The sequence below is a fragment of the Polypterus senegalus genome, chromosome 3 (assembly GCF_016835505.1).
Source record: "Polypterus senegalus isolate Bchr_013 chromosome 3, ASM1683550v1, whole genome shotgun sequence".
Lineage (NCBI taxonomy): Eukaryota > Metazoa > Chordata > Cladistia > Polypteriformes > Polypteridae > Polypterus > Polypterus senegalus.
Genome location: NC_053156.1, coordinates 255,927,844 through 256,072,022, shown reverse-complemented (window position 1 = coordinate 256,072,022; position 144,179 = coordinate 255,927,844). Strand labels below are relative to the sequence as shown.

The 144,179-nt window shown below is 37.3% G+C and overlaps 1 protein-coding gene across 1 annotated transcript; it reads left to right on the top strand.

Annotated features, from left to right (window-relative positions):
* The first annotated feature begins 39,102 nt into the window (after positions 1-39,102).
* On the top strand, positions 39,103-78,838 carry fam49a (family with sequence similarity 49 member A). The gene is made up of 10 exons (XM_039748934.1): positions 39,103-39,187; positions 59,449-59,570; positions 61,256-61,361; positions 66,617-66,753; positions 67,263-67,340; positions 67,446-67,562; positions 74,412-74,491; positions 76,866-76,992; positions 77,360-77,430; positions 78,243-78,838. Exons 1-10 carry the CDS (start codon positions 39,118-39,120, stop codon positions 78,304-78,306), a joined length of 972 nt encoding a protein of 323 aa, XP_039604868.1. The 5' UTR covers positions 39,103-39,117; the 3' UTR covers positions 78,307-78,838.
* The last annotated feature ends 65,341 nt before the right edge of the window (positions 78,839-144,179 follow it).

Genomic DNA, 144,179 nt, shown 5'->3' with positions numbered 1-144,179 from the left:
AGTGACATATTAATAAGTTAATCAGTTTATCAGTTCACTTAATCCATATGTGAATACAAAAGTGGATCAAGCTTACTTTTATTATTTTTTTAAGTTTCTTTTTATGCAATCTAAACCTTAAAATTGAATTCATACAGGAAATAATCACTTTCAAAAGTATCACATGATCCTTCAAGAATGCAAGAGAGGAAATAGCGCTTGGTTTATGTTATCCTGTTTTCCTCTCTTGAATTTTTTTCAAATTTGTCCTCTTGTTATTTGCACATGTCACTACTTATGGATATTTTCCTGGATAAACACTAAATACTTAGTAATCACTGTGCAAAGGCAATCATCTTGATAATCTGTATTAAAAAAGCAATTTTAGGAGAGTTTTTAATTTAATAATTTATACAAAGAAAAATGAAAAAATATTTTTCAAGTGTAATAGAAATTCAGTACTAGGAAATGCAAATATTACTTAATAATCCAAATGTTGTAACTTATACAATGAGTAGAATAATAAAATTATTATGTTAGTGACAGAAATAATGTAAAAATGTTATGGGAAAAATGCCTTATAGTTTTCACAAATTAACATTTTTAATAGCAACCAGTTTTTTATTCACTGCCTTTTGGGATTATGTAAATATATTTTATGGCTGTCAGCTGTTTGTTTCTGTCTTTTGAAAGCATGTTTCATTCAAGAGAGTTTATATAATGGAGCACTGTTAACCAAAATACAAATGCCAGAAAATGTTACTTTGTGCTCAGCAACACATTCAAATTCAAGTTATTTACTTGTCACATGCAAGTTATACATAGTATAATTTGTAGTGAAATGCTTAGTTTCTAAACTTTAAGGACAGACTGATTTATTTGCATAATGTACTAGACTAATGTACTAAATTGTACTAAAATGAATTTGTGCCTTTTTAACTAGTCACTGGGAGGTATAAAAAGGACATGGATATCAGTTGGTATAGAAATACAGAATGAAGATTAAATTCCATTTAACTGTACACAGAATTATTACATTCTTACATTAGAGGGTATATTATTGAGAACAGTTGGTACTGCAGCTTTATGTTTGCCAAAAGTCTAAAATGCTATTTCATATGTTACATGAAAATTCTCTAAATAACTGGATTTCAATAGGTATCATAGTTTAGCCCACATCCAGACTTTGCAAAGTATGGATTAATTTCAATCATTACTGTAACCAATTAGGCCATTGTCTCCAGTGAAGTCTGTATGGAAAGAAGACAGAGATATCTACATAAAACCACATTTGGCCCTTTTAAACTTGGTATGATTATTAATTAATTTTTTTTTTTTATCATTGTCCTTTTTTTCATTACCTTTCACATTCTTTCAATACCACTTTTTATAGATAAACTGCACCTATATGCAGTGAGTATCAGATTGGTATGAGTAATTTAGTTATAATAGATCCAATATATGAAAACTAAATAGCAAAAATGATTATAGTGGTAGATGAATCACTCTGGATGCACCAAATCTTAAATTCATATTTTTACTAAAGTAATATTATGAATTAATCTGTGCTAGTTTGCTACTCTATAAAGCTAGAGTAAAGCTAATCCATGCTCTGTTGTACATATTGTGAGGTTTGTGAAATCTTTTAGGAAAGGGACGACACGCCAAAGCACGAATGTCATGCCTGAGGAGGACTCCTTGTCCGTCGCCCAGGCAACTACAGGTTCGCAGCACAGCAGCATAGCACCGTGGAAACAAATGCAAGCCCATCAAGTCGCCCTTTAAGTACCTGGGCTCAGTATAACTTGGGCACTGACCTGGCTCTGACTGTATCCAGTTGCTGTGCTTTTGTATAGGAGAGTGGTAGTTCCTGCTACAATAAATAACACTACTGTTCCAGTTTCAAGCTGAGTACTGAGACTCAGCCTCGTGTTTTGGGGTGCAAGACAGTGACTCATATGTCACAATATATTCACCTATTATTACATTTATGCAGAATAAGTTATTACTTATTGTTATTACCTTTTGATTAACTTAATATTGTAACAGAAATAATCATAGAATAGCCATAGTGAATTGATCTGGAATTATTTAATGGATGCCTACGGTGTCTTTTATCTCCATGGTATATCATACATGTTAGAAAGCCTTTATTGTGCCAGTCCTGTTGATTTCAGGTGACATCATTCTTTGTTTACTTTCTGTGCCCTATAGTAATTTGTTTTGTTAGTTTACTAACTGTAATATCTGCTTCAATTTAGGAATATTATTTAAATAATATTTAAAATATTAGTTCATGGCATCTTTACACTGCAAGATGTTTCTGATTCTTTACATTCCTTTTGCTCCCACACTACCCATGCTATTTGCATTGTTGTTACGATTCTACTGTCAAGCCTTTTGGTAACTTTTTTAGACTTTATCCTCCTCTGTTTAATTCTGTAACTGTTTTTATATTGATATACTTTCTTATCATTTGCATTTTAAGATTTTTAATGAATTATCATTTGTTGATGTAGTGTTTAGTACTTCAGAGTTATTGCTTCAGTTGCTAAGTACATTTTAGTTATGTGCTTCTGTCTGCATAAAATTGTATTCTTTTTCAGGGTGCTCCCATTAATGGCTGAATATTTGACAAGCTAATGACTGAATGAGTCTTTGTTCATGATCAAACCTTTGTATTCTGGTCCTCTTAATTCATTTTCTTCACTTTTTGAGTATTTTCTGCATATTTGTAATTGAAAATTAAGCATTAACTGTTGTGATATTGCATTAGTTTTTACAAAAAAATCATGGAGAACTTTTTATTTAAGGGACTTATTATAACTTGCCCAGATTCTTCCCCTTCCATCATCCAAATCACTGTGTACTTTTTTGAATGAAAGAGTTCAAACTTTATATTATGCCAAAAAAGCAGTAAGTTCAAAAGCTAATGATTGCAAAATTAATATAAATATAAAATATGTCTTCTTATCAGGGATGTTTATCAAAAACCGGTATTAAATTGGCACCAGTTTCTGATTGTCAATACCAAAACATCAATAAGTTTCTGGAAAAATGGTGCTGCTATCGATAATTTTACAACATTCTAACATTGGCTGCCTTTTTTTATATACCTAACCTTACCTTAATGATTACTGCTCTGCTATCACATTTTAATCACATTGCTCCATATGTAGTAAAATGTAATCTGTATTTTGTAATTTATTTTTTAGTTTTAGTTATAAACTTCCTCCAGATCAATTGTTCTTGTGTCTAGTTAGTAGCATACCATTGTAGTTTAATGATCCGGCCAGAGATACAGAAGGCCACGTGGCTGGACAGCTATTGATAACTATGCTTTCAGAAGGTGCAGGGCAATATGCACATGAAACACCTCAGCGGTAGAAGGAGGTCCCAGGAAAAAGAGTGGAAAAGGGTGGAAGTAGCAGCAGGAACTGGATGAAGGGTGGAAGGTACTGGAATGGATGTGTGCTGGCTTGGCATGTGTGGAGACAAGAAGGAATAGCTCAGAGTGAATGAGTAAGTAAAGGGAACATGAGCAAAAGAGATGCAGGTGAGCAGCATAAAGGAATTAATCTGATTGCGATTAGAATGTTGAAGCGTCTAGGTATAGTTTCAGGTTTCAGTGGCATGAAATAATATTACCACTGAAACTAACCCTTCTCAGATGAAAAATTATCACTGGTATACAGAAGTATATCTTGGCTAGACTGCTAGGTTTTGAAGAGGTTTTCTAATTAAAGAAGAAGATTTTATCACTATCTGTAGTATAAGCATGCAGGTTGTTAGATCATTCAGTTATAATGAGCTCCCTTTGTAGGTTCTGGATGCTACCATTTTTGAAGAAACTCCCTAGTGTCTTTTTCATTTTTAGACACTTCTGAATTTGCAAGTTATTGTTGAACTTAATGGGGTCTGGGTCTAGAAAATATTTTTTTCTGACTGGGAACTGCCTTGATTATCTAATGGTGACTTTATTTCTAAGGTAGTTTGGGATTTCACCTCTTTAATCTTGTTGTCATGAGTATAAGCTATTTTGAATCTTGGGTCAACTAGGTAAGGTATGTCCAATTACCTGTCTTTTATCCGAAAGACAGTAGATGTCATTAAAGTAGTTCAGAAAGAAGGTTTGATCAACTTTTTGAGATCATTACTGTCCCTTTGCAATGAGTGGAAGTTGGTGTTGACTTGAGGTTTGATATGGGAAACTGCTATATAATCCTCGCCTGAAATTGCATCAGTAAATTCCCAGTGTGGAATTTTGTGAATTTCTTGAAGCACCTCAGTGTCACACCAGGTAGAAATAAAGTGTCTTGTTTTGTCTTCTTATCAGAAGCCAGGGATTTGATGATGGCTTGCTCGTGCTTAACCCTACTATTATCCTAGCATTTCCACCCATCTGTTATCTTGGGCGGGTCGGTGCCGACCCGTGTCCTAAATCAGCCTCCCTCAACCCTCAAACATTTTTTTATCATCCAGTTTGTTTCCTTACCTCTTGGTTACCTTGTTAGGCTTCCTTATCCATGAAAAGATTTTAAAATTTGGTTTTAAAATTTTTGGTGTGGCCCTCTGAAGATGAGATGTATGATGTCAATAAAACAGCCCAGTCCAAAAAAATTGGTAAAATAAACCTCAGGAGAATTATACAAATAAATCAAAGGTTTATATGTTACCTGACTATTACTGAGGGGTATTAGAACACAACTGTAAAAAAAAAAAAAATTACAATTTTTTATTTTAATAATATTACTATCAATATTATTAATATTAGTAACATCTGTGGTGTTAGGGTCGGTTTTGACCCATATATATTTACTTCAAGAAGAAGGCAAAAAAAGTATTTTTTTTCCAAAAGTTGAACTTTAATTCAATTACAAAGACAAAGCCAAACAAGTAAGACAAAATAAAATACAAAATAAATTACAAAATGTAGATCAAACAAACAATCAAACCAATAGAATTAGTAGTACGGTGGTAGGGTGGTAGCTGTCCAGGAGCAGGATTGCTACTGTATGTTTACACTATGTGCAAGTAGGACAGTAAGTGACATTTTTAGTGTGCTCTTTGCAAATATATTTCTTGCATTTGGCACACATGGAATTGGTTTTTCTGTCCTTGCTGCTTGGGCAGACCTGACAGCGCTTTCTTTTGGAATCCGGCAGCCTCTCTGGGTCTGGGTCTGTGGCTGTGGCAGGGCTGGCTAAAGGGAAGGATGCTGGTGCTGAAGCTCTTCGTCTTCCTGCTGACCACTCCTGGATTGAACATCAAAGGCAGGCGCTGCACCCATCTCTCCCAGACATCCCTTATGGGAGCAAGCTTGTCACGCCTTGCTCTCATGTCTCGTTGTCAAACCTGAGGACTCGAGATCATGTGGAAGCTCTTCAGTGACATCGTGGCCCGAAAAATATTTCTGCCTGTTGCTGTGTCCCAGAGACTGGCTGTGGCCTCATTGCTGGATCGGTATACTCCAGCAAGAAGAAGAATTCCAATATAAGCATCCAGGAATTCTTCATCAAAGTCAATCCATGTGTCTCCGTAGACTTTTGTCCTTCTAGGTTTGTCATGTCAAGTATTATTTTTTCAGCGATGATGGCATGAACTGTTCAAAACTTGTTTTGATGTCACTTATCCTTGTTATGGCAAACCTTGTGACCCCAGGAGTCATTCTGATGATATTTTCAGCAGCTGCCCTGCCAGTTGTCCTGCGAGTCTCGTCAGGTGGTACTAACCTCCAGGAGATGCTGCCATTCTTGGACTGTAGTACTTCAGCTGGTGGGGAAACTGCTTCAGAGGTGATCTCCTCCTCAGACTCTGTGTCTGTGTCTTCTGACTGACACTCCACAATGTCATCCTCCTCTGAGTCCACCTCATCAGTGTCGCTGTGCCACTCTGTAACTTGTCCTTCAGCTAGGATATGATCCAGAGCTTGGAGTGCTGTGAATCTGGCCATTTTTACCTCTGCAAATTAGATGCTTTCTCTCCAGTCACAATCACCAAACTGAACTGGTCTGGGTCTGTTTTGTCTGGGCTGTCTCTGTTTTTTTACTCGGGGGAGGGGTGAAGTGATAAGCCCCTGACTACAGCCCGGGGGATGGGAGAGGCCTGCTACCTGACAGAGTTGTGTGGGGGTGTGGGGGCAGAGTGAGCTGAGAGTGTGTTTATACTGTAACTTAAGTTTGGCCAGTATTTATTGTTTTATGATCTCTTATTGAACCCTGGGTCGTGGCCGACCCGGTAAGACCACAGGCAGTGAATTTCTGATTAGAGAAATAATTTACCTTTTTTTTTTTTTTTTTTTGTTTAAATGGAAGTTTCAGAAAAATAGAAAAAGCCTTGATGCAGTAAACAAAATGTATGTGGTACTTTTATGCATTTAAAACTTGAAAACGGGTCGATACCGACCCTAGGGTAATAGTAGGGTTAAGTACTATGCTAAAAATTTCTTCCCGGGATTCCTACCTCACAGGTGACTCCATGATTAGCTGACTAAGTAAATTAAGCCCTTTCTGAGCTATGGCAAGTTCTTCCATCCATCCATTCATTATCCAACCCGCTATATCCTAACTAAGGGGTCGCGGGGGTCTGCTGGAGCCAATCCCAGCCAACACAGAGCTCACGGCAGGAAACAAACCCTGGGCAGGGCGCCAGCCCACCACAGAAGGCAAGTTCTTTCTCTTTCAAATTTTTTGCCAACAAGTGTGCTAAATATATAGGTGTCTTTCAAAGCACTGTCTCATTGAAAATACAAATTGTAAAGAAGGAAAAAATATTAGGTGATAAAGTGAACTATAAATTAATACATTTACATTCACTTTACAAATTATTGAGAACACTATAATAATACTGGATAGGGTCTCCTCAATTCTTCATGGCATAGGTTTCACAAGATGTTGCAAACATTCCTTTGAGATTCTGGTCCATGTTGACATGATTGCATCAGACAGTTTCGGAAGATCTGGCAGATGCACATATATGCTTTAAATCTCCTATTCCACTCCATCCCAAAGGTATTCTATTGGATTCAGATCCAGTGACTGGGAAGGACACTGAAGAGTACTGAACTCATTGTCAAGTTGATGAAACTATTTAGAGATGAGTTTTGCGTTGTGACATGATGTACTATCATTCTGGAAGTAGCCATTTGAAGATCATGAAGAGATGCACATGGTCAGCAACAATATTCAAATAGGTCATGGCATTTAAGTGGTGAATGATGGGTATTAATTGGCCAAAAGTGTGCCATGAAAATATTCTACCACCACTGCTAGTTTAGATTCTTAACACAAAGCAGGTTGGATACATTGATTCTTGCTGTAAGCACCAAATTCTGACACTACCATCTGTGTGCCTCAGTAGAAATCGAGATTAATCCAGCCAAGCTATGTTTTCTAGTCTTCATCTGTTTATGCTTTCAAAGTCAACACCCCAGCTGATACTGTCATTCCTCCCAACACCAATTACATGGGAAATTTCATCAAGCTGAGTGCCCTTAACACTAGAATTACCAGAGCCAACAAAAAAAGTCGTAGATCCGGCCCAGCTTATATCCCTTCGCACCTCTCCGCCAGCGTCTTTTGTCTTCTAAATGTGTGGATAAGCCCAAACAGCAAGCAGCCTGCTATACCATCCCCCCACCGCCTCAGAATGGGCAAGAAGTTCTCCCAGTTCCCTTCCTTGATTGATTATATGGGAGTGAGCTACCCAGAATTGTAAGGGTAAATAATTTGATGTGCGTTTTGTGTCTGCAACAGTCTATGTAAACACATTGTTAAAACAGAAAAGTTTTTCATGTTTTTGTAATAAATGACAAAATGTAGACATCAACTGTATAATGTGTGAAGGCTGATGGACAGTGACGCTTACAGAGAGGTGTGAAGGGATTTAAGGTGGGCCGGATTTACTAGTTTTTTCATTGGCTGTGGTAATTCCAGTGTTAACAACTGTGTCACTGAAATCTGTTATGTGAGCTCTTCCAGATTCACATTTAAAATTATTATCACATGCGCAATGTACAGTATACAATGAAATTCTTAACTTGTATGCCTCACCAACAAGTAACATGCTACTAACATAATCCACGGCTAGGACTGTGAAGCATTTTTAAGCTTTGCATTAAGCATGACAGGATGCTAAGTCATTGAATATTTCAATGACAACATCTATGAAGCCTGCTTCATTCACTCATTTGTTTCATTTATTTTATCGGTCACCTGTATCTGAAAAACATTACCTTAATGTTATCTAAATTTTTACCTTTATCCATAGCACTTATTACTGGAGAGTTCTTTAGTTATTTTTGACTCCTGAACTAACTGAAGTGTATTTGTTAACCTTATTACTTTATCTTTTAATTGTTATGTCAGTGACACAGCTTTATATCCCTGTATCCTTATGATAACTATTGTGTTAACATTTAAAGAGTTATGTTTCATATATCTGTTTGTGTTGTGCAAATAGGATTCTCACATTCAGTTTTGAAGCACTTCTTATGTGCCCCAAGGAAGTTAGAGATAAGATTGGAAGTTATTTTTAGGTTTTTAGAAAGCTGTTTGTGGATAAGCTGTATGGTATATTGTCTGGAGACACATTTCTGTTAATTCCCATAGCTAAATTTAGTGACAGAGAAGAGTGTTTAGGCATGCAAGTTATGACAGTACTTATTCCAGCAAGCACATTGCTGTTTCATTTCTTATATCTGTAAATGTCATTTTAAAACTTATTTGATGCAATTCTTTTGTTTTAGGGACAGCATGGTGGCATATTATTAAGTGCTGCTGCCAAATATCAATCATACTAGCTTTGAATCTTAACCTTGGTTACTTCTGTGCCTGTGTCTTTCCCTGTGTTTACATTAGCTTTCCTTCGGGTACTCTGATTTTCCCAAAGATGTACTATTTGAGTTAACTGGTGACAATGAAGTGATCCATTGTGGTTGCAGGTTTTATTCTATTTATTAGGGTCATGTTATGGATTGGAACCCTGAGATGTTGATCACAAAACCCTAAATTAATTCTAATACTTGAGTCTTAGCAATGAATGTCCTTGTTTTTACTTGATTTAATTTAGATTATGTTTTAAACTATTTTGTCAAAATTTGAGGTACACTGTTTTTATATTGTCAGTGTTTTTATTTCTCTATAATACTGTTATTTTTGAATGTCCTTAATATGCACCTTTTACTGTATCTCATGTACAAAAGATTTTGTAAAAATTGAGTTATTAGTACTAGGAAATACTGCGTCACGGTGGCGCAGTAGTAGCGCTTCTCACGTCCTCCCTGCATGGAGTTTGCATGTTCACCCCGTGTCTGCGTGGGTTTCCTCCGGGTGCTCCGGTTTCCTCCCACAGTACAAAGACATGCAGGTTAGGTGCATTGGCGATCCTAAATTTTCCCCTAGTGTGTGCACCCTGCGGTGGGCTGGCGCTCTGCCCGGGATTTGTTCCTGCCTTGCGCCCTGTGCTGGCTGGGATTGGCTCCAGCAAACCCGTGACCCTGTGTTGGGATATAGTGGGTTGGACACTGCCTGACTGACTGGAAATACTGAAGTGGAAAATATGGAATATACAAAAGTGTTCTTTTCTGAATATACAAAAAATTCAAAATATTATAAGCAACAATTGCAATGATTGAAAAGAAGTTTACTTCAGCTAAACTTACTGCTTAAACATACAGACTCCTTATGTGTTATATCTTAATATTCATTTATGGTTTTTGTTGCTTAAAAATAAAGCAATGATTACTTTGTGCTATCTGCAGACATTTTTAGTCATTTTTAGACATGACTTTATCTATAGACTACTTATTTCTCATGTGAAAAACATATTTCACACATTCGTGATTTAAAATGTAATATTACACATCACAATTTTAAGACATATGCAAACATCTAAACCTGTATTATATACATAATTCAAAATGCAAGTATTTATAGTGCATTTGGAAAGTTTTCACAGTGCATCATTTTTTCCACATTTTGTTATGTTACAGCCTTATTCCAAAATGGATTAAATTCATTTTTTTCCTCAGAATTCTACATACAACACCCCATAATGACAACGTGAAAAAAGTTTACTTGAGGTTTTTGCAAATTTATTAAAAATAAAAAAACTGAGAAATCACATGTACATAAGTATTCACAGCCTTTGCTCCATACTTTGTCGATGCACCTTTGGCAGCAATTACAGCCTCAGGTCTTTTTGAATATGATGCCACAAGCTTGGCACACCTATCCTTGGCCAGCACCTCTCAAGCTTGATCAGGTTGGATGGATAGCGTTGGTGCACAGCCATTTTAAGATCTCTCCAGAGATGTTCAATCGGATTCAAGTCTAGGCTCTGGTTGGACCACTCAAGGACATTCACAGAGTTGTCCTGAACCCACTCCTTTGATATCTTGGCTGTGTGCTTAGGGTCATTGTCCTGCTGAAAGATGAACCGTCACCCCAGTCTGAGGTCAAGAGCGCTCTGGAGCAGGTTTTCATCCAGAATGTCTCTGTACATTGCTGCAGTCATCTTTCCCTTTATCCTGACTAGTCTCCCAGTTCCTGTCGCTGAAAAACATCCCCACAACATGATGCTGCCACCACCATGCTTCACTGTAGGGATGGTATTGGCCTGGTGGTGAGCGGTGCCTGGTTTCCTCCAAACGTGACACGTGGCATTCACACCAAAGAGTTCAATCTTTGTCTCATCAGACCAGAGAATTTTGTTTCTCATGGTCTGAGAGTCCTTCAGGTGCCTTTTGGCAAACTCCAGGCGGGCTGCCATGTGCCTTTTACTAAGAAGTGGCTTCCGTCTGGCCACTACCATACAAGCCTGATTGGTGGATTGCTGCAGAGATGGTTGTCCTACTTGCAGGTTCTCCTCTCTCCACAGAGTGACCATCAGGTTCTTGGTCACCTCCCTGACTAAGGCCCTTCTCCCCCGATCGCTCAGTTTAGATGGCCGGCCAGCTCTAGGAAGAGTTATGGTGGTTTCAAACTTTTTCCACTGACGGATGATGGAGGCCACTGTGCTCATTGAGACCTTCAAAGCAGCAGAAATTTTTCTGTAACCTTCCCCAGATTTGTGCCCTGAGATAATCCTGTCTCAGAGGTCTACAGACAGTTCCTTTGAATTCATGCTTGGTTTGTGCTCTGACATGAACTGTCAACTGTGGGACCTTATATAGACAGGTGTGTGCCTTTCCAAATCATTTCCAATCAACTGAATTTACCACAGGTGGACTCCAATTAAGCTGCAGAAACATCTCAAGGATTATCAGGGGAAACAGGATGCACCTGAGCTCAATTTTGAGCTTCATTGCAAAGGCTGTGAATACTTATGTACATGTGCTTTCTCAATTTTTTTTATTTTTAAATAAATTTGTAAATACCTCAAGTAAACTTTTTTCATGTTGTCATTATGGGGTGTTGTGTGTAGAATTCTGAGGAAAAAAAATGAATTTAATCCATTTTGGAATAAGGCTGTAACATAACCAAATGTGGAAAAAGTGATGCACTGGGAATACTTTCCGGATGCACTGTATATATAAGATTTAAGGGTAGTATAACAATATCAGGGTTTTACAAGAGTTTGTGTTAAATGCATATCAGCAAGTAAGAAATTTTGCATATTTTCAGAAGCAGATTTGTTTCAATTCTTAATATGTTATTTCATGTGTCTGGTAAAGATGATGGTGAGGAAGCACCATTAAACTGTTTAATATTGCACATTTTTAGTTTGTGCTTTATTGCATCATGCTTTATATAGGCTATCTGGTGTCCTTGTCCTACGTGTCCTTTCAGTGCCTTTCCTCTGTATTCCTTTGTCGGAATCTGTCTTCACTGAACTGTTTCTCGAAAATGTTCTCAGAAAGCTTGCTTCTCACACTGTAATTATTTTTGTGGTGCCTTCCTCACTTCCAGTTTGGTTTTTCACTTTACGTTTTTGAAGGTAACTCTCTTAGCGTGTGCCTTAACTTCTCCTAGTGCATCTCGCACTTCCTCTTTTGTTGCATCACCAAAGTCAAACTGACCAGGTTGCTCTAATCAACCGGACATGTAGCCCATAGTGTTCTGTTTTATGTAGCAAATTTAATCAGATCAGATGTACATCTCTTTGCCATCATATGTGTATATTTATTATAATGGACAGCTGGGACTCTTACCTAGTTGGGATGCCTCCTTAAGAGAAGGACCAGTGGAAAGAGCTTGCGCACGGTAATACCTCCCCCAGGATTACAGGGGGCAACCCCTCTTTGCTTGCTATGGTGCCATGGTTTGGAAGCATGGAAGCTCAACTCTGTCCACTGCCAGGAGGCGCAAAGAGAACGGCTGAGACTTCCTCTGCAGGACTGCTGCCACACCTGGAAGTATGCTCAGAAAGAGATCATGGGACACATGGGGCACTTCCGGGTGCTCTATAGAAGGAGCCGCCTCACTCTATTCAGGGAGCTGGGTCAGGAGGGAGAGGGCAAACCTTGAGGGAGAAGTGGAGGTGGAAAAGAGAGGAAGTAACAGAGAAATGCTGTGTGCTTATTTGACTGTGCTTATTACTGTGCTGTACTGTGCATTGGTGGTGGGAACAGGTGAAGAGCATTTCCCATTTGGAAATAAATATATGTGTGTTGCCCAGTGTCTGTTGTGCCAGGTGTTTGGGGAACTGTGCTGTGTGTGTATGTGTATATATATATATATAGATATATATATATATAGATATATATATATATATATATATATATATAGATAGATATAGATATAGATATATAATATGCACACACACACACAGAATGTTTCCTCCATTCACTACATAGTGCTTATCAAGTATGCTAAATAAGTGAAACATTACAATGTTTATCCTGTCACATGCTATTTTGTGACACTTTCCTCTTATTTCATCCTGCAGTGGTTGTAATAATGCATCAGTTGTGTGCTGCTGCTAAAGAAGATTTCCATCAGGATATGTGCTGTTACTTGGCTGCTCTTGCTGTGTTTTAACCTTTTCATCCTGTTTTCAGCTTGTGTTCTCTGAGACATAACAAGAGTGTTTCTCAAATTGTCCAATAAAATTTACTTTGTGTCAGTAGTTCCCTTTGAAGTATAACTTGAAGTCGAACTAATAGAATGAAGCATATTCACCAAAGAAGAATACGCTATTATTTAAAGTATAAGAGAATCCGGCAGCTCATTAATTTTTTTTAGAATCCTAGTGAGGTCAGAGCAGCCAGCATGCTTTTGTTTTGGGTTTCAGATATGCAAAAAGCATGAAGTGTACAGAACTGCTGCATTTATAAGCAATTATTTAGCAAAACAACAATAAGATTTCATTTTAGAGTATTTTATTTAGTATGTTTTTTATTTTTTTGGTAGTATTTTTTATTTTGTAACATACTGCTTGAATATTAAAATAAACTTTGTTAAAATGGCCATTAAGATTTTTATAGCAAATTTTTTTAATTAAGTGTACCTTTTAAATAAATATGAATTTAGTTCAGAAATGTCTTGTACAGCCAGTTCTTTTAACTTTTTGGGGCATTCTTATTGATCAGGAAAGATGACTCACAAGCGTGTTCCTATAAAAATTACTTGCTGCTATTAAAGCTAAAAGATTGATTTATGTGATTAGACAATAGGCTCTTGATTCAAGTGAAAACACTCACACATGGAGTTGTTTGCAGTGATTTTGTAAAACTGCTTGGAACCATCCAGTAAACTTTGGGGAATGGGTTCTGGAGCAATTGCTGGACATTTTGAACTATTGGAAGACCCACATACTTATTGCCTATTAAGTACAAGGAGCACTTAATATCATCTTTGCTTTTTCTTTTTGAAAATTAGAGCATGATAAATTGAACATAATTGTTTGGAATATTTGAGAAAGAAAATTTCAATTTATTTCTTTAAGTTTAAAAAAAATATCTTTTAAAACCAGAGAGAGCCTTTCAAATATGCACATTTTCAAATATAAAACTAATTTCAAAACATGAGACTAAATAGTTTTTACACAAACTGTGGTAGTTCAGTTTCAAATTCCAGATTACAGTAATATGTACACTGTGTAGTGAAATTGTTAGCATGCAACACCTCACAATTCTTCTGTGCCATGATCTGCAGGTAATTGTAGTTTATCATTAAACCTATCCTGATTAATCTCTCAGTTGATTTCACATATTGATCATATTTATATTTCTGTCTTAAAGGATAAGAAGTGTTTCAACTGAGTAAACAATATGTGCCAAATGTGTCAATACACTGTATGTCATGTCAGTACACTGTGGAGCATTGGCTATGGCAAGGTGGGGACAAAAACTATAATTTTCTTTTATTAATTCTAGTTTTAAGGTTTTTCCCATTTTTAGGCTGGTATTAAGCTCAGGCAGAAAATTAATGTACTGTAAACATTCATTTATATGTCCATTCTTTTTTTTACCTATTTATTAGATCAGATTTGCAGAGAGCTGTATTTATGCCAGCAGCGTTAAATACTGCATAGAAACAGTTGTTTACAGTTAGATGATACCGGTGCAGTCTGATGTTCAAAGAACATAATAAAAAAGTCACAATATTCTTAAAATTATGTGCTAAAAATATGTAATATGTTAAAAAAATAAGTGAGATAAATGTTTCTGCCAGTAGTACAGGACAAGTTACGAAAAAGCCTGTGCTACCTTTTATTTTAAATTATTGTTGAAAATCAGTGCACTGCAGATTCCCATGTTTCCAAATTAGGCTTACCATTATTGTCAAAAGATGATGGTTTTGTCCTTTCAGACCCCAGTCTCCACAGAAGAGCATCTTCAAGTATATGCATCTATCAACAATGATAAAGCTCTTGGTGATGAAAGGATCCCACCCAAATTGCTGGCAGCATTCTGTGATCAACTGGCTGACCTACTGCTACAGTTCCGTGTTATAATATTCATGCTGTATCTCAGCATCAGCATGGCTGTAATTAGATTATAGCTGAAAAACACTTAAGACTCTACTGAGCCAAATTACAAATCCACCTCACCAAAGAATAAGGACTTTAAAATACTGGCTAAAACTTTAGCTCACAGATTGCATAATGTGATTAGTAAAACAATCTCCCCTGACCAGACAGGATTTATATTTTATGTCTGGTTTGCACAGATTAGTTAACATTATTGACACAGCTTCACATTCCATCTCCATACTGCACTTCTAATTCTTGATAATTAGAAAGATTTTGACAATATAAATTAGCCTTTTTTCTTTTCAGTCTGTGGGCTTTGGTGTAGAACATTATATTCTGCAACCAAAAATATGTCACAATACCAGAATTTTTGTATTCCACACTAATACCAGTGAAATTTCATTATACTTGATACTTATTTGATACCATTGGAACAGTAGAAATTCTTTTCAACCGCTTTTTAAATAAAAAGTGTCTCAGTTATTCAAGTTAACAATATTGTGCCTTTTTCTGTAGCAGAATTTAAAATATATAAACACTAACAGTAACAGCAGCTTTAAAATAATGGTATATCTATCAAGTAGCTACCCAACTATCATTAAAGTAAATGCTAGTACAGTAATCCCTCCTCGATCGCGGGGGTTGCGTTCCAGAACCCCCCGCGATAGACGAAAATCCGCGAAGTAGAAACCATATGTTTGTGTAGTTATTTTTATATATTTTAAGCCCTTATAAACTCTCCCACACTGTTAACATTATTAGAGCCCTCTAGACATGAAATAACACCCTTTAGTCAAAAGTTTAAACTGTCCTCCATGACAAGACAGAGATGACAGTTCTTTCTCACAATTAAAAGAATGCAAATAGATCTTCTTCTCTTCAGGAGCAGAGAATTTCAGAGGGAGAGAGAGAGAGAGCTCAGAAGAAAAGCAAACAATCAAAAAATCAATACTTGTGCTTTTAAGTTTGCCGCGGCATTTTTTAGAGGAGCGTTAGTATCTTCTAAGCAAACAGCCTCTGTGCAAACAGCCCCTCTGCTCACATCTCCTCCGTCAGGCACAGAGAACGTAAGAGAGAGAGAGCGAGATTAAAGCAACAATCAAAAATCAATACGTGTGCTTTTGTGCTTTTAAATATGCCGAGCACCGCAATAAAGCAGCATTTTTTTAGAGGAGCGTCAGTATCTTTTAAGCAAACAGCCTCTGTGCAAACAGCCCCTCCATCAGGCGCAGAGAATGTCAGAGAGGGTGAGAGAGAGGCAGAGACAAGCAAACAATCAAGCTGCGCGCGGGATGCATATCTTATAGCATTGAGGAGTTTTAGTTAATATGTAATACATGCTCTGATTGGGTAGCTTCTAAGCCATCCGCCAATAGCGTCCCTTGTATGAAATCAACAGGGCAAACAAACTGAGGAAGCGTGTAGCATAAATTAAAAGACCCAATGTCTGCAGAAATCCGCGAACCAGCGAAAAATCTGTGATATATATTTAGATGTGCTTACATTTAAAATCCGCGATAGAGTGAAACCGCGAAAGTCGAAGCGTGATATAGCGAGGGATTACTGTATTTTCATTTATAAATATTAATGTAGGACTTCAGTTGTAATGTGTTTTAGACATGTTGATTCCCCCGTGTAACAAAATGGGAGTATAATCTGGGGATTTCAGCATATGTTTTATTTTGGATGATATCTTGGACTACCTGATTTATCTTAACGTGTACACATTCCAAATTTATTCTGTGACATTTTCTCACCAGAAACTCAAATACACTGCTTTAAATCAATACTACAATATTGCAATATCTGTGCAGTTAAAATTAGTGGATTCCAAGATCATTCGGAATTTTTAACTTAAACAAACTCTGTTTGAGTTTTACTGTGATAGAAAAGAGCATCTTAGGAAAGGTATTAAAGAACTGTTGTAAAATGTTGAATCCTGTATATAGTGAATATTTTCTTTTATGAAAATTCTTATACATTCTCATCCTGAAAAAAAGTGATGCACAGTCAGGCTTCTACCATTTCTTTTGCACTAGGGAAATGTATAACTCATTATAGGTTATTTGTGTTATAGCAGACTTAATGAAAAGTGGAGAAACCACTTTGCACACAAAAAATTAAAAAGTAATGTGCCATATCTATCCATTTACTTAACCACTTCATTTACATTTAGAGATGAAGGAAAATTGAGTCAAAAGGTAAATAAATACCAATCCTGCAGATGAAGTCCATTCATTACAGAACATACTCACACTTATTCACACTGGGCCACTTTTGAGTTGCCCCGTTAAACTAAAATGTAAAGTACATTAATGGAACATTGGGACAAAAACTGTAGTGCCCAGAAAAAATCTCACACAGATAGAGACTGCACAACTGTCTTTTGGAACTAAGATCCTGGATGGCTAATAATTTTCTTGATCTAAATCAAAATAAAACAGAGGTGCTTATAGTGGGTCTATCAGCTAAAGCCCAAATTGGTCTTGGACTTCTCTGTGCTTTCTCTGTCTTTAGCGAACCTCAAGTCCGCAATCTTGGTGTTATTTTTGACAGTAACCTCTCTTTTGAGAAACAGATTAATTCTGTAATTAAGAGTGGCTTTTTCCAGCTTCGTCTTTTAGGTAAGATCAAGCCTTTTATATCTTCTAGGGATCTTGAGAAGGTTACTCATGCTATTATCTTTTCTCGCCTTGATTACTGCTGATCCCTGATATGCAAGTTACAGTTGGTCCAGAATGCTGCCACTTGCTTTCTGGTTGGGGCAAGAAAGTCTGATTCTGTTTCTCCAATATTAGCTTCTTTACACTGGCTGCCTGTCAGTTTTCGAATTGATTTTAATATCTTATTGCTAGTTTTTAAATCTTTACATGGGCTTGCTCCTGCCTATTTATCTGAATTGTGTGCTTTACACCAGCCATCTAGAGTGCTTAGGTCTTCTGGTCAGTTGTCTCTTGTTGTCCCTCGTACCAAGTATAAAACTAAGGGGAACAAGGCTTTTGCAGCTGCTGCTCCTCGCCTGTGAACTCTTTACCTCATTACAAAAAGGAGTCGTCATACAATTGAACTGTTCAAAACAAGATTAAAGACTCATTTCTATTCACTTGCTTTCCATGACCTTCAGTAATACTGATCGTTTCCTCATTGTGATTATGTAATCTTCTATTTATTATTTACAGTATTTTATTTATGTTCTTTTATTTTATTTCTATTTGTTTTTTATGGTAATTCTTTGTTTTTCTTCTTTTATTATAAAGCACTTTGGCCACAATATTCCTATTGTTTTAAATGTGCTATATAAATAAATTGAGATTGACATTGCTCTTAATTCGTCCCTTATTCATGGTGCATCCAGGAAAGGCTCAAGGTTCCCAAAGCTTTTAAATTTTACTAAGCACATATTGTAAGTGAATCTTTCAATAGAATAAATAAATAAAAACTGTAATGAGCTGTAAGGACAACAATTAATCATATATGCTGTAAAGTACAGTATATTTGGCAATGTACAGTATGTTTGCTATTGTGGTCTTTATTTTTATGTTACAGTGTTGGTGTATAGTAGCTATAATGTTACAGTGTTCCATGCTTATATGAATAAATACAGTTTTTTTCTGTTTTCACTTCAAGTTTTATAATTGCTTTAAGTTAACTTTAAAGTGGGCCCTGAAGTATTTGGTGTACTTTTGTGCAGAGTAATACTGCCCTCTAGTGGACACATCCTTTATAACATGTGCTATTGTGCTGTCTTTAATGTAGGTTTCATTGTTTTGATTTGCAGAAACATGTTTCATATTTAAAATGTATCATAAATTATATTATTTACAATTTAAATGTAAAGAAAATGTAGTAAATATGTTATGTGTGTGTGTGTGTGTGTGATATATATATTTACCTTTACTTATTTTAACTGACATCTTCACTTACAACATTTGAGGTGAAATTGGTTATGTTTGTTTTGTTTTTCCAATATGGTGCACAAACAGGTGAAGTGTATGTATGTATGTATGTGTACATGTGTATATATATATATATATATTTTTTTTTCTTTGAGAATATGTTGCCATGATGCAGAAGTAAAAGTACAGAGCTACTTTAAAATTTATAGAATTGGCCGGTATTTGCTTAGTTATGGTCACTCCAGTAACATTTTCATATAACACAACACCTGCAGCCCCATGCAATAAAAACCTTATAGTAAAGCCAATTAAGATTGTAGGCAGACTATAGTGTAGAAAAAAAATGTAGTTGGATTCTGCAAGAATTAAACTTGCAGGGCACTGAGGCTGTGAACTGTAGGAAGTCTATATAAATCTTCCTGTCATTCATTCATTTTCCTGTTGTGTTCAGATTATTGCATCCTGTTTATTTGTGCAGTTCTTGCTCAACTTTCGTTATACCAACCTGTATCATTTAGATGTGTAAAAAATGAAGTTTTACTCTTTAATTTTTTAGTGTTTTAAAATTTATGATTTCCACACATTGCTCATGAATCAAAATCAAGTTACCTTTTTCTTAATTTGTTACATGATAGACTTCATGTCCTTAATTGTGTTCGTAAATCTAGAAAATGCAGTCATATATATTTAAAACAAACATTATGGCATAATACTATTTTGATTTCAGTGCTGGGTCTTTATTTATTTTAAGTTATTTTTTAAAGTTATTGAATACTTTCAGTTGACAAATTAGTGATGATAGGGTCACTTAAACTCTTAAGTAAAACGTTAAAAAGCAAAGGTGTCTTTTTAACATTACTGCTCAGCCAAATAAAGTTTTTCACAACTCTCATTTTTCCTTGACAACTGTATGATTTATACTCTCTTCTAAACAGTCCAAAAGTAAAGGCTCCCTCCATTACACACAAAGTTTATTATTTTTAATTCTTTTTATTTTTGGTAACCGGATGTTACATTATAGTTCAAGAAAACTTGCCTTTATTGTCCTCAAAAAATTTAACTGTTAGTCTAATTCATTTGAAGCCTTCAGTACTGTGATAATCTCCTCAGTAAAAATTGATGAAAATGTGAAGTTGTGAAAAACTTAGCTACACCAGGTCAGGTAGTACTAATTTATTAAAATTGATTGGGCTGATGTTGAGTCCATTTGTGATGTTTGTGATGAAAACCAATTAAACTGTTAGTGCAAATGACAGAAAGAGTGCTTATGCACAGTAAATTAAATAGAATTGCTTTTTATGGAGGATATGTGACAGGTAAGTGAAGTGACAAAAAATACATGTTGATGAAGGTTTCTCATTTTTAATTAATCAGCAAGTGAACCGCATGAGAAAAAATCTTTGTAGTAACATTTAATTTTTTGGTAATACTCCCAATTGTTGCAATGGTGAGACGTAATGTTCTGTTCCAGTCACCTAGCAATCACACCCCTCTAATGATCTGGATAAGCTTATGTTAGGGTGTTGAAAGGGTGACTCCATCCAGTAGTTGTCCAGCTGTTTTCCTTGATGTGTCATGGAAGTTAGCCAAACTTTTTAACACCTTTTTATGGACTTCAAAATGGCTTTTGATTGTGTATCCAGTGGTATCTTGCAAGGTGTGACCAGGCAATGCAGTTCTAAGAGCTGATGCTACATGGAATGTTTTCACTGTTTATACAGGATAAGATTTGTGCTTTCATACTTAGCATTTAATTGAGTATTTTTAATATGGACATGAGATTAAATCAGCTGTGTTTCTTCTCCCCCTCCTGTGACTTTCATGGACAGGTTATCAAGGTACAAGCATTTTTTTTTTAAATAAACTAGTTTGTGAATCTAGAGGTTGCATCTCTGTTTTTTTGCAAATAAAATAGTCCTGTTGGTATTACCAGACTGTGGTGTATGACACATGCTGAAATAATGTACTGCTGAGTATGATATGGTCGGGTTAAGAATTAGCACTTTCAAATCTCATAGTCCACTAAAAGTGTGGTTTGCTTTCTCCTGTTTAGGTGAGCAGCTGCCACCATATGGATGATTATATGTCCGTCCATTTCACGTTCATGAGGGTAGAGGTCATCTCAAGATTGACTGACAGATCAGTGGAAAAGCAGGATTGCAGATGTTATACTGGAATGTGGTGGGAAAGCTATAGCTGAGTCCTTAGCTAATCCTTGATTTCCTGGCAGGTCTACATTTCCACCTTTTACCAGTTGTTCTGAGGTCTGAGTAGTAATAGTAAGAACGAAGCCTAGAATATATGCAAATAGAAATGTGGATCATTTACAGGGCTTTTAGAAAGTGTGAAAGGCTCAGCAATACAGAAGGACATTAGAGTAAAAGCACTGCAGCTCTTGATTGAGCCAATTGATGTGGTTAAAGCATGTGGTGAGAATGTCCCGAAAAGTTTATCCCTATAAGAAAACAACGGAATAGTGATGAAAAATAATATAAAAAAAATACAAAAAAGCAACAACTTTGCAAGCATGCATTTGAACAAGTTTAATTAAGAGTTTTTGGGAATGAGACCTGCCTTATTGAGTCAGTAGCCTTATAACTTGAATAAAAATGATCAAATGACCAGCTAGAATGAATAGAATCAAACTCAACAAACTCACTGACTTCAACTGTTCAAAGATACTGATACTGTAAGCAGAGCTATTTTTCTTATGAAATCACCAATTTAGTTAAGGTGTGCTGTGTTTATTATTTTATCTATGAGGCAGTCATTTTAATAAATTTAGGACTTCCTTTCTTCAGGAGCCATGTGGTGTCACTGTTTCCGCTACGTTAACTGTTTATACACAACTTTAACTTTGGCTTGACAAATTAAAGGGCAGACTTAATAAGTGAATCAAATGAGTGATTCGTTAAAGTGTTTCTTTCGGTACAGTGGTAAAATTGATTCAAAAAGTGCAGAAAATATCTGAGCAACTGGAACTGATGAAATCTGATTGAGGTTTCATTTTTTAGTTAAATTCTAGGAAATAAAAGGTACATTTTTGCTGCCCTTTGTTCACTGCAAGGAACAAAATTTAATATTGTAAAATCTAATATTCTTCTTTTTGAAAATTTACAACCATTGGCAATCGTACAAAATAGAACATAGGACCCATATCAGGTATACTTCATTTGTAAAATTTAATACGGTTTACACTAAAGTTTTAAATTCTCTTCTGAAACCCATGGAAATCATACTCTACATGCCTACTTTAATGCCTACAGTACATACATTTTTACATTCATAAACTGTATAAAATATATATTACTCAGATATCCTGTATAATGTTTTACCTTAAGCATTTGCTTTTTCTTGCCTTAATAAACTAAATTTAGTGAAATGCTTCTTTATTACTTTTTGCCTTAATAACTTTAAAAGTGTTTTGAATAGTACAGTAAAGTTTAGTTTAATATTAGTGACCAAAATATTATTTTTTTTGACTTTTCCAATGAGTGTTACATGACCAAAGATAATTAAGATGAGTTTATGTTTGCTGTAATTTTATTTACTGTATATTTTTATTATCTTCATGTGCAAAATGTAGATAGCGTCTCTTGTTTTAGGGGAACCCCACAAGGATGTTTGTTGGAACCCAAGAAAGAAAGAGGAAAAACAGTAAGGAGGGTTAAGTAGTGGAAATAGTTCCCTCACAGATGACTCAAATCAAATAATCCCAAAAGAGAGACTACACTGTGTAGTTGTGTATCATATCTAATGTCAGAAAAGGGAGATCCTCAGTGTCTGATATGATTAGGTGTCCAACACTGACAGTCTTCCAATTTGTACTGTAGAAACAAAACCCTTGTGGCTTGGCCATCCACATCTCTTATGTAGTAGACATGTGGCATCAGGGTTTCTCAAATTAAACTTGAAGATTACAAGATATAAATTCAATGTTAATCTGAAACTGAGTTATGTGTTTTTAATGGTATTTTATACAAAAAGTAGTCTGTTTTATTATAGGGGAAAGGAAATGACATACAGTAACTGTATAATACTTTACAAACAATCTTTTTTCATTTATCTGAAACTCTATCGTACTGAAGCATTTTTTGTTATGAATATGTTCATTATGTCCCTTTGTATTTCACCTCCTACAGAGGAAACTGCCAGAGGCTTATACTCTTTATAAGATCAAAATACTTGCATAACCTTTCTTTTATCAAATGTTTTAACTGTTTTTTATGTTATTACAGTTTAGTGGAATACAAAAATTGATTTTTAATCTTAAGGTAGCAAGTTATAATAGTATGCCTGGCCATACCATTTGAAAGGCGAGAAGTCACTTGTAAGCATGTGTTAATTATATTAAACAGTTAATTGAAGTAGTTTTAGATCAAGATTTTCAAGCTTAGGGCTAGTATAGCACTTTATGTTCTGTTGAGGTGCCATTGAAGCATCAGAAATATTAAATTAAATCCCTATTTTCATTCTTTGCATCTTTTGTCTTGCCAGTTCCACAGACAAAGCACTGTTTAGTGAGCTTACTGGTCTTGCTTTAAAGAAGCCAAGTACAACTGTCTTAATTCTCAATAAGGGAGTGTTACCAAAACATAATTTTCCCCTGCACGTCTTTGAATTTACACTTTAGCTAAATAGCCCTAAGTCTGTAAGTTTTTGCAGGTCATTTGAGATGCTGCCTGAAAAATTATATAATGTATTTTGAAGTCAAAAGACTCAATGAACCTGAAAGACTATATCACCAACATCCCACATACATAATATACATAATATTATTAAACCCAGTTAATCTAATTTAGGGCCCTGGGGAGCAATAGCCTATCCCGGAAGCATTAGACACAAGGAAAGAAACAGTTCAGTCCATCACAGCACCAATTTGTGCACACACCCGCATCCACCCTCACACCAACATGGGGCCAATTTGTTATTGCCAGATTACCTCACCTATACCTCTTTGTGATATGGGAAGAAAGCCAAAGTACCTGGAGGAAATGCATCTTCAGTGAATAGCTTTCCTGTTGTGCTAATCATCTCATCACCATTGAATTTTCCACACTGCTGATTGTCTTTCTTAAAAGTTTGTACGGATATTGATCCATTCATAATCTATTTCTCAGCTGCAGTGTTTGTCTTTAACTTTCATTTCCATGGTTTGCAATTTTGAAGAAGTAATGCAGTTTTGGGAACATTAATTTTTTGCATTAATGAAACAAATGGCTTTACTCTTTAATTATTTTTTTTAAGTTAGCATAAGGCATGCAAAATTAGAAATAAGTGTTCCTGAAAGAATAATTTTCTGACAGTAAATTGGGGCACCTGGGTATGTTAGAGAGTTATTATTTGAATCAATTTCAAACAAAGGCTTTTCTTAATGCTCCATCAGTTTTGAAACACAGACTAGCCCAAGGAGTGCATGCAATCTGGACATTTATAATGACTCAAACCCATTCTGTTTGAGCTGTGAAACAGCAACATCAACAACTGTATCATCACACTGCCTAGAAATTAACTCAAATTTCAAAATATACAATAGGCAGTAGTCAAATAAAAAAGTACCTGTCTTCTCCTGTCCATATTTCCATTTGACGGTCAGAAAATATATTGCTCCCTTTAAGGTGTGTAATGACATGTTTGAATTATTTCTTCAAAGTTAAAGCCATAAAGTCTGATTTTTTTTTTTTAATCCCTAATACTAAACAATGTTTCCCACAGGGTAAACCATATTCAGGGTGACAGAGTCACACAGATGACAGTGTAGTTCAGAAAGGCTGAATATGACATTGAACCTGGAGTTAGCAGGGTCAGAGAGGTCAAAGGGAATTGGAATAGTGGTTGTTGTTGTGCTACCCTGACAAGCCAATCAATAGTCATAAAGTAAAAAAGCAAGTAATAAGTTTATTCTAGAACACACCCATCTGTTTATTCTAATTCATTGTGACAAAGGCTTGGTGTCTACTGCCAGTGTCTTGCAGGACTTGTCGTCTAATGTGTTTTATAAGTATTTGGGGTGTGGGAAAAAAATTAGTGCAACAGAGATAAAGTAAATGGAAGGCATGCTTACAGCTCACAAACAGTGGATGTATAAATGTTTACAACACAATTAGTCATCTTATCACTATAGTAGATTATGTATTTAGTATATGAGTCGGCTCTAATGTACCATAAGGAAACTAAATGTTCCTTCTTAAAACAGTGATGAAAGAAGTTTCTATACATAGCCTTTTAAAAGCATTTTTGTTATATGCTTTATTAAAAGGATAGACTAATATATTATCCATGTATTAGCAATTTATGGTATATCCTGTTCCAAAAATTCTATTTTCATAAGTTCACCTTCCAGCAGACTCATTTGGTTGGTGATGGCCTTGGTCCAATAACTCTTATGTACTTTCCATCAGCTTCCAGTGGAGAAAAAAGTGCAAGTATAGAGGGTATCTCCTTGAATTCAGCTTTTTTCTCCTGAATAGTACTGACGTTAATTTAACTGATTTAAATTTACTACATGATTTAGGATGGCCAGTGATATATTGTTGCACACATTAATGTGTAAACCCATTTCAGCTGACTATTATTATTATTATTATGATTGGCTCCAGCAGACCCCCGTGACCCTATTCGGATTCAGCGGGTTAGAAAATGGATGGATGGATGGATTATTATTATTATTATTATTATTATTACTGTGTTAATCCCCAAGGTGAAACTGATTTTTCCCTTGTGCCTAAATGTGCCTCTGTATTTTATGTAGTACCTTTTATACTGTAGGTACAGACGCTAAGTAATAAAATGCTGCACAGTTAAAATCTGAGAGAGACTATACCGTACACAAAGCAGAAACACTACCTGAGCAAGAAGCCAGTTCAGTACACTCTTGAAAGCATAGTTCAGTACACTCTTGAAAGCATCCATTTTTTCTGGATGATATTGAACTAGTGCAGTTTTTCCAGTTAACCTAACATAGACATGTTTGGGAGGTGGGAAGAAACAGGGGTATCAGAAGAAAACCCATATGAGCTTGAAGAAAGCGTGCGCTCTTGCTCAGTCAGTGACTACGATCAGCCAGCTCAGACTGCTGCAACATCGTTGTACCCTTTATTGATTCATTCATTCTTATACAGTAATCCCTTGCTATATCGCGCTTTGACTTTCGCGGTTTCACTCTTATCGCGGATTTTATATGAAAGCATAACTAAATATATAACGCGGATTTTTCGCTGCTTCGCGGGTTCTGCGGACAATGTGTCTTTTTACTTCCTGTACATGCTTCCTCAGTTGGTTTGCCCAGTTGATTTCATACAAGGGACGCTATTGGCGGATGACTGAGAAGCTAACCAATCAGAGCACGCAGTTAAGTTCTCCTGACTGAGAAGCTAACCAATTGGAGCACGCAGTTAAGTTCCTGCGTGCTGAATTCAGTGTTAACAAGGAAGTCTCGTCTCGCTCATTCAGCATCAACGTGTTTAGCTGTGTAAAGAGTTGTGCTCTTTTGTGTTTATATTTGTGCATAGTCAAGCCCTTCATTATGGCTCCAAAACGATCTGCTACTGCTTCAGGGGCCGTGCCCAAGCGCATACGGAAGATGTTAACGATTGCCGAAAAGGTAAACATTTTGGATTTGTTGAAAGCTACGATTCTTTTTATTTAAAAAGTAGGAAAGGAATATAAGATCTACAGCCGCAGTGTCCTTTTAACCAGGGTGCAAAACGAGTTGTAAGTGGATGTAATAAGGCAGTAGTCTGGATGGAATCTGCTTTAGGGATTTGGATAGAAGACTGCCAGAAGAAGAACAACGGCGGTGCTACACAGTCGCCTGAAGTGGCTACTTTGGAAGAGCTGTAACGCTCTCCTTTGTTGTGCAGTAAAATTAAACTCATTGTTATCGGACAAGTCATTGTGTCATTGTTGGTGAGTAACCATAATTAATTTTCTACTTACAGTATTTAGTACATGTACGTACGTTTAGTGTCACTGTACACACATTTACTGTATACTATTTTTCTTGCATTGTACGTATTTATTGCTGGTGGCCTATCTATCGTAATGGCTGTAACATATGTGATATCGGAGACACTCAATATCTTTAAAATAATATTTAAGTTTTACTGTATACAGTATAAACAGTGTGTTTTTATACATAATTTCAATGAATCTTACCTAATATCTAAGAGAATACAACGGGATTATGCTGTATAACTCTGCGGGTAATATTTATAAACAGTGTGGGAGAGTTTATAAGGGCTTAAAATATATAAAAATAACCATACAAACATATGGTTTCTACTTCGCGGATTTTCACCTATCGCGGGGGGGTCTGGAACGCAACCCCCGTGATCGAGGAGGGATTACTGTATTCACTTTCTCTCTTTAACATGTTTTGAATTACTTCCTTATGCACAATTGACAGCAACTGCTGCTTTGTTCACGTTAATTGTGATGAACATTTCAAAGTAATAAATGAAGGTTACATACAAATTGCTTTTGAAAAGAGATCAAAATATCACCCTTTTGCCAGGATCTCCAACATCTGATTTTATGAAAAGAGAAACAGACACAGGTGTACAAAAAGTTGTCATAAACACTGATAATGTAATGATTAAGACTGTAAAATTAGATTTATTACAGTTTAACTTTCAATGCTTAAAGCATTACCGTATTACTTTTATTAACAAACTCGTTACAAATTACCTTTCCTACCCTTCATACATTTCCATCATGTTCATGATTTGCAATTTGCATACCTAGCTGGCTAATACTCTGTAATTTCTAATGTGGCCAAGCATCTCAATGGACTGATTTCACTATAGATAGATAGATTCATCTTACTTGAAATACGAAATAAAAAACACATTAAGTAGATATCTTTAACAAAGATCTAGACTTTGTTTTATTAATCTGATTTTTATGATTAGTGTAGCATGTTTTCTCTGAAGTATTTTATATAGTGAGGCAAGAATTCAAAGTAGAGTGATTTCTTTCCAAATGTGTGTTTTCCTAAATGCTGTTTTATTTGTATGATTTAGAAAATGTTTATTTATACTTGTATACATTGCTTTAGTATTTACACCAAATTAAAATAGCACTTAAACTGTTCATGTGTACTGGTAATAATTCTAATACCAAATATATTATTAAGTGAAAAATGAAATATAATGAAAGCTACCCCCGGATTTGTTGGCAAGCCATTACAAAAAAAATTCCCATATGTTCAGTCATTGAAGGTGAATTTAAAGTAACCAATTGAGATGGTGGCAGTTTACACTGTACTGGACGTATGTAGTGGAGATAAAACTAAGTCTTGGAAATTTCCTTCGATTCACCACTCACTGTACATGTCTCCTATTGCCTGTGATCACGTGGGTAATGACCAGAAGAGCAAGATGACAGATACAAATAGTCAAAATTAGGGCCTGTGCTCACTATTTCAAGACAGGATAAAGAGCTTGACAGCTGGGCAGCAAAATTCACAGTCTTTATCTAATATTACATCCAGAATTTGAGTGAAAATGCTTTTGATCAGCCCATAGCAAAATATATTAATCTATTGTGAACTTTGGATTTTATTTACACATACTGTTTATACTTAAATCAAAAGCCACATAATTAAATTAGGTGTAAAAAACATACAAAGACATATATATATATATATATATATATATATATATATATATATATATATATATATATATATATATATACATACATTTCTATGGTGTATGTTTGTAGTTTTAACATCCACTTCTACTTTCTTTATAACATTGTGATATAAAGGTTATTTAATAGTAAATACTACACAGAAAAGATTTGTTTCAGGGTACAAAGGGCACAAAATGAGAACAAGAATGAAAATGTACATAATTACAACCACTGTTATAGTAGTAAAGGAACTGCAGATGGCAGTCTGTTCCTTTCAATGCACAGTGTTTGTTTTTCTTCACTTTCTCTGTATTTCCTATATGCTGTAATAATCTCTTGTCTGCACGGCTGGTATGAAGTGTCTGCAGCACAGGAAACCCACTGACTTGCATTGCAAGGTTGTCAAAACAACGGCACAATGTCCACTTTCACATAGGTATTTGGCCCTAAACCTCTTGCTGGACAATAACCTGTGTTCTTCACACAATGTATCTTCTGTCGCCGGATATGTTTAGCTTATTTAAAGTAATGCCCTGCTTTTAACACAGCTTGGTCCTTGTATGATTAATTACAATGTAAATGTAATATGTACATTATGGATAAGACTGGTATGGTTTGAATTATATGTTCTGTGCTACTGGTACCCAATATAAGAATCCTGAGATGCATTGATGTGGAAAAAGAGAGAATGGAAGAAAGTGAGTGCAGGAAAGCAACATATGTTTGAAATTAAACTACTAAAGAGGCCTACTGACGTTTCCCAGATTTCAGTTTTATGCATCATGCTGGTTCTTAAATAATATAAGATCTGGACAGTGCACACAAAGTTTTAGTCTACAGAGTTAATTTTTTCTTTAATTGAGTTAAAGTAAAAGCAAATTCTAAAAATAGTTTAAATGAAATATTTAAACTAGAGATGTTCAGATGCATTTAATGCAGTCTTTCTGTGCTGAGATACCTTATTAAATGTGTTAACTTATGGAATGACATACAAAATACTTTATCCTTTTAGCCAGCTGAGTCAATTGGGAGGACATGAAAGAGCCTTCCTCAGAATCTCTGCTGCATGTTTATATTTATTTATTCAGATAAACAAAATCCACTTTTTTAAACAATTTTACAAAATAATTCACAATATATTTTCATAAATATCAGAATTATCTTTTGTCCTTTTGAGGGTGTTATGGCGACATGCCATGAAATACAGTGGGGAATAGTTAGTAATGCTGCCTCCTGGATCCAATTTTCTGGGATCGAAGTCCATGCCTGTCACTGTCTGTGTTGAATTGGCACTTTATTTCCATGTCTAATTGGATTTTTCCCTCTGGTGCATCTTTCACTTTCCAATGATGCAAGTGTGGACCCTACAATAAACTAGCACCCTGTCTAAGGTTGGTTCCTACATAGAGCCCATTTTTGAATCCTGGTTAGGCCCACGGTCCCCATGACCCTGAATTGGATTAAGTGGATTTGGGAATAGTATGCTGAAAACTGTCTGAATTAGTTTTATGTTAAATGAATGGTTAAATAAAGGATTTTTGAGTTTTTCTAATTTAATTTAATGAAAGTCAATAATATTTAATTAACAGATGACTTAGTTCATGTTTACATAGAATAAAGCCAATGCAGTTCCATGCAGGAGATAGTGATTGTAAACTAAGTAATAGAAATTCTGAGGTGAGAATCACAGTCAAAAGAATTGGAAAAGTATGTCTCATCACTTATTTTATACTTTAAATGTTTTTCAATATCTAATTTAGCTGAATCAGAAGGTATTGAGAGAGCCATGGATTGTGCATCCCAAGACAGACATCTGGTGGTGAAAAAATTACCTTTGTGTAAATGAAAATTTTTTTCTGACCTAAATATTAATTTGCTCCATTCAGTAAATATACTGCAGGTTTCTAAGCTATTAGGTCACTGTTGTCACGTTTATGGAGTACTAGTAAAATTCTTACTTGCATGTGCTAACTAACATATCTCTAACTATTTTGTCTCAGACGTTTTGCCTTCCTTACCTGAAAAATCTCAGAACATGTCTTTCATTTTCATTTTTTACTATTATAAACTTTTTTGTAATTCATTCTGCTTTATTTAGAACAGCACGCCTAATGGGTGGCATGGTGACACAGTGGTAGCACTGCTGCCTCACCATAAGGAGACCAGTATTTGTGTCCTGGGTCCTCTTTGCATGGAGTTTGCATGTTCTCCTTATGTCTGCTAAGTTTCCTTCTGTTGCTCTGGTTGCCTCCCTTTGTCCAAACATATGCAGGTTAGATGGACTGGTGACTAGTATGTGTTTGTTGTGTGGTTGTGTGTGTGTGTGTGTGGGGGGGTGTGGTCATCCTGTGATGGACTAGTGCACTGTCCAAGGTTTGTGCACTATACTAGCTGGGATTGTTACTCCAGCACCCTTGCAACCCTGATCTGGATTAAGCAAGTTAGAAAATGATGGGACGAGACAGCACACATAAGAATATTTAGAAGTTATGAAAGCAGCATGTTTTTATTTACATTTCCAAATGAATGGTTCTTTGTTCTTCAGCTTGCAGAGGGCAACAGCAGTTCAGAGCAAAAATGAAATTAGAGGAAATTAGAGGATGTACAAATGTATCAAATTTCAAACAAAAGTTGTAACCAAGAATGTAAAATTTTAGTATACAAAACCCAGAACTTGTAACCAGAATTGTAATAATAAAAAACAGAGCAAAGTAGTCGAATGACAACCATGGACAAAACATGCTGCATGCTCCTGATCATTCAGAATAGTAACAGAATAGAAAATAGCAGCTGTCAACAAACAATATTCCAAAATGACGACACCCACAAGGAAAATACGATGCCACCATGGGAGAATATAATTAGTGAATAACAAAGATAAAAATACATAGAAACAAAACACAGATATAAACAGCTAGATTTAGAAACCCCAAAAACAATACTCCAATTACAGTTTAGGTCAGGTTGGGGAGCATGCACTGTTACAGCGTGTTGCCACACCCACCACACAACTGAACAGCTCAGAATCCCAGTTGACAACCCACCAGGCAGTCCCACCTTCTGGAAATGACCATCTATCTGCCACAGCTAGGTGTTATGTGGATGTCCCCTTAGCCTGGTTCAGCTGCTCGGGTCCTCAACAATGAGGATCCTGCGAGCCAGATTACCCTCAGGGAATCGCACCACATGGCCATAGTGACATAAGTGATGCTCCTTCACAATGCAAGTAATTTGCATCATTAGGTGCTCCATGAGCAACTACTGATTTGACACAAAGTCAAACCAGTGGTACCAAAGGATTCTCAGAAGAGTCACAGTACCAAAGGAGTCCAGCCATTGTCTCAAGTCACAGGATAGTGTTCATGACTCGTAACCATATAGCAAAACAGGAAGCACCAGGGCTCTAAAGACTTTGACCTTCATCCTTTTACAAATTATTGGGAGCACCACACACCCCTTTTCAGTGACCTCATGACCCTCCAAGCTCTCCCAATCAGTCTACTGACTTCATAGGAAAAATCACCAGAGACATGAATGTCACTGCCAAGAAAAGTAAACCTCTTTGTGCAGTCGACACTCCCTCTGCAGATAGACACACTGCTGATGCCTGTGCCCAAGAGATAATTAAAGGCCTGGATCTTGTTTTTTATCCAGGACACTTGCAATCTCAGACACTCAGACTCCTCACTCAGTCCCTCGAGATCCCTGATCAGAGCCTCCATTGACTTTGCGTCAGCAAAGTGAAGATCAGTGAATCTTTCTTCATCAACAGGTGCCCCACAGCTTCTGGACCGCATGACTCTGCCCAATATCCAGCCCATGCAAACATTGCACAAGGTAGGAACACAAACCTGATGATCTCCAGAATCAACTGAGAAAAGTGCAGAGGTTTTACATGAACTCTGCACAGCACTCATAGTACCAGTGTACAGGCCACCCATGACATCCAGCAAGTTTGTGGGGGATCCAGTAAAGTCTCAGGATGTCCCACAGGGCAGCTCGATCAAATGAGTCAAATGGTTTCCGAAATTTAACAAAGGCGGCAAAGAAACTCATTCGATATTTGTGTTTGCGATCGATGAGAACACTCTGTGCTGGGGATGCAGTCGATGGTAGACTTCTTAGGCGTAATAGCAGAATGCTGTGGTCACTGGTAGGTGAGCAAGTGATCATGGATCCTGTTGAGTATGACTGTAGCAAGGACATTACCTGGCACCGAGAGCGGAGTTATCCCCTGTAGTTGCTGCAATCCAGGCAGTCACCCTTCCTTTCCAGATAGGGACGATAAGTCCCGCTTCCCATACAGTTAAAGTGACGCCCGTCTCCCAAATGGAAGCAAAGATTGCTTGCAATGCCAGGTGGACAGCCTTACCACCAGCCTGGAGAAGTTCACCCCAAATACCACAGATCCCTGCAACTTTCCCTATACTCCGCTGGTTGACAACCTATGCAATTTCAGTGAGACTGGGTGGTTCACAGCTAACTGGAGGATCAGCCACAAGAGCCATTTACCAAGAGATGTCTAACATCCTAACCAGAGGATCAGCATTAAACAGCTGTCCAAAGTAGCCAGCCCAGCGGGTTGCAACTGCAGCGTCATTTGTAAGGACCGTTCCATCATACGCTCTGACTGCAACTCTCCGAGAAAAAGATTTGAATATATGTAATGCTTTAATTCCTCAAGACATGGGTCACTGAACCATAGATAGTTTGTCAACTTGCTCACAGATTTTTCTAACAAATGCCTCCATATCTGCCCTCACATCCATCCTTCTCACTTCCCAGTACAGACCAGGGTTGCCATCAAGCCATGTGCTGCAGCTCCTCTCGATAATATACAGGGTACCCTTCTGGGAATACCAGCAACACTAACACAACAGCAACATTGAGGGTCTTGTGACATTAGGATTGGGAAGTCAAACCCAAGTCTGCAAGTTTCTTGCACAAACTGTGTGAACTCTTTAGAAACAGCCTGATCTTGGTGTCTGGCCAATTCTAGCCTCATTCTCCTGGTAGTTGGTAAACTACTGGACCTAAGCTGAATCTTCAGAGTAGCAAACAATAAGTCTGTGGTCAGAATTCACAAACTGGGCACTTCTGTAGACCCTGCAGTTCTGTAGGACTCTAGCCTCTGCTCACAAAGATGTGACTGATTTCCTTCACTGCACCACAAGCATTTGAGTACTAAGTCTAATATTACAGCTCAGGGCACTGGAACCAGGATCCAGCAATCTGCAGCCCCTGACCTTTTGCAAAGTCAAGGAACATGGAGTCACTTTCACCATGGTCGCCTTTGAGACCAACACAATCCTTATAGCCAGTCCTGTTAATGCCAGTGGTCACATTGAAGTCACCCATGACCAGAGGAGTGTCAACCCATGCACACCCATCAGCCATGAAGCAAAGTTGCAAAAAGAATGCCTTCCTCACCGAGACATCACTCACCGCAGTCGGAGCATACACTGAGACAACAGACAAGGCACCCAGATAGTGCCTTAACCTGAGCCTCATATTATGCTCATTGAAAGGAGTGACATCAGATACCATCCTCAACATCAAAAGCTACTCCCTAAGTATGACCGCCATCAAAGTGACCAGACCAATAGAAGGCATACCCAGGTCTGTGTACCTCAGAGAGTGCCACCACTGAAAGGCAGAGTTTACAAAGCTTCTCTGACAGCAGAGGATGATGGTTATTATGCCAGAGAGACAAGACATTCCACACGCCTACCTGAATGGGCCACCTCAAATTAGGACCCAAGTTTTGCTGTGGAGTGGGCAACGCCTCAACACACCAGTTCTGATTACGAACAGACCTGACCCTACTTTCTCTCTAGCGGTTTTCGACTCTTCCTGGGTTGAGGGTCCTGAGGGCTTTCCCCCATCCTCTTCATAATGCGAGCAGCCTTCCTGTGGGAGCTGCAGCAGAGCTACTCCTGCAGAGAGCAGAAAAAAGTCTTGTTTGCCATTTTGGAGCTGTGTGCCACCAACCCCTAAGTTTTCTCTCTAAGTTGAAGAACTGCTTGCAGGGCCGGATGCAGTTTAATGTGATACCCAGGACAAAATTACAGTTGTAAAAAAATAAAATCATTAGCCAGATCATAATACTTGTGTATTATAATGTTTGAAATTTAATTTATTCTTCATCAGTAATTATAAATGAGTTACTGCTTAATATGATGAATTGCAAATAACCTTAGACCCATAACTGATAGCTCAGAACACACAGCGGAGGTGTGTTGTATTTATATAAATACAATTAAATACAATGTGTTGTAGTGAGTGCTTAGTCGGGTCTGGGATTACAAGTTGCAGAGGGTGTGACAGGCCAGGTGCAGAGTATGAAATATTAACATATTTGTAAAGGCAGTAGCAGTGTAAATCACCGCATAAGTGTGATGACAATGGTACCAGCAAGTCTGCATGTACTATACATGCATTGAGTGCCCTATAAATACAACAGGTAGAGGTACTAAAATAAGAGAAACAGCTTTTAAAGAGACATTTTCCACCAGGATTCTACAGGAAAGGTGATGCTCATTCAAGAAAGAGTGTAAAGTTGGGACAAGAGGAGGAAAGCACTTGCTTGGTGCTTGAAGTATAGAGTGTGGCTTGTCTTTCTCAGTAGTATTCTGTTTTTGGGAAATTGCTAATTTGGGAGAGTGCCATTAGGGTATGCAATGTCTCTGTGTTAGGCGTCATATCACACAAAAAAAATGCTAGATGGATTTTTATTAAGTGAGAATCTTGTAGGACATAATAGCTTGAAATATAAAGATAGGCAGCTAAAATATTTTGTCTATCTCTTTAAAATAAAATAGCAGACATAAACTCAGAGTGATAAGCAATGTAAAAAATTATACTTAATTAGTAGGCTGAGTTTTATAATAATATTGTTATATCTAAGTTTAAACCATTTAATGGAAACAGGAAATATTTAAAAGGTTTTGTATAGGAGAGCTAATATTAAAGTACCCATAGTCACATTATGCAGTTCTGTCTATCCTTCTTTAAATTTTGTGACCATTTTATCCAATTCAGGGTCAGGAAATAGCAGCACCTACATCTGCACTTTTGCCCCTCTAAAAATAACAACTTAGGCCACTGCATAAATCATCTGTGATAAAACTGTAACTTCAGCTCCTGTTTTGACTTATAAAGGGTGTCTTTCAGGACATTGTAATGCAGACTGTAGTTAGGAGGGAGTTGAATATTGTGTTTGCCTTGACTGTCTGTTAATATGTTTTTAATATGTTTCTGAATACCCACAGTGAAGTTTTAAGTTTTCACAAACTTGTTTTAAAACTATTTTAACTGACAGGAGCAGTGATTATTTCTATTTACATTTATGTTAATTAATAAGTTTGATGATTACCTGAAGATTGAACCTGTTGGAAAATTTTCACACAATAATGTATTTGTATTCTAATTAAATCATGTGTGCAGGTTTATGTAAAATTCACTTGAAACACACACTAAAGGTAAAGGAAGTAATCACTGTTAATATTAGGATACAGAATGGACACAAGCACATTTGTCCTAAAAATCAAATCTTTTTACTGAATATACTTATTTATCACACACTTTAGTTATTTACAAAGGTTAAACCCCTGCTGTTAAAGAACTTTACACAAAATGGAAGCACAATTGACAGCTGCTATGTAAAATATCTAATATTTTAACGTATTTTGCTAAAGATTTAGAGTTAATTGCTGACTCAGAAGTTAAATAAACCTTTATTTACATGGTAATTTCATCCTGAAATTTAAAAGCAATATGAAATTAAACAGAGCTTCACTGCAGATAAATAAGAAGCTAAAAAGAAGTTGTAAAATAAAAAGACAGGATTAATAATTCTGATATAATATTTCTGAACCAACTCCGTGAATGGAAAAATTATAAATAATGAAAGCTTATTTTTGCCTTGAAAATGCAGCCGGAACTTTATGCTTCTTGATGGTGTAACTGACACTGCAACAACTTATCTCAGCTGTTATGAATAGGTTACCAAGTGCAGTGGTTGACATTAATGCTTAAGGAATGTTCAAAACTGTACTTAATGATTATTGTAATATTTTGACCTGATGAACTTGTGTAACATTAAATTAAAAATTAAAAGTAGATAGAGAATTTTTTATCGGTGGCTCCTCTGCACGAGAACCACCTTTTTCAACCCTCACAAGCATATGCAGTTTTTAATATCTGGAAAACATTTGGGATTAAATCACTTAGAGATCTGTACATAGATAAAGCCTTTGCATCCTACGAACAATTACATTCTAAATTTAACTTTCCAGCAACACATTTCTTTCACTATCTTAAAATTAGAAATTTTGTTGAACAGAACCTGCCCAATTTTCCTCACCTCCCACCTCTCTCTATGCTGGAAAAAATATTGATCAGTTTTAAGGACTTAGACAGCATCTCTGCATTTTATAAAACCATTTTACAGTCCCTCAATTTCAAAGATCCAAGAGGACAATGGGAAATGGATCTCTCCCTCAACATCTCAGAAAAGGAGTGGAAGGTAGCAGTGCAGAGAATTCACTCAAGCTCCAAATGCGCAAAGCATACAATTATTCAACTCAAAATTATATATCAAGCACATCTGTCTCGCTTAAAATTGTCCACAATGTTTCCAGGGCAAGATCTAGCCTGCGAACGCTTGAATCAAGTTCTAGCCTCACTGGGTCACATGTTTTGGGCCTGCACCAAATTAACATCATTCTGGACCAACATTTTTAAATGCCTTTCAGACAGCCTTGGTGTCACAATCCCTGCTAACCCATTAACAGCTGTGTTTGGTGTACTCCCAGATGGGTTTAAAGTGGAGAAGGACCAACAAACTGTAATTGTCTTTACTACATTACTGGCACGCAGACTTATATTGCTCAACTGGAAGAATCCTAACTCCTCCTCTTTTAAGTCAGTGGGTAACTGATGTTATATACTATTTGAAATTGGAAAAAATCAAATTCTCACTTAGAGGATCTTTGCAGACATTTTTCAAAACCTGGCCGGATCTAATCAATAACATTTTAGAATAAGCTTTTAAAGCACTGAGAAAGTAGATTCTCTCCCTATTGTTTATTTTTCTTCTCCATTCATCTATATTTACTTATTAATTTATCTATTTACTTATTTTTACTAGGTTTAAGTTTTACTCTGCTGCCCATGCTCTCTTTCTCAGGGGTGGGGGTTGATTTGTTTTCAATTCTTTTCTTGTAAAATTGATTTGTATGGAATGTTGTGTGATTTCAATAAAATCAATCCAATTTAAAAAATAATTAAACGAAAAGTAAACCAGGGACATAAGAACTTCCATGTCTAGTTGAGATCAGTGTATAAAAGGGTGTTAATGGGGAGAACAATTTCATAGTGGCCATAGCTTAAAGAGAGACAGAAAAGATGTTAAGGATGATTTCCTTTTTCCGTTTTCTTGCGTTTGTCCTATTCTCTAAATCTAGCTAGCCTAAGTATTTAAGAATAACAACAAATCCACAGTATTTGAGCTTATAAAAGAAGCTACAGGTTACAAATATAAAAATAGTCATACTTCTAAACAGATATAAATTAATGAAGCAGTATAAAGTGACATGGTTGTCCTTCGTTAACTAACTTTTTACTGTTGACATCAGCTGTACACTTACAAGTTTAAAAATGCTGTTGTAAAAATGAAAGTGAAAATCATTTTATAAACTAATATAAAACAAATGTATGTGGTTTTTTTTTTAATGTGAATACAATGCCTTCTTAAGCTACTGTTTGCCTTAATTTTACATCCATTCATCTTGTGAAACACATTTTTCTCTTCCTTCTGAACCATAAAGTACAGTACTGGCCAAAAGATTTGGCAGTGACACAAATGTTGTGTTTTGCAAACTTTACTGCTTCAGCATTTTCAAATTATTTTTTTTTACATGTTTCTATGGTATACTGAAGAACGATTATAAACATTTCATAAGTTTCAAAGGCTTTTATTGGTAAATACTTCAGATTTATGTAAAGAGTCAATATTTTCACTGTTGACCCTTCTTCTTTATAACTTATGCAGTCCGCCCTGGCATGGTGGATATCGGCTTCTGGGCCAAATCCCGACTGATGGTGATCCATTCATGCCTTTTCAGTGCTTGGAGTTGATCACGATTTGTGGACATCTGATTGTCTACCCACTTTTTGAGGACTGACAACATGCTCTCAATGGAATTAAAATCTGGGGAGTTTCATGGCCACAAGTCCATACTTTTAATGTTATGATCACTTTTGCCTTGCAATCATGGTGCTCCATCATGTTGGAAAATACACAGATCATTACCAAATTGCTCCTGGATTGTTGGGAGAAAAGTTGCTCTTGAAGGATGTTTACACTGAAATGTATTTATTCTTTAAACCTTCAATTAAGCATCAATGTTTTTTGGGCGGGGAGGGGGGTGGGGGTTATTGTAAAACACTATATTTAATGACTGTAAAAAATCTTAAAATTTATTTAAAATTTTAAGCTTTATCTTAATTGATTTTTTATATAAAATCATAAAATAGGCAGAGAACATGTTTTATTCTTACTGTATACTGAAGGCAATCCTGAAACAATTATCATGCCTGTATGTTGAAAGTCTTTATGGGTAATGTTTAATGTTCACTGATTTTGTTTCTTTGTATCATTTTTCCTGTTTTAAAAGGGTTTGCTGGAATGGGAAATCTTCTTAAAGTCCTTACAAGGGAAATAGAAAACTGTCCTCATTTTTTTCTGGATTTTGAAAGTAAGTTAAACAGATGGATTTTCTAAGTAATTTGCTTATGTGTTTCTTGTGTGAGACTCTTGCATTAAACCTAAACAAATCCAATCTTTTGTTTTTGAGTTTAAATCAATCAGCAGATCAACAGAAGTTCTTTGATTGATTACTCACAAGACAGAACAGTTATTTTTCTATTGTCTGTCTCTTTCAGGAACTAAATGGGTAATCTGTTAAAGTATTCTCTTGTGCTGAGCTTGATCAAGGGCCAAACATTTTTCTTGACTTTGAAACAGAGCAGGGCTTTGCCTGGCATAGATTCCCTTTCCTTTTATATCATACTTGTGGTTTTTGTTGAAAGATGGGAGTTGCAAACAGATTTACACAATCTTAACCACACTAAAGGATTAGGAATAATTTATGTTTAAGGGACCCTTCCTGAAATAGTTCTGAAATAGTAAGCATCGTCCTGGTGCTATCATTATGATTAACTAATGCATCCAAGATTTTTAATACAGTGTACAATTTATCATGCTCAGATCTTGTGGTGGTCTGAGTATTATTGTATGAATTGTGCTGTTTTATTGGAAATTGAAAATAATGAATAAAGTATGTGTTTATACTTTTTATATACTATGCATGAGTAAAATCCCACCAAAAGATAATGTTTTTCAACTAAATTCTGGGAGAGATTTTAGAGTATTCTTTGGCCAAAAATATTGATGCAAGGGGTGTGTGGGTGTGTTTCATAAATTTAGAATCAATGTCATAGTAATCAAGGGCAAAAGTACTCCAAAACTAAACAACGTTGCCCCATAAAACACACATTTTACACTTAATATTAGCAATAGTGTAACATGGAATACTATCAGTACACACTAAAACTTGGCCATGATATTTAATGTTATGCTTTTTTTTTTTCAAACATTTTACTATTTTTTTCTCACCTGCTGACTAAGGCCTTGTTCACACGGGAGTTAAAATCGAGCGTTTTTGCGTTCGTAGCGTCCGAGTGTTTTCTACACGTAGGAGTCAATGAGAGTGTTCACACGGGCTTTGGTGACGTGCGTTTGTCCGCAGCGCTTATACGGCATCAAAAACGCTGCATGCAGCTTTTCTTGGCGTTCAAAACCCAACGAACGCAAGGAAACCGCTTCTAGTTCGTTTTCTGCGCGTTTATTTTACACTTCGGAGGACCGGATATATATTTTTATATTGCTTATTTTATTTTATTGTCTCATGTAATTTGTAAACCATGAACCTATTATTTTATGTCCTAATATAATATTTGATAACGATTATGTAGGGGGGGCAATCCATGGGGCATTTCAGTGCATAACACCGGTGTAAGCGCACACTCGACTACTGTTTCCTTACCTCAAAGTGACAAGTAGTCTGTTTTCGGGGCTAACACCAAGTCGCATATTGGTTGATCGGCGTGCAATGTGGCATTGCACCAGCTGCAGCAGACAATCAAAAGTGCAAACCGACATCCGACAGTAATTAAAAAACTTGCGCGGAAATATTCGCATTTCTTCATAAAGCACAAAAAAAACTTCCTTTAACCCGACGTTGTGCAGTCAGAGGATGAACCCAGTAGCGGCGATTTTTCTCTCCCTACGCCATATTACGAGTATTTTTAAAACAAGAAGATTAATATCTAACATAGCAAAACGGTCCATATTGAAAGGAGGCACCTCAAATAAAACGACAAGGGCTTTCATATCCAGTTCCCGACACTGCCTCCACAGGTTAACACACAAACTACAATTTGGGCTGCAGGCTGGCGTTAGACAGAGACAAACGAACGCCGGTGTAGAAGTCAATCGATCGCCACCACAAAATGCAACATAAACGTCTAGGACGTTCAGAGCAAGTTCGTTTATCCAAAAACTTAACGCCCGTGTGAACAAGGCCTAAGTTAGATGGTTTTGTTCTTAAAATAGACAATGCAGATGATGTCACATCGAAAAAAAGGATTTCCTACACAACCTGAAGGCAGTGTACTGAGTCCCCATTGTATTTTTTAGTCACCTATGACTGAATGGCCAAGCACATTTCCTTCTCTATTACTAATTTTCTCATGGCATCACCATTGTAGGCCTGATTACTAACAGTTATGGGGTACGTTAGAAAGAAAGGATCTGCCTTCTGATATTTTGGTTCCAGGACAATAATCTCTTCCTTAATGTCTGCAAAACCAAGCTAGTCATAGACAAGAGGAAGCAGGAATTATATTGCACTCCTGTCTACATCAGAGAAGATGCTGTGGATGGGTTTAGCAACTTTAAATTTCCTGTAGTTATCATTTAACAACCTAAAGTGGGCACAACACATATCAGCTAATACCAAGAAGATTTTCTAACATCTTTAGCTCCTTGGATGTCTAAGGAGAGCCCAGATGTCTTCATCAACACCACCAACTTTCAATGGGTGCTCAGTGAAATCAGTACTTACTAGTTATACAATATTTGGATGTGATACCTGTTTAACTAAAAATTTAAAAAATAATGAAAACAGCAAAAAACATTAGTAGCACAAATCTATTTTCTGTTCAAAACAAATATTGCACATGCTGCTTTTGAAAAGCAAACAGTTTTAATAAAGACATCAGCTGTCCTACATTATATGCTGGGATAGCTCTTATTCACAGGGCATACAGTTAATCAGCAGCCATTCACACAGACAGCATTATTATTATTTTTACCTATTTACAGTATATTGTGTGTTATGTGTTTATTACCATTGTCATAACAAACTTGTGATAATACAATAAACTTGAACTCTCGGATTTACATAATACTAATGAATCTCAAAATCTATCATAAAAACAGCAGGGGCATGGTTAATTAGATTAAACTAATATAATACACAATGGAAGATTACTTTTGGCTATAGCCCAGCAGCATCTCTTTAACTTGTGAGAAAGAAGCAAAAGACAATGTGAACTCAACACATTAGACTAGCACAGAATCAATCTTGAAACAGTAGTTGACTGTGGAGGCAGTTTTACCCAATGTACCAGTTGACCTTGTAAAGCATACTTATTGAATTAAGGGTTTGTTATAATTTAAAATGTATGGCTTAAAAAAATGAGAGATTTTCTGAATAAAAGTCATGTCTTTCACATGGTGCCAGTCTGATTTTCTAAAGATGCTTCATATTTTTCCACTAGATTTCCACTAGACTAGATTTATCAGAGAGTACTAAGTAATTTGTTGATCACTTTCATGCACATTGATTCTAGTTGAGTACAATACAATACACTACAATACAATACAATTTATTTTTGCATTGCTGAGAATCACACAAAGGAGTGCCACAACGGTCTGTAACAGACCCTGGTTTTTGACAGCCACCCAAAAAACTTGTAGGGATAAAATGGAATAAACCTTGGAAAAGGCAGTTCAATGGGAGACCCCTTTCCAGGTAGGCTGGGTGTGCAGTGGGTGTCAAAAAAAGGGGTAAATTAAATACAATACACAAAATAGAACACAAGTAATCCTCAATACAAAATAATAGTGCAATAGAAATATTACAAGTACAGAGGAGAATTCAACAGTAGATGATACAGTATCACATAATACGATTTGGATTTGTTCAGAGTCCTGGAGACCTCGGCCATCAAGCTGCCTCCCCTTATTGGCCATTCCACAGCTGAGTCAGCATTGGGCCAGCCAATTCAATGAAAGGAACCCTCTACCCGAAGATTCCTGCGATCCTACATCAGAGATGACTTTACCTTAGGCAGGCAAAACAACCAAGTGCCACATTTAAGAACCAAGAAGAGAAACAGAATAGCAGAGGGTTAGTAACAAATTATAACTTATCTGTACTAATAAAAGGCAAAGCCCTCACTCACTCACTCACTCACTACTCACTCATCACTAATTCTCCAACTTCCTGTGTAGGTAGAAGGCTGAAATTTGGCAGGCTTATTCCTTACAGCTTACTTACAAAAACTAAATAGGTTTCATTTAGAAATTGTACACGTAATGGTCATAACGGTCGATAATGGTCGACAACGTCCGCCATGTTGAACTTTCTTATTTATGGCCCCATCTTCACAAAATTTGGTAGGTGGCTTCCCTGCGCTAACCAAAACCAATGTACCTACTTATTTCAGTGTTAATGATGCCACTGTCGACCGCCATATTGAAGTTTCCAATGTCACTAATTCTCCAACTTCAGGTGTAGGTAGAAGGCTGAAATTTGGCAGGCTCATCCCTTACAGCTTACTTACAAAAGTTCAGCAGGTTTTATTTCGACATTCTACGTGTAACTGTCATAACGGTCAACAAGGTGCGCCATGTTGAACTTTCTTATTCATGGCCCCATCTTCACGAAATTTGGTAGGCGGCTTCCCTGTGCTAACCAAAACCAATGTACGTACTTATTTCAGTGGTATGATGCTACTGTCGGCCGCCATATTGAAGTTTTCAACTGTCTTTGTTACTTATGGGCCCATCTTCAAGAAATTTGGTACGCAGGTTCCCAACGCTAACTGAATCCTACTTACGTACATATATACGTCCATAGCCTGCAGCTCGGTCACCGTGTGAGGCGCCGTTGGGTCCCCCATCCCAACACCTCCCATGTTGTTGGCTGGCTGCCTATATAAGGCCGTCCGTCACTCCAGTCTCTACATTCCCTTCCTTGCTACGCCATGGGAATCACGTCTCCCTGCTGATAACTACAGCCTTTTAATTTAATCCACGGCTTCTCCATTGTTTTATTGTTCATTTATTACAATTATAGTTATTGTGTAGGTATTTTAGACTTACTTTACATTGTTCAGGTACCCATTTCCTTTATCATTCCAACCGTACCCACATTAACATGTCTATCGAGGTGATCACCATCGATCAAAGAACTGTCACTTACCGAGTTCTTTCCATGCCCGGAGATGGCACCTACCTTTTCCATTCTCTTTGTTACATATTGCATGGCCATATCAGGCTCACTCTTGATATTCGGAGGAACATTGTGTCTTATGTATTGAATGACTGGGACAGGTTCAACGATCCATCGTGTGGACTGATGACGGTACAAGAGATAATTATACTACACAAGAGCACTATAAGAGTGAAATGCTTAAGCCCTTCACCTATGGATCTGCATGTGAGTTGATGGCTGCAGCTGAATTGTTCAGTTGTCGCTTTCAAGTGTACTGAAATGGCCAAATATTTTACACCTTTCGACAACCGCCAATGCCTCTTAAACATCTTAGATTGACAGGTGACGATTTCAGTAGTGGACACTTTGATGTTTATGAATGTTTAAACTCTCAAAAGCTGGATGTGAAGATCGATGAAACCGGTTGTATACTTATATTATATACAGTATATTATTATACTTATACTTATATACAACGCTTGACAGATGCCGAATGTCTCTTTAACACAAGTCCTGCAAATACTGTTGTAATTGAAACAAACCATGAAACTCAAACCGATTATGACAGCAGCAATCCAAGCTGTGAGATTTAAAACAAGATTACTTTTCACAAGGCCAACTGTATGTTGCATGCTAAAGAGTAAGCTCAGCGCACAGCTTGGTCATATTACAACCGGAGGGCCGAACTCACAATGTGGTATACAAAGAGATCCTTAACAAATAATAATTGGTATATTTTCCCTCAGTTTAAAAAGGTTTAATTTTCTTCTTAATAAAAATTTTAAGGCAGTACTTCGCCGCTGCAAAGCGTGGGTATTTTGCTAGTATTACATATATTACATATGTTTTAGTGCTAATGACTAACTACAGAAATGCAGTATGCACAGTTAATCAGCAGCTTTAGTCAGGATATGCTAACTTGAAGTAGTGAGTCTTCAACTAGGATTTGAAAGCTGAAACCGAAGAGGCATCTCTTATTGTATCAGGCAGACCATTCCACATGTAACCTGGGTCAGGTTTCAAAAGGAATATATAATTGCGAGTTTGTGTAAATAAAGTTTATTGATTGAAATGGGGTACCAGTTGTGGGGGTTGGGTAAGGTTGAGTATATATGTAGGTGTCCTGGGATTGGCCGAAAAGGAAGACCACCGTTGTAAGATAGTTAAACAGCGGATGTAATATAGTTCGGAGAGCTGAAACCAGGAAAAAAGAAAGTACAGTTTCAGGCAAAATGCTGAAACGAGTCCAAGCAGGATAGTTGAAGGGAGTTGAGGCAGAACACCGAAACAAGGAGGAAAGAAAAGAAGTTTCAGGCAAAACGCATAAACAAGGAGGAAAGGATAATACTGTAGTTTCAGGCAAAACGCCGAAACAAGACGGAAAGAAAGAAGGAGAAAAGAGAGGCGCTGTTGAGGCAAAATGCCGAAACAATATGAAAGAAAGAAAGAGAAAAGAGAGGTGCTGTTGAGGCAAAACGCCGAAACAAGATGGAAAGAAAGAAAGAGAAAAGAGATGCGATGTTGAGGCCATACGCCGAAACAAGACAGAAAGAAAGAAAGAAGAAATAACTTTAACAATCGGCTAAAACATAAAAGGAGTTGGGTGATAAAGGGAAAGACGGCAGGACACAAGAGCAGAAATGGCGATCTGCGAGTAAAGAGGGTGTTTGAGAAAGAGGGAGACGAGAGACCTAAAGGAGGTACCCGAGTATAAAGAGGAATAAATAAGACAAGGTCGGTGTTTTTTTTTGTTTGTTTTAAAGTGGCTTCATTAAACTTTCAAGTGAAGGGGCCAGTTTCTGTTTTTGTTTGTTTGGCCACTACACACCCAAGCTACGTTTGGGGCCCCCAACGGAGTGAGTAATATTTACTGACTGTGGAAATAAGTCCGGGTGAGCTCACCAGTAGTTTCGGACCCATGATATATGTATAATTATAAATAATTTAGTGTTTGTGTTTTATGTATTGTGTATATATTTGTAAAATATCAAGTTATGAAAACTGTTCATGTTCCATTTAAGTAAAGAGTTTTTTTTCTTAATATCTGATTAACAGTGATTGAATTACGTATTAAAAGACTGAAGGTGGGCTATAGTGTACCTGGTGGCGACACCATTATAAAGAGCTCAGGTCCTTGCATACCAATAAAGGAATGGTGGTGCAGGGGGGTTACACACAGTTTAGGGGCCCTGTGACTAAAAGCATTACCTCCCACTGTTATTTTATTAATAATTTTTATTCAGAAGCATATATTAATGTACTGTACATTCTGGTTTGTAAGTCATGATAAGTTCAGACAAGTAAGCTTTATATGTTTAAAGGGAGGATTTTAACATCTACCCTAATCTTAACTGGAAGCGAATGTATGGATTTAAGAACTGGAGTTATGTGTTTGTATTTTCTTGTTCTTGTAAAAATTCTTGCAGCAGCATTTTGGATTAACTGGAAGCTGTATAAAGAACAGTTTGAACATCCAGTAAACACTGAATTACAGTAGTCAATCATACTAGAAATAAATGCATGAATTAATTTCTCAGAATCCCGCCTATTCAGAAAATGCTATAATTTCCCTTCTTTTTTAAAATGGAAGAAACATGATTTTGACAACTTTGTAATGTGCACTTTAAATTATATCCTAGAGTCAAAGATAACTCCTAGATTGCGGGTTGATTCAGTAAAATTAATGGTGATTCCAACTGAGTTAAATGATGACAAAATGTTGTGCTCAGCATCATTCCCTCCAAAAACATTTCTGTTTTATCGGTGTTTTTAGACAAATAGTTTTCATCCATCCACTCCTTTTAATTCACTAACACTACTAATTAAAGACAACATCAGAAAACCCCAAACCTTTGGTCTAAAAGAAAGGTATAACTGGATATCATCTGCATATGAGTGAAATTAACATTGTTTTCTAATGATAGATCCCAGAGGAAGCATGTAGAGTGAAAACAGTAAAGGTCCCATTACTGAGCCTTACAGGACACCATGTCTCAGTTCTGTGTATAATGATGAATGAATAGTAGTATTTAATGCATTGATAGGTAATTGAGCTTCTTTATACTTGGCCTATTCAGTGTGCTGTATGTAAGATTATAATATCTGACTTTTTTTTTTTGTTCTCTATTTACATTTGTTCAAATAAATATTTAGCATTATACTCTTTTGTCACTGACTGACTGTCCAACTTAGAATTGTGTTAATTCATGTTTTTGTTTTACTGTACTTTAAATGTGCAACTATAAATAACTACAGCAGTAAGGCTGTCCCAATATCTGACAGTAACTAATTTACATTCTTCTAAAATTGAAGTATATTTGTAAGTAAGTTTTGAAATAGCATGGTGTGTATTTAAAGTCAGTGAAAAATACAGAAATTGTGGGAAGTACGGTAAATATATTCAGTAAAATATTACAATAATGCAGTGGTTAAAGCTGCTGTTTCACAAAGACAGGGACTTGGTTTCTTTTCTCAGACTGGCCAATTGTTTGTATTGAGTTTACATATTTTTGAGAATTGTTTCTCTATGTACATACTTTTTCTCTGAGAATTTCAGTTTCCTCCCACAGTATAAGGATGTGCAAGTTCAGTTACTTGATGAGACTTTTTTAGCCTCTTGTGAGTGATGAACTGGTACACATTCCAATGTTGGCTTGGGCTTTTTGCCTTCTGCTGCTGAGAGAAGCACTGACTTACAATGACCCAGAAGTAAAAATAACAGGCTTGGAAAATGACTCTTTAGTTATAAACTTTATAAAGCAGAGCAGCCCATTAAGCTTGTCAAGCTATATCTAAGCCATTTAAATTAGCTTATCTGATCCTAAATACTGCTTAAAAGCTTGCAATATTTCCATTTCAATTTTAGAGAAAAATAATTAAAAAATCCTATTAATTTTAATTAACTCCTCCTTTTCCTAGAACTGCCATATCACTTTTATAAAAAGTGTTTTTCTTCTACTTCCTCCACTGATTGAGCAAATTGACTTTAATACGTAAAACTACTGTATTTAAGGGCTTTCTATTGCAGTACCATTCTAAGACAATCTAGTGTTTTTACATTTGCAAATATGCTTTGGCAGTATTATTTATAATTTTGTTAAAATGAAATTTCAGGTTATTTTGTGTTCTTTTTTTATAGACAATTTAAAACCATTATTACTTTTACATAATAAAAATGGTGGGTTCCATATTAAAAGAATGGATGCATTTACAATTGTTACACTTGGCTCATCCTGCCAAATGTCCTTGGATTTTTTTTCCAAGCATCTCTCAGTCTTATCTTAACGACAAATACATAACCGAAGCCAAGGTGTGTGCAAATACTTAATTGCAGTGTTCCTTCCTGGCTGTAAATACACTTTATAAGATTTTTAACTGAATGCAAGTATGATAATACCTAAATAATCTGTATCTTTGAGTAATTTCATTATGAGTTATAAAATGTAACCACAATAGAAGATTCTAATTATATTTACTACTGTTTAGTTAGTAAGTGGGCTCCTTGAAATAAAACCATGTTACAGGTTTGCCACTGTGATGAGTCTAGAGCAGACAAATAGCTAGAGAGATCACTTTGCAACTTTACTCAAATGCTTGACATAACAGGGTTCTGCTCTGCAGCTCTGTGCAGTTGTGGTAGCAATATAATAAATGTTTCAGTAAACAGTATTTATTTATCAGACTTAAAAGTTAATTTTATTCAACGTTACATACATTTCACAGTAGTAGATAATACTGTAAATATCTACAAGTGTAGCACTGTTACGTTAAGTGGACAGTTCAAAGTCCAACAATAAGCCATTGATTAGAACTGAGCTAGCAATGTCATGCTTTATTCTATAGTGCAAACTGTAAGCTAGAAACCCAAAATTTCCCACAACATGTGTAACTGAAATAGATGTGTAAACATCATACAGTACATGTTAAAAGATCTTGATTAACAATTTTTGTGCTGTTCTTTTTAAACATATTCTTCACATAAAATTGCACAAAACATTAGCCAAATATTAAAATAGCACACTACAAATATTAAAAGTACATTTAATATTACCAAAGTTATTTTTATAATAAGCATTATCTTGATGTTTATTGCTTATTATGAATTTTGATCTTTATTGCTTATTATGAATCTGTGTAACTTTATGAATTTATAAAAATCAATCAGGTAAGAAAAGAGACAAAAATATAAAAATAAGTGACCGAGACTAAAAATAATTGCCCCTTTTTAAAGCTCAGTGGAAAAACTATGGGTGGGAATTTTAATCTTTAATAATGAGTGGCTTTTTAGATAGACCACTATCTTATTGCAAATGATTCCAAGATTGTAACCATGTAACCCTGTTAGCACAACGATCTTCATTATTTTTACTTATTGCTAGTTTGTGGCCATTTGTTATATTTTGTTGCATTCATTCTGTCTGCATAACTTGTTGTTTGAGGCACTGTTTTACAGTGATTAGCACTACTGCATCTTAGCTGAGATCACATATTTGGGCACAATAATTGATCCAGCATAGTAGGCAAACCTTTCCCAAATCCTGAGGAACACATAAAAGACCATTGCACCATTATCTGATGAAGACCATGGAGCGGCTGCTGCTTCACCACCTGAGGCCACAGGTCCGCCACGCCCTCGACCCTCTGCAGTTCGCATACCAGGAGAAGGTGGGAGCAGAGGATGCCATCATCTATATGCTACACCGATCCCTCTCCCACCTGGACAGAGGCAGTGGTGCTGTAAGAATTATGTTTTTGGATTTCTCTAGCGCCTTCAACACCATCCAACCTCTGCTCCTTAGGGATAAGCTGACTGAGATGGGAGTAGATTCACACCTTGTGGCATGGATTGTGGACTATCTTACAGACAGACCTCAATATGTGCGTCTTGGGAACTGCAGGTCTGACATTGTGTGCAGCAATACAGGGGCACCGCAGGGGACTGTACTTTCTCCGGTCCTGTTCAATCTATATACATCAGACTTCCAATATGACTCGGAGTCCTGCCACGTGCAAATGTTCGCTGATGACACTGCTATTGTGGGCTGCATCAGGAGTGGGCAGGAGGAGGAGTACAGAAAGTTAATCAAGGACTTTGTTAAATGGTGCGACTCAAACCACTTACACCTTAACACCAGCAAGACCAAGGAGCTGGTGGTGGATTTTAGGAGGCCCAGGCCCCTCATGGACCCTGTGATCATCAGAGGTGACTGTGTGCAGAGGGTGCAGACCTATAAATATCTGGGAGTGCAGCTGGATGACAAATTGGACTGGACTGCCAATACTGATGCTCTATGTAAGAAAGCTCAGAGCAGACTTTACTTTCTGAGAAGGTTGGAATCCTTCAACATCTGCAGTAAGATGCTGCAGATGTTCTACCAGACGGTTGTGGCGAGTGCCCTCTTCTACGCGGTGGTGTGCTGGGGTGGCAGCATAAAGATGAAAGACGCCTCACGCCTGGACAAACTTGTTAAGAAGGCAGGCTCCATTGTAGGATTAAAGTTGGACAGTTTAACATCTGTGGCAGAGCAACGGGCACTAAGCAAACTCCTGTCAATCATGAAGAATCCATTGCATCCACTTAACAGGATCATCTCCAGGCAGAGGAGTAGCTTCAGTGACAGACTTTTGTCACTGTCCTGTTCCACTGACAAACTGAGGAGATCGTTCCTACCCTACACTATGCGACTCTTCAATTCCACCCGGGGGAGTAAATGCGAACATTAATTTTATTTTAATTCTTTTAATTTTTATTACTATTTAATTTAATATTGTTTCTTTGTATCAGTATACTGCTGCTGGATTATGTGAATTTCCCCTTGGGATTAATAAAGTATCTATCTATCTATCTATCTATCTATCTATCTATCTATAATCCAATTCAAAACTATTTCACTTCCTCCTTTCCCATTGACCAGAATGCAGTTTGCAGATTTCATCAAAGGTCACAAAAATTTGCATGATTTCAACACCTTGAGGCGAACCAAACTCAGTGGGGTTTGCTCATCACTAGTCTTGAATTTAGAGAACATGTGAATGAAATGATTGTACTGCGGATGAACACCCAATAACTGATCACTTTCTTATTTCATTCAATGTGAAACTTGCACTTTCCAACACTAAGTTTTCCCTTCTCATGTCTTTCTGTAATATTAAGAATATTAACTTAGACTCTTTCCTCTAGTATTGATTCCCTTATGGACATTCATAATTTAACCACTCTTGAAGAACTGGTCTCACACTATAGCACTGGACTGGTATTCTTAACTCTGTCGCTCCATTAAAAACTAGATCTGTTTCTTTTTCCTTTTCTGCTCCCTGGTTCACACCTGAACTTCGGCTTTTGAAAGCCAAAGGCCGGCAACTTGAATGGTATATAAAAAAACTGGACTCTTTGCTCACAAAGAAATGTACAAAGATCATATAATTTATTGCAAGAGCTGTATTGTCCAAACTAAATCTAACTATTATACTCTCATTATTTCTTCCAATGAAGGAAACACCAAGTCATTGTTTTCACTACTGAGCAATATCACATAACCCGCAGATTCTTTACTTTCTCACCTTTACTCAACTGAATTTTGCAATTCCCTTATGTCCTTTTTTAATGAAAAAATCCAGAAGATTTATCAGTCTCTCTGTACGGATTCCTCCAATACTTCATTTGAATTTCACCCACCACTCACTCATTTTCCTCTTTTCAGCTTCCTACTTTCTCAGAAATCTCAGATCTTGTCTGTAAGCCTAAGCCATCCACCTGTCAACTGGACCCCCTCCCTACAGTTCTAGTCAAAGCCTGTCTCCCCTCTCTGGTCTCCCTTATCGCTGCTATAATCCACTCTTCTCTCACTACTGATATTGTTGCTTCATCTTTTAAAACTGCTGCAATAACCCCAGTACTAAAAAAAACCTGGTGCCAATCCAACTAATTTCAGTAATTTTCGTCCTATTTCTAATCTACCCTTCATTTCCAAAATTCTTGAAAAAATAGTGGCTATTCAACTTCATTCTCATTTATCTCAAAATAATCTGTATGAACAGTTCTAGTGTGGTTTTCGTCCCCTCCACAGTACAGAAGCGGCACATAAAAATTACTAATGACCTCCTTATGGCACCTGATTCTGGTGTAATTACTATTCTCATCCTCCTTGATCTGAGTGCAGCCTTTGACACTATTTGTCACCCTACTCTTCTCAATAGATTATCTGCAATTGCCATTACCCACACTCAACTAGATTGGTTCAGATCCTACCTCTCAGGTCGCACTCAGTTTGTTCAGCTTAAAACTTTCACATTCCAACCCACTGCTGTTACCTCAGGTGTGCCCCAGTGCTCTGTCCTGGGGCCCCTTCTTTTCATTATTTACCTCCTTCCCCTTGGCAATATCTTTCGTAAATATAACATTAGCTTCCACTGTTATGCTGATGACACCAGCTCTATCTCACTAGCAAACCTACTGCTTCCTTTCCACCCTCCTCACTTACTGATTTCATAGCAGAAATCAAATCCTGGTTTTCTTCAAATTTTCTTAAATTAAATAGTAACAAAACTGAGGTTCTCCTCATTGGTACAAAATCAACATTATCCAGAACTGATCATTTTTCATTTGTTATTGATAATTCCTCTGTCTCCCCTTCCCTACAGGTTAAGAGTCTGGGTGTTATCCTTGATAGTGCTTTATCCTTTCAGTCCCACATCAATAACATCTCCCAGTCTACATATTTCCACTTGCATAACATTAATCATATTCGCCCCTCTCTCACTCCCCACACCACTGCTATCCTTGTTCATAGCCTTGTCACTTCTTGTCTGGATTATTGCAATTCCCTTTTCTTTGGCCTTTTTCACAAATCTCTTCATAAGCTTCAACTGTTCTAGAATTCAGCTGCCCGCAGCATTACTAGAACGTCTTCTAATCACCATATCACTCCCATTTTGCAGCAGCTTCATTGGCTTCCAGTTCAGTTCCGAATTCAATTCAGAATTCTCCTACTGACTTTTAAGGCTATCCACAACCTTCCCCCTTCCACAACTGTCTGACCTCAGACCTCTGTCTGATTTTAACTTTTGTATGTTACTTTTGTTTATAATCTGTGGTTTGTCTATTGTTTGGTGTCCTTGAATGTTTAGAAAGTCGCCTACAAATAAATAAAATGTATTATTATTATCTATATATATATATAATTCACTAAGGGCACGCAAGACAGTGAGCGCAAGCAAGACAGAGCCCCGCCCACCAACTGTAAGACCATGGGATACGCTCGACAGTGCCCCGTCCACCAACTCTAACCCTCCTACCGCCTCATGGGATACGCACGACAGAGCCACACACGCCAACTGTAACCTTGTTCCTGAGTCCAGCGTCGCTCTCGAGGCACACAACAACTCACCAAACACAGCCTCAGTCGCTTTCGTATGTGCAAAAGTCCACATGCACGTTGACTTTACACCACACGCAAGACGATCGCCAACTTACAGAGCCCTGCCCACCAACTCTAACTAAGAGCAAGCAAGACAGAGAGCCACACCCGCCAACTCACAGAGCCCCGCCCACCAACTCTAAGACCATGGGATAGGACGACAGAGCCCCACCCGCCATCTCTAATCCTACTTCCGTGTCCACAGTCGCTCTCGATCAAACAGCAATAATTAGCAAACAAACAAAGATAACGGGCAGTAACAGTGCAAAATTCACAATTGGTATGCCAGTTTGAAAAGATAAGTTTAGAGGGTAGTTTTAAAATGTGTTATTGAATCAAGCTGATGTATATGAAAGAGAAGAGAATTCCCGACTTGAGGAGCACTATGAGAGACGCTCGAGCTCCCATAGCACAGAGTTTGATGTGTGGTACAGAAAGTACGGCTGCAGATGAGAATCAGAGTGAGCGAGACGAGTGTCAGGCTGTAGGAGAACTTTAAATGTTAAGAGCAGTATTTAGTATTGTATTCTGTAGTTAACAGGGAGCTAGTGAAGTTGAGAGAGAATAGGTGTAGTATGTTCAGTGGATTTAGAATAGCAGGTTATTATCCTGGCAGCAAAATTTTGAAGAAATTGTAAGCGATGGATATTTTTTTGTTGGATGACAGATAGAATACCATTACAGTAATCTATATGTGAGGTGACTCGGGCATTAACCAATACTTTAGTACTGTGTTGTGTAAGAACAGGAACAGTCTAGAAATGTTTCAAAGATGGAAGAAAGCAGTCTAAGAAATGTTACTTATACGGGAGGAATTATTTAATAATAATAACTTTTATTATTATTTAATAATTGCCATTAGTGTATAATTAGTGTATAAATGGATATAAATAATTGCATGTAAATGATTCGCCAAAATCTGTTGTATGTAAACAATACTGTTTAAAACGTTATTGTTTTTTCATCAGAAAACTCGGTTTCCATGTCTGCCTGTATTAGTTTAAATGGCACTTTTACCACTCGCAATAGGGCGCATGCGCTGACTTATCGTGTCGACTGGGCAACACAGTGAATGTGGCGTCTATTTATATATGTCTGTGTTTTCCGTAGCCTGCTATAGGAAGGTACTCTCTCGACCATTTCATTAGTTTCGCTCCTTGCTATTTTCGTTATACTGCGACTGTGTTTTCCTAAGCCTTTGTTATACTGAATTCCTTTCTCACCATTTTCTGTTCCTATTCTTACACCGCCGTATGCTACAGCGGGCTTTGGCTAGTTATTATTATTACGGACATATTTTAAAATATTTATACGTAGAGATATAGTCAAACTCAGAAATGTCTGCACAAATTTAGGGTGGAGTGGTGGCTCTGAGGCTATCGATCTGCGCAGGTATCCCTGTCACTGCCCTACTCTGTTGGGCCCTTGACCAAGGCACTTAAACTTCAGTTGCTCCAGGGGCGCTGTACAATGGCCGACCCTGTGCTTTGACCCCAAGGGGTATACGAAAACTAACAAATTCCTAATACGAGAAATTGTATAAGGCGAAATAAAGAACAAAAAAAAAAAAAAAGATAGATCTTCATTTTTCTCCATGGGAAATTTGACTTTTACAGAAGCTTACCAAATAAATTAACAAAATCGCACATACACAACCATACACATGCACACATATTGCTTTTGGTATAAAGGATCCCCAGTAATGTGTCCTCAAACATTTCTGCTGAATAATGTATTGGCTGAAAGTAATTAGTGTTAGTGTGTCAGAGAGAGCATGTGCACCACTTCTCTTAATGACACTCAGTTTTTTTTAATTATCTCCTTTGTTACTACCTACAGGGGGGATGAGAGTGTGTCCAATAACTGAGCATACCCTTTTAATTAGCATGTTAATTCAATGGGCCTTTCTTGAGGTGATGTTATTGTCCCAGCACAGTACAATGTAGAAAATTGCACTTGCCATCACATAGTTGTATAATATACAATAAGAATTTCACTACCCTCATTAAAAGCAACACTAAGAAAAAAAAGTCTGCTCTGCCTTTTCTTATGTAGCTCATCTGTGCTACAAAACCAGTCCAGCCGGTCATTGATCATTGGTATGAAGTCCCAAATACCTGTAGCAATGAACTATCTCTACATCCACTCCCTGAATTGTGACAATGTGTAGAGACTGCTTGGTGCTGCAAAAGTCAATAGCCAGATCCTTGGTTTTGCAGATGTTAACCTACAGAAAATTCTTTCAGTAACAAGAAACACAGTTCACCTGCCGTGAGTGCAGATTTGTCTGAGAATTTCTTCAAGTGACGTGACCTGATGTTATTTATAGTCTGAGGTGTACAGAGGGAAGAGAAAAGTAAACAGAACTGTTCCTTGTTGTACTCTAGTATTACTTACATCCATATCAGAGACACAGTCCTTGAGCCTCACAAACAGCGGTCTGCCCAACAGATAGTTCATTATTCAGGATAGCATAGGTTCACCCACCTGCAGTTCTCTTCTCCAGATGAGAATAAGCCTTGTGGAGCAGATACTGTAGATAATTGCATCCTCCACTCTGATCTTTGTCTGATAGGCAAACTGAAGTGGGTTCAGGTGGTCTACCACAAGAGGACTCATATAGGCCAGCTCCAGCCTCTCAAAGGCCTTCAAGTTATTCTCATGACATTCTTTGAGAATGCCAGATTGTTGAGTTCATGAGAAGTTCATAATGAATAACTGAATAAGATGTTTGACAAGAACAATAAAATGACTTTCTAACAGTGTTGCAATAGTAGCCACATCATTCAGAACCTTAACTAAAGGAGGCATGCAACCATGTTCTGTTCTAAAATCAAACTGTCTCAAAGTATCAGTAGGATGAGGATTCAGCTTATTGCCCAACATCTCAAGAATTTTGTTGAGAAAAGGCAAGATAGACATTAGCTTGCAATGACTGCCGCCCTAGATAAGCAGTATCTCGGCAGCTAATTTCCACTGATATATCTAAAGTAGAATCAAAATGTGAAATAATCTGGCCACCATGCTTCAAGGAACTAGTCTCCATGCCATCTAAATCAGCTTATTATTTTGTAAGAAACCCAAAAGCTACTCCTCAACTTTTTTAATGGAAAATAGCAGTATAAAAAATTAAAAGAAGGAGATATCTGAATGTAGCTTCTGATGCTTCCTTGACTTTAACAAAATGCTCATTAAAACATGTCATTCTGTTTTTTTTCAGCAGTAATTGCATTACTAATATTCAATGCTATTGCTAAATGATCCAAAGGGTCCTTAATCTCTAAACACTAATCCAAAACAGCCCTGGATCATGGCCATAGACTGACAGATGGTATGCATAATTTTCAGTTTTTGCTTTTCTGGTGTCCTCAAGGAATATAATTCTCTTGGTTTTTTTTTTTGTTTTGTTTTGTTTTTTTTTAATTGCCATTAGGTAGAATTCGTATGTGTAAAAACCAGCTTTACATTATTAACCAGTACTGATACATCTGAATCCAAACTGTTATAGCCATAAAACAGTTTTTGATATAACCCCATATCTATATCCAGTTCTGTCCCAGTTTAGTTTTACCAAATCATGGAGGAAGGCCTGATTATTACATACAGAAATAATGATATGAATAATTTGAGTTGGCTTGATAACATCTTTTGATGAACCTTACCAATGCCTCAGTGTTTACTAAAACCTCCTCAGAAAACTACTGAAGTGAAATTGAAATGGCTGTTGGTGAAAAAAATACTGAAAGGTGATCTCACTGTAAAGTAATGTATGACTGTACCTATTTGGAAAGAAATAAATTGATAACACTTCAAATTTCTCAAACAACTGTTGTATTGAATTGGATGATCATATATATCTCTCATATCTATACATATAAAGGAGAGTTGGGATCTGAGAGATTGTGTTTGTGGAGGGATGGAGAGTTAAGGCAAGTTGGGGAGTCACATGATCATCTCCCCTCCCATTCATGTCATTTCATTCACTTCATTTCGCTCCGAGCTGAGCTCCGCAGCTGACGCGGTCTTGCCGTTCTTTTTCCTTAGTGTTTAGTCCTCTCTCCTTTATTGATTTATATAAAGGAGAGTTGGGATCCGAGAGACTGTGTTTGTGGAGGGATTGAGAGTTAAGGCGGGTGGGGGAGTCACGTGATCATCTCCCCTACCATTTACTTCATTTCAGTCACTTCATTTTGCTCCGAGCTGAGCTTCGCAGCTGACGCAGTCTTACTATTCTTTTTCCTTAGTGTTTAGTCTTCTCTCCTTTACTGATTTATATAAAGGAGAGTTGGGATCTGAGAGACTGTGTTTGTGGAGGGATAGAGAGTTAAGGTGGGTGGGGGAGTCACATGAACATCTCCCTTCCCATTCACCTCATTTCATTCACTTCATTTCGCTCCGAGCTGAGCTCTGCAGCTGATGCGGTCTTGCCATTCTTTTTCCTTAGTGTTTAGTCCTCTTTCCTTTACTGATTTACTGTTTACTAGACACAGTTCTTACTGAATAGTATTTTTTCCTTTAGTGTTTCTTCTTAGTGTTTCTTAGTGTTTAGTAGATGCGGTGTGCCGGTGTTCCCGGCGGTGTTGCGTTTTACTGTTACTTTCTACTTCGTTTTTGTACTTTAGTGTTTAGTAGACTTTTACTTTATCTCATTTACTGTTGTTCCCGGCGGTGTTGCCATTTTTCCCGTTTCTATTTGTTAGGTAGCATGTTCATGAATTAGTCATAGAGAAAATTTATATATTTTGGCTCCAGGAGGACAAACCAAAAATGTATATAAAGAAGCACTATAAGTCGTATGTAGATACATAATTATTCCAACTACAGAGACTGCAGCGAAGCGCATGTGGTCTGCTAGTAAGTAAGTATATATATATATATATATATATATATATATATATATATATATATATATATATATATATATATATATATATATATATATATATATATAAAAATGATCAATTGAACAACTGGGGCAAGCGATGTTGCTAACAATCTGCAATAGTAAAGAGCTGATAGCAGAAAAGTTTTATATTTGCTACACACAACTCAGACTACTGATCAAACATTTCTAATCATTCTGACAATAAACAGCAACATCTTCTGTCTTAGAGGACTGGTCTTATTAAGAAATGTTATAACCCACTACTGTTCTTAATAATAAGACCAGGATTTATGTGATGCATCAAGGGTTTCAGATATTAATGTGCCTTACTATACAGTATATAAAGACAGCACAATGAGACAAGTGGGGGATTAATTTTTGTGCAATAACTCAAAGGGTCTGATATGCATTTTCTTTAAGGTAACCTAAAGGAAATGGTGCCATATTTAAAACCCTGTGTCACATCACAGGATTACAAGACATAAACTTAGCCCACTTTACAACTTGGCATATAGTCCCACAGCATCAAAGAAAGGACAACTAGGCTGGAGGACACATTTAGCTTACCAGTAATGACAAATTGCTATCCACTGTCAACATGCATTGTGAATACTCTTTTCGCACTTCATAATATTGTTTCTATTATATTTTTACATTATATAATATTGCATATTTGCTTAGTTAGATTATAAAAAATGTGTGCTCTCTTTTTACTTATTGTTGCTATATATCAGTATTTTCAGTACCTATGGATACCATTTTTATTATTTTTAATCAGTTATTGGGAGAATAGATATTTATAATAATTACAGTTTACACATGTAAATGAAGGTTTGGACTTTAAAAAGATTGTTTACCCCTTTCATATGCAACATAATTCTTACTACTGCTTTTAGAATTTAGTAAAGCATCCCATTTGTATGGATTTGAAATGTGATTCTCTGCTAGTGTAATGTTTGTGAGATTTCCTTAAATATCATGTTTTACAATAAAGTGCATTTGGATATTACCATTTTACTCTGTAGAAATATTCATTTTAAATTTTGTATTAATTTTGAAATCCTCTGTACTAATATTTTTATGACTTTTAGATGCACAGCCTACTGAATGTGAAAAAGGAGTTTGGAATCAAGTCAATGCCGTACTGCAGGATTCTGAAAATGTCCTCACTGGTCTTCAAGCTTACAAAGGAGCTGTGCAAGAGATAAGAGAAGTATGTCGCCTGTTGAATTTGAAAAAATGAAGTGGGATATTTGCAGTGGGAAAAGAAATTTACAACACAATATTAGATTATGGTTTGCAATGATGTTTTAGACATCTACTATGTTATACATTTTAATTTGTTCCTATGTTAACTAGAAAAAAAATATAAAAAATTTATTTTGAGAGTTAAGAACTTTTTATTCTTTTGGAGCATTATGTTAAACATTGTATAAATGCATATGTATAATGAACTGTGCTGATTCATATACAGTACTTTACAAATGTCTTAAGCCACCCAAAAATTCATTCATTCATTTTTAAACCTGTGTCAATGAGTGTTTGTTGGCTGTTGAAAATACTATATAATATTAGTATAAACAAAAATAAACATTAATACATTATGAAGTAATGTGAATGTTTTATATATTTAGAACAAGTCAGTATTTTGGTAGTGATAAAAGTACATAATAAACAAGAATCGTTGCATCAGATATTTGTGCTTGAGTTTAAATGTTTAAAGTCTAAATATTCTCAATTGTATTAAAAAAATAACATGATAGTCATAATCATTGACCTTGAAATAATCTCAAACAGAATCCCACATGCTTATGTTTGACATTTATCATTTTTAACATTTTGGGAGTGGCTCTTAGAATTCAAGGACCACGGGTAAAGAATCAAATATCAAAAATATCATTCTTGATCAGCAACCTTAAAATAGCTTAAAACAAAACTCCACATGCCTATATTACCAATCCCCATTTTTTTACATTTTTAAGAAAAAGAGTTTTTTTGAGCCTACATGCCTGATATTTTCTCTCTCTCAATACTTTTATTATCTCTCTCTCTTTAACTTTCTTTTGGTTACTTGCTAGCATATCTGTCCTTCACCCTGTCCCTTTCCTTCTTTTCCAGATGCACATTTTCCCCATTTTATCTTCTCTATCTCTCAAATTATCAAATTGTATGGCCAAAACAGAGACTGTTAGGTAGATTAGAAAGACTATCTCAGTAAACTATTATTATTATTATTATTATTTCTTCAGTTTTTAAAATAAAATGTTTCTTCATTAATATTTCAAGAGATCTCCATAAAAGAACAGTCTTCACTGTACAAGCAAATGAATTTGCACGTACATGCAATCAGAGTCATGTTAACTTTACAGCGAATAAGGTAACTAAACCATTGAGCATACATTGACTTTTTTTTATCCTGAGACACTGTGGCAATACTTGGTAATAAAATGCAAGCAACAATTTTTGGAGACAAATTAAGAACAACAATTTTTAACACACCAACTTCTGACATCAAAAACTGTTGGTTTCAGAATCTCTCGTTATGTTATGTGTGGCATACTCAGGCTGTGCATATGGCTCATCTTAGTTCACTCTACTCTAAAAGATCCATCCATCCATCCATTATTCAACCCACTATATCCTAACACAGGGTCACGGGGGTCTGCTGGGGCCAATCCCAGGCAACACAGGGTGCAAGGAAGGAAAAAAACCCCGGGCAGGGCGCCAGCCCACCGCAGACTCCAAAAGATGTTCAATAGAATTAAAGGGTTTTTTTTTTCCTGGAAATGAGTGGATTTCCTTTTTTTTGGTTTTACTTTATAAATGTGTAATATGAAGATGATTTATAGACCTATTTAAACGTTTTCATTGAATCTACTGTTTATTTTATTTACTTAGGCAATACAAAATCCAAATGATATCCATCTACAAGAACAAGCATGGAATGCTGTTTGCCCTTTAGTTATAAAACTAAAGAGGTTCTATGAATTCTCCTTAAGACTAGGTAAGATATACTATATATTCCTTGTACTCATTAGCTTTAAAAATTATTTAAAACAGGCAAGGAGAGGGGAGAAGGGAATGCACACACAAATGAAATTAGTAATAATTTTAAAGATACTAAAAATTCTTTTTAGTTTTCCAGTTAATTATCTAATTTTAATACATTTATTTAAATTATTATGTTGCTATGTATACATGGTAACAAGCATGTAAACAATGTGGTGTGTTCTAGTGTAAAAATTACAATAAATGCAAACTTAAACACTTGATTACATAAAGCAGACAGAATAAGTGTTGTGGGGTACAGCCTGGACACAGACAGGCAGACATGATGGTTTCACCACACACATGTTTATTTACACAAGACAAAGTGCACAACCCAGTGCCGCAGCACCAATCACCCTTTAAGTCCAGGCCTCACAGTCCAATGCCTTTTACTTCTCTGGTCCGCCTCCACTCCTCTCCTCCAAGCTCTGTCCTCTTCCACCCGACTCCAGTCCTCGAATGGAGGGAGGCGGCCCCTTTTATGCAAGCCTGGATGAGCTCCAGGTGCTTCCCGACCCTCCTACACGGACACTCCCCTGTGTGGTGGAAGTGCCGGCAGTGCACCTCGAAGCACTCGGAGTGTCCCCAGTCTTCTTCCCCCCAGCACTTCTGGGTCCAGTGCTCTAAAGGCATAGGGGCGCCCACTGGCGGTCACCACGGGCCCCTACAGGGTTGAACTTCAAAGCCCTGCACCCGTGGCCACCAAAGCAACCAGGGCGGTCGCCCTCTCGTGGTCTGAGGGAAGCGCAAGCCCTCCTCCTGTCCTCCGAGGCGTCCCGGCTGGGTCACCCCCAGCCATCTGCGACAGTGTATACAAGACTTTGATTGCTCTTCTTCCTGTACAGCTATAATGGGTAACTAGAAGATCATAAACCAATTTATTGTTTAAATTGCAGTATACTGTATTTTTATGCATTTCTTTCAATGTACCGTATATCCCGGAATATAAGCCGACTCAGTATATTAGCCGACCCCCTTCTCTACCTACTAAATTACATGTATTTGCCGATGACCGGCATTTAAGCCGACCCCCTCCTCCAAGCAAAATTTTATAAATTTCCTTAAAAGTGTCTCTTCAGGTATATTTATCATGTTTATCGGCGAGAATTTGAGACTGCCGGCATTTTTGATGGAAACCAGGAAGTGATTGCGGAGAAGTTTGGTAAAATGAAACCTTTGTGTTGAAACTATATGCGCAAATGTGGTTTCCGGAGACTCGTTATAAATTTGATTAACTTAAATACACAATAAAGTGGACCCTTGACTTAAGAACTTAATTCGTTCGCGAAGGCTAACCCATAATGCGTTCCGAACCTCCCACTGCAACACTTACTTAACCTTTTCATAATAAAAAAAGGGTTGTATAATGTGCATAATTTACCAAAACACCAATAATTTTTCTAATGTACTAACCAAAAAGTTATAAAAAGTGCCTAGCCAGAAGTAATCTAGATTAAGCTAGGAGCATGGCGGCGCGCATGGTCGCAGCAGCTCAGGGCTCTCCTTTTGTACTTTTTTTTTTTTTTGCTTGTTTGTGCACAATCAGTTCAGCGAACATCCGCTACACCCGTCAGAACCTTATAGACATCGGTGTCCAGAGCCAGACATCTGTTTCGAGTATTTTTCATCACACGCACAACATCCCAGATAACATAGCGAGACCAGCGGGCTCTCCGTGGATTGTTGTCGGGTCTAGGAGATGACGCAGATGGAGGAGGGACAGAAAGCAGAAGCGGGGCCACAGATCCGGCATTATGCTAAGGCTAAAAAAACAACCATACAAGCCCTATACAGACTTTTTTTTTTTTTTTGCAACTTCTTTGCATCTTTTCGCACCATTTGTTTATTTACTTGTGTTCTACACATATGTCTGCACTGAAGGAGCTGCTTTTAATCTCATTGTACATGTGTATAGTGACAATAAAATGCATTCTATTCTATTCTAGTAACAACAATTTCATACTGTACTCACCATTTAATTTGACATCTTTGGGCTGCAGGCAGGGAGGAGGAGGAGAATGAAACGGAAGGTGGTTATTGTTTAGAAGGAGCCTCCTTATGCAAATCTTTTCTTTGTAAAATTGTCGAGATGGTGGATTTCGACATGCTGTACATATTAGCGAGATCGGTCACACGAACAGCACTCTCATATTTCCACACAATTTCCATCTTAGCAATTATGTGTCTTGCTTGCACGGTCTAAGTGAATTATATATATAGGTAAATCACAGCAATGACCGAAATTACATCCACAAACACATGTATCTGGGCTCCGACTGACTGACACTTACTAACGCTCTTGGTTGTTTGTTTACAATCGCGCAAGCAGATACACGTGACCGCATTCGGATCGTAACGCAAGATGTTGGTCGTAAATCAAAACAAAAATTTTTATTTTAAACTTCCCGATAATTTATTCTAAATTTTATAAATAAAATCAACAACTAAAACACTTTTTTGAATAAATTCTTTATTTAATTTAAAGTACCGGCATGCAAAGTTACTTCTTCATCTGAAAGATGACGCTGTGGTTTCATCATTAATTACTTCCGTATTCATCGGCAAAACCGGCATTGCGCTGGAAATCTTGTATCTGAAACGATACTAGTTGTATAAGCCAACCCCCAAACTCCAAACCAAAAATCTAGGACGAAATTCTCGTCTTATATTCCGGAATCTACAGTAATCTTTTAATGTAGGCTGTTATATTTTCATATACTATTTTGTAAGTAGATTATCCATCTAGCAGTCTTTTAAAACCTACTTTTTATTGTTCCAGATCTGAAACAATCTACAGTATGTCTTTCTGCAGCAGCAAAACGAGTAATAATAACATCACTAGAATGACAACTGTTCCAGTGCATGTTCATGAACCTCCTCACTTACACATATATTTGGCAATTTACAGTTATCTGTGCAGTAAACCTGAGCCCCAGAAGGAAGCCCTTAAAACATGTTTATAGCATAACTCCTCCTTACGGTAGCTACAAATTTTGAAATAAGTCAGTGTACTCAGTGTGTTTGTACTGAAAAGTGGTATAGTTACTGTAGATTTTTTTTTTTTTTTTTACAAAAGTATAATGTACAAAAATTTGCAAACATAACATGCTTTAAATAAGTGAATCCAAGTTATTTCTGTTCCGAGTTCTTCCTTAGTTTCATTATTCCTTATATCCTTATAGAACCATTTGATTTGTATTATTATGTTATGGCACAATAATGAAAATGGACAGAGAGAAAAAAAGTAACTACCAGAAGGACTAGAAGATGAGAATACGCCAAGTGATAAAAAAAGCACATGCCACAACCAGGAAATTAAAAAAGAACCAAAATGCCGAAATGAAATACTTAAACAAGAATCAAATTCAATAATCATGCAAAGTTCTAAACTGCGTTTTTCTTTTTCTCTTTTATTGACACACTGTGCCGTCATAGAGAGTTGCTAAAAATATATAAAAGTAAGCTAAATAGCAAAGCAGCTTGTAATAGGAAGTTTAAATAGAAAGGAAAGAAATTAGGGCCACATTACATTTATGTGATTAAAAATATAAAAATGAATAAAACTATAAAAATATATTATGAATGCATCTAAAAATAAATTAAAGTACATTTTCTTTAATAAGTTGGGTATTTTCCAATTCAAAGTTATTTCTTCACATATATGGTATACTGTATATGCACTTGCCATATAAAACTGTTATCTAAAGTTAAGTGTTTTCTAAAAATAAAAAAAAGCATATTGCCCACACTGGCTCTTTACAATGGGGGCTATGGGCCATGGAGGAAATATTAAAAACTCACAAATACACCCATTTTTAATGCCAAGACAGTTGCTGTATATTGATCCATGTCTTGCAATTACATACACTTTGTGAAATAGTTTAACATACCATTTTTGAACAAATAAACACTAAAATTATGAGATTCAGCCATTTTAAAAAAAAGACCAGCTAAGTGTGATAGCTCAGCACTTAATCTTCCTTCACAATAACCTTTCATCGACCTGCAGGATGGATTCCTCTTGAAAGATCAAATCACAGTAAATTTTTCGTGCCACATGTTTCTTTTTTATTTTATTTCCATATTAATTTGACAACTCACATAAGGAAACAGAAAACGTAAACTTGCAACAAAAAAAAAATAGTATGAGAAATATGCGATGCCTTTTGTTTTCATAAACACAGAAGGTGCAGATTAATACTTGATACCTGTCGTGGCTTTAAAAATTGACTAGTAAGCTTTAAGTAGTAAGTGTTTTTTTTTTGCGCACCTGTCTCCATTGTAAACCATCAGTATAGGCAAGATTTTTTTTGTTAATTTATAGAAAGCACTTAACTTTAAAACAAAATTTCATGTGACAAATGCATATCTACCATGTTTGTGAAAAAATAACATCAACTTGAAAATATTGAACTTATCATTTAAAATGATGAAAAGAAAAAATACAGTAATTTATTTAAATACTTTGAGTTTTAATACCTCTAACATCACAATATGCTTTGCCAGCACGTTTAATCCCAAGCTTGCAGAAAAAAATAACAAAACAATAGTGTTTGCTTAGTGTTTAGTTAATGGTCTTAGTAACAATATCTTTTCTTTATGTTTTTCATCTTTTTGGGTTTTTGATACTGGGTTTACCATTGTGCTTCACTGACTTCTCGGTTGTTTCTCTTCTTGTTTTTCTGATTCTCATCTCTTCTTCTGGTCTTTTATTTATAAATTCTCTGTTACCTTCTCGATGTCAGAGACCCCCATTATATTAATTGTGTTTGAAGATATCATGTTATGTAACTTAAAGGAATTTTAAAAATATAGCCACTTGCTAAAATGCTCAACTGTCATAGGTACCAGATTATTGGGATTATGCCAATGTTTTTATTTTGTCTTGCACAGCTAATGTCTATTTTTTTAGAATCTAACATAAGATAACATGTTTTTACATTTCCAAAGACACAGAAGTCCTAACATCCTTATCTTGGGTAAATGGAGTTACTTCATATAGGAAACTATTTTTCAGCACTTACTGTAACAATATCCCATATGGTTATCATTAAAAATACATTTCAGCAGAATTAATTATATAAAATTGAACTCTGATGGACATTTTTCAAACAATACTTGACTTAACTTGACCTATACAGTATATTTAAACAAATGAATTGGATGAAGGCAGTAATATAAATTTATATATTGCTCATTTTTTCATTTCAGAAAAAGCTTTACAGAGTCTGTTGGAATCGCTAACATGTCCGCCCTATACACCAACTCAGCACCTAGAGAAAGAACAGGCTCTAGCAAAGCAGTTTGCTGAAATTCTTCATTTTACTCTTCGCTTTGATGAACTCAAGGTTATGTTTTATTTGTATCTTTCTTCAAAAACGTATGGATTTTAATATACTAGATATATATACACTTGCAGGAATGTTAAAGTGACCACATATTCATGTTTTAACAGCATTTACCGTAGTATAACAGAAAGACTTCTTTTCAGCATAGTATGATGGAAGTTTCAGACAAAAGTGAACATACTGTGATTTTCTCAACAGCCACTGGGAGATATTGGGATTGTTTGCTTGGTGGTTCTGACCTTCTTTTAAATTACTGTCAAACATATTAATTTCTGTTTAGGGTGATCAACCTGCATAGCTTTTAAGACATGCATTAAGAAATACATAAAGCACATATGACATACTGTATCATGAGCATGATATTAATAGAAATTAAATGTAAAACTATAAATGTTTAGGTTTGCATAAGAAGGGAATCTTCAGAAAATAGTGTTTTATAAATATGTAAAATTAGTACAAATTTGGACAATAAACCTGAGGTTTATCATTTTTCTGTTTTGTTTTACCAGATGAGAAATCCGGCCATTCAGAATGACTTCAGTTACTACAGACGAACAATAAGTCGCAACAGGATAAACAATATGAATGTAAATTAATAAAAAATGTTTTTTTTTTAATTATTCTTACAGTTCATTTTTTGCAAGAGTATATTTATTCACATAACTAACTTTCTCTTTTTATTGTTTTATTAGTTAGACATTGAACATGAAGTAAACAATGAAATGGCCAACAGGATGTCGCTTTTTTATGCTGAAGCTACGCCAATGTTAAAAACTCTAAGCAATGCCACAACTGCATTTGTGTCTGAGGTAAAAATAATTGTGCAATTCTTAAAAAATCTCTGTTTTTAAGTGGTGAAGTATTTACGTGTTTCATCTGTACCCTGTGTTAAAATGACTACTTTTCAAAAATAAAATTTTAAAACATTTTGCAGAATATTCTCATATACTGTATATAGTACTTAATTCTAATTGCTTCTTATGAGTTATGGGCCTAGCAAATTTGGCAAATGTTCCCTCTGTCGAAATATTACTTATTCAGGATTTTGAGAAGTTTCTAAATCAAAAAGTTTAATTTTAAATTGAATAATTTTGCTGTAGTTATTATTTAAATATTTGTAAAGATTTTTAAATATATAATTAATTACAAAGAGGAAAAAGCAGATTTCTTTCTTACTTTGTAATTTAAAAGCATTGTCATTTTTTTTCAAGAAAATATGTTACAATCATAAATTCCATAAAATTGTAAGTATTTTGGAATCATGTGCCCTTTGTGTATGTCTAAGAAATTGATCTTTTACGCATTTTATGTATGTCCTTTTACCTTTTGCTTAAACTAAATATCTCTTGTCTTTATTTTTCTCAAATCCTTCTTAATTTAAGTTGGGTTTTTTTTCCTAATCAGATGCCATCCTTATTACTAATATGATATTCACTGTGCCTCTTGAATTTATATTTCTAAAAGCATAATTAGGCACATTTTCCTAATTCCGCACAAGTCACCATGTTTATAAAGTTTATTAAATCATATTCACCTATTTTCTTTTAATATGGAGTCTTTATGCCATGAGGCCAGTTTCTCACTAACAAACACTGAGAGTTTCACTTACACTCTGTTCAACAATAACTTGAAGACTTGGGAAAAGATCAATGCAAAGAGAATTTCACTGGGGTTAAAGGAAACCACGTTCAACTAAAACCTTCCCTTTAAGGGGCATGGTTATGTAAACTAGTGATGTGCAAAATCTTTAAATTTTTGAATCACTGATTCGTTCACTTCAAAAACAGCAACAAGCTATAGTCTACTTTAAAATCTAGAATAGTATCATAAACATGTAACAACTTTAACCACCAAACAATACAAACAATATAAAAAGCAAATATCAAAATAAGTAATTCATAATAATAATGATAAAGATGATAATAATAATCCTCTTTATTGAATTTTGACAATAAATACAATTTTAATATACATTTTAAAAAATTGTACAAATAGAACCTTAGAATAGTGCACACGCATGATAAAAATATGAGAACATTGAAATATGACTAAGTAAAATTATTTAAATTTTTGGATTAATCTTCCACAATTTCCTACTTTTATATCCCATCCTTTCTGTTGCAATCTGATTACATACTGTATATCATCAGTGAACTGAACTGTTATTCAATGTACTGCGAGTCAATTGTCTGATGTTCATTCCTCAGTTCGTTGCATGAATTAATTCTTTCAGTGAACCAATTCAGCAGTTCGTTCCTCAGTTCAGTATACAAACTGATTCTTTCTGTGAACTAGTTCAGTGTACTTTACTGCAAATCTGTTGTCTGCAGTTTGTGAATGAAATTGCAGTGGTTCTCCAGATCAGTAGGGGGGCTTTACTGGTTCATTCAGTCATTCAGTGTATGTACTGAGACAGTCATAGTCATTCACCCAGAGTGAACTGATCAATGGGAGATGGATGGTGTCATCTACCAAGTCATTCATTGTCTAGTTGTCATCTTGACCGTTTTGCTGAAACAGTGTATTGATAGGCAATTTCCCGAAGACACCAGCCATTTTAGTGAAGTTAAGATGATGGCTCCGGACTGTCGCATAATGCAAAATAAAATGTAGCACACATTGCACATGCCTTGAAAAGATTCATTCTTTAATGTCAGTGAACCAGTGCATTCATTCAGTGACCAAGACAAGTACAAAAGAACTAGTTTGTTAGTTTACTGCATATCACTAGTGTAAACCTTTGATGAAAGCAGCAGTTTGGTAAAAGGATCCGATATGGAGCAATGCAAATGAAATACAGTCATGCAATAATGAGGGCATTTGAAATAATCAGTGTAGGAAATGCTGTAATAAATGAAGCATGCAGACAACATTCTGTACGAGAAATTGAAGGCACAATCTCTGGATGCAAATCTGATGGGTACAAACAAAGAAAAAATTAAAGACTGCAGTCATGAAATTGTTAACACTTGCAACACACTGTTAGAAGTGTATAAATAAATTCCAGTACGGCCGAATAGAGATGTCACAGAGGCAATTACCTGGAATACCTAAGTAATAAGTATTAAAGGAAGTAAAGTGACAGAAACATACTAGAAAATAACTGGTACTGGCAGACAAATTAATTGGCATCAGACAAGTATAAAGAAATTAATTAAAAATCGATGTACATAATATAGCAGTGCTATCATACAGTTTTTGAGAATGATGAAAGTGACTTTTTAACAAACCGCAGTGACTTTTTTTGTTCGTCCAGGGTTCATACTGTATCTTTCTTTCCCTTGCCAAGGATGATAGTTGTTTCACAAACATTAATAAGTAGAAATAGACAGATAGGGGATGGAATCTTTCTCTCAAATGCCACACAGCATGAAGTCAGCTTCTTCCACCAGATCCTGAGCATAGCAGTCAGAGGTGTTGCCAGGGATTAAAATCAGCAAAGGAATAAGAAAGTACATAAATTATAATTCCATCTGTGATTGGTCATTTTTAATGGTCGTAAAATATATTTCAGGGAGTTGGAGGTTCATATTCAGAATCGCCCCCCTGATTATGTCTATAAATGCAGTTCATCTTCATTGCTGCATCTTATGTAACTCCTGACAACCTAACCACAACATCCCTTATAATATGCTTGCTCTTATTTGTGATTTGCACATTTATGGAAGGATAATACTTCCTGTGGTAATGTGCCTTACTGGCATTACCAGTAATTAAATAAAATTAGTGAAGTGTTCTCTGCATGGTGTTGAGAGAGGAATTTGTTTGAGAAAAAAAGTTTAAAAAAGTATAAAGAAAGGAAACTTGCCTTTCCTTTTTATATAATGCAGACAGACGTCTTCACTGACCATATTAGCGCCTTTTGGGGAGTGTTGCGCTGGGTCTCATATAGACTGGAAAGACAGCCTTACCATTGACCGGCTGGGATGGCATTGTCGGTCCTCCACTCCTGCGTATGTCTCCCGCGATCTCATAACACTAAAGGAGTAAAAGAAAGTGTGAAGCGCCTTAATAGTAGTTTATCACAGTTTTGAAAAGGAATCCCGTGTTTGCAGTTGTCTTGGGCTGTAGCACAGGGAAGGAGGAAAAAAAAAAAAGTAAAAGTGCTTACTTTCACTTAAGGCAGAAGGGCAGTCTGCATCTCAAAAGCCGGCACAGCAATGCGCACGCGTTCATCCTGGTCACGCTCGGTCTCACATACTAGACATCTAGAGTGTAGGCTTTTGTTCCTAATTCCCACTACATGGGGTGTCACACTTCTAACAAACATTTTTGAGGGTTGTTAATATGAGGGTTAAATTTTATACATGTGAGGTCAACAACAACAATTACATGTGTAAAAGCAAAAACTGCATGAAAACTTTAATTTGACTGTCTGCAGGCCATATTACATACTGAAATGAAATAACCATCTAGGCACTGCACACACTGGTAACTGAACCGTTTATTGAGAAAATGAATCTTATACATCATTCTCAAAATTACCTCTAACAAGGCATCTATTTGAGCAATCAGAAATTAAATATTTTGATCAGGTGAACTACCATCTTGTTTTCCTTTTAACAGCAGTTTAGAGTTTAAATATTGTTTTTGTCTTGGTAGAGTAATATATATTGCTCTACTTTCACCTATTGCATTATTAATATGTAGCCTTAGAATGCCTAATCTCACAGACTTACCACTGTTTATAAGGTATTATTATATACAGTAATCCCTCCTCGATCACGGGGGTTGCGTTCCAGACCCCCCCGCGATAGGTGAAAATCCATAAGTAGAAACCATATGTTTGTATGGTTATTTTTATATATTTTAAGCCCTTATAAACTCTCCCACACTGTTTATAAATATTCCCTGCACAGTTATACAGCATAATCCCTTTGTATTCTCTTTGATATTAGGTAAGATTAATTGAAATTATGTATATAAACACACTGTTTATATACAGTTAAACCTAAATATTATTTTAAAGATATCGAGTGTTTCCGATATCACATATGTTACAGCCATTACGATAGACAGGCCACCAGCAATAAATACGTACAATGCAAGAAAAATACACTGAGTGGAAAAAAAACACACCAAAATGTTTTTCATCACATCTAGTATACAGTAAATGTGTGTACAGTGACACTAAACGTACGTACATGTACTAAGTACTGTAAGTAGAAAATTAATTATGGTTACTCACCAACAATGACACGATGACTTGTCCGATAACAATGAGTTTAATTTTACTGCACAACAAAGGATAGTGTTACAGCCCTTCTAAAGGAGCCTCTTCAGATGATTGTGTAGCACTGCCGTTGTTCTTCTTCTGGCAGTCTTCAATCCAAATCCCTAAAGCAGATTCCATCTGGACTACTGCCTTATTACATCCACTTACAACTCATTTTGCACCCTGGTTAAAAGGACACTGCGGCTGTAGATCTTATATTCCTTTCCTACTTTTTAAATAAAAAGAATCGTAGCCTCATTGACGCTGTAATGGCGTGCTACAGCGGTGTAGCTTTTCCCTTCCTTCAACAAATCCAAAATGTTTACCTTTTCGGCAATCGTTAACATCTTCCATTGGCGCTTGGGCACAGCCCCTGAAGCAGTAGCAGGAGCAGATCTTTTTGGAGCCATAATGTAGGGCTTGACTATGCACAAAGATAAACACAAAAGAGCACAAGTTATCTCTTTACACAGCAAAACACGTTGATGCTGAATGAGCGAGACGAGACTTCCTGGTTAACACTGCATTCAGCACACAGGAACTTAACTGCGTGCTCTGATTGGTTAGCTTCTCAGTCATCCGCCAATAGCGTCCCTTGTATGAAATCAACTGGGCAAACCAACTGAGGAAGCATGTACAGGAAGTAAAAAGACACATTGTCTGCAGAACCTGCGTTATATATTCAGTTATGCTTACATATAAAATCCACGATAGAGTAAAGCCGAGAAAGTCGAAGCGTGATATAGCGAGGGATTACTGTATAACTTGTGCCCACCTTCCCTTCTATATCTATAACCTCAGGCAATTAGATGTAGTAAAAAGACAAACAGGAGTTAAGTTACACATAAAATAATGTATTACTGATAATATTCAAAAATAATAACAAAATGCAACGTACATTTGAATATTGGCAACCATACAACCTGATTAAATGGTGATGTGTAATTCAGGTGGCACACAGACTTGTAGTTACTTAAAAGGTCTCTAGTTAAGGCATCATTGGTGCTCAGCTTTCAGCCACATGTCTGTTCAATATGTCTGCTGAGCTGTGCTGTTCATTGTGTTGTCTTCATCACTTCATGGTGTGATGGTCTTCATCAGTTGTTAGCAAGAGATGCTTCTTTTTCAGATGTTAGTAAGAGACAGATACTTCTACATCATCACAGGTTAGCAAGAGAGATGCTTCTTCATCATATGTTGGTTAGAGAGCAAGAGAGACAGAGTGAGATAAAGCAAGCAAATTTATGGGTTTTCTGTCCTACCCCTACAACCAATAGGACATCATGGTACTTAAAGGCCTCTGAGACAAGCCAATTCCAAATAGCGATACTTCAGATCAATGGGAGAAATAAAACATCTTAACACCTGCCCCCCAACCCATATGTTAAACATCCTGGCTTCTTTGCGGGGGGGGGGTTGAAAGACTTTAGCAGAGAAATACTCGCAAAGAGACTCAGTAGTAGACGGGGGGTGGGCAAACACGAATGTCACAACAAATATTTTGTTTGTTTAAAGAATATTCTTTACTATTTCCACCTGGCTTACTCTTTCAGTATAAGTTATCTATACTTTTTCATTTTTCATTACACTTCTGTTACACTGTTGTCTTTGACCCTTTTGAGGAATATATGGTGTTTTAAGAATAAGGTGTGTAGTAAAATAGGAATTTTTCATCTGCCAACACGAGGACCATATAGATTCAACCATTTAGAAACTTTTTACCACCTCCTGTTGTAGTGAGAGGTAACACCAATTCTCATGCACATTCTTAAGGGTTACTCTTTTTAAGAAACCCAGTCAGAGTTGTTCTTACTGGTGTAGGGTCACTATTCACTGATGAAAGGCATTCGAGAAACTGGCCCATGATCTGAATGGAACACTTTCCATTTCCTCACCTCATAGCTCTCACTACATAAAATATCTCTGATGTAGTTTTGAAATAATGTGTGAAACAACACCATGTATATTGAATATTAGCTGGGATGCAGACAACCAGCAACCAGTACAATTTGGTATAAATTATAGTAACTATATGAACATGAAGAACGAAAATGTAGTAAGAGTAAATTGTGGAGCACCACTCTGTTTTACATCCTTGTAATAATTTTTACATTTTTTTCAATGACATGGCTAATGTCAATCTAATATAGTATGCCTTTGGGAAATACCTTAAAAGTCTGCTGTGAATTCCAGAGTCTCACTTTTAAACATGTGATTCATTGAGAAAAATAAAATCAAAATATAAATTCATTATGACAAAATGCAATAATATCTGTCAGGGGTATTTTGTGCTGTACTCTTACTGAACGATGCAAACATTATTACAAAGAATCTAATTAAAGTAAGGTTGCAGTTTTTGAGGTTGTGTATGCAAGTTCTTAATTTGTTTTTACCTTCAGTTTTATCGCTTGTACATTTTATACTTAAATTATATTGTTTTCAGAACAAAACATTACCACTGGAGAACACAACAGATTGCTTAAGTACTATGGCAAGTGTTTGCAAAGTTATGTTGGAAACTCCGTAAGTATTTACTTTAATTCATGTTTTAAATATTTCAATTCAATTGAAATTCAAGCATTTCTTATACCACAACACAATTCCTTCCTATTTTAAGTAGATTATGGTAGTCATGGTAGCTCAACAAATACCATACACGCCTTACTGTATTTATGGTTCATGTTCTAGCTAGCAGGTATGGAGTTTTAGTGTTTTCCCCATCTTTTAGTGTGTTTTCACCTCATAAATTGGTTTCCTGTCGTAGGCCAGATGTATTCTGTTAAGTTAAATAAAGACTGATTTGGTCCTGAATACTGTATGTGTGTCAATTTTGCTGCGTGCATAAGTGTCTTAAGCTTAGTTTTATACTCTCTCTAAGTCCTAGCACTATAAAATGTGATCATAAAATGGAAGGATTATGTGTGCTTGAAAGAAGATTCTATAAAAGAAATAGATTAAGTTGTTAAAAATAATGTTTCTATCAGCAACATTGAAGCTAACATTTCTGAATCTTTCTTGTATTACAAAATGTCTGTATTCATAGGTTGCAGTAGTACAATTCATTCTAATCAAGAAACAGCTTCATTTATTATATTCTATTTGTATATTCCTGTATGAAATTTTTCAAAGTCAATAAAAATAAATACTACAGCATGTGGCATGTGTTTGCCTGGTTCATTTAAATGGACTTTTCGTGAAACAGTTTAATTCGGATTTGAAAAGGTTTTATTATGTCCTCAGAAGCAACAAAGATTAGGTGTACATTGGTTGTATAAAAAATCTTTCAACAACAAAATGCAAAGGAGTACAGTACTGTTACAGCTACAAAGTTTAACTACAAAGGTAATGTAAGAAATTCACAGAATATTCTAAACTGTAGGTTCCTTTTAATGTTTTCAGCTTTTTTTAAATAGAAGGTAAGTTATTGGGCAAATTTTCAAACAAAGAGGAGCTTATACTTTCAATAATCGTTATCTAATCTTTTTAAGATCCATTTCATTAGAATACTTTTATGATTGCTGTACCTCTGCAGAAAACATACAATAAGATACATTTACACATATATTTACATATTATAACTTGGGCTGCTAACACAGAAAAAAGTGTACCAAAGGTCATTTACAGTATATTAAAATTAGGAGTTTTATAAAGACAAAAAAGGAAAAGATAAAATAACCAAATGGAAAATATATGATAAAGGCATTGCCAAAATAGAGATGGCCTCCTGGCCTTGATTATGCAAGTTATTGTCTACTAAATGAGGTGGCCAACCACTTGACCACCATCCAAAGCACTGTGATATTTCATCACTGACCAATTTGTCTCTGTTTCTGGCTTTACTACAACCCTGACTGTTGAAACTTTACCCCAGCGCAACTCTTGGACAATTTGTTAGGAAGCAAACTTAAAATTCTGATTCTGTAGTTATCTCTGAAGCAGTCCAGGACTACGCAAATCTCTGAAATGCCCAAAGAAATGCATGGGACCATTCTGCCTTAGTACCATATGGAGATACACAGCTGTTCAGACATCCCAAACTTTCAGTTGTGGTATTTCTGCTCACCTTTTCCAATATCCCATGAAATCTCATACTCTGGTTGCCATAGAGTAAAAACTGCCAGGGCACCTTTTTCACCACTTCTGTAAACTGTGCGTCTCACATCTCTAGGAGACTAAATTCTAATCAGAGGATAGTTTTTATCTACAGTAGGTGAAGTATGCATATTCTTCCTATTTGCCAGTGGGTTTTTACTTTATTTTCTTCCTGTATTTCAAAGGCATACATGTTAGGTTCATTGGTGACTTAGCTTGTTGTCAGTGGATATGCGCATGATTATAAGTTGTGAGGTACTAGATCCCCTTCTCTGGTTGGTCTCTACCTTGTGCCCAATGCTGCTGGCATTACATCTGAACCCCCAACCCTAAATTGTATTAAGGAGGTTTGTAAATGTTTATAAAGATTAACGTTTACTTAGTATGGAAAAAATATAACCTAATAATGAAACTAACATTTCTGATGCAATGATGAAGACATCTTATTGAAAGCATCCTGAAGATGGTAGATTTGCAAATGCCATATAAACTAAGTTTAAGAAAAACAAACATAGTGAGTGCAAATTTGTTTTACTACATTTCATGCATGAAGAAGATACATAATCTCATTTTCTTTTGTTATGATTAATTTCTATTCTTGAAAAATGATATTGGTATTACTAGTTTGTTCTAATAAATCTTTACAAATCAGTAAATGTTGTATTATTCCCAATAGTATGTTGTGTTCACAGTCTTAACATTCTAAAAATGTTTCATCTATAATGAATATAGAAAAAGAAAGGGTGAATTTTACATGACTCGACAACTGTGCAATGGTAGTAACATAATGTTTTCTTCATTTAAGGGATTACACAAGCAGATTCAACAGTGAAGAGACTTTATTGTTCTGTATGAGAGTCATGGTGGGAGTAATTATTCTTTATGATCATGTACATCCTGCAGGTGCCTTTACAAAATCTTCCAGAATTGATGTAAGTCAGACAACAGGGATTTGTAGCATAAACATAAAGTTTTAGTATTGATTTATTTAAAATTGTTTTTAATGTTATAGTGTTTGTGTCTTTAGCTTGTAGTTCCTTAAAATGTTCTTGGAAGGTAATGTTAATGATACTAATCATGCACAAGATCAGTGTATTAAAATGTAATCATTGTTAACAGTCTTTGCTGTCCTTTTAAAGTGGTCCATGGTGAAGGGGTATTAGAATGTTTTGATTGTTCAGAAAAGGTGTTCAATAAATGTTACAACTAAATAGCAAAAACTTGAATAATGAAACTTTTTTCAATGCCTGAAAAACGTTGTGTTATTGTGTTTTCACTTGTTTAATTTCATTCTGTTAGATGAAGGGTTGCATAAAGGTTCTTAAAGAACAACCAGCAGATAATGTAGAGGGCCTTCTCAATGCACTCAAGTAAGTTTAAACTTATAATAAGTAATTTTACTCCATTTTGACAGAGACGCAGCAACCAAATGAACACACAGACAGACACCTATTCGTTTTTTAAGGTGGTTGATTGAATCTTCTCATTTTATAGATTTTCCTTTTAAATTAGAGTTTCTATTGTTCCTCGGCGTAGCTCAGTGTTGGTTCAGGACAGTCATTTACATTTAATAAAATATCTTTAACATTCACCTGTGACTTCATAAATCAAGAATTGTATGCACAAAAGCACACCATTTCACATCTTTTATTAGTGGTCTAAAATTCTGCTTACCTTAAACATTTAAACAAAAACATACTTTTCCTCCTAAGCTTGAAGAATTTTGCATGCACATTTTTTTTTCTGCCACTCAGATATTTTGCATCCCTTTTCTGGCTTTCCTTGGATTATGATAGTAGAAGTTAACTTTAAAGCTGAAAAGGTAAAAAAAAAACTAAACTAAGTCCTTGCAACAACAAAAATCATGTACACAAAATAGACAAGAGTACATTATTTCTATGCAGTAGGAACCTTGTAGAACCAAAGTGCTAAATATTGACCCAGATAATAATAATTTTATGAGCTTGGGGTGTGTTATCTATAATATTTTTATAGCAGTGCCAACTTGATTGCATTGATTTACTTAAAATATTTTGTATTTTCAAATTAAAAGAAACCAATTCCATAAAGTACAGTTTTCTTCCTACCTGAAGCCTAGGTTACGTAATGTGGTTTTGTATTTTAAAGCAATAATAACACTGTACACTATTATATAATACTTTATTATGCCATGCATTTTTAGGTTTACCACAAAGAGTCTGAATGCTGAAACAACTCCAAAAACTATTCGGGCTATGCTTCAATAAAGAATGCTCAAGGAAGAGGATCAATGTGCTGACCTCAAAAGATGTATATGTTTACATAATTTAAAACATTTGATATTGATACTTGTGTATTTACATAGATGTACCCTTCAGTTTATAAACAGAAGATATCTTTATTCAAAAGTAAATTTCAAATGCTGTTATTTTATAAAGCACACATGATTAATGCCTTATGAAACATGCAAAACTGCACAGTGCACAGTTTTTTCTTTTCAACTTTACTTTTAACAGTACAGTTGTAATACCCATTCTAATGATTTTCATCAATATAATCACAGTTTTGAACAATAACTTATTTTCCAAACACTGTTTTAAAAAAACATTCTATAACTTTTGAGATGACACTGGAAAAATTATGTTTGTTGGAAAAAAATTTGAAAAGGCATTTGTAATGGCATTAATAATGTTTTGCTGTAGTCATAATTTTAAATAAAAATGTAGACAATGTCTATCAATGGGACGTGTTTAAAGTAAAAGTTAAACACTATTTTTGTAAAAAAAAAAAAAAAAAAAATGAAAAACTGTTGATTTTCCACTATCAATGTTACCCTATGTTTTTTTTATATTTTTGAACATTTGTAATTTAAGGCATTGATGCAGCAACTAAAGCTTAAAGTCAAATAGCTATTATTTATCAAGGGTTATAGGGTTTTAGCTAAGTTCACCTTTGTTTGAAAGATTATACCATCCAGCTTAATAATATGTTAAGTTGAAGTCAACAAGGTCAAATATTTAGCATAAATGTACTAAATTATTTCAATTTCAGTGTTTTACATTTGTTTTTAAGGCAATGAATTCATTGGTTATTTAGATATAATCTTGGAGGTTTACCAGTTACTTTCTAATACAAGTTTTTTGACGCTACTAAATATGCATTAACTGACAAAAGTTCAATGTATGCAGAACATGGATCTCTCCAATTTTCATTTTGTTTCCCTTTGAAATATTTTATCTAACACCTGTGCATATATGCTTGTTTAAATTAATTTTCAAATAATATCTCAGTTAAAAAAACTAAATATATTTTGTCAGCCTCATTAAGCTGTAAACTAATTAATTTGTACTTAATTGTATGTAATTTTAGGTATATATTTAAAATTTGATCACACTTTTATAAATAATAACAAGTGAGTTTCTTTTTAATAATGTACACTACATTATTACCCGGGAGCATTGTAAAATTTTCAAAAAAAAGAGACAATATTATTCTGAAATCACATGCCTTATCATATGGTACAAAATAACATCATTATTGACCATTACAATATACAATTATGGGAAGTGTAACATAAGCAAATGTACAATGTATTGTTCATGAGTGATGAAAGTTTTGTTGTCTGTTGAAATCTAAATTTGGAGATGACCTGGTTTATTCTAAAGCCTAGTCGATGACAATGATTTTACAATTTTAAAAACACCGTCAATGATTGTATTATTTGTCACAGTCACCAGAGTATACTGCATTTGTCAAGCAGTTGAGAATGATTAATGCAAAATTCATATTATTCTTATTTCAGATGCATTAAGGAAGTCTTGAAACTGAGTGTGCAGTCTGTTGTAAAGACTTGGTTTGTAGAAAAATATGATTTTGTTTTTTATCTTAATGCAAGGGTTTTAGCTGATCAGATTATTTGGAGGATGTTTTGTTCAGCTTTTGTATTAGTTTTATTTGTTATTATACTTTATTTGTACTTAATGTGTTCTGAAAATAAAAAAAACAACTGGTACATTTCCTTTAATCTTAATGTTTCTGTGCAGTAATTGTTTGATTATGTTCCTAAATTACTTTTATTTTTATTTATCTACAGGAAAACAGGTTAATAGTACAACGTATAAGATTACAGGTATAAACCGATATTTCAGAAGGAGAGTTCTCCAAAGCTGCATTGGAATAATTCGCTGATGAAAATGGGAAAGTCTTTTAAGAAGCTTGGTCATCCCGACCTTAGCCCAATCATGAGTTTATGGCACAGCATGATATTTATGGTTCCTAACAGATGAGTAAACAGTCTTGTAAGTGAGAGAAAATCAATCAAAACCAATATTTAAGCACACTTACAAAAAATATGCAAAGCTGGTACATAGTTATCAAAAAATCTTGTATTAGTACAGCAAAATATTCAAAAGATTTTTGTATTATGCTTTATAGGGTATTTCTCACAGAGGGCGCGGGAGTGTTGGTTATGAGAAGGTTTGTAGATTATTGAAGATTTTTTGAAGAGTTTTTGGGTGGGCAGTGATAAGCAGCCTTTCGGTCTTTCTTTATTCATACTTTGTTCAGCTTCACCTACATGTCTGTAGGTAGCATTGAAGATCAAAATTATTTAGTGAATTATTGTGTGTCTGTGTATTCAGTAAGCTTTGTAAGTACAGATAAAATATGAAAAAAATATCTAATGATTCTTACAACAGAAAAAAAAGATAGAGGCATATCTATACATCTTTGCAAAGATGTTTTCACCATTTAAAAAAGATCTTTAAATATTATTGAAAACCTATACAGTTATCACTGCAATTCTCAATTAAAATTGCCCAGACCAGGGAACATCTGTTACATAGTTGTAGTTACAGGCCCTAATGTTTTTATTACATTTTGAAAGTACAGGTACAGTGTAACTATGTAAGTACACTTGTTTTTGGATCAGTGATAAATTGGTACATTTTAATTATATTAATTGTGGAATAACAATGACAACTGAGTAATTAACTATAACGTTACTTTGTATTACACAGTAAGTATGGAGTAATAACTCATAGTTACACTGTACTTATACAGGTAATTACATAGTAGTTACAGTGTAATTATGAACACTTAATGTAAAGTGTTACCCATTTTTCTTTTCTTGGGTGATGCCCCCTTGACTTTCCTTCATCTTTAAAATTGCTACTAAATTAATTGGTCAAATTCTGCTATTCTTCCCTAAATCATCTTTGTTGTCAGCCCGTCTTCTTTATGATTATTAAACTATAAAACCTGATTAAACTTGACTGGTATAATTGTTTTCCACTCTACATGGTTTAGTTACACCAAACTCACAAAGTTTGTTTTAGATAACAAGAAATATCTCTAACCTTCGTCTTCCTTATCCTTCCACTTTCATTAGTGCTGTGTTTCCTCATTTCCATCCTATGAAATATTTGCTTTTAAATTACACTTGTCTAGATTTCCTAGGTACAGCAAAATATCTTCCATTAACCATTCCATAAGAGGTCAGATAGGGATATCCTAACTTAATCTGGGAAAGTACCAATGGAGATATACCTCATGCTGACTGCATCCACCTGTTATTCCTACATACGTAAGAATTTCATTGTAATATAAATGTGACAGCACTACTTATTATAATGTGGATAGGATGTCTTTGCCGGCTGTAGTTTCTTTTCTTTTTATTAATTTATTTTGTTGGTTTTTATTTTTGTATGTTATTAATTACTACACCCTGTGATAGACTGGTATCCTGTCTACGCATTGTTCCTGCCTAGCTCCTTTTGCTTGCTGGGACAATTCCCAGCTAACCAATGACCTTGCCCTGGATAAGTGGGTTAGGAAGACGGATAAATGGATGGGTGGGTGTGTGAACAGATGGATGGATTAAAGCTGCAGCTACATTAATATAATGATACATGGTCATTTTTTAACATACTAATGTAGTTTTCTTAACCCATAGAATATGTTTTGTCTCAAATTACATCTGTTTTATGTCAGCAGTGCACTTTATTCATAGTAGCACACATGATGGCAGCAAAATACCAATGAAAGCCTGCCTGTAGGCCCATAACTTCTAATGAACCATCCACTCGAGGACACCAAAAAAGAAAAACATTGGAGCGACTTAATAATTGCCAAATAAAAAAAAAGTACAGTTATTAAATTTGAAATATGTGTATCCTCAGCAGCAGCTCTAGCAAGGACAGGCTAAGCTAAAGTCATGAACCTCCAGCCAATCAGACTCTAACCTCACCATGACTCATTGATAGGCCAGCCCAGGTTCAACATGCAGAGAACTTTCACAGTTGTTTCCAGGAACCTTTGGGGAAAGCCAGGACAGGTTGTGTTCTGTGAGCAAGTGTGTGCCATGGTACAAGCATCTGTTTAATTAAAACGTGAAGAATGGGAAGCATGTCTGTTTGAGTCTGAAATGAGTATCCTGCATTAGTTTCACACAAAGTGTTATCTGGTATGTTTGGTCTAAAGGGCAAATGGTATTTGAGTGCAATTTCATCCAATCAAACTGGACTTTTAACTTTTAATATTCTGAAGTACTCACTGCTGTAAGTGATTATACTAATTATTTATAACAATGGCCATTATAAAGGTTTTGGAGCAGCATAATGAATCTGATAGGTGTCCAGTCTCACCCTAGTTACACTACAGATGGAAAATCAAGAAGTAAAATTTACCATAGGTTGAACATGACATAGAAACTGCCTACATTAAGGAATTAGCATTAATTTTACCTTCACAAGTTATTTTGTAGAGCAAACACAAAAGGCAAGTATGTTCAAACGAAAGTTACCCAAAGATTGGCATTCATCTGTTTTAAATGGAGTGTGGAATGAGCCAATGTCCTACAAAAGTCTGTCATTGAAGTAGCAGCACTACAGATGCAATATGATAAGTGCCAGACATCTCCAGTTTACCATCTGCCATAATTATTGTGCCAAATCAAGTGCTATGAATAACAAAGACAGCCTGAGGAGTCAAAGCAGTCTGTTGAACTTCCATGCATTAAAAGCAGGAGAGTGGTAAATATATATTTTATGGCCTGCTAGTTGGAAGTATTATAAAACAGTAGTTACTTCAAAATTTTGTACAGTGTAATAAAATGCTTCTGGTGTGCTTACCATGTGTTTGATCAGAGCAGTCTTTCTGATTATCCTTAATTCTTAGGAATTAATACCATTTTAGTTCTCTAGGTAACTGATTTACCGGAGCCAGTAAAGCTCACCTCTGTATTCACAACATTCAGTACAAAATCTTTAGGAACTTTGAATACAATGAATTGTGTAGTACCCTCTGCCATCAAAGAATGGGCTATCATCTACATATACATACATATATACAAAAATTTGCAAACCTTTCTGAAAACAAAATTAAATCTACAACACAATAAAGTGTGTAGAAAGTAAAAGGGTCTGAATTTTTCTGAATCCACTTTATGTATATATAGTATACAGTTATATATATATAGTATTAATGTGTTCTATAAATGATAAGTTATAAATATAACCATATATATATATATGCTGTATATAGTCACAGTTTACTCCTCCTAATGTAAGGGCTGGAAGCTTAGTGGGAACCAAATGAAGAACTCTTGATGCCTCAGAGCATGTTCTTCTTTTACCAAGAGGAAGGCCAGAAACAGGCCCAAGAAGGACACCAGAAACTCAGGATCCATGGACCACCCAGAGGGATAGACCCACCCAACAACCTTTAGTCACATGACTCACAGAGTGAGGGAAGTTTAAAGGGGCAAAGCAAGACATACAGTAAGTCCACTCTGTGGTTAGAACAGCCTTTGCTTGAAAATATTTCCCAGTGGTGAAGATGTTAAGGAAGGGGTCCAAAGAAGCTCTTTAATCACTAAGGCTATGATCAAGGACTGAAACCGTTTTTTCATGTTTTAAATCCAGAGTGCAATGCTGTTTTCTTTAACTAGACAACTACAGTTGTAGTTGAAAGTTTGTGAACCCTTTAGAATTTTCTATATTTCTGCATTAATATGACCTAAAACATCATCAGATTTTCACTCAAGTCCTTAAAGTAGATAAAGAGAAACCAGTTAAACAAATGAGACAAAAATATTATACTTAGTCATTTATTTATTAAGGAAAATGATCGAATATTACATATTTGTGAGTGGCAAAAGTATGTGAACCTTTGCTTTCAGTATCTCGTGTGACCCTCCTTTGCAGCAATGACTGCAACTAAAGGTTTCCGGTAACTTTTGATCATTCCTGCACACCGGCTTGGAGGAATTTTAGCCCATTCCTATGTACAGAACAGCTTCAACTCTGGGATGTTGGTGGGTTTCCTCACATTAACTGCTTGCTTCAGGTCCTTCCACAACATTTCGATTGGATTAAGGTCAGGACTTTAACTTGGCCATTCCAAAACATTAACTTTATTCTTCTTTAACCATTCTTTGGTAGAATGACTTGTGTGCTTAGGGTCGATGTCTTGCTGCATGACCCACCTTCTCTTGAGATTCAGTTTATGGACAGATGTCCTGATATTTTACTTTAGAATTCCGTGATATAATTCAGAATTCATTGTTCCATCAATGAAGGCAAGACATCCTGGCCCAGATGCAGCAAAACAGGCCCAACCATGATACCATCACCACCATGTTTCACAGATGGGATAAGGTTCTTATGCTGGAATGCAGTGTTTTCCTTTCTCCAAACATAACAATTTTCATTTAAACCAAAAAGTTCTATTTTGGTCTCATCTGTCCACAAAACATTCTTCCAATAGCCTTCTGGTTTGTCCACGTGATCTTTGGCAAACTGCAGACGAGCAGCATTGTTTTTTTGGAGAGCAGTGGCTTTCTCCTGGCAACCCTGCCATGCACACCATTGTTGTTCAGTGTTCTTCTGATGGTGGACTCATGAACATGAACATTAGCCAATGTGAGAGAGGCCTTCAGTTGCTTAGAAGTTACCCTGGGGTCCTTTGTGACTTTGCTGACTATTACATGCCTTGCTCTTGGAGTGATCTTTGTTGGTCGACCACTCCTGGGGAGGGTAACAATGGTCTTGAATTTCCTCCATTTGTACACAATCTGTCTGACTGTGGATTGGTGGAGTCCAAACTCTTTAGAGATGGTTTTGTAACCTTTTCCAGCCTGATGAGCATCAACAACTCTTTTTCTGAGGTCCTCAGAAATCTCCTTTGTTCGTGCCATGATACACTTCCACAAATGTGTTGTGAAGAGCAGACTTTAATAGATCCCTGTTCTTTAAATAACACCGGGTGCCCACTCACACCTAATTGTCATCCCATTGATTGAAAACACCTGACTCTAATTTCACCTTCAAACTAACTGCTAATCCTAGAGGTTCACATACTTTTGCCACTCACAAATATGTAATATTCGATCATTTTCCTCAATAAATAAATGACCAAGTATAATATATTTGTCACATTTGTTTAACTGGTTTCTCTTTATCTACTTTTAGGACTTGAGTGAAAATCTGATGATGTTTTAGGTCATATTTATGCAGAAATATAAAAAAATTCTAAAGGGTTCACAAACTTTCAAGCACCACTGTATATACAGTATACAGTGGTACCTCGGTATACGTCTGCTTTGGAATAAGTCCAACTTGGTATACGTCCTGTTTGGACACAAAAAATTTTGCTTGGTATACGACCTTTGTTTGGAATACGACTCGCGTGCTAACCTTGTTTACCTCTCTCGAGACAAAGCCACGACTGCCCACGAGCGTTAGTGCGCCAATTGCTAGCATTCAGTGAACAACCTGCGCTATAACTCTCTGTGAACTTTCACGTGTGTGATATAGCGGGTCCACAGCTCCTGTCAAAGTCCAGCTTTAAAATAAATAATTACCGCGCTCGCAGCTTGGTGAGGGGGCGTGTTGGTTTTGTGGCTGAAGGTTGTCAGGGCGATTAGCGATGTGGTCGCTTCTCACCAAAGTGTACTTGTGAGGGACCGCCCGCATTCATGATTGTTCCTGGGGCTGCTTATCTTGATAAACAGAAGCGCGAGTCAGCTAGAAGGGCAGTAAAAAGAAAAAAATGATGGGAGGTTGAGTGAGTGAGTGAGTGAAAGAGAGAGGGCTGCTTATCTTGATAAACAGAAGCGCCTTGGCTTAAAGGGGAGTAAAAAGAAAGAACGGACGCGAGAGAGAGAGAGGAGCGCGAGCGAGAGCTCGCATGGATAAAGTGGCTGAAGCAGGCAGAGCGAAGGTCAGCTGCAAGTAGGCCGACTCACCAGTTGGGAAGCAGGCACCGGGCTTCTTGGTTTTTTTTTAAAGAATACTTCCTGCTTTTAACTTCATTGTTTTTAAGAAGACTTTTTCTATTGTTTTTAACCTCCATGTTTCACTTCTGATTTTATGGATTATTTATTGGAACCTTGGAGACTGCACTTTAATTTGAACACCTTGTTTTGTTAATTGTTTTAATAAAAGCACTTTGCACTTTTTCATCATCCCCTTGCTTTGTTGTTACCAATGAGCTTAGCAGCGAGGCACATTACCGACGGTGTAGGATTCAAGGGCTCCCCAGCAGCAGATGGGAGCATACAGCAAACCTGCATCGTCACAACGTGATTTTGTGTTTTTTTCATGTAAATTTGAATTGATTGTTGAAAAGTATGAAGGTGGCATGCATATCCGGGACTTGGCTGTTGCATACCGTTTGCCGAGAACGACGGTATCTACGATTGTGAAAAACAAAGATGTTATTAAAAAGTAAAGTGAGGTAAAATTTTCATTTATTTCATCTAATTGCTTTTGTATTTATGTATTTTAGTATTAAGCAGTGTTTAAATTATTTTATACAACCCCATAAATGTATATTATTCCAATAGCAATAGGATTTTTTTTTTTCATGGGAACGGATTAATCATTTTCCCATTATTTCTTATGGGAAAAATTGGTTTGGTATACGTCCTGTTTGGTAAATGTCAAAGGGTCTGGAACGGATTAAGGACGTATACCGAGGTTCCACTGTATATACAAATAATATATGGCAGCGAAGGTCTGTGATTCGGGTGAGAGCACAAGCTGCATTTTGTAAAAAAGTACAGCATGTAGTGTTTCAAAAGTACCAATGTGCAAAAAGGCAGATAATTTGACAGAGATACAGTAGGTTCAACGGTGTAGATATGCACACCATACAAAAACACACACGTACATATTCCACTTTATATATTGGATTATGCCCTTTGGTTAAGTAGAAAGAAATTTGTTGCCTGTTCTACTAATCCTCTTTAATAAAAACCCTGTGTGCGTCCAGGTGTCCGTGTGTGTGTTTGTGTGTGTGTGTGTGTGTGTGTGTGTGTATCTCCTGGTGAAGTGCACATGCGCGGGGCCACATGGCACATGTTCAGTCTCTTCCTGTGCATTCCCTGTGTGTGCAGAGAGAGACACACACACAGGTGCATGCGCGGGAGAGACAGACAGACACACACACACACACACACAGGTGCGCCGCGTGAGACAGACAGACACACACACACGCAGGTGCGCGCCAGACAGACAGACAGACACACACATGCGCACACATGAGACAAACAAACGGACGGACAGACAGACAGACACACACATACAGGTGAGAGAGACACACACACAGAGAGGCATGCGCTTAAGAGAGACACACACATGCAAGAGTCAGACACACACACTCACACGCAGGCCCGCGAGAGAGACACACACAGGCGCGCGTGCATTGTTGCAATGTTACTTTTCTTGGTTGTTTATTAAATTACGGATTTTTCAAATGTTCATTTTTTTCCCTGTGCTTAAAACTCATTAAAAAAAGTGTTTTTAGCGAGCAGGTTGTAAGGCTATAGCGCGAACTCTTGCAGTGTTAGTTTTCTCTGTTGTTCAAGGTTTTCTTAGTGTTATTCAATGATTTTACATTTAGTTTACTATTACACTGTGCATTCAATGGTATCTTTAACTATATTTGTGCTTAAAAACTTAAAAAAATATATATTTACATGCAGTTCGTATGGTTTGGAACGGATTAATCGTATTTACATACAATCCTATGGGGGAAATTACTTCAGTTCACGACCAAATTGGGTTACATGGTCGTGAACCATACTATCAGACAAAATTACAGGCATTTTACGGAAATACAAACCAGTATTACTGAGAGAGAAAATGAATTCTTCATCTTATCAAGAATCAGCATCTCAAGTATCTGCTGTAATTGTGACGGAAGATTTATAATAACTGGATTGACGATTCCCCCAATCCAAACACAGTTGTAATATGTATTTCATATTATGTGTGGTGTCACTGGCATAAGTAAATGAAGATATAATTCAATAAATACATTTAGCAACAAGAAACATTTTGTGAAACATTATTTATGCTCACATTTGTCACACTTTCACAATACTTTTATTTTTTTACTGATTATTTTTACTTTATTTTTAGCTTTTTTAATTTTATTTTTTATTTTAATTTTATTTTGACTTGTGTAATAAGCTGCCTTGGATAAAGGCATCTGCTAAATAAATAATAATAATACTTTAATAATGATATTATTTAATGATAGTATTTCTCCATATACTAAACTATCATGTTCACAGGGCAACTTTAAGGAGTTTGAGGATTTCCCAGTAGCAGCCTCAACCATACAAGAAACAATCCACAGTATTTCAGCACAAACTACAAAGACTTATTTGTATTAAAAGAAATCAATGTTACAAAACACCATGTTCAACACACGACACAAACGTACAACATGAAGTCTGCATTGTCTAAATACAGTTGTGATATCTGATTGATAAACGCTGGTAAAGGAGTTGTCGCAATAGAAAAAACATCAGGATCCTAGATGGTATCAAAAGTTACGCTGCAGCAGCTTATCTGACTAAACCAGGCCGAAAATCCAAGCTTTTATTCACCAGTATTCTATATATGATGGTAGTGTGACGGTGCAGGTCAGCTCCACACTCCCACTTCTGTTTTGGGAGCATCTTGAACCTGACAGGTACTGCTACGATTCCCAGTGGGTTTAAACTTCCTTATGTCACTTCTGGGATATTCACTACAGACGCCTCATTAGGACAAAGATTTCCAAGCCATATAGACGTCTTCATTTATAATCAGCCACTTTTGCGCCCTAGTGGACCTGTCATGACTAATCATACATACAAATTTCATGGGAGTCAGTTAAGCCTTTCTCAAGTGATGCCTAGACATACTGACACGACAGAAAGACATTTTCAAGTTTGATTTGGGAAATGTGAACTCACTGAAATGAAGGTTTTGGAGGTTTTTTAAGTTTTTAGGGGTGGAAACCAAGGAATATTTGTTCCCAGTGAGCTATTCAGCAGAAGAAACTATTTACCCGACATGACTTTGATTGTAGACGGCTACTTCCATGCAGTTCCACACACTGTCATCTACCTCATGCAGTGACTTACTGCATTTTCATGTTGCCAGTTTCACCTCGCACCATTCATTTGGGATGAAAGAAAACATTATCTGCAATATGTGAGATTTCCCTTGTCCCTGACACTAGCCTATTTCGGAGCTGCTTGTCAGGCCCTTGACCGCTGCTGTGTTCTAAGTATATCTTTTGGAAAACCGAAATTGGGAAATCCAAAACTCACTAAAACAAGGTTAGGGTTGCTTTTTTTTTTTTTTTTTACAGGGTTAAATGCAAGGAATATTGCTTCCTATAGGTGGTTCCACATCCAAAACCACTTTCTACTCAGGTGTGTGCATATGCAGCCCGAACGTTTCAGTTCTGACTTGGGACGTGAAGGATGGCTCCCTTTAAAGTGACCCATTGGTTGATTTTTCTGTGGCACAGTTTAAAGGTAGCATTGTTTTAGAGCAGTCATGATCATTATTCTGAATCACATGAGTTGCTTACAGTATGTATAGTGTGTAGCGCTTTGCCTATTGAATAAAAACAGGTAATTCATGAATATCAATATTTGCATGTTTGCTTTCAGTGTGGAGTATTTGATGTTGATGTTGATATACGGTATCTTTTAGTGCTCTCCTTTTGATGTTTGTACTGCATAGCAAAATATGGATATATCTTCATTTTGTGTGATTTTTTTCATGCCATTATTCAGCAGACATTTTATCATCAGTGGTGCTGGTAGCCTAATACATTGTGAAATGCAGTGTCTTTTCCTCAAGTGAGGTTTACAGGAAGCTGTCTCCTTCCTTGGGCACCCTTCATTGCCACTGCTGCCACTCTAATCTTCCATGGCACCTTTGATTTTTTTTCTTTGCCTCACCCACTGCCTGCGTATTCATTCCACTCTACCTCATAACACTCACCAGGGGTCTGGGGAAACACCACCTTCACTCACTTTCCCCAGCCAAGATGTCATGTACCAAGACCAACAGACTTAAGTGTAGCAGCACTTCTCATATGTACTTCTCTTTAAATGCTTGATCTCACTCTCTCTCCCAGGTCCATGTGTTTCCACCAGAATTTTCATGACAAAACCACCACTAGTCCACATCTTGACACAAAGACATCACTGTGAAAGTGGTCAAGTCATGTTCAGGGGTGCCTAAAACATGTGATTCCTTTGAAAGTTAGTATTTTGGCACAATTAAAATCTTAATTATACCTGCTGTATATAGAGGCTAATTAAAAAGATTTCTGGAGTTAACTTTTTTTTTGTTGTTAATATTAAATCAGACATGCTACACTTACAATTGAAATGCTAAAAATATCCAGATGCAAGCAGCCACAATTCAAGTAACATTTCTATTTTTGACTTTGTTTCTCTCATTGTGTCAATGGTTAATTTGTGGCAGCTGTGTACCGGTGTCTAGTTTCTTTTTACATATAAGCAAGTACTGAAATACAATGTAAAAGCTGGTAAGATTAATTAAAAAAAAATGAGTAGTAGGCACAACAATGAGATCCTTTCAACTTTCAAGATAAAAAAGTTTTTAATAGATGTTTCGTTACAAGAAAAGCAGTTTTTGTGAACCACATCCACACAATCAGACTTGATATGTTTTGACAAAAGCTTCCCCACCACAGCTGTAGACTCTGTAGAGCAAGGCCGAGGTCTCATTTAGACTGCAAAATGCTGTCCTGGGAACAGTAATGTGCCAGATCCCCTACCGTATCCAGATACAGAGTTCCTAAATTTCCCAAACACTGAACTGTCATCAAGCAGTGTGCTGCCAGGACCAACAGCTGTGCTATTATGAGGAGCCCAAATGATATTTTAAGCTTTTTATGCATATAAATGTTATAGTGGGAAAAGAAAAGAAAGACAAAGTTATGTTAACTGGTTAAGATAACCAAAGTTATAAAACTGTGAAGTATAAGCGAAAGGATTCCCTATTGGATTATTATGTTACATTAGCTGCTATAAGCATTTTTATGCCTCTGAATAAACAGCTCAATGAATAAGCACTGTGTGTGTACAATAGTGTTTAATGTGTTGGAAGCATTTAAATTGTCATCATTTTGCCATATGATTTCTCTTTAGGGACTAGAAATATGTTGTGTAAAAATGTAATTACTTGTATAATTTATTGTCATCAGAATCATAAGTAATCCTTTTCATTGAAAAGAAGTGTATAAACATGTGAATGTTATTTCTTAAGATTCTTTTTAAAGGAAAAAAAAATCCTCAACATTAAATTTAATTGGAATAGCAAATCTTAAGAATCTGAAAATTATAATATGCAGATATCTGCAGCATAAATCTTGATGTAAATACAAAGACATACAGTAAGAACATTACCAAGGTAATTGAAGAGATCTGTTCTGTTTTGCTAAATGTTGCTGATTAAAATCCTCGATTCCTCCATTTCCTGATCCAATTAAAGATTCACGAGTAGCTGGCGCTTAACCCAACAGCCTCTAATAGAAAGCCAGAAACAAACCTAACAGAGTCTATCACAAGGAACTCTAGCTCACGATGGCCAATTTAGAGTCTCTAAAAATCCTCATTAGAATGTTGGAGGAGAACCTGTGCAACTGGAAACCGACCGGCATCGATAAACGAGAACATGAAAACACCACACTGTCGGTGGCAGGACAGGGATTCAGACCCACTTCTAAAGCTATGAGGGAGCAACGTTAACTACTGAAGATAAAAAGTCTCAACTCAAAAATCAAGTAATAAAACCCTTTATTTGAGTGACTGTAAATTTTTCACATTTTTGGAAAAGACTGTTTTAATTTGCTCAGCAAAGCTTGTTTCTCCGTAGGTTAGCTTAGAATACATCAGGTCACAATTAAGTAAAATTAAGTAAAAGAACAACCAATAGCTAAAAAAATTGCTATGGAATGGTTCATATAGGGGGGCGGCACGGTGGCGCAGTGGTAGCGCTGCTGCCTCGCAGTTAGGAGACCCGGGTTCGCTTCCCAGGTCCTCCCTGCATGGAGTTTGCATGTTCTCCCCGTGTCTGCGTGGGTTTCCTCCGGGCACTCCGGTTTCCTCCCACAATCCAAAGACATGCAGGTTAGGTGGATTGGCAATTCTAAATTGGCCCTAGTATGTGCTTGGTGTGTGGGTGTGTTTGTGTGTGTCCTGCGGTGGGTTGGCACCCTGCCCAGGATTGGTTCCTGCCTTGTGCCCTGTGTTGGCTGGGTTTGGCTCCAGCAGACCCCCGTGACCCTGTTCGGATTCAGCGGGTTAGAAAATGGATGGATGGATGGATGGTTCATATAGTACTTCCATGTAAATTTCATTTTAGTAATACCGCAGGAAATTGCTCATTGGAAGATGTTACACTACAAAATAATCGGTTGTACTGTGTAATAATTTATAATCAAGGAGATCAATATATACAATATACTGTATAATGCAAAGTTAACTGACTCATTCATTCCTTTCAATCGCTTATTCATCAACAAAAAAACTATTTCCAATTGAAATTTGGGTGGATTGTACATTTTAGGGCAGTAGGTGCCCACTAAGAAAAGACATTTGATAAATTAATACCCCCTCCTCACAACAGAAAAACTAGATACACCAAAATCTCAAAAATGCTTTGATTATTTCATTGAAATTTGATGAAGTTATAGAAAAAAGAAAATTAGCTGACACATTTTCTTTATTTGTTGGTACATTTTTTATTTGTCCATATTTATTAATACTATGCTGACTTACATGCTCTGTGCTGAGCTGACAGCGAGCTTTATGTAAATGAAGAATGCATTAGAAGTGATGGATAGCAGCACTACCCAATAGGGTGGAGGTTTCCTGGACAGGAAAAACCAGAGGTAATCGCGTTTGCTGTGCTCAGTGTAGTGTGAAATGGAAAAGAGAACATTTAGTGATGCTTAATGTTTAGCAAGCGCTAAAAAGCTTGAGTGCTGATGCCAGATGTTGTGCATGTGAGCATTGGTGTTGCATTGTCAGAAGCAAAATAGAGGTCCCCCAACCTGCAATCCGAAATTGTTTACATGTACAAGAAATTCTGTACATATACATTAGCATTAGCAGACCTTAATCAGGGACTCTCAAAAGTTTAAGAAGCTTTCAAAATATAATAATGGCAGTTATTTTCTTTAGGCACTAGAGAAAACAACCCTAAAAGTAAAAACATTCAATTCATTAGATGAGCCGCCTAAATGTGCAGCCTGTAAATGTCATTGCTGTTTGTTATAAGATAAAGTAAAACACAATGTGTTAAATGAAAAACACAAAAAAATACTTGAGTGAATGATGTAAACAAGTGAAAATCATAAACATCTAATCCTGATAATAATATATACTCAAATTTCACATTATTCCTATTGATTTCAATTCAAAAGAATGCACTTTCCTCTAAAATGCCCAACAATAAAAGCCAAGTTACTAGGAAAAGAAGCAAGTGATCTAATGAAGAAATGTTTTACTCATGTGCAATTGTGTATGGCATATTCAACAGTAAGCAACTCAAGTGATGCTGTTTTCATTGACTACAGCTCTACCTTCAGTGCTACCCCCCAAAAAACTGACTATCAAACTAAGCCACTCGGGTACCAACTCACACTTGTGTAACTGGGTTTTAGATTTTTTTCACTAACAGACCACAAACTGTGCACATGGGTAAGCACTTCTCTTCATTAGTAACACTGGGGTACCACAGGGCCATGTACTGAGCCCTCTCCTTCACTCCTTTGTCACAAACGACTGCAAACCTAGCCATAATATTAACATCATAATAAAGTTTGCAGACATAACCACAGTGATAGGCCTGATCTCCAATTATGACATAGCAGCCTATAGAGAAGAGGTTGAGAATCTGGAGGGTTGGATCCAGAACAACAACCTTGCGCTCAATTCCGAGAAAATAAAGGAACTGATTCTGGACTTCAGGAGACCGAACTACAGTGGTCACCATCCCATCAGCATTAATGATGAGAGGGTGGAGACAGTCCAGAGTTTCAGATTCTTGGGAGTATACATCAGCCAGGACCTGTCATGGACAACAAACACAGCAGCAATGGCCAGGAAATGTCTTCAAAGGCTTCACTTCTTGAGGAGCCTAAAAAAAAACAATTCCCATAACAGCTGCTGGTCAATTTCTACAGGTGCATCACAGAGTCTTCCATCGCGTACTGCATTACAGTGTGGTACTCTGGCTGCATCTCTGAGAACAGGAAAATCCTCCAGCATATCATCAAAATGGCTCAGAGTATTACTGGTACTCAGCTACCATCACTGGAATATACCTTCACTACCCACTGTAGCAGAAAAGCAAAGATCATATGTAAAATATCAAACCTCCTAGGCCATACCATTTTTACTCCTCTGCCCTCTGGCAGGTGGTTCAGAGCCCTGCTTGCCAACCCTAACAGGCTGTAGAACAGCTTTTACCCCAAAGCAATCAGCCTATTAAATGCACAGCAGTCACAGCCCTTTCCTATACAGAACATCCACTGGTTGAACTGAACATCTGCATCAACCACACATCATCCCACTCTTCTACACAACCCTTGTGGAACTCTCTGATGACCATCACATTTGACTGTAATCTTCACCATGACTTCTTCGTTAATTATTTATCTATTTATGCTTACATGTTTACCTTTACTTTTATTCAGTGTATATTTGGAACTGTTAATAGTAACTGTGCTTCTCATAGGTTAATGTTTACTTAATTATCTACTCTTATATACTTCTATCTAAGGCATCTATAGGCTTGCTCCAAATGGTATTTCATTGTATTGTGACACCTTTACCCAAGGCAACACACAACAACAACACAACATCTGAGATACAATTAGTTAAGTTTCATTTGTTTTTCTAGTTGGAGCATAGACAGGTAAAATGACATTCTCATGGTCACATAGTGTATGTAGCAGGATTTGAACCCACAAATTCAGGGTTTGCAGTCCAAAGCCTTAACCACTACACCACACTGCCAGCCAGCAATATTGGCCTTTTTTTTTTTTAAACCCTACTAATACTGTATACAGAAAAGAACTTGGTTACATAGTATTTCTGATGTATCTCATTCACTGATGGCACTATAACTCAGCCCCCCTTTCCTTTGAAATTTCCTGGGTGAAGCTGGTGTAATATGGCGATATGTAGTGCCCGACCCGGCACAGACTGACGCAGAGGCACGTACAAAATAAGCAAAAGCTTTATTATTTCTCTTCAGCTGTGGGACACGCCTTCCCCGTGTCACACAGTCCAACACAGTCCCAAAGCAAAACACAACACCAAAACACTCTTTCTCCTTTACCACCACTCCTCCTCCTCATGTTTTGTCCTCCTCCTCCCGACTCTGGCTCTTGAGTGGTGGTGGCTCACCCCTTTTATAGCCTACCCAGAAGCATTCCAGGTGCTTGACCACCTGGTCCTAATTGCACTTCCGGGTGGGACTGAAGACTCACCTAGCCGGGTAGTTGACTCCATGCAGCTCCCCCTAGCGGCCATCCCAGCTCCCAACCAGGCTGTGGAAGACTCCATCTCACATGGAGCCAGGCAGGAGGCTGGGAAATCACCGTCAGCCCGGGATGCTGCCACCAAGAGTCCCGGGGTAGGTATTCAGCTGTCCATGTTTGCTCCCCCAGAACATATGCAGCAGGGGCATCCCGGCCCGGCATGGGATCCAGCTGTCCATCACACTGGATAACATAGCTAGTTATCTTATGTAATATTTATTATGTACACATAGATTGTAGAGTAAAATGAACCGGAAATGAAATAAAGTGAACAACTTAAATAATATTTAATATGAAACTAATGGCATTGGGTCAAATGAAATAAACAAATTGCATTGACAGACAGATTGTCACAGGCACTGCTTAATGCCTTAGTCCACATCAGCCTTTAAGGATCTATTGTGGTGGGTGGTTATGTGTGTTTGTGTCTTCATTGTTTCCTCTTTATCACCCAGCATGTGCTCTGGTAGGGCAAACAAGCTGTCACTTCTAACTTCTTTTGAGTATTTGAGTGTGTGTGTGCATTCGTTTTTTGAGTGCCTCCATGTATATGTACATGTATATTTGATTACGTTATGTATCTTAAAAACTACTTGTGGAAACATTTTCCAAAACAACAGTGCTGGTACCATTACTAAACAGAGCCAACTGCATAAATCCTAATTAAATAAAACCATTCCTACCGCAGATATCATGGACATAGGTCAGACCATTTTTGAAGATAAGGGAATAAGCACTGGACCAAACTGGACCAAAAGCAAATAGGCCTGGAGTCTGTAGTAATGCAAACATAATGCAAATTTACTGAAAAAAATAACTCAATCATTTCTGAAGTATTGTTGTAAATACTGTTGGTCTCAGTGTTCAGGGTGAATATTTCAGAAACTGCTTGTTCTAAATTAGCATACCTTTCCTAGGATGCGGTCTTCCAGGAGTTCTACACAACGTAAAAAACACATCATTTTCCAATGGAAATTTTAAATTTTAAGTTGTGAAAATCTAGTTTCAGTTTTCCACAGACACCATGCTAAAATCAGCTTTTTCTTGACATTTCGAATGTTGTTTTTGACCCCATTTTGAAACTCCCATTTACTGTACATGAAAGTAAAAAGTCAACAGTCTTGTTATTATTCTTTGCCTTAGAAATCTAAGTTCTTCATAATCGGATCTATTTTTTTCAGGGTATTGTCATAGGTTGTGTCTATTTGCTTGGGCAATTCAGGATGCATGATATTAACAACAAATGTTTGGGTCGCTGAGGCCGCCTTACATTTTATCTTTTTGTGGAGCTTTCAGCATAATTTGCTATAAAAATACTGAATTAGGAACTAATAACATGCTAAATTCATTAGATTGATAGATGATTTTCAATTATTATGTACAATTAATTTTTTCCCTTGTTCTTCCTTAAGAAGCTACAGTTATGTGAATACCTTAAGCAATCTTGTTCAAAATAAATGGTTGTCTGTTCATTAGTGTGAAAAATAAAGCTGCGGGTGAGCAATGTTTTTACTAATGTTTACTGTCCAATAATGAGGTCATATTTTTTGCGATCATAGTGAAACCTTTCATCAAAACTCATTCAGAATATTCTTCCTTTAAGGAGGTAACTGGTGTAAGCAATCAAAGAAAAAAAAAAGAGGAGGCTCCTAAAAATGACTAACTTGTGGTCGTTCATTGTTTTGGTAAGCCATAGATGGTTTGAAGTAGTCAATGCTAGAAAGGTACTTCAGCTTGTCCAGTGGTCGGTGAGTATAATCATATCTTGTGCGGGACATTTCTTCATTTGCATTAAGTGATAGTTGTGCACATGTACAGTAAGTACAAAAGAGAAAACTGGCTTTGTCACCTCTGGCAGGTCACTTTCGTGCACTAATGCAGGGAAGCCAGCTCAGTCAAAGAACCTCATGCCACGTTTGCATAATCAACTTCAAATTATAGGAATTCTATATGATTTGAACAAAAAATACCTCTCTGTGCAGATATCTTTTATATTATCAACCAACATTTGTTGTCTTGACATGTTTGCTTTTCTCATTTTGTTTATTTTTAAATGGTTATTTTTCTTGTGCTGTGGTTTTTATTTAAATTGTGTTAATATTACTGTATTTAAATATTATTTATTAGGTATGTATTGTGTATTTGTGATTTTAAGTTGTGTTTTGTGGGAGAAATCCCAAGAGGCAGGGTCGCTGTGACATCAATGCTGCTGGCACCGTCCTCCGCCTTTATATGCAGGCATAGGGGATGGTCCTAGCAGAGGATTTTTCTGGTATTGGATTTTGCTTATTGTACTTTATTTTTCTGATTAATGGATTCATAAAGAATCTTTAGATACCTGTATACAGTAATCCCTCGCTATATCGCGCTTCGACTTTCGCGGCTTCACTCTATCACGGATTTTAAATGTAAGCACATCTAAATATATATCATGGTTTTTTCGCTGGTTCGCCGCTTTCTGCGGACAATGGGTCTTTTAATTAAGGTTACATGCTTCCTCAGTTTGATTGCCCGGTTGATTTCATACAAGGGACGCTATTGGCGGATGGATTAGAAGCTACCCAATCAGAGCATGTATTGCATATTAACTAAAACTCCTCAATGCTATAAGATATGCTTCAGCGTGCGCTTGTTTGCTTCTCTCTATCTTTCTCACTCTCTCTGCCTGACGGAGGGGGTGTGAGCAGAGGGGCTGTTTGCACAGAGGACACGGACGCTCCTCTACAAAATGCCGCTTTATCGCAGTGCTTCTATATAATTAAAAGCACGTATTGATTTTTTGATTGTTTGCTTTTCTTTGTGAGCTCTCTCTCTCTGACATTATCTGCTCTTCACGGTGCTCCTTTGAAGATAAGATATGTTTGCATTCTTTTAAATGTGAGAAAGAACTGCCATCTCTGTCTTGTAATGAAGCACAGTTTAAACGTTTGACTAAAGGGTGTTATTTCATGTCTAGAGGGCTCTAATAATGTTAACAGTGTGGGAGAGTTTATAAGGGCTTAAAATATATAAAAATAACTACACAAACATATGGTTTCTACTTCGCAGATTTTCACCTGGAACGCAACCCCCGCGATCGAAGAGGGATTACTGTATTTAGAAGGTCGTAAACAGGTTTTCTATGCTCTAACTGCGAAAATATTCGATTTATAAATAAAGAATCCTACTTCGCGGAAATTCATTTATCGCGGCAGAGTCTGGAACGGATTAACCGCGATAAACGAGGGATGACTGTATATCAAACGAGTCTTTCTATATTTTGAAGAGAATGTTTAGTTTTGTATATGGGACATTTAAAGTATATTTTTGAACATTAAAAGCCATTCCCCTAATTTGGGCCTGTGCAGGTCAGAGACTGCCTGTTGAATTTGGTGTCAGGCTACCGGGGATGAGGCCTTTCTTTACACAGGGCAGTGAAGGTCCTGGTATGGTTTGTGGATCTTTAAAGGCCCTTCATGCTTTTCACCATGTTAGTGTCACCACTTCACAACAACATCATCCACACTTACCCATAGCCATCACTCTTATATGACCTATATTGTTATGAACATATACCCAAGAGGAAAAAAAGGGGTGGGAAACCTTCTCGAAAAATCCTTGCTGACATCAATTAAAACTCTAATTATTAAATACCAGTAACGGCGCACTGCAGGATAACGTGCAGCGAATACACTTGACTTGAGCATTCATAATTTTTTACTCTTTCTCTGTATGTTTAGCATTCATTTGCTCAGAGGTTGATGTGCTTGCTGCTTCCTGAGCAGCTCTCCTGTTCTCCATCCTAGTGGCCCAATTCTTCTCTTTTTCCTTGGCATCTTTTCACATTTAAACTGATTAAGACAGTGTTTGTGTTGCAATTATTTAGTACATTTTTCTTTAATTTTTCACTTAAGCTGACACTTAAGTCTTCAATCTGCCTCAACAATGATTTAAGATATGAAGAGATAGGGGAAGTGATGGCGAAGGTGGTAGGGAACGGCGCCCGTACACATGTCGCTGCCAAGAGTTGATTCTAAAATAAAATAAAAATAAAAAAAGGAATAACCTTGGTGGTCAAGCATCACCCCGAAAGCGGATAGTAGACGCCACGTAGTATATGTTTACCAAATTTCAGGTCAATATGTCAAACAGTTTGCAAGCTACCGGTGATTTAAAATCCTGGATAGACAAATGAACAGCCACAGTAGCGTATTATATATAAAGAATAATTAAATAATATATCAAGAGTTAACAAAACAAAAGAAATTAAAAATAGAATTAATTGTACCAAAATCTGAATATCAAAATATAAAATATCCAAAAATGAAAATACACTAATCAAAACACAAAATTAAAAAACAAAACTATAAAGAAGGAAAGTAAGAACTTAAAGAAATGCAAAAACTGATAAGAGAACCTTAAAATAACAAAGCAAAATTCATCAATTCAAAAAACAAAATCCTAAAACATAACCAAAGTTTTAAAAAAACAAACAAAAGATACCAAGTGAAACGGTCAAAAGAGCACTAAAACAAGTCCCAAAACACACAAAACAGGGTAGAACACAGTAACAGTAAATGCTAACAAATACCAGTGCACTTGAGCAGTGGCAGCAGGAGTCTGATGTGTCTCCCTTATACTGCCATCAAATCTAATGGCATCATGTGAGGGCACTCGGCTAATCTGGGACCTCACTCTAAAACGTCACAATGAACTTCATAATCTAACTGACAGAACAATGAACACATTTAACTAAACTGACAAGAGGGAAGTAAAACAGCAGATATAACAAGTATAAAACAGTTAATAAAAATAAAAAAACTAAATGGAACAACAAAGAAAAGAGAAAAGTAACAAAATACAGGAAAGGCTAAATACAACATTCCAGGGAAAGACCCACACGAGCCCATGATATGCAGTAGATGTTTTAAAGAATTCCAAATTAATTTTAATAAGAGCGTTTTATTTCCAGCCTTGGATAGCCTTGCAGGTCATCCTAAATCAGAACTTTAACTGCCTACCAACATTTAATGTACCCTGGGATTAATATTACATGTCCAACTGGGAGGAGGCCCCAGGGAAGACCCAGGACACGCTGGAGGAACTATGTCTCCCGGCTGGCCTGGAAACGCCTCGGGATTCCCCCGGAAGGGCTAGAAGAAGTGGCTGGGGAGAGGGAAGTCTGGGCTTCTCTGCCGACCCGATCTCGGATAAGCGGAAGAGGATGGATGGATGGATGGATGGATAATTTCTAACTTAACTATTGGGTTGTGAATTTACATTATGTGAAACTATGCAAGGAACCAGGAAAGAAAATTAACCATGCTGGTTTGGTTAGCCACTGACCCTGAGCTCCTCAGTGTATGCTTTGTTCCATTAACCCAGCGTTTCTCAACCTTTAAGTATTTGCGACCCGAGTTTTCATAACAGTTTTAATTGCGCCCCTCTAACATTTTTTTGAAATGTAGATGCATATTTTATTATACCTACTAAACTTTTATCGACATTTATCTAACTCTATATTTATTGTTCTAGTATCAGAATGTAGTTTACGTTAATTTGTTTTGGTTTCAACAGATGTTTTTTTCATATTTTTGATTCGTTTTCTTTTTTCACATCTTCGTGCCCCCCTTTTTGCTACTTCGCGCCCTCCTAGGGGGGCCTGCCTCACAGGTTGAGAACCACTGCATTAACTGGATGCCAGTAATTGCCACAGTTAAACAGCAATCAAGTAGATCAGCTGTCACTTGGAACATGGTAGCTGGCATGTCTCACCCAGGGTTCCTCGCCTGGCTGGGGTTCAAATTCATGTTTTGTGTCTCCTTTATTCATTTTTGATTCTTTCATTTATGTTGATTATGTACATCATTCTTTATTTTTGGTTTTGTCTGTGTATATCAGTTGTCTTTGCTATGTTCCATGTGTTTTGTGGGTGGTCCCCCAAGAGGCATAGCCACCCGCCAGTCACCGCCAGGAACTGCCCTCCGTCCTATAAATCCAGAGGGCTTTCCATAGTTCACTGTGAATGTGCTTTGATGTTGGTGAGTTTTTCTGTGCTTTTGTGTATTTTTGGATTTTTGACTTGCTTGCTCTGCTTTTGACCTTGCCTTGAATTTCTGTATTGGGGCTTTGTTTGGCTTTGTTTGACTTTTGCCTTTTGTGCTCTCCAGAGCTTGCTTTTGCTACTGACCACTTTGTTAAGAATCAGTGTTTTATTTTATAAAGAACCAGCATTTGCCTTTATTGTTAGCCAAGGTTTTACATTGACATCCCTTTCCAGTGGGCATTTTTAGAAGTGCCTTTGGAACTTATTGGGACTTGTGTGCTTTGGAACTCACAGTTCTCGACAGTAGCAGGTGTGGTGTATAGCCGGCCGTTCATCCCGGCCAATACCCCCAAGTCGCCAGGTGGAGCCCTCCCTGCAGTATGGAGGTCCCCCGAATGTCAGCAGGGATCCTGGACTTTGGAGTTTTTATACACAGCCCTGCTGGATACCATGGGGGTCACTAGGAGATGCTGCAGGGAGGAACTGTGGTTATTTGCCTTACGCCCCGGAAGTACGTCCGAGTCACATGGACAAGAGGAATGACGTGCTTCCAGGGTGAAGAAAGGGACTTGTTATCTGACCTGGAAGTGATAGGTGATCACATAGACTGGGGATTGGAACACTTCCGGGTCAGGGAATATAAAAGGACTGTGGCAGCTCCCAGACGGCGAGCTGAGCTGTGTGGTAGGAGGGCAACGCGTCTGGGAGTGGTGGATTGATTATTGTTATTGAATTGGTGAATTATTGAGTATTGTGGAGAGGAGGGTGCTTTGTGCACAGCTGTTAACGATTAAAGTCAACTTTTGGACTTTTATGTGGTGTCTGGCATTTTGGACAAGGGTTCAAGGGAACGATAGCGCCCCCTATCTGTCACACAGGATACCATAAGGCTGATTTGTTACTACTGATTGCATTCTTAAAAAATAATCTTAAAACACAATCATTCATTCTCAACATACTTAAACCACAGGATTTTTCTATTGACACTTTGTTTACATCCTTTTAACAACTGTAAACTTATAATAAATGTTAACTTTTTTATCAACACATTTACTATATTTTACTTTCAGCCTCTGCTGTAGAGATGGTAATATTAGTGATAAAGAAGTAATACCTCAATACTTCATCAGTATCCTCAAATGGTCTTGTGAGTCACTGGAGTAGGGTCCTTCAATTAGAATTTCACGAAATTAATTATTTTTCATTAAAATGTACTTTTCATTAATTTGCATGAAACATTGTCTAAATCTACTCAAAACTGTATATTTATCTCAGCTCAGGTACCTGCACCACTGGTCTTGGTCATGGCGCCCACATTGACCCATTTTAGAATACAATGCATATTGTGTTTGTCAAAAAGTAATCCGAAATAATCTCTAATCCTCTAATGGCTCTGTTTGAGTAATATTTGATGCACCAATACTACCTAACGTGTAATCATATTGTTGCAGCTCACATGCATGTAGTATAAATAATCACTTTATAAAATTAATCATGGTCTAAGAATATTTTTATGTTAAAATAGTTAGTTAGACTGTGGGAATCTCACCGGCAACATTAGTCCAATACTCTTCAGTATCCATTTTTAAACTTTCAGTGACAGATAAACTGCTTTAGATTTAGAAAAGCAAAACAATTTATAGGCACAGGGCAATTGTAGAGAAATTTCACACAAAGCCGTATAAAGACCAGCACAAGACTGTCTCATTAACCTCACGTCGTTGCAAGCAGAAGCTTGAATTTTAAACAAAGAAAGTTTCAGCAGAAATAAAAATCTATACATTTTCACCTGTCAGCTTTTTGTACTAATGTTAAATAATAGGTTTTTCTTGATTCAGCAGTCAAAAGTTATTAACCATGCCTCAAAAAGTTTAATGTTTTGTCAGTAAATGAATAATATGCTGACAATGATGTGCTAATACATAGAAAATTGGCGGCTGTATTGTATAAAGGCTTGAATGGACTTATGTAGAGATTCCTTATTATTCATGCTTGTCAGTTTAACTTTTCATAAACCTTAAATCGTATTTAAAATGATTGAGGTTTTTATTTATTTTGTAAAATGTTTTGATAAGATAATTGTTGTCTAAGAACCTAGTTTTAAATTTCCTATTATACTGTATTTACAGGTTTACTCAAGAAAAAAACAGAAGAGTTTAAAAGACCTCTTTATACAAGCATATTTCAATTAAATGTTAAGCATCACCTTCTTGGACTTGTACTCCACACATCGTGTTATATAACCTAACATTCTGTTAGCCTTCTTAATGGCTTCTGGAGCCTCTCTGAAAGTTAATAGCTTAGAGTCCACTTTGACTCCTAAATCCTTCTCATAAGGTGCACTTTTGATGTTCAGACCGTCTACTGTGTATTTGGACCTAACATTTTTACTTTCTATATGTTTTACCGCACATTTACTTATATTAAACTTCATTTGCCACAAATCTGCCCAAGTCTGTAGTCTATCCAAATCTCTCTGTAATAATTCAATGGTTTCAAGATTATCTGCCAATCCACCTACCTTGGTTTCATCTGGAAATGTAACCATGTTGTTGTTGATATTCCTATCCAGATCATTTATATATGTTAAAAATAGTAGCAGCCCCAGCACAGGCCCCAGCGGGACACCACTCTTACCCAATTAACCAATTCTGATGAAGTTCCTCGTACCACAACCATCTGTCTACACACTATACCCTGAATTCCCACTTCTTTCAGTTTGATACCCAACCTTTTAAGTGCAGCCTTATCAAATGCTTTCTGAAAATCAAGATAAATAATATAAACGATACCACTCCGATTGCACCTTTTTGTTGCATCCTCATAGAGTTACAGTATGTTAGTAAAGCACAACCTCCCTCTCCTAAAGCCATGCTGACTGTTCAGTAAAACTCCTGTACTTGTGATACGATGTCTAATCTTTTCCTCAATAATTCCTTCCATTAATGTACTTGTAATGCATGTTGAACTTACTGGCCTACAGTTACTTGCATCTGCCTGGTCACCCTTTTTATATACAGTAACAGGATAATGCTTGCTATTCTTCAGTCATTAGGAATTTCCCCAATGTTCAGTGATTTTCTAAAAATATGCATCAATGGTTTATACTCATTAACCTCCTTTAGCATTCAAGGATAAATATTATCTGGTCCTGGTGATTTGTTAAATTTCAGCCTATATTTAAGCAGTACTTCCTCCTTTACAATTTCCAAATCAGTCAGAATTTCCTTACTAGGCCTTGTTACACTGGGGAGTTATCCACTTCCTTACTTGTGAAAACGTTTGGAGTATTTGCTATTTCACTGTCTGTGTATTTCAGTTCCCCTTCTCTATCGATGATACGCTTCACCTCCTCATTGACTGCTCTTCTACTACTAAAATATAGAAAGAATCTGTTTGGGTCATTTTTTTAAAAGTATTGCTGAAGCCAAGTGTATAATATATACTTTTGGAGATATCCATGAGTGAAATTTGCTTAAAACTGGGTGGGAATAATGCCCCGTGAAAGCGACACTCAAAGTAGGGGCAGTGATTTTGAACTGTAAGATGAGAGGTGCTCACCTTCACCTTATCTGACAGAAAGCAAGCTGTTTACAATTAACTGTCTACAGTCAAAAGGTCTCTTAAGAAAACCCTATGAGATATAAATATGGGTCGTGTGTGCAAAGAGCACATTGCACATTTTAAAAATAAACATAACATATGCAATGTAAAAACCTTTCTGTAGCATTAGATTATACATTGGCATCTGATGGACGAGTGGCAAACATGAACGATATGTTGTCACAGGTGCCATGCTGTTCAGCATTATGATGATACTGTAGGAATCGATGTAAGCTTGAAAGAATTGCCAGCTATATTCATGAAAATATGAACAGCAAAATACACATTTGAAGTTAATGGACTGTCAAAAGGATTACCAGTAATAGAAGTTGTTGTGATGTGAGATTTTACATATAACTTGATAAATGTTTTGTATGTCTTTATTTATAACTTAGGCAAACCAATGTAATTTAGTGGTACCTTGGTGAGAGGCATTCTTGTTTATCCCCCCCATGTTTACGACTTTTCTTTGTAATTTTACGACAGGATTTGGAGGATGTGTCTTAAACCAGTTTGATGAGCATTTCTTTGCTAAAGTCTTTTCTCCCATCCCCCACACAAAGCCAGGTTAGTGTAATATATGGTCTTGGGGGGGCAGGAGATAAGATGTTCTATTTCACCCATTGGTCTGAGGTATGGCTGTTTGGAATTAGCTTGTCTCAGAGGCCTTCAAGTACCATGATATCCTATTCGCTGTAGGGAGTTGGACAGAAAACCTATAAATCTGCTTGCTCAACCACATTCTCTCTCTCTAACCAACATATGATGATAGAAGCATCTTTCTTGCTAACCTGTGATGATGAAGACAACACAATGAAGAGCACAGCTCAGCAGCCATATTGAACAGGCATGTGGCTGAAAGCTGAGCACCAATGATGCCTTAACTAGAGACATTTTAAGTAACTACAAGTCAGTGTGCCTCCTGAATTACACATCACCATTTAATCAGGTTGTATGGTTGCCAATATTCAAATGTACTTTGCATTTTGTTATTATTTATGAATATTATCAGTAATACATTATTTTATGTGTAACTTAACTCCTGCTTGTCTTTTTACTACATCTAATTGCCTGAGGTTATAGATATAGAAGGGAAGGTGGGGATAAGTTATATAAAATAATATCTTATATACAGTGGTAAGTCTGTGAGATTAGGCATTCTAAGGCTGCATATTAATAATACAATATGGGAAAGTAGAGCAATACATATATTACTCTACCAAGATAAAACAGAAGTGATAATGAAGAATGAATGGAAATGCAGATTTCAGTACTCAAAACACCTGAATCAACATATCTGCCTATCAGCACCAGCAGATACACAGAGGCACAACAGCTACCTTCTGACTGCATGTCTTAATTAAAAATTAAAGAAATTTACCATTACTGGCTAATTGAAAATGCAAACATGCTTGTGACACCCCATGTAGTGGGAATTAGGATCACCAGCCTACACTCTAGGTGTCTAGTATGTGAGACCGAGCGTGACCAGGATTATGATGTAAGACAGGGAGACACGGACACAAAAAGGGTTGGGTTTTTTTTTCGAAAAATAAAGTGAGGTTTTATTTACAGATGCATTTAAAGAAAACAAAAATAATGTCCTGCGGAATTTATATATCGATACACAGTCCAATACCGCAAAGGACACACAAATGGAGCCCAAAAATGACTATATGCAGTATTTACAGTGCTGCCTGAAAGTCCCAAATGGAAAAGTAAAATACACACAAACTAGTGAAAACCATATATACACAAACCAAAAATGAAGCTGTCTTCCTCCATAGTGCTCCAAGTCAGGAAGCTGCTCCTTCAAACAGTGTATACAGGATTCACCAAAACAAAAATATTCAAAATACAGAAAAAGTATATACAAAAATAAACAGCGCACCAATAACCACAACCCTATATATATATATATAAGAAGAAAAATATTTACAAATAGCAAGGCACAAGCCGTAATGCTTGGTAAATTCCAAAACACTGTTCTACCAAGTACCTTTCTCTAAGACACAGACGTCGAACTCCAGTCCTGGAGGGCCGCAGTAGCTGCAGATTTTCATTCTAACATTCTTCGCCATTAGTGAGCCGTTTTTGCTGCTAACTAACGTCCTTTGCCTTTGTTTTAATTAACTTCACTCAGGCCCCTTAGTTGTCTCTATTTCCTTAATTAGCAGCCAAACAATAATGAGACACAGAACAAGCTGCTACCTAACCAGCTCACCTGTGCTCATCACACAACATCAGAAATTAAAGAAAGGTGAAATTCTCAGTAAGGTTGATCTCTCAGGTCACCCAAACATTTGAAAAATCAACAGTTTTAGAAATGTCTGCTGTAGCAGAATGAGAGCAGCAACAAGCTGTGGAATTAAATAACAGGTTTAATTAACTGCAAGAATGAGCTTCTCATTAAGAGACTGGTTGGAGTGAAATTGGTTGGAGTTTGAAAACCCAGTTCAGCTGGTCATCTTTTGGCTCGTTTCACATCTCATTTCTGTTTCAATCAATCAATCAACATTTATTTATATAGCACATATTCATACAGAAAAATGTAGCTCAAAGTGCTTTACAAAATGAATAGAAAAATAGAAGACACAATAAAAAATAAACATAAGTCAACATTAATTAACATAGAATAAGAGTAAGGTCCGATGGCCAGGGTGGACAGAAAAACAAAAAAAAAAACTCCAAAAGCTGGAGAAAAAAAATAAAATCTGTAGGGGTTCCAGACCACGAGACCGCCCAGTCCCCTCTGGGCAATCTACCTAACATAAATCAAACAGTCCTCTTTGTATTTAGGGTTTTCATGGAAGGACTTGATGATGATGGTCACGTAGACTTCTGGCTTTCAGTCCATCAATGTTGGTGCATCATGATGCTTTGAGTAGGTGGTGGTGGAGGCGCAGGAAAAAGAAACAGAAGAGAGAGTAGGGGTTAGTATGGATTTTGGAGCCACCATGAATAGTAATGATAATTAATTAAATGTGCAGAGCATCAAGATTAAATTAAAATGAAGTTATGAGAAGGCCATGTTAAAGCAATGTGTTTTCAGCAGTGTTTTAAAGTGCTCTACTGTATTTGCCTGGCGAATTCCTATTGGCAGGCTATTCCAGATTTTAGGTGCATAAGAGCAGAAGGCCGCCTCACCACTTCTTTTAAGTTTAGCTTTTGGAATTCTAAGGAGACACTCATTTGAAGATCTAAGGTTACGATTTGGAATATAATGTGTCAGGCATTCTGATATACAAGATGGAGCGCGATTATTTTTATTTATTTATTAATTTATTTATTGTTTGGCTGTCATTTAATGAAGAAAAGAATCAATTCAGAGGACTGAATCCTTAAAACAGGGCTATTAACATGAAGGGAATAGAAGATAATTAGCAGTAAAAACTGATTAAGATAAGGGTTAGAATGAAAACCTGCGGCCCACCAGGACTGGAGTTCGACACCCCTGCTCTAAGACGATCTACTCAGAAAAAAACCCCCTTGAGAGGCCGTAATTCCTTTTGTATTAAACTGTCCTATGTCATCCCTCCACGGGTACGCAATGACATGAACGTGTCTGCGAAAAGTGGCGTCTCCTGCCCTGCACAAGTCCTACGAGCAGTCGGCGCGCATGCGCATAACTAAGCTGGCTTTTGAGACGTGAACTGCGCCTCTCCTAAAAGTGAAAGTAAGCATTTAAAATTTTTTCCCTCCTTCCCTGAGCTACTGCCCAGACAACTACAAACACGGGATCCCTTTTCTAAACCACGGTAAACAAATACTACTACGCTTCACACTTTCTTTTACCTTTAGTGTTATGATGTCGCGTCAGGCACACGCAAGAGTGGAGGACCGACAATGCCATCCCGGCCAGTCAATAGCAAGGCCACCTCTTCAGTCTACACGAGACCCACCGCGACGCTTCCTAAAAGGGGCTAATATGGTCAGTGAAGACGTCTGTCTGCATTATATAAAAAGGAAAAAGGCACGTTTCCTTTCATTATATTTTTTTAACCTTTTTTTCTCTCAAACAAATGCCTCTCTCAACACCAAGCAGAGGACACTTAACTAATTTTATTTAACTACTGGTAATGCCAGTAAGGCACATTACCACAATGCTATGACAAAATAGCTGCTGCATTATAATACATTGTACTGTATATCCGTAGGCCACAATGCTTATCTAAACTCTGTTTGTTGTTTTTGTGTCATATATGAAACAATAGTTAAAAAGACAAAAAAAAATATATCGTAGCAGACACACACTTCTCAAACGTGTAGTGGTCTACGTGTGTGTCTGTCTGTCTGCTTGTCTCCACTGTCTCAGTGCTTATTATAATATGCAAATCAAGTCTAATATATTTTAGTCACCCTATCTGGCAAGGGACTGATGCCACCAAGATTTTGGAATAAATGTTTTAGAATTTGGAAAGCTGGATGGATAGATATTGTGGATGTGTATTCCTTTACATTTCCTTCACTTAAACTTCATTTGGTATCCTCTTCCAATTCAGATTTTTGTAAAGTAAGTGGCCTGATGATGACAATACTGGCAGTGGGCCACTTACTAATAAGACAACAAGGTGACAGCTTTGATTACATTTTTGAGCACACAGTTATGTGGGGAAAAAGCAGGGAAGGGTAGTGCATTGTAAGAGCACTAAACTCCTCCATTAGCAGGACTGACATAATCGCTGAGTCCGCAACAATATGAGCTGGCATTCCATTATTCAAGTAAACAGATGAAGCACAGCATGCATGGAAGCCAATAAAAAAAGGCGAGTCTCCCACAATCCTGCGATCTTCATTCTAATTTGGCTAAAGTGAGCTGTCCTTTTAAGGATAACAAACCACCTAAAAGATCAATGAAATGAGCAGTAATAACCAATTGGGTCAGTATGTGCTGCGCAGTGCTTCATTGATGTCAAGAGTGGAAACAAGAGAAGTCCTATGATCAGACCCCAAAAGCAGAAAGCACCATTGAGTTATTGATAGAGAGCCTCAACGTTGATTGGAAAACAGTTTGTAGCTTCATTTCAAGGAATGAAGACAGCCAGGAGACCACTACCTCTGCAACTTCTTCTGCCTACATTTAACACTCTAATCACCATTCAGATAGGCAGTGTCAAACACCCCTGCTGCACCGCATGACAGCACAGCACCACAACATTCCTGCGCCCCCATCATCGACTACATGACAATAGCAGAAGCAAAGACCACCCCAGCCTTTTTAAAGAACTGGTGCAATATTGCAATGAGTAAGAAGTGGTCACTGGGATAGCTGACATCTTGAAGAGAGGGCTATATAATGGCATCATCTGGAAGTGACTTTAGTGCTGAGTCAATATTTAAAATTTAAACTTACGTGCCACTTCCCTTGAGTGCTGACACATCTATGTATAGGTAATACATTTTATTGTTTTCTGAAATAAAAGTTGGTGTCTCTATGTAGAAACAAAGCATACTCACAAACTATATACGTATCTCTCTTTATATAAAATCCAACACTTTTCACGAGAGAACTACTTAATGGATTTACAGTAGATCAGGTGTTTTTTTACAATTTGCATGAACATTCCAGTTGATTTTGCGACTTCTCTCATTGCACTACAGTATGTATCATAGGTCAGCTGCGGTACCGATTTATTTGCGCGAATCCGAGAAACACGCAGTGGGCCAAGGGGAGGGGGGGGCGATGCTCTCATCATTCACGCATCAGTCTCGGGCAGTACATTACTTCCACTTAGCTATCGAACGGGAAAACTACTACAACAGATTTAGATTGGGTTTTTTCTATAATTTGCTTCAAAATTCTGGTTGATTTTGTGACTAAGAATCATAGTTTGCTTACATCAGCGATATATTCGTACTAATCTCAGGCAAAGGCTATAGGCTGAGGGAAGGGGGAAGCATGGTGTCAGGAGTAGGGAGCTGGGCAGGGGGCCTTCCCCACTGTCCTGTTTCACTACTATGTGGGCAAAGTTGTGGGGGGCGGCTAGTCTTAGAATAAAAGGTATATCATTTATCCCAACAGACCATTAAATGGCAAAATAGAAGCTTATTTGCATCCAGTGAGTTAAAAAGAAGTGTGGTCTTTGCTGTCATAACATCTTTATTTGTAACACATTTCTGAAATCTGCTTTAAATGGATTGTCTGCACATCCATAAGGGACCTTTTCAGGTTGGCTTGAATAGGCCTAATATTGGAAAAAAATCTTTTTATCCAAACATTTTCTTGTAGGAAATTATACTTATGAACAGTAAAGTTACCTTCACAAAGAAAAAGTATAAATCAACAATGCCAATGGAGGCAGGAATATAAAAACTGTTCAGTTTGATTAGGAGGACAAGGACATTTGGCTGCTGTCCTAGAAAAGGTTACTTATTATTTAACTTTGCCTTAATTATTTAACATATTCTCATTAACACTTTACCTTTCAACACTTTTATTCAAATACTTTTTATTTTATCTTGGCTGCAGACTGCCTTCAGTGACAGCATTAATTACTTAAGCAATGTCACCACAGTGTCAACAGTGTTGAGTCATAAGGCAGACATATTTAAGCATTGTATGAGACAGCTCTATATTTAAATGATCCATGATTACAAGTAATACTTCAAATATTCTCTGTGTCTGACTTATGGATTCCTTTTTGAAATACCAGGCACTTACTTTTTCCCCAGACATGTCCTCCTTTTTCAGCTTAAAATATTACCTTACCTAGAGTTTGAACCCTTAAAATTGTCCAGGATTTTTTTTTTCTGCTCATTACTCAGACCGTGTTAATAGTCCTAGGCCTGCATATTTCATTTATTCCATGCACTACTGGTAGATGTTTTGAACTTGCAAGCTCTGTTACTTAGTATTATGCATACTGCTAGGGTTTTGCTTAAAGAAAAGCGAGTGTGGGAGTTTAAATTGGTTGTTTGCTAGGAGGATGTGGCAGAGTCATGTTACAAGTTAACATCTGATTGTAGGTACAAAGGATTTCCCAGGAAAAGTGTAAATTTAGAGGAGAGTTACAAAACAAAAGCAGTGTTTTCGGAAGATTTTTGTGCTGCCACATGCATGTCAGTACCAAATAAAAGCCCTAGTGACTTAGAAACTGACGTTTTTCTTTATAAAGCATAAAACAGGTGTTGAGAAGGAGAGCAAAAGTTATTATTTTGTGAGAGCAGGTGCATTATGGTGAAAAAACTGCGGTGACACTTCTCCTGAAAACATAAAATGATTGCCAAATGCACAGATTCTTTTTTCATGTAGATCACCGTATAATGTTCAATACTCTGTCAATACTTACATTTGCCTATTCTTATACTTAGCGACCTTTTGGGATATGCAGTTCGCAGTTGGAATGCACTGTTACCCAGGACTACGATCCACTGCCTTCTGTCAGTAGTTCCTTCAGACTTCACCCAGGTATGACCGTCACTGTAGCCTTCCTATTGGAAGTGCGCTCTCTCACTCACACCAGGATGACCTGCCTGAGAAAAGAATACGTGGTAAAATAGAGCAAATATGCAAGTAGGAAAGCAGGCTTGATAAGTTTTACTTTAAGGCATTATTCAAATAGATAGTGCCATAAACAAAAGCAAAATAAAATGTGGCAATGCACACCATACAGTCTAGTACTGTTGGATGTTTAGACATTACAGGCAGATCAATTCTTGTGTCAGTAGTAACTCAGAGCATTCTTCGATTGACTTCCCCTAACTCCTTTCTTCTCTTCTTCTCTTTTCATTTCCTCTGATCAGCTCGTTTACTGATCTTATATAGCTCTTTGCAATCATGTTTCCAAAAATCCACTGCTTTACATCATACATGGGAGCCAACAACACAGTATTAGACATACATAAATGAAATGCCTGTATGTGTGTGTGTGTTTGATTATGGAGCAGCCTGCTCTCCTCACACTCAACCACGGCCACTGGATGGCGCATGCATGCACTTTTACATTTTTTTGGCACATGCATGCACTTCATTTCTCACTATGAAAGATGTTTGTGTGTGTATGGAGCAGTCCGCTCTGCTCACGCTTAACCATAGCCTTGGGAGTTGGTGTGAATTCTATTGAAGATGTACAATCTTATACAAGTGTGACTTGCACTTGATGAGATGGCGAATGCACGCACTTTTACATTTTTTTGATGCTCTCATGCACCTCACTTCTCATTCAACGCAAGCAGACAAACTCAGCTTTGTGGTACATGCCCATTGTATACTCACACAACGAGCTACCAATACGTTTGCCTGACACAGGTCCCAGCCTGTCCAGCTCAATTTGTGCCACAGCTTGTCCGTCTCAGACAAGATACAACCTGTCCCGGCCCACTTAGCTGGCACCTCTGCAAGTTCACCAATATAGTAAAACTTAGGGTCGTTTTTTGTCCCAAAGACCACACACAGCTAGTGTTTTTATGATTTAGAAACAGTATGACATGCTTCTATAACTTGGAAACTGATTATGAAACCATGCAGGCACAAAAGCATTAAGAGGTAAGGCACAATTTTCAATTGCCAAGTAACAAGCTGTTGTAACATAAGAAGCCAAGGGTCTCCAACTCCGGTCCTGAAGCACTACTGTGGCTGCAGGTTTCTTTTTCTAACTCTTTCCTTAATTAGTGACCAGTTCTTGCTGCTAATGAACTCTTTTCCCTTAATTGTAATTAACCGTATTGCTATTAATGACTCAGACCACTTCATCATTTCTTTTGAAATAATAATGATATACAAAAACAATAATGAAATACAAAATGAGTCAACACATGACCAGCAACCGTGTCCATCATACAATATCAGAAAATAAAGAAAGGCGAAGTTCTCAGTAATTTTGATCTGCTCAGGACAACAAAACATTGTGATGGTATCCTTAGAAAAAAGAAAACCAACAGTTTGGGAAATGTCTGCTGTGGCATAAGGAGAGTAGCAGCAAGCTATTGAGTTAAATAATAGGTTTAATTAGCAGAAGAATTGGCTTCTGATTGAGAAACTGGTTGGAGTGAAACTGCTTGGAGTTTGAGGCCCCAACTTATTTGGTCAACTGTTGGCTCATTTTACCTCTTATTTGTCTGTGGGTGCCTTTTAAGGAAAAAAATTAAGTATTTCAGAGGACCATGTCTTAAAAAGCATAGCAATTAAACTTAAGGGAAAAGAAGTTAATACTAAAAACTGGGTTAGAATGAAAACCCGCAGCCACTGCAGCACTCTAGGACTAGAGTTAGAGATGCCTGTAATAGGCCGTTTTAGAGAAGTATGTGACAGTTGTACAGGATATGTACGAGGGAAGTGTGACTGTGGTGAGTTCTGCAGTAGGACTGTCGGAGGTGGGATCACATCAGGGATCGGCTCTGAGCCCTTTCTTATTTGCAATGATGATGGACAGATTGACAGATGAGATTAGACAGGAGTCCCCATGGACTATGATGTTTGCTGATGACCTTGTGATAGAAGGGAACAGATTGAGGAGACCCTGGAGAGGTGGAGATATGCTCTAGAGAGGATAGGAATCAAGGTCAGTAGGAACAAGACAGAATACATGTGTGTGAATGAGAGGGAGGTCAGTGGAATGGTGAGGATACAGGGAGTAGAGTTGGCGAAGGTGGATGAGTTTAAATACTTGGGATCAACAGTACAGAGTAATGGGGATTGTGGAAGAGAAGTGAAAAAGAGAGTGCAAGCAGGGTGGAATGGATGGAGAAGAGTGTCAGGAGTGATTTGTGACAGACGGATATCAGCAAGAGTGAAAGGGAAGGTCTACAGGACAGTAGTGAGACCAGCTACTGTATGTTATATGGGTTGGAGACAGTGGCACTGACCAAAAAGCAGGAGACAGAGCTGGAGGTGGCAGAGTTAAAGATGCTAAGATTTGCACTTGGTGTGACAAGGATGGACAGGATTAGAAGTGAGAATATTAGAGGGTCAGCTCAAGTTGGACGGTTGGGAGACCAAGTCAGAGAGGCGAGATTGCGTTGGTTTGGACATGTGCTGAGGAGAGATGCTGAGTATATTGGGAGAACAATGCTAAGGATAGAGCTGCTAGGGAAGAGAAAAAGAGGAAGGCCTAAGAGAATGTTTATAGTATATGTAGGTGATGGGTGTAACAGAACAAGATGCAGAGGACAGAAAGATATGGAAGAAGATGATCCGCTGTGGCAACCACTAACGGGAGCAGCTAAAAGAAGAAGAAGAAGAATTGAAAAGGAATAATGTGTCTTTGTAAAGGTCCACTTTTTAAACATTACAAGAAAAATTCTGCTTCTTCCTTCAGCAGCAGATGAACAGGATGCTTTGACTGCAGCTGAAGGTGTTAGTTAAGAATCAAAGTAATTACAGATCAATGGATTGTGTGTATTGTGTGTGTGTGTATATATATATATATATATATATATATATATACACATATACTGTATATGCGTTGATAAAGAAGGCATTCCCAGATTCTGACAAGGCCCAAAAATTGGCATGTGGTTGCGTGAAGACAGACGCAAAAATTAATGCTGTGCTTGTACTGCTTCATGTACTTGAGGATATACTGTACTCTTTGTGACATTGATGGCAGCAGTCATGGTGTGGTCAAATTATTGAAGCATGAAGATTAAAACTGGGCCATATTTTTTAATTATAGAAGAGAAATAGAAACCCTGTAACTGTTTGGAAAAATTGACTAAAAGTTTACCAAATAAAAACTAGTAAGTTTTAAATGATTAAAAATTTTCAATAGGAAAAATAATTGGAAGGTCTACAAGACGGTAGTGAGACCAGCTATGTTATATGGGTTGGAGACAGTGGCACTGACCAGAAAGCAGAAGGTAGCAGAGTTAAAAATGCTAAGATGTTCATTGGGTGTGACGAGGATTAGAAATGAGTACATTAGAGTGTCGGCTCAAGTTAGACGGTTGGGAGACAAAGTCACAGAGGTGAGAATGCGTTGGTTTGGACATGTGCAGAGGAGAGATGCTGGATATATTGGGAGAAAGGATTGAGCTGCCGTGGAAGAGGAAAAGAGGAAGGCCTAAGAGGAGGTTTATGGATGTGGTGAGAGAGGACATGTAGGTGATGGGTGTGACAGAGGAAGATGCAGAGGACAGAAAGATATGGAAGAAGATGATCTGCTGTGGCAACCCCTAACGGGAGCAGCTGAAAGAAGAAGGAGAATGAAGGTTCATCATTGTGGGGCATGTGTTGAAAGCTGGTTATCCTCCTCTTGTTTTTGAGAGCTAAAATATGGGATATATGTTAGATGTATGTTTCTTACTTATCTGTAGTGTGATAAAGCTGGACCTCCTTGCATCCTCTGTGTCAGCTGCATTTTTGAACGTAAATCCTGTTTTAAATGGTATGACATTGAGAACATAAGATATTTTGTTTATTACCACTTCTGATTTTGGTATTTTGTCAATAAGCCTTGCTGTATATTTATCCTAACCATGAGCGTAACCTTAGGCACTCTGTCACAACTATGGGTACAACGGTATAAATAAACAGACTCAACTGAAATATGCACAGCTACTACTGTATTGGAACTAAAACATTTTTCTGAAAGTTTAAGCAGGAAAAGGAAAAGTGGATTATCTAAATGTGTACGTCTTTTTGTATATTTGAGAATCTTTGCCTTTTGGTTTACTTTTCTACGTCAAGAAAGTTAGGTAATATTTCAGCTTTAAATGTGGTGTTTTATGTTGATCGTTGCCACAAATGGTATACTGACTTTATACTATTAGGGGGTTTTTAATGGGAAGAGAAATAATTTACAATCAGGAGCACAATATATTTAGAATGTTCTCTCTCCAGTTAAACACCCCACCAAAAACCCTGCCTCCTCTCCACCAAGCTGTCCATTAATTCGGGAGGAATTATAAAGAAGGAGGCAGCATGTTAAGAAGACATTTGGCAACAAGCACTTGGCATTATGTTATACTAGTAAAATACCCACGCTTCGCAGTGGAGAAGTAGTGTGTTAAAGAAGTTATGAAAAAGAAAAGGAAATATTTTTAAAATAACATAACCTAATTGTCAATGTAATTGTTTTGCGACTGTTATGTGTGTTGCTGCCATCAAGGATTTGATTATCATTATTTCTTTCAATCAGGTTCGTATTTGGAGGATGTGTTGTGTTCAAGTTTCATTCCGTGTTTGTCAACCGTTGTAAAGATAACAGGTTTCATTCATCGAAGTGTTTACCCAAATCGCTAAAGGCAAGGAGGCGCGTATTTTGAACGAAAAGGGAGAAGACAGCGAAGGAGCGTAAAAGTGAGAAAGAAAACTGTTTAAATAAAGAGCTGGGAAGGTGTATGGGAAGAAGCAGCCAGCGGTAAAGCAAGGAAGACTCCGTAATAAGGACGGTTGGGTGCACGTAAAAAGTGTAACAATAGGATTGTTAAGCCTTATGATAATGTTCCCGCACGGAGGGATTAGAGAGACGCACCAGGAGAAGTATAGAATAGGGAAGCCCGTGTGACTGTTCTGCTGTTCTCCTTCGACAGTTCTGCGGCTCTGCATATTTGTACGCACCTCTCTAAACTTGCATCACTGGTTCCGCACACAATTCGGTCACGTATAAGGGAACTTTTAATCTCCTCAAAATTGCATGTGCCTGCTAACACTCTCAGATCTGTGACAAAGTCATCTATATTTTCTCCCCTTGCCTGATTTATTGAAAAAAATCTCTACAGTTTCGTTTATTTTCGAGTTGTAATGTTCATCAAATTTACGTATCATCAAGCTCATGGTTAACTTATCAGGTCTTACATCACTGGTCAGTGCCTGACACAATTCTCTGCCGCTCTCTCCAATAAGATAACGGAATAATCTGACAAAAGTGTTTTCCTCTGCCTCCGGCATTGCAAGTTCTGTGAATAATCTGAACTCGTCCTTCCATGTTCTCCATGACTTCGTCAGGTCTTTAGCATCGAGGCTTAATGTCAGCGGCGGTCTCAGACCCTCCATTTTCCTTGCCTGTGAGTGTCTCCGCATCCTGAACAGCAAACTGGCGTGACTTTCGCCGCAGTTCCGTCACCTACGCTGCCACCATGTTTCTCTCGAGATTATTAAAAGGCACAGACTCACGCTTCCAGTTTATGTCTGTTTATTTCACAGTAGTTAAAACCAGAACAAAGTCAGTTCACGTGACCCGCTCGAAGTACGTGCATCGAAGCTTCTCAGCCGTGCTTGTGCTATCTAGTGCGATCTATCTTGCGAATATCGTATTCGTCTCAGGCATGACAAACGCCAGCGGCAGCGTGTCTATGAACCTAATTTAAAGTTAAGCTTTACACCCTGCTTTCCTATTCGTTTGCATAAGCACAGTCCTTCACTAGCAATTTTAACTCCGTTTCAGCAATTTTAACTCTGCTACAAAGTGATCAAAAGTCTCATTTATACCCTGCGTCTTCTCATTAAACTTGTATCTCGCGAATATCGTATTCGTCGTAGGCATGTCAAATGCCAGCAGCAGCCAGTCTATAAACTTAATTTAAACTTAAGGTTTACACCATGCTTTGTTTCCGCAGTAGCTGCACTTATGAATATGCTTGTATGCGTCACTCGCTTCATATTCTTTTGCTGCCTTCTCAATTGTGTAATGCGTTTTTTGAATAGGTTTCATTCATCGAAGTGATCACTACCCAAATCGGTACTCATGAATCTAAGATGTTTAACAGGCATTCCCGGTATTAAGTTGTGGATTTGCCTGTGAATATTTAGCAGCAGCGTGTCTATGAACGTAATTTAAACTTAAGCTTTACACCTTGCTTTCCTATTGATATGTGTACAAAAGGCTTGTTCAGCGTCAGAGGGTTGTTACATCACACACTGCATGCATGAGTTTACCTTTCCCAGTCCTGCAAAGTCAGTTCACGTGAGCTGCTCGGAGTACATGCATCAAAGGTTCTCAGCTGTGCTTGTGCTATGTCGTGCGATCTTGCGATGTCCACGGCTTTATTTAATGTTAGCTAAGACCCGGCACTTAAAAGTTTCTCTTGCACTTTTCCTGAGTTTGTGCCTGACCATCTCATCTTCGTTTGCATAAGCACAGTCCTTCACCCACGAATATTTTGCGGCAGCGTGTCTATTTGATAGCTGCTGATGGACGGCCTTACATGGGCAGGCACAATTCCACCTCACACGGCGACTGACCTGCAGGCTATAGCCGTATATATGGACGAAAGTAGGTTCCAGTTATGACCGTTACGCGTAGAATTTTGAAATGAAACCTGCCTGACTTTTGTAAGTAAGCTGTAAGGAATGAGCCTGCCAAATTTCAGCCTTCTACCTACACGGGAAGTTGGAGAATTAGTGATGAGTGAGTCAGGCAGTCAGTCAGTCAGTGAGGGCTTTGCCTTTTATTAGTATAGATATAAACGGAAGTGGAAGTGTGTGTGTCTCTCCGGCCCAGAGGTGAGAGGTGGAGTCAGGGTAAGGGCTCCAAAGTTGAGAAAACAGAAAACTCGCTTAGCCACTAAAAACACAAGGGAGGCCAGCATGGCAGCAAAACGAAACCTCAGAAGAAAAACAAAGTCGCTTCGTTGCTAATGAGAGAGATTTTATATATATATATATATATATATATATATATATATATATATATATATATATATATATATATATATATATATATACAGGTAGTCCCTGGGTTATGTACGAAATAGGGGCTGTAGGTTTGTACTTAAGTTGAATTTGTATGTAAGTCGGAACAGGTACAGTATTTTAATAAATGCTGTTGTTGACCGACTGTAACCAAGTGCTCTGCCAATGAATGATGGAGTTTCACCTTTTCTGACCTTTTTATTATTTCTACTTTATTTTTAATGGTGATGGTTTTTCTCGTCTTTAGTGTATCACCAGCACTTGCATCAGATTTGTGTTTCAGAGACATTCTTGAAGGGTGAAGACAAAATGTTAACATAAGCTCTTCTGCACAGCACTGTACAGCTATCACAGCAGGAAGGCAACCGTCCTCAACACGTCTGATGTATAGGGTGGGCCAGATATAATTATGCAATTTTCATTACGCTATAACTTATTCAGTTTATTACATAGAAAATCACCCGGAAAATCCCGGACCATCAAGAAGTATGCAAACTGGAATCGTCCCTGCATAAATCAAAGTCATCCAGACGAAGTGGATCTGCATAATTAGATCTGGGCCACCCTGTACTGACAAGAGACAACTTCCTGCTATGTGCGTAACAGTACAAGCAGGCTTGCTATTGAGAATGAATGGGGAGCAGTGACGGGCAGTTCATCACCAGCCCACCTCACAGTCACCTCCACTACAGCATGCTGCCTGCGTCTGCAACACCACCACCCCCATTCAACACACAGCCATCCGAGGCACACTAAAATGCTACCCCCCGCCACCCTGTTCACCCTCAATGGCCTCCGTTCAGCCACAACCGGGTCACCGCTTGCAGCATTACCAGCTGCCCACCTAGAACGAATGGAGCGGCCGTGTGTGGTGGGCAGGCAGTGAAGCTGCTTATTGCCAGGAGCCGGCCGAGGAACACTACACTGCGCGAGCAGCAAAATCTCCCCCCTCCAGCCTCTGTCCAGCCACCGCTTGCAGCATCCCAGACCGAAGATGACGGAGCGGCAGTTACTGAGGCGCATGCGTCGCAGCTGCGGCCCCGTTCGTATGTTGTAGGTCGGATGTACGTAACCTGGGGACTACCTATATATAGATATATATATATATATCTATATATAGATATATATATATATATATGCATAGCAAAGCTCCAGGGGTCTGCTGGAACCAATCCCAGCCAACATAGGGTGCAAGGCAGGAAACAAACCCTGGGCAGGGTGCCAGACAGGCGGACAGCGATGGTTCACCAACACACTTTTATTATACATTGTTCAAATATTTACACAACCCCAAAACTCCCCCAAAGGTCCAGGCCAAATAACAATGCCTCTCTCTTCAGGCCACCTCCTTTCCTCTCCTCCTGAGCTCCGTCCTTCTCCGCTCCCAACTCAAGTCCTCAAACGGAGGGAGGCGGCCCCTTTTATAATCACCCAGATGAGCTCCAGGTGCCTCCCGACAATCTTGCACCATCACTCCCCGGGTGTGCCCGATCTTCTTCCCCCCAGCACTTCCGGGTGTGGCGGAAGTGCTGAGGTCCAGGGCTCCATAGGCATTGGGGCGCACCCCTCCTACAGGGTTGAGCTTCAAGGCTCTGTACCTGTGGTCCCCATTGCCACCAGGGCAGTCGCCCATATGTATATAGTATATACAGCCACCTGTGACACATATATATATAATCTATATATATATATATATATTTTTTTTTTTTAATTTACTTGCTCTCCAGTAAGCAGGGACCCTGACTGAATTCTGGATTGCAGGGTGTCAAAGACTTTTCCAGCTTCATTGTGCACAAGGCAAGAATGTAATGTATGTTGCGAGAGATGTCGGTCAAATCTATGCGTGAGCCAAGAAATGTCAAAGTGTTTTAAGTTTAAATACTGATGGTTTACAACAAACAATAGTAACAAATGGTAGTAAACATACAAGAATAAGGCTGTAAAAGTCTTAATATTTAGTGGGGTGTTATCTACTACTAAAAAAAACTTTTGGATAATTGTTCATAAAAATGAAATGGGTCAAAAATGTGTGTTTTCAAAATATAATTCAATAAAAACACTTAACTAAAATGCAGTTGACCTTAGTGGTTGGAATACGACCTGTAGTTCGGCCTACATGCTGTAGTTTGACAGCATTTTGCAGAAGTGAACTGCAGTGCAATCCGCTTCCTAAAAGCTAACCAGTTGAAATACAAGCTCAAAATCCTAAGTGCTAAAGGAGACGCTGATTGCATGTACCCGTTCATCTTTTTATAATTAAATCTGAAAAAGTGATTACTTTATAGGTTTGGCCCTTTTCACTTTTTAATTATGTAGTATACAGTCTTGTACCTTTATGGTGCTCCATGATATGGATATGTGCCATCCCTTACTCTATATTGGCAAGGTTTCCATTTTTAAGTTGGGGTGCAAAGCTGGTCACCAACTAAAAATAGGGTTAGAATGGAATTTGAGACCACTGCGTTTGAAGGGAAAGTCAGGGAGAGGTAATATCTATATAAAAAAAAACAATAAAAACATTTTTATTAGAATAGAAGAAAAGGAAAAGAATAATGTCAGGTCTTCCTTTTAAAGTTTAAGTAATCTGCTGTCCCACGGGTTAGATTCTCTATGGCCCTAATGATGGCCACAAAATAACAGTACAGATCTGAAAACGTCCCATTAAAAAATATGGAATGATTCCATATTATCCAAGTCATCCGGATACGTTAGTAATTTTAGCAGATTCCTTGACACACTACAGTTGTGCAGTCGGCACAGAGGAAATTGAAGACATGCTGTACAGTAAATTGAGAAACAGAAAATGTAAGTAAATACGTCGACACTTTTTAACCTCATCCAGTTATATACTCAACAGAACATTTAATCTGTAACAGAGAACACTGCCCAACAAAGCAATTCCTCTCCAAGGTTATCTAAGTAGTATGCTGCCAAGGATAGTTTAAAATGTTTAATCTGTTCACCTGTCCCTTTTACCAACAAATACTGTTTGCTTTTAAGATAGAAATCATTTTAGAGAAGCCTTATCAAAATCACTGTCATATCGCTGAGGCCATGAGGTCAGGAAGCCAATAAACCTTTCTTTAGCGCGCACCTGCTCGGCTGGCTTAAGATAATTCTGATACTGATATCATATTTTTTTTTTTTTATGGATTTCCTGCCTTCTACATACAAATGGAACCATATAATTAGTTAATAAAAGTGGGAAGGAGCTCACATTGTGTTTGAAATGAAAACTTTTTAAGCTGTCAGTAAATTCTGCAGTGATTCACACAATCTGCCTATTGAGTAATCACCATTCTGTTACAAAATGTACTTCCAAGAAGTCCGTGAACTACAACACTGTTAGCTCATTTTATGACACATTTTGAAACTCCTAGTTTTATTATGTTCAATGAAAGCCTAGAGTAATATACCATTATATTTGCTAAAGGTTCTTGCGATAAAACATTTCCGTATTTATTTGGAATATGAAATACTTTAGGCTTGGAAGTGGAAGTATCCTTTATAAAAGTAAATACTCCATGTCAATTAGAAGTTAAAGTTAACTTTTGTTCTTACCACATACAGTAACATCATTATGGCCAATTTAGTCATACATAGCTTCTAAATTGATGTTTGCCAATCAGCTAAGCATTCTGATTGAGATTTCACTGTTATTAGCATTTTCACATTGAGGGAAGTTGAAATCATCCCCTTGGCCTATAAAGCATTTGTTAAATGTTGTTAAAAACAGGAGGATATGTTTATATTTTCTTTCTACTCGAAATCATGGTAAGGAAGCCAAACTATACCAATTATTTAGAAAATAAGCACATTGCAGGTATGAACAAAGGAAGAGCTCCTAAGTACCAAATAAGCTAAGGTTTAAGCAACAAAACTTCAGCTTCAGTGGGCTTGAGTACAAAGGTGGTGATCTTTGTCTGTCAGATGGGGTTGCTCACCGAAGTACTCCATTCTGCAACCTCCGGTATGTCTTTCTCTTTTGCAAAAAAAGCTTTTGTGGTAGCACAGGCTTGGAGGGGAACGGACAGGGGGTTTGATTCAGAGATTGCTGAAAAACACCAGATTACAGCACCAGTGGTGGTCTCTACTGGTGTTAAAGCCTAAAATTAGAACACCCTCATCAAAACCAGGACTTGAATAAATGTCTACCAACAACAAACTGATTACTTTTACACACTCAATAGTGATGTCCTCAGTTGTTCCCTTTGTATCATATTCTAAAGAAGAGCAACTCAAATAGAATTGTGCTCTATTGCATACTTTTTGCTGATTTCCCCAGTTTTTTTTATATTATTGATATTAAACTTTCATTAAACAAAACACACTAAAAAGAATATTTAAAGGTTTTTGGGGGGTGAGAAGTAAGGGGACATTACTCCTAAGGGTTTGGTAACACCGTACACACTTTCTGGACCAGTACATTTCTCAGAAAGCAGTCCAAATGAAAATAAATGGGGGAAACTCTCGGCTAAACACAATCCATGATGAGACAAAAAGACGTTCTCTTAGACAAAAGCTATAGAAAAAGAACATGCAGGTGCAGCTTTAGGTGAGATTTTGCTTTTGCTGGTGCTTCTATTTTAAAAATTGGTGCTTGCTGATTAAGGCATCATCCCACCATCCCCAGCATTTTTCTTTTATCAGTGCCTGGGGGGAATTGTAGTCCCTGCATTGGCACAGTCAGTTGTTGGCAGATGAAATAAAAATACAGGTGAAGACAAAAGGTTAACATGAGTTCTTCTGCACAGCACTGTCCACGCTATCACAGCAGGAAGGCACCCGTCCTCAGCACATCTGATGTATAGGGTGGTCCAGATCTAATTTTGCAATTTTCATTACGCTATAACTTATTAAGTTTATTACATAGAAAATCACCCGAAAAATCCCGGACCATCGTGAAGTGTGCGAACTGAAGTCCTGAAAAATCGTCTTCATGCCGAACTGGAATCGTCACCCCGCATAAATCAAAGTCATCCAGACGATGTGGATCTGCATAATTAGATCTGGACCACCCTGTACAGTAGTAGATGTAGAACAATATTTTTCTACATTGGATAAGGAGTCCATTTTATTTATTTTTCGTCCACAAAGTTTTTATTTCTGATTGCTAGGATGTTGATCCATTTAGACCAAAAGCCTGCCAAAATATATAATGCTAATCTTCTCAGTATCCAGCCCTTGATTATCCTTGAAAGTTGTTGTAAAAACACTCCATTTACATTACTATGAATCTTAAGGCAGAACGTGACTCGGGTGATCATACAGAGTGATATTTGGAGACAACAGGGTGCATGCTAGCATTGTATACTGTATGACTTCCCTTTTATTCTTATGTTCCATTCCCAAAATCAGTTTAATTTAATTTTTTCTTGGCATTATAGCACAGGTAAATGGCAACAGCTTTGACCAATGTTGAAATGGGCATCGCTTCATCATGATACAAGAACTGCAGTGAGCTCATATAGACAGAAATATTGTGAAGCCTCCAGCTCTTTGCTTCTCAGCTCAGTCCTTGAAGAGTTACTGGGACTATAGATTTTCAATATATTCAGTTTCTTTTTTCCCTTTTTTTTATTTATTATGTACAATAAAATTTACAGTTACATTTTAGTGTCAGAACATGGAATATGGCTGAGGATCCACACTTAGTCAGCTGGTGCTGTGAGAGCTAAACCATTGTGTGCCTTATTATATATTTTAAAAATAAATAATGGATTGTAAATAAATAATGACAAAATACAGTTTATTACTTCTGCATAAACTCAGTATAAGGAGTACCTGTGCACTATGGTCTTTGTTATTTTTTAAATCATCTTTAGTTGTTTTATCAAATTTCAGGTCAGATAATCAGGTGTTATTACTAAAATTCGACAGTGCTAACCTCTTCTATTTCTTTGTTCAGTTAAAATGAATTCAGTTTTCTAAAAAGATAGATTTTTTTTTATTTTAATTTAATGCAAGATGGTTCTGACAGAGCCACTGATTATTTATACTGTATATCATAATTAGTTAAAGCTTCAACTGGAGGCATACATGATGGTATGAACTGCATAAAGCAGCCTGCCATCCTCTGGACAACTTATAGACAGCAAGTCATTTATATAATAAATAAATAAAGATTAAATTGTGCTCTCTCAAATAGAGTTGAACTATGAGGAATGTCCATTCTGTTCTTAATACATTTTCTTAGTTAACTTTGACATGTTGTTTTCTATCTTGAAGATATGAGGCAAATCAGTCACATTCTTATCTGGACAAATAAAAAGTAGATAGTTCAAACAGAAGAATGCTCTGATTGATACTTTCAAAAGACTTTTTCAGATTAAGAAACACTGCTCCCAATACATTTCCCTATCTAAATGAAGAACACTTCAGATTTTCTAAGATGTTATTTGCATTTTCTGTAGCATGTTTTCAGCTAATAGTACATTTATAAGCATGCAGAAGTTGATTGTCTTCTAAATAATCATTCAACCTTCTCTGAAACTGATACCTTTGACATAACCAGTAAAACAGAAATTAGGCAATAATTGGAGATCAGATCGGATTATCCTAATTTAAAAATGCGTATAATAACAGTGTTTTCCAACTGTCCAGCTTTAACTAATAGCACAGGTAGAAAAGGATTTCAGGTTTAAACCCGCTTGAAATATATTTTATTTCTGGTTACATCCCTAAGTGGCAGATTTACAAGATGATCAGCTAATTTGTGTGCCTTACTGAGTTCATTTTATTTATTCTTGATTTCCATTTTGATGGAGCATTCAGATGGAGCTGCATGCTATAGTATGAAATTGTGCAAACTTGAGTTCAGTTCAAGAAACTTGGTTTGCCGAACTGTATTCTGTTTCTGTGATACACCTCTTATGATCTTTGTCTTAATAACTTAAAAACTAGGGATGTAGGTCCATGCCATTTGAAAAAATTATTTAGCCTTATGTGAGTATCCATTGTTTTCTGCAGCTGGCCCTGTTCATTGCAAATTCTGCGCCGGTCAGACAGAGACAAGAGCACAACACAAATGAAGGTACCTACAGGGAGCAATTTGCAACTTGCAACTACTCTGCAGTTTCTGAGTTTTAGGTCATTCTGAACTGAAGGATGAAGTGCAAAAAGAGAAAAAGAAAATGTCAACCTAAAAATGAGCTGAAATACAACCAAGTATTACGATGAAATCCTGCAGCTAGACTCAGGCTCTCGCTTACAATTGCCTTCTGTCATGTCAGCCATATTATACAATGTTTGCTTAAAAAAAAAGGAACTAATAGAAATTAATCAAATTTGAGAAAATTATCAATAGCGTTATTGACAAACAGTTACCAGCAGTAATCAATTTAGCTGTGCAGGGACTCTAAATCAATTGCCACTAGAAATGATGTCATCAGGAGTGAAATATTCCCTGCTAGAGCCAAAAAGCCTTCTGAGCTTGCAGGCCATATTTCAGTGTTAATGTGGAGTTATGCTGAGCATTTACTTTGTAACACTTGATAAGGGAAGCACTTAAAGATGATAAAGCACAGAATGAGAGATCTTCACTCCATTCCAGTCATGTCTTGATTATTCTCTTGTTGTGCATTAAGTTTTTCTTTGAACTGAGAGCCTTCCTGATAAATGCGGAGAATGAAGAGCCTTCTCCTGTTGACATATTAGCAACACCACTCGGATGAGTCAAAGGTGCTACAGTTACTCCAAACCAGTCTGCGACAGATTATGTCTTCTAGAATTGTTTATATGCGGCAACTAAAACTGAATTTTCTGTTTGTTTTTGCTCTGCAAGCTTAGTTCGGATTCGTAAAAGATCTCATCACTAGAAGGATGTTAAAAAATGGGACATAGTATATGCAGTGTTTATCAGAACTTATGGTGTATTTGTAATATTATATTATAGACCACCATCCAACTGCCATCTTTTAAATACATTCAGGTATTCTTACAAATTTTTGAAGCATTTTAGAAACTGTGTCGATTTACATATTTGTAAATGTAATTAACACAATGCAAAACAGTATATTGACAAGAAAAAAAGAGATAGTCCTGATGATGGGGCTCAGCCACTTCTGTAAAAAAGTAGTTTATATCTCATGCAGACCCTGAACCACAAAAATATTCTCCTTCATTCTTATACCACTGTTACATCTACCAGTACCCTTTAGATGAATTCACTCTGAAGTTGTGTGAGTCTAGGAGTTTAAAATAAAACCAAGATCATCCCAAAAAGGTCCAGCCCTACACATCATGTCTAACATCCTATAATATCCACTTAAAGGAGAAGGCACTCAGAACACTTAATTTGACATTTACCTGTTGTTGGACCCCAACAGTTTCTCTGACCCTCCAGTATTCTTTGTAGCAGAGAAGGACTGCATTGGCATGTCACCTTGTAGCACTCCAAGTCATAGCACATATTATTTTTTATTCTTTGTTTGCCCATAGGGTTACATCTCATATTTCTTCATTTTACTAGTGAAAAGTCAAGCAAAATGACACCTTTTATTGGCTAACTAAAAAGATTACATCTTGCCTGAAGAAGTTGCCTGAGTTGCCTCGAAAGCTTGCATATTGTAATCTTTTTAGTTAGCCAACGAAAGGTGTCATTTTGCTTCATAATGGCTAACACGGTACAACACCCTATTACTGCTTCATTTTACTAGACTTACATAATTATCCCTGTGAAGCCAATTGAGAGCTCATATTGACCAGCAAGGGTAGCTGCACATCGATATGGACTCCAAAAGTTAAGTTCATGATTATTCTTTATTTGGGAAACACTATTACTGAAGGCAACCTCCAAGACCATACTACATTATGATTTACCACACTCTTTATTGTTCTGGATCACTGAGTGAGTCAGAGGTAGTTATTCACTTGGCAGCATTGTGGTTTTAAATTTCATTTCCTAGTTAATACGATGCACTTCTTATTCTTTAGGAAGTATATTTTTCCTGGTCAGTTGTCCATTACTGTTAAGCTCGTTGTTGAGGTAACTTAGCATTCATACTCAGCCCCCTTTCATCACCCTAAACACAGAGGAGCAAGTTACTAATGATAATATACCAAGTTATATATTCTTATAACCTCCTTCCTACTTGGACTAGTTCACTGCAGATTTAGAACCTCATAAAAGAGGACCTTCTCAATTCTGCCTTCACCCTTAAAACATAGATCTTTGAATTTGACTTGAAACACCTGGCAGCCAACCTTTATGGTTGACATTAGCCCTGACATGGACAATGATGATTGGATCCTGCTCAGGGTTAGGCCAGAAACATACAGTATCCACTTGCCAAGACAACTCTCACATGTGTCCTCTTATGCAACACACCATACAAGACTCCACCAGTGCATCAATCCCTCAAACACTGTAGTCCTCTATTAGTTCTTCTTCATCCTTTCTCAGAGAAGCCTGAGCAGTCTGCACCTCTTGCCTCATACTCATGTCTCTACTACTGTGTTTCTTTTAGTGATGCTCATGTTGTGTCTAAAGAACACCTGGACATGTTTCTCTTATTCTCTTTTATAACCCAAGGCAGCAGCCTCCTTGGTGAGCTCAGTGACGCTGAGGTTCCGGTGCAAGATGAATTACCATCTCTAACAGATGTAGGCCTCCAAGATGCGAGCATCCAAGGAATTATCATGAAAAAATCTACTAGATTGTATTGGCCTCACATATGCCTTTCTACTTAAGAATATAAAATTAATGTAAATGTAGTTCTTACTTTGACTGAGTTAGTTGTTAAATAACTTTCTCCATTTCTCTCTCTCTCTGTCTCTCTCTCGGTAACCTTATCTCCAGGTATGTATTACCATAGGTTTTAGGTGTTTATTAGTGCAAGATTAAAGTTTTGTTGGTATGGTTAGTGCTGCTTTATATGTAGTTCTCTTAAGTCAACTCAAGCACCAGTAACACTGTCAGGCATCTACTAGCAAATCAGCTAACGGCAGCATTTTTGGATTCACCATAGGCTTCAGCTGTTTCACACTATCTTATGAGCTTTAGTATTGACAGATGCTGTTGTTGATTTGAAGTACTTGGCACTTGTTATGCCTATTTTCTGTTTCTTGGAATTGAACAAGGGTCACAATGAATGAATGGATAGATACATAACAATTTTCATGCTGTCTCTGGTAGAAGCATTTTTCAGATATAACCCAGCAAACTAATGGACACTGGGTCAGTGCAGGCCTAGTGTGGCCAGCAATTAGGATTTGCACATTGGGGAAACGTTGGCCCTAAAACACTTAACCAATGCGTGCAAACAGACAGGGAACCCAAATTTGGTCATGAACCTGAAAAATGTCTGTTCCTTACTAGTCCGTCCATCCATCCGTTGTTCTATACCAGGGTGGGGTTGCCAGGCACCTGGAGCCTATTGCAGCAAGCAATCACAGCCCATCACAGGAGGAACACAATTACACACACACAGCATAGGGCCATTTTAGCACCACCTGTCCACCCAACCTACATGGTTATGGATTGTGGGATGAAAGCAGAGCACCCGGAGGAAACCAGCATGGACAAGGGGAAGACATGCAAACTCCTTGCAAGGGAGGACCTGAGATGTGAACCCCAGTCTCCTTACCGTGAGGCAGCACTACTACCTGTTTGTTTTAGCGTTTAGTTGTTTTTTTATCAATTCAATTATGTCTAATTATGAAGATTTACAATTTTTAATTAATAAGTAAATGAATAAAATAACACAATACTAATGTGGTGTTAAACTCTTGCCTTTGCATTTATTGGTACTAGTCCAGTTTTTTTGTTTTACAGGGTTACAACCCTGAACATGAAAACATTATCAATAATATATAAAAAAATTTTTTGCAATTTTAGCTGATCTAAAGATAATACTTTTTGAAGTTGATCAAATTGTTATTTATACTTCCACACACAAAATCTAAAACCCACTGAAAATTGTAATTCAATATGTTTCTTACTCTGAAACAACATTAAAAATTAGGAAACAATGTGCTAGGAATTCCATTGGCCAGCATTGCCAGACCATCACTGGGCCAATGAGGGAATTGCTGAGGTTGTACTGCCAAATTCTAGGCCACTAGAGGAACTTTGGTAAGAAGCCCCTTGTAGCAGCCTCCACATTCGGTCTTATTTAATTGGGTTTTCCCAACCCCACCCTGCCCATGGTGTGCCAACAAGGACCCACTGAGTGCACGTTTGCTGGGAAAGAATTCAATTTAGAGCTCATTGTTTCATTACATGATCAGATTTAATTTATTATATGATTATATTACATAATGTTATTGAATCTAGTCAGATTTTACATTATAGAAAAAATGTATTAAATAAAAAATCAACAATGGCCATTTAAATGTCTACATCATTCACACATTTAAGTTCATCATGGGATGATCTTTTTCAAAATTCCACATCTGAAACCCACAGCTAAATCTTTGTCTTATATACTGATATGCAAAACTGTAAATGGATACCTAACATCTTGATATTTAAATTAGAACATGCAAATATTAATGTTACTGTACTCTGCACGTGTGACAATAATGACCCAGAAAATAAAGTAAAATTATAATATGCAATATCCAGGCAGTCACTGGGTCAATATTAGATTAGATTGCCATTGTCCTGCTTTTTGCTTTCTACAATTCCAAGAGCGCTATTTTCCGAATCACCTCTGGATGGTGCTGCAACATCACAGCCCACCATCTCTGGTTGCCAGAGTGGAACTGGCTGGCACCAGCTGAAACCAACTGAGTCGTTCAAACACAGGCACAGCGCAGACAAAGGAAACTGCAGAGAGCAGCGGCACTAGGGGAACAGCTCATCATCAGCATCAACAGCTAATCTGGCTCTGGTGATTCATCTGCATTGCAGATCCTATCAATTTTCCTGCTGTGACAGCAGCCGGCTACACGCTGATTAAGGGGATTCTAGGGGGCTTAGGCGGGGGACAAACTGACAGGAGGCATCAGCAGCAAGAGGAAAAAAGTAGGATTAGGGAAAGCCAGAAATAAGTATACAATATAATGGCTGTTGTGTGCCACAATAATAAGGCATACAAAAAAGTATACAAAGACATAAAAAAAAAGTTGTGTATGCGTCTTCTAAGTCAAAATCTGTCAAGAGGTAGAGTCTGGAATACATTCAATAGAGAGGGTGGCATTTCCTCTTCTCATTTTTTTCTTAATACACTTCACTGGCTTTTATGGGTAGGTAATATTATCTGTCAGTGATAACTAGTGTCATTTTTGTCACTCCAGTTGTCTGGTCACATTTCTTTTATTTGTCTTACATGAACGTTGCATTGCACAGATTGCACAGAGTCCAAACTATGAACTAATCATTTTACTCTTGGCATCTGTATGGCTTTGTCTTAAATCAGAGGCACTGACAACCGTTTTTATAAGCTTGACCTCGGGTCTCAAGCTACTAATATTCTTACAATATGTGCTTTACTAATGCAGCCTTTTCTTAAGAATTCAAAGACACCTCACATTACAGAAGTAGGTAACAGTTTGTATCAGTCTAGGTAAGATAGGAAAATAAATGTTTTAAAAGTAGAGTTTCCAAATTTTTCAGAATGTGCATTTACAAAATTATTACCATGTGCATTTTAAGGAAAATTGTCACAAATTTAAGAAATGATCATTATCAAATAAATACGAAAGGAAAATGTTAATTGATAGAATCTATAATGCAAATTTAATTATTCAGAAAATGACAATATTGGTTCAAAAATAGGTGTATAAGGGTCATTACTCCCACGTGTCCAGAGGACATATTTGCAGTGCTTCTCATAATAAAATATCGTCATTTGCAGCTATCCACTCACTTTGTGCCATTTTGCAAGCACTTGTATTGTATGTATCCTGATCTTTGCAAGTAAATTAAAGAAAAGGCTTCTGCTAAATAAATACATATGGAAATACCAATTGTTACATGGAGGTGACTCCATATGCAACCCTTATGAAACATTATCAAATATTCAAAATAAGCTTATCATTAAACAAAGAAGCAGAGCGTTTCACAATACAGCCCATCACAAAAATCTTTATAAAAATAGCAAGATGGTAAGCCAGACTAACAAGAATAAGACAGGATAAACCTCTTTGGACCCAGTAAGGTAAACAGGATTGTCCCCGCAAACATGATGGGATGGATTTCTGTCTGGTCTTTCAAAGACGCACTTGGTTCTCTCTCATCTTTTGTTTCCTCCATCCCTCTGATATGTCTCTGATACAGTATATGTATGTATATCTTCCCTACCAGGTAACCATTGCTCAACTCAACTTCCACCTCTACACCTAAAGTTCTAGGGTACGGAGAGACTATGTATGCATCGGTGACATCCACTGTTATTCACAAAATCACTGTAGTAGACATCAATAGACTTAAAGCAAACAAAGAAAGATAATAATGGGAGTCCTTAGTGAAGTGGAGGTGCCTTTTGGCTGTCTGGCTTCAGAAATTGGAAGTTTTTAGTATTTTCTAAAAACCTGGAAGTGTTAAAAATGTCTAGTGAAAATGTCTAACAAAAGCACCTAAATGCAAAAATAATGCTGTAGTCTCAAAAACAATAGATTCCTTGCCAATACAATGCAAAGAAAATCTTCACAGAGCATATTGTTTGTTACATTTTATCCAAAATCTTAGATGCAAGTTGTGGCACAATAGGTGCGGAGCAATGACATCATGTGTCATGTGACCATCTGATCACGTAAACACCATCCAGCCTAAATGTAAAAACTACATGGCTGCAAACCATTGAGAGAACATCTCAAAATGTCTTTAAAGATGGAACACAACTTTATAGCCAGTCAGTCATAAACAAAAATAGTCACTAATAAATTTCTAGTAAATCAAAAATGATAATTATGATGGTGGCAGTTCTAATTTTGATAGACAGGGGCTTTGCCAGGAGTGGAAAGCGAAATTCAGTACACTTACACAAACAAGAGGCTATGAGAACTTGGCTAGTATACGACTGAAGGCAGAGCAAGAAAAATGAAAATGGGATGACAACAGTGCTTGAACCAAAGGTCTTCAGTGGCAGAGAGAAAAGCAGTCTTTCCACACCTGAGGTCATGTTGGGTAATAAAAATAATTAAGTGGTTTAGACTCCAGATCTGACAACAGTGTTTTCTTTTTATTGAGATCAGATCTCACTTTCCAGAACACATCCATTTTCATATGTTACTGCTGTTTTGACTCTTGCTGCAGTTTTGTTGGTGGCAGATATGACTTTTATGAAGGGAGATCAATGTAGGCATTCCTACATGTCAGCCAGACACTGCAAGAACATGCAACTTCTACACAGACAATGACTGGACTGAGAAGAAATTCTCCCAGAATTCTGTGATTTACATATTTTCTCCAGAAATTTGGTGCAAAGACAAATGTCTCAAACTGATTCTGAATGCGCCTCCACGAGATGCCTGGTGCCTAGGTGTGATTGTGCAGGTTGGCCCCACGCTTCTGGGTTCTTCCAGGGAACCTCTTGAACCTGTTGCCGCTGATAACGTTCCCAAGAGATGAAGCAGCAGATGAGGAAAAACACATATACCTAGCAAGGTGTCCAAAAAGTGCAGTGCTCTGTTCAATAAATAATCCTTAAACAACAGCTGACAATCCATGAGATTAAAAATCAGAATTAAAAATAAAAGTAAATCAACAGTAATCGGGTCCTTACTGCTCTGTCAGACAAGCCCAGCACAACACCTTCTTCGTCTCTCGAGCTCACCCATTGCTCACTAAACTTGCGGAGAAACTAGCAGCTGCAGTCCACACCTTCCAACCCCTGTCTTGGCTGCCTCGAGCAGCGTCAGTCCTCCCATCTTCCTTCTCGCTCCCCTGGCGAACCTCAGATCCCTAGGGTAGGACTCCCTCTCGATCACACCCACTCCTCACCAATATTCAGTGGGCAAGATCCATCCCTAGAGCGCTGATCCTTCACTCCTTTGTGGTGATCACACCCATGCTGCCCTTCACCACATTGGCTGGCTGGTTCTGCCTCTTCCCCACCAATGCTGTTCTCATGGCTCTGTTCTTTCTTTTCTTTCTCGTTCTTTTGCTTTCCCCCTTTTCTTTTATACTTACCTAAGTGGGTGCGGCACCTCCATCACACACCACAGAAGGCAGATGAAGCAATTGCAACAGACCGCACCCTCATGTGCAGTTGTGTCTCACCCCAATTATCTCACCAACCTCCTCCTGCACAAGAACACACACCCACTGAGACTGAGCCAGCCATTCAATTGTGTATTTATTTAAAGACAGGCTGCTAAAATGTTAAGTTGCTGATTGGCTATACCACACTAGAGCCCATGGGCAGCGGAGTAGAAAGGGTGCATTGTCCCCTTAACTGAACTGTTCGCCCCGCTCTGTTTTACACATAAATGTGATTCCATACTTATTTTGTGCCTTAGAAACAGTTGCATTTTATCAGTGTTCAGACATCTATACTGACCACTAATTAACACCTAAAGGGACTCGTCCACGCAGCTTAAGAGCTCATTTATCCTGTTTACACTGACTCAGTTCTGTATCAAAACCGATAATCTTTGCAATAATTTGTCGACATTCGAGGATCGTTTATGGAGTAACTTTTTATTTTGAGTCTGTTTTGTTTGTTTAACTAATGAATTAAGCTTCTTACTTATAGTTGTGAATATTCCATGCATACCACATTTGTTTTGCATTACCATTTATAAATATGTTGTCCTGATGATCAATGAAACTATGTTACTTTTTTTCAGAAGAGGTTATTAATAGGATAATGAAATTCCAATTAAATAAAAAATTGACTAATTGTATAAGAAGATTTAGTGGTATTTGTTGTTACTGCACATTTTATTTGGTTTAGACGTAAAAATAAAGCATCAGTTGGATAGTTGGTTGCATTTCTACTGTTACTGAATTTCAGATGCCCCCTGGTCCTGGGGACCATCTTTCTGGCTCTGGTGAAGTAAGAATTCCACCCGAGATGACAGGGGACACTGATGGTAACAGGATATTCTCTTTCCCAGTATCATCGACAGACGATGCCTAGTTTCTCACCCAATGCTCAGAGAAGACCCCATTGCTTCTTCTACCAACACTATAAAAAGAGGCCGCCCAGGGAAGGTGGCATCAGTGTTTCACCCACATACAAGGAAGACAGAACTCTGACTCTGTTGGAAAAATGACTTATTCCAAGGCTGACAGTAGCAATATTTCCTTTTGATTTATTGTATTTTTGATTTGATATTCTGTATTTTTGTTATAATTTAAAGGGGTGACCCTGCTGGTACTTCATCCTTTTGTCTGCCTACCCTAGACTGCTTTCCCTGCCATATTTCATCCCTTACAGATGATTTTCTAGGGCCAGCCCTGCTCCATGAGAGTCATTTTATTTTTTGGGTTTTTCTGTCTAATTCATATTTTACTTTTTTTTCTATTAATATTACATATTAAAGTATTCCTTTGCATAAGCTGTGTGTGGTTTAAAATAAATCGCATGCAATTTGTGTATAGTGGCTGCTTATTTTTCCTGCCAAAAAAGACATAAGTGCATCATTTCAAACTTCCCGTCTCGTTCCCAGTTCAAAGTGACCTCTTTAAGGAAGTGGGTTCAGTTTGCATAGCTCCTCCGACATCTGAATCCAAGATGTAAAGATTGTCAGACTGCAGAAATTACTTGTATGTCTACAATCTCAACATTTTTTGCTTCCTAATCCTTTGGTCAATCAATCTTTTCAAAGGCCAAAAATGCTTCTCTGGGGTAGAAGGTCGTTGAGCAAAAAGTGAGCCTTGATCCAGGTTAAGGTCGCCTGCTGCTGCACCGTGCCTCTCAAATCACCATGGCAATGTCACCTTTTGTTCTTAGCTTGGAAGAGATGAAGGCCACAGAATATACACTGCCACAGATTTTGAAAAATGCAGCACAGATCTACTTAGCACACACAGTTATTGGCAGGAGATGACATGGACTCTGGAAGTTCTTACTGTTCCATTCTGTACCCTGATCAGTGATGCTTGGCTGAGACTCTTCTGCCTGTGTGCTGTGGCTGGGCCGCTACTTATTTTAATCGAAATGCAGTGAGTAAATCAGAAAAACGTGCATGATTTTAAAAGGTTGTTAAATGTAGTTTATTTTAGAAAAGTACAAATGTTAGGTTAAAGGAACATTAATTATAAATATAAAATAGGCTATGCAAACAAACAAGATACATACTCTATGAAAGTGTGGATTTACACTAGCTTTGAAAGGTTTGGAATCATTCCGAAATGTTCATGTTTGTGATAGAAAAGTAATTCCTCTTTTTATCAAGGCACTATTAAATTGATTTAAAAGTATAGTGGAGGCATTTCTAATGCTGCAAATGGCTACTATTGCTTTAAATGTGTGATTTTTATTATTCACATAAAACTACAAAGCCCCATTTTCAGTAGCCATTACTTCATTGTCCTAATGGTTAGCTCTTAACGCCGTCTTATTTATTCACATTTAAATGCTAACTGTGTATTCGAGAAGCTGAGGCCTAGTCTGTGCACTTAAGCAAGTAAATTGTCTTACTTTGGATTTCAAGGTTCTGAAAATCCTAAAAGTGTAGTTTTGAGTTTAGAATATCCTAAACAAAAGAGTTCTTTTAAGAGACATTCCAGTTATGTTTTTTTTTTGGAGAGTTAAGGTTATTCCATGTGCCAGATTGCCACGAAGCTGAAGATTTCATATAAAATCCATCTAATGCTGTCTTAAGAGAAGAGGGCACCCTAGATCTTGTCAGCAGTGGCATAGCTAGGGGTGGTCCACCCCGGGTGGCACATTTTTTGGGGTGGCATTATTGGCCAAAAGGCTCAGTACAATTCATGTGTAAGCAGCAGTGTAAGGAAAAATATCACTCATGAATGAAAGAAGTAAAACTCTCTGATTTTTATCCACAAATGCTTGAAAAATAATTTTCAAACTGTCCATCTGTGATGGCATCAGACACAGCAGTTGAAACTTATGAGGCAATAACAAAAATAAACATAAACTTTACACCAATAATAATTTCTAGGAAAATAAACAACTAATTTACAATTTATAATTTCATCTCTGCTCTCTCTGCGCAGAAAACATCCCCCACCTATCACTTGTACACTGGTTCTGGTTTTCACAGCGTCATTATATTAAACTAATAATTAGAACACAGTTTATCAGTGCGTCTATACTATATTCTTCATCTAGTTGATGCTTATAAATAATTATGTGTGAAAAATTATTGCAGTTTCTCTGTATATGAATAAATCTATGCAAAATTTGTCTTAACTTTTCACTATATGTCATTTTCTATTTAAATAGGTTACCATATTTATTTATTTATTTTTTTAATTTTATTGAAATCACACCACATTCCATACAAAGAGATCAATTTTACAAGAATAGGATTGAAAACAAATCAACCCCCACCCCTGAAGGTTAACATATTTAGATATGTTGGAGGGCGGCAAATTGAAGCAACGCCACGCCCTGAGTGGCACAAACTCTAGTTACGTCACTGCTAACCAGGATAGACAAACAAGTGGAAGGCCCAGATGCACAACTGCATGTGAAGATAAGTATATCAGAGTCTGCAGTTTGAGAAACAAACACTTTACAGGTCCTCAGTTGGCTGCTTCCATGAATAGTACTCACCAAACACCAGTGTCTTCTACAACAGTGAAAAGGCTGGGAGCATACGCTGATTACAGCCATTGCCACACTCACCACACGACGACCACCCAGATTGGGACCTAAAGTGCAGCGGGTGACACCTCAGCACCACACTGGAACAATGTGAGTTTTTTTTTTTTTACAGTGCCTGGAGTGCCAATCCTGCCACCAGCCGCCAAGTCTTTCCTACAAGTTGGAGGACCTGCTTGTGGGGCTGGATGCCAATTAACATCAAACCCAGGACGAAGCAATTGCAGGTTAAGGGCCTTCCTTGTTCAAGGGCACAATGGAGTAGAGTCACTTCTGGCATTTCCAGGATTCAAACTAGTAACCTTCCAATTGCCGGCACAGATCCCCAGCCTCAGAGAAAAGAAAAGATTAAAATGAGCCAACAAACATACATATTAGGTGGTAGAGTTCAATTCTGACCATTTCAGATTTCTGATATGGCTTTTTCTTCAAAACAGCATCCTGGAGTTATCTTTTTACCATTTTAGCGTTGGGTGATGATGATGATGCCACTACAACGACTTTTTGGATTATTAGTTGTTAGGTCACTATGTCTCTCTAGTTGGCATATCCTACATTATATGTGTTGTTTGGTTAGGTGGTTTTGGTGGCCATCTTATTTAAAGGTGAGTTGCATGCATAGTAATTTCTAAGGAAAGATTCAAGTGAGAAAAAAAAGTTAGTTCCTCTGGTAATTTCTCTTTTCAAGAGCTTTTTTTTTACTTTTGTTTTTGACCATTCTGACTTAAAGCTTACTTGTTCCTCTTCCGATTTCCAACTAATTGTAGCTTCACTGTTTTGTCCAAAGAATTCTTCACATTTTTACTCTAAAGTGCTTTTGCCTTCCTGTGATTATTTTTTAACCATTCTGCTGCAGCCTTTGTGGAGAAATTAAAATGGTTAGTGCAGCTGCACAAAATTCACAGTCAAGAAAATAGAGCTGAACTGGAAAAAATTGCTTCTGCATTTAGCATATGTGCCAAAATTCACCACCTCTGTTGTTAGTGGAAAACCGTCCATGTAGTAGCACAGAAGTGAGTGTGATCTGTAGAGCAGGTGGGCGTCCCACTTGGTGCACTTGAGCAGGGTGGAGGATGCCCCTTGATGAAATAAGCTCACTTAAAATTGGGAAGACATATCACGCAGCACTGTCCATCACTTCAGTGACCCTCTGCAGTCCAATCAAGAACTAACAACAGCAACCCACAACACAAAATGTCAGCCTGCAACTCAATGGTGTTCTGCGACTCAGTGGTTGAGAAACAATGCTTTCTGCATGAAGCCTGCATGTGGAAGATAAAACTCAAAGATCACTTTGTGCTGCTCCTTACAAGCAGTTAAAATATGCATACCGATGACCACCACCAGACTCACACAGAACCTCAACAGCAATGACCTGTACACTTTGAGATCAACGTACAGCCAATTTTATATATACGCCCAATAGCTGGACCTAAATGGAGCTGTAAATCGGGACATGGCTATATTTGTACAGGGAGATTCACTCAAAAGAGGCCCGGAATATTCTGTTGTAACTCCCATTGGGATGAAGCAATCTGAACCAAAAAAATATGCTATATACTTTGAGGTATGTGTAATCGATTGCATTACTTGTGATGCTGGAAGTGGTTTCCGTTTCCTGTCAGACACATTTTGACGCGGCGCTCCATGTTCCTGAACGTATTGGCAAGCATCTCGGGGTGGGGGAATAGCAGCAATTTCACATTAGATGTTTTCCTTTAAATCTGTCACAGTGCGAGGCTTGTTCCGATAGGCTATCCTTTCAGCATACCCCAAAGGAAGAAGGCCGTTGGTGTCAGATCAGGCAACCGTGGTGGCCAAAGCCCCTTTGAAATGACCCAGTTTTCCAAAGAAGGACTCCGTTTCTGCCATTCTCCTTGCCGATGTATGACATGTTGCTCCATCTGCCTGGAAGTAACCTTCCGTTAACTCACGATCATCCAGTTGATTTTGATATAGCTTAAACGAATTGGTGACCTAATAGGTTCACACCATGAAGACGCACTGCTCAGTACTGTACGCCACCATCCTGATGAGAAGACAAGTGACTGAGTGAAGGGGTCCAGCACCTACCGCATCACTCTGACGCAGGGACATCCTGGCTTGTTCGAAGCTCCATATACTTAAGTTGCACATTGCACGTTGTTTCATTCAGATTGCTTTGTCCTAGTGAGAACTCTTACAGAATATTTGGGGCCTCTTTCAATTGAATCTCCCTGTACAAGCTGAAATCATCAAGTAATCAGTATGAGGGGCTACCCGACCCATGGGTCAGAACTATCCTTAAATCAAATGGTTTATGGGCCTATACCATTCATCACAACAGAGGAAATGTCCAACCGTGCAGGATGGCAGACATCTTTAATAACACTGTTTGCCTTTCTAAGGGCATTTGATGTCATATATTTCCTGGACAAAAGGAAGCTGTGTATCAGAAAAATTCTGTGCTACCTTCACCTCCCACTGTAGAGCTTTATGCTCATCCATTTCTCCCATATAAACAAGCAAGGCGCTTTTTGCAGGATGTATTCCATTACCTTTTGAGGTGACCTGTGCTCCTCTGTCACACACTGTAGTAGAGCTGAGTCAGACAAACTTGAATCCTTAGGGTGAAATGGAAAATGGCTCTCTCTATTTTGGAGGAGACAGACTTTTAAAAAGCTGCTGTGAGTAATTATATTAATCTAAAAGCAATGTTGATCATTTTATGAGCTATATAAAGCACTCCAGAGACATTTGACAAGTCATTTCTTCCTGCACGGTGGGAGGAAATTGGACCACCCAGAGAAAACCCACAGCTCACCAACTGTCTTACTAACTACTCTGTTGTGGTTTATTGCTTACGTACGACAGGATTCAAAATGCCCATCCCCGCTAGAACTCTGGGCTTGCTATTGTACTACAATGATATTCAGTTTCAGTTCTCAAATATGGCAGTGTGGTTTTAATACTAACTTAACATCAAATTAATACAAATGTGGTATTTGTGTTTTAGGATGTTTTATTGTTTTTCCATTATGAAATACAAACAGTGGTCACAGATAATTTAAAGCATAGGATGAGCTTTGTTTTAAATTGTCTGCAGCATGTTGAAATTTTTTTTTGTTTGTATGAAATAATAATGTTTGATAATATAATATGAAAGAAAAGTAAATAAGTAAATATATAAAGCCTGAAATGCGGAGGAGTGATTTTAAAGTATAAAGAGGGCAGGAGGCAATGCCATGCTTTGCACAACACTGAGACTCTCTGTCATTTATCCTGCCAACATGAAACTAATTGTTAATTTGCTAATTGTTAATTATTTGTGGCTTGCTGTGTGTCACCAGAAGGTTTGATGCCACGGAGTTTTTTTTTTTATTACTGTAAATGCAGCCATTTTTTTCCTATTAATTACCCATACTTTTGTTCACAAGCTGCTGTGTCCAAGGAAAATTGGGGATTTGTTTCTAAAAGATGTTAAAATAAAATAACCCGTCTATTGTGATTCTTTAGATTTTTAGTGAAGACAAGTTAAGCCACCAATTTTCATTCCTTTATAGCGGTAAGCAGCAGGGTGGTTCAGTGGTTAGCACAGCTGCTTATGTACTTTGTGCATCTGCGTATTCTCCCTGTTTTCATCATGAGATTTTTCTCAGAAGTCTGTGTATTAGGTAGATAGGGAATTGTAAACTAGCCAGCATAGTTTTGTATTTGAATTATCATTGCAATGAACTGATGGCCCCACCAGGGTAGGTTTCTTTTCCGTCTGATGCTGCCAGCGACCCTGAACTACATTATTTGCGACTGAAAATGTTAATGTGTAGCAGTGCTCAAAATGAATAAGGCCTCTGTGAAGAAAAGTCTGTAGGCCAATAAGTTACTTGAGCTGATGGTGTTTTCTTTTGCATCAACTGGCCAAGATGGGTTCTTTCCGTGCTCTAGATGGGCTGCAAACCAAGTTTGTATTGTAGGACCCCAGGAGGAACTCATTATGAAGAGAACATCATCAGTGCAAGGAGAATCGAGTTAAATTTCAATCAATAAATTAGTCATTTCATGGTGAGACTCATCACAAAACACCTAACAGAGCAGCTGGTAAAATTTCACTGCATTCTGTTTGAACACCAGGTAGCAACTCTACTTACCGTTTGTCACTCCACTGGCTTCTTAATGTGGTTAAGGTACATTATCAGCTGTATAAACAAAATACAACTCATACTGGTGGTTGTTATCTTGATACCTGCATTCCAGTGTCTCATCTTCTTTATGTGCTTCAGGTGTGACAACAATATAAAAAAGACCTGCACAATGGATCTTCACTGGTATAGCAGCACAACAAGGAGTCCAAGGGCCTCTGGGCCTGGCAAAAGTTTGGGCTTCCCTCTCCCAACCCCTGCCGCCAACCTGAACCAACCTACAGACACATCAAATAAACGTGCATTATTGAACCAAATTTATAAAACATCAACCATAATCTAAAACAACTTCACTTTACTAGCTAAATAGCTAATGTATATCACATACACTATAATTTACACAATGATAACTTTTGCTGGGATTAATGTGCTTTAGATGAAGAGCTGGCAACTAAGGAAAAACACAATAGTCTGTGGAATCTTTATCTCTGGGCGGCACGGTGGCGCAGTAGGTAGCGCTGCTGCCTCACAGTTAGGAGACCCAGGTTTGCTTCCTGGGTCCTCCCTGCGTAGAGTTTGCATGTTCTCCCCGTGTCTACATGGGTTTCCTCCTGGTGCTCCGGTTTCTTCCCACGGTCCAAAGACATGCAGGTTAGGTGCATTGGCGTTTCTAAATTGTGCCTAGTGTGTGCTTGGGGTGTGTGTGTGTGCGCGCCCTGCCCAGGGTTTGTTTCCAGCCTTGCGCCCTGTGTTGGCTGGGATTGTCTCCAGCAGACCCCCCATGACCCTATAGTTAGGATACAGCGGGTTGGATAATGGATGAATGATGGATCTTCATCTCTATATACATATAAACTCCAACATCTGTCTGCCTGTCTATCTGTATGCCTGTCCACTTTTCACTAGGGAACTACTTAACGGATTTATATTGGGTTTTTTTCTATAATTTGCTTGAACATTCCGGTCGATTTTGCAACTTCTGTCATCACAATAAGAGTCATAGATCACATGCAGGAGTGATATATTTGCACTAATCCGAGACAGAGGCTGTGGGCCGAGAGGAGGGGGAAGCATGACGTCAGGAGTGGAGACCCAGGCAGGACCTTCCACACTGTCCTGTTTCACTACTACACGGGCGGAGCTGCGGGGATAGCTAGTATTCAATAAATCAAAGGCAAATACAGTAAAATTCTGCAATAATACACTCCACAATAACAAGAGATGGAAAAATAATCCGATCTTCATGTAACTGCCTCCATTCCTC

Bases quoted from the DNA above. Each gene is read 5' to 3' on its own strand.
- fam49a (XM_039748934.1), top strand. From the start codon at position 39,118: ATGGGAAATCTTCTTAAAGTCCTTACAAGGGAAATAGAAAACTGTCCT. The intron at 66,754-67,262 runs GTTATGTTTTAT...TTGTTTTACCAG, and splicing joins TTCGCTTTGATGAACTCAAG to ATGAGAAATCCGGCCATTCA. The intron at 67,563-74,411 runs GTAAAAATAATT...TATTGTTTTCAG, and splicing joins CAACTGCATTTGTGTCTGAG to AACAAAACATTACCACTGGA.